Below are 115,954 nucleotides of genomic sequence, written 5' to 3' on the forward strand. Positions count from 1 at the left end.
TGAGTGTTCCGCGCGGAGATGGTTTCTTTGTAGTGATGTTGCCACATACTGGGAGTGGAGGAGGTATAACAGGAGTGTCAGAGATGAGCTCTGTCCTGGAGTGGAGTTTGGGATGCTTGGTTCTGCCCCGTACCACTCTCGCATCCTTAAGCTCTTCACCCAACACCTGTTCGCCTGGCTTAGTCAGGTTTCAGCTTCAGCCCAAGCACCTACTGAACTATTCCTCTACACCAACAGGAACCAAATCCCTGAGCTCTGCTTTTCTGAATTCTTAAGGAACTGATATAAATTCTGAGGGCCTACCTTTTAAAGGCACAAATTTCTGCTCCTTTGGTTTGAAAAAACACTAAGGTAGTTTGGTATAAATCATTAGAACTTATGAGATGATTTTATATTTTAAGTGTCTTCATATAAAGTACCTTTTTTCAGCATCCCCATACCTATGAAGCTAGGATTTAGATAATTAATAAGATGTTATGGCTGCTCCTGTTTCTATTATTACCATTGCCATTTAACAGAGAAGGCAACTGAGGCTCAGTGGCGCCGAGACTTGGCTGGAGCTACACCGCAAATCAAACCTGAGTCTGGGAGTGATACTCTGAGTTTCCAGCTCTTAGTAGAGCAAATTACTACATATAGAAAACCCAACCTGAGTCTTTGTAAAAATGGTACCAAAACGTTGTAACAGAATGCCCTGCTCCTTTTCCAGAAGGTCTGCTTTAATTCCCAAGAGTGTATTCCGAGCTGATGACCACCTGTTGGGGTTACGATGGAGGAGCTTCCCACATTGGACAGAAGACAAGATGACTTAAGCCATTAAGTCTTTTCCAACTCTAGGATTGTAGCACACCACGTAAACTGACAAAGTAAAGCAGTAAGTACTCCACATTATTAGGTGGGCATCTGGCTTTTTTTCCCTATGAATGAGTTTTAAAACATTGATAAATAGGATTTTATCAAATTTAAAGCATCTGTTGCTCAAAAGACCCTATTAAGAAATAACAAAGCAAGCTATACACTGGGAGACAATATTTACAATACATAGAGCTGACAAAGGACTTATATCCAAAATATATAAAGAGTTCATAACTTAGTGTAAGAAGGCAAACAACCCAATTAAAAATGGACATAGTGTGAATAGACAGTTCACAAAATGATATACAAATGGCCAATATAGTTATGAAAATATATTCCACGTTACTAGTCATCAGATAAATGCAAATTAAAACACTAAGTGTAGCGGTTTAAGTGTGAACTATACACCGAATTTCAAAAGCTTAGTATAAACAAATGTTAATACCTCATTAATAATTCATATTGATTATACATTGAAAAATATTTAGATACATCAAATTAAAAAAAATATATTATTTTAAAAAGTTTAAACCACACTAATACCACTGCAAACCCACTAGTGTTAGTAAGGTTTTGAAGTAACCAGAACTCTCTTATGCTGTTGGTGGGAATGTAAAATGGTACACCCACTTTGGAAAATTTGACAGTTTCTTATAAAGTCAAATATACACTTATCATATGATGTAGCAGTTCCACTGTTAGGCATTTATTCAAGACATATGAAAACATATGTTGACCCAAAGACTTGTATATGAAAGTTCATAGCAGCTTTATTCATAACAGGAGGGAAGAAAAAAAAAAGAGGAAAAATTCAGAAGTCCAGCAATAGATAAATGGATAAATAAATGTGAGAGTATTCAGCCTTAACAAGGAAAGAATTACTACTGATTCATGTAACAACATGGATAAATCTCAGAAACATCGAGCTGAGCGAAAGAAAGCAGACACAGAAGAGTGCGTGCTACATAGTCCGATTTATATCAACTTCTAGAAAAGAGAAGTCTAAACTGTAAAGGACGAAAGTCAGACTGCTTCTTGTCTGAGGCTAGGGTTGCTGGTGGGACTGAGCTCAAGGGAACTTTATGAAATGATAGAGATGTTCTGTATCTTGATTGTGGCAGTGGTTACGTACATATATTAATTATCAGTACTTCTTGAACTGTACATTATAAACTGGTACATTTGCGGGGAGGAAAAGATGAATAGGTGGGGTACAGAGGATTTTTAGGGCAATGAAGCTACTCTATGATACCATCCATAATGGTAGACACATGTCATGATACATTTGCCCAAACCCACCGGATGTCCAGCACCTCGCCCTGAGCCCCCTAGACCCCAGCCTGCCCCGAGAGGCTTCGAAGGTCCGAAAAGAATCATGACATGTTGCTATCTGACTCTTCACATCCACGATATTCTTATTCAAGGGAAAGCTTGTTAAAATGCGCTTCCAGAGAAGTTTGAAGGGGAAAAATAATCAAAACACACAGCCTAAGAGGAGTCTGTGGAAATGAGAAAAGACAGCATTAACTGTACCTCTTTGATGTACTCAGGTGGCTGCGAGTCCATTACCTACACTGGAGTCAGATCTCTTTTTTCCTTTCTTACCGTGACTTTCCTACTTCAGAGGCTGCCTCTGGGGATCAGGCCTGAGGGCACTGATTCCATTTTTCATTCCCTAGGAGCATGTCTATAAATGTATCCAGTTTTACGGTCAGAGAAACGCTACCTGCTTCGCCCAACAAAACTAAAACCAGAAGCTTCTGCTCAAAAAGTTTCTTTGGAAGCAAATAACACACCTCTTCCCACTAAGGACAGTCGACCTCATATGAAGCCACAGGAGGAACCATTCAGTGAGGGTGAGTGGATCATTTCCTTTGGCAAAGGAGGAAGAGGGACAAAAAGGCAAACAACTTTGTATGTATGCTGATGAAAAGGTGACTTAACTGCTGTATTTACCTAATAAAATCTTTCTCCAAGCGAACACGCTGAGATAGAGTGTCTTATTTGCACATGAGACCTGGGGCTTTTTTTTTTTTTTTTTGATTATTAACAAGTTTTTTTTAAATAATCTTGTTTATCTATTTTACATATGCCTGTCAGTATCTACAAAATTTTGTACTCCCATTCTGTCCTTTCCCACACCCCCTCCCCCTTGGCACCCGCAAGTTTGTATTCTATTGGACCTGGGGCTTTGAAAGCATAAACCACTGTGCATAGAAACGCCTTTTCAAAGAAACACAGGAAAGGAAGACTTTAAGTAGAATGAAAACAAGCCCAAACCGCGAGACTGCTGCTCTGAGTAGTACATTATTGGTTAAAATCATGAGTTTGACCCCTAAACTGCATCAAAACCTCTCTTTTTATTTATTTAGGGACACACCATCTTCTGGGTGCTGCGTTTCCCATGAGAGAAAATGAGATGCGGACCCAGGAAGCCCTACCAGAGGGGCTGATCATCAGAGGGAAGTCCTACCTGCCCTTGTAACTTCAAGTCAAGCTACCCAGCAGGCATGAAATTGGCCCAGCGGAAGATCTGAGGCGCATAAACCACTGCCCTCTTCTTGAGTGTCTTCTAACACACTAAAGTGCCAGTGCTGCAGTCAGCCACGCACGTATCTCTGTAGGAATCTGATTGCTTAAGAGGCTACCGCCGGCAAACATTCGGGCAGTTGTCTCCTTGGGGTCAAAATCAGTTCAGTGGTGGCTCTAGTTCCGCCATCACTTGGGATGCACCCTGGAGCGCACGTTAGATTAAGGAGAGTCAGCCTGGGAAAGTGGGAAGGGCTTTGGCCCAGAGGCAGAAAACCGAGACCGTCAAAGAGTTCAGTTCCCTCACAGTGCGGCATCCTGCCCATTTCACCCAGGCTTGTAAGGACCTGCAGGAAAGGAGGGTCCAAATGCTTCATCGACAATCAAGAATGAGTCTATGCAAACCAATGGTGACATAGAATCAGAATGGTGGCGGGGGCAGGCGTGGGGCAGACTCAGCTGTGGGTTCCCTTCTCTTACTCTTCTTGTCTCCACCTCTAAGAACTACCCGGGTTTGCCTCCCGGATGTACGCGTTCTCATCCTCTCTCTCCTCCCGAAAGCCCTTCGTTTTTATTAAGCACAGGCTATGCCAGGGCTCTTTCTGCAACTGACTTGCCTGTGAGGTGCTAATGGGAGAGAGAATTTTAGTGTGAAATGCCTCCATTTCTATTACATGATAACTTCAACTCCATACCTTGAAGGAATGTAGGAGAATCTCAAGCACCAGGGCAAAGCTTTGGAGGAGATATTGTGGGGCACTCAACCCTCATGGTCCTTTAAAATCATATCACATAACTGTCTGCCTAATCTGCTCAAACCACAGGTTATCCTGGAGAGGATAAATTGTAACCGGGATCTCTCAAGGGCTGATTCGGGGCCAGGTACTGTGGTAAGGACCCCCTCACTTAGGCTGCATTTAAGCCGTGACTAACTAAAGGAGAAGCCAGCTGTTAGAGCTGGGACAATACAGAACCACCCCCCTTGGCTTTACAGTTGGGAAGGCTTGGGCCTCAGCGGATGGGGGACTCCCCCAGTCACGGTGGCCGTGGTAGAACTGAGTAGAAGCTGGGGTTCAGATACAGGAGGGAGCCTTGGCCTCCATTCTAAGGCTAACCCTCTCCTGTGCCACCATTCCAATCCACGCCAAGTCGGGGCAAGACTGTGGGTCATTTATTTCTGCAGACTAGTTCTGCCACCACTCCCCTTTAGCAGTTGACCAGATGCATAATTTTATCAAACATTCCTGATCACCCAAAGCCCACAGCTGTTCATCTCCCTATGGGGATTCTCAAAAGTGGCTTCTTAACCTGAAACGATTCACCAAACACCTAGGAATCACTTTTTTTCAGGTGAATTGGTGTGGTGTGTATTTGTGCTGCACACATTCAACCAAGGCGTCAAACAGGCTGTGAACTGCTTTTGTTCTTGTTTCCTTTCTGCTCCCTGGCCCATGGTTTCTAGTCCCCTTTCTCAGTAAGTGCCTGGGGCAGAAATAAAACAACATTCCTGGCTGTGATTCATACAGGTGGGTCGATCAGGCTTGTTAGAACTTCCTCTAGTCCTGTTCCAGGTTCCCATCTGCATACCTCAGTGACCCCTTTCCAGAACTATCTTTAAAAATGATGACTATAGCAGCTTTATGCATAATTGCCAAAACTTGGAAGCAGCTAAGATGTCCTTCAATAGGTGAGTGGATAAATGATAAATCTAGATAACGGAATATTATTCAGCACTCAAAGGAAATGAGCCATTAAGCCATGAAAAGACAGGGAGGAACCTTAAGTGCATATTACTAAATGAAAGAAGGCTGCTAAGATTCTGGTCACCAATTCCACTGTGTGTGTGGGTTTTTCCACACCATCAAGAAATCCTCCGGGACCAGCTGGGTGTCTACAATTCAGCTCAGTTCTGACACTGTCTACCCAGAGAGAGCATCAGCTTCCACAGGCTAAGAGCTCAGTTTTACAAGACTGCTCCCTGCTTCAGGTGCCAACTGCAAGTCCTGGTTATTATCTGTGCTGCTGATCCAATTCCACGGGCACGATTGATTAAATCATTGGCTGTAGACAAATGATTCAACTTCCAGCTCCTCTCCCCTTCCTGGAAATCAGAGGGTGATACTAGAGGTTCTAATCCTTATCAGGGTTGGTTCCCTTGGCGACTAGCCTCCATCCTTTGCTGCTTTCCAAAAGTCGCCTTATTAACATAACAAAAGACACCATGATTGCTCTCATCACTTAGGAAATTCCGTGATCTACTGTAAAACGTTGTGTCTGTAGTTAATAATACTGTATTGTATGCAAAAATCTATTAAGAGGATAGATCTTGTTAAATGTTCTTACCACAATTTAAAAAAAAGATAGAGAAATTAACATTAATCAAAAACATTCAAAAAAGAATGCCTACAGTATTACGTGACAATATACATCTATATTACATATACATCAAATAAACATAAATCTGAACAATATATTGTTTAGGGATGCTCACATGTTTGGTAAAACTATGCAGACAAGCAAAGGAATGATGGACAGACAATGGCAGGATTCCCCTCTGAGTGGTAAGAAAATGGGATATGATTCAGGGAGGTGCACAGGAGAACCTCAAAGGTAATGGTTGTGTAAGGTTTTATTGAACTGGATGGTGGATACCTTTGTATTCATTGTACCAACCCCCGCATGGTCGTATGGCAGACAGGGACCTAGGGCAGCTGTCCCACAGCCTCGTGTCCCTCTGGCCACCTGTATAGCACAATTGCTCCTGTGATGCACAACTACACTCACCAGAAAAAAAATTCTTTCATTAATAAACCTCTTCCCTTCCAAGGCCCCACTGAAACGTCAGAAAATATATTTTTGAAAGACCAATGACATTGATGGGAAAAAAATTTTTTTAAATGAGATTGTTTGATCCGAAAAAGCAAAGCAAGGAGGTGACAGACAAAACCACTGGAAGCAAAAGCAACTCCTTGCAAGAGTATCTCAGAGAAGCTCCAGGCTTGGGGCAAACAGGAGGAGAAAAGGTGAGACATGGGGGCAATTATCCGGGTTCATAGTGAAAGGGAGTTAAGTCTTCTCTCGATGTCACCTGACCCCCAAATGTCCCGGATTTTGGCTCACAGGTTCCTTGTAATACATTCTCAGTATCTGTAACAAAGATATGTATTCTTACTAGATCTCTCCTCCCCTTTGATTTGCAAGTCTAGCTCTGGAGCTTTCTGGAATAACGGAGCCAGTTAGGCTCCTCCTGTCTCCACATTCTAGCCCTCCCCTCCGGGCATCCTTTACACTCAGGGTATAAGTGCAATTTAAACACAGTGCAACTGGGGGGGAGGGGTGTAACTCAGAGGGAGAGCGTGTGCTGAGCACGCACGAGGTCCTGGGGTCAATCCCCATGTACCTCCACCTAAATAAATAGATAAACACAGTGCAATACACACCCCTATCGGGGGCTTCTAGGTATGGGTGCGAGAGACTAAGGGAGCAGCAGATTTGTGTTGAACAAGGCTTTAGTCTTTACCACACAGCAGACACGGCGGAAACAGTACACACTGTCCAACACACCAGCGCCTTAAATACTATGAACACCACTTCCTTCATTTGCCCACGTTGCATCTACACACCCTGAAGGGAAGCCTGACAGCTGACACATCACATAGCAAGAAGCCCACAGAGAAAACAGATTCATTTAACTGAAGGAGAAACCCACGCTAACTGCTTCTACACACCAAACGGTGACGTGCTGGAAGGACCATTCTGTACCTTGCTCTCTGATCCTGTGTAAAAGATAATTGGGATATGAAAACAAATATATGTATGTATTTGCATGGCTGGGACATTGTGCTGTACACCAGAGATAGACACATTGTAACTGACTGTACTTCCATTTTTAAAAATTTTTTATGTATTGGGAAATTTCCCGTGTCAATACAGACAGAAGATTTGTTTGATTTGTTTACAAGTATATATTATTTCATACAGTGGATGTACCATCATTTATTTAAACAGCCCATGACTGGGAGATGATTTAGGTTAGACAATCTTTGCTAATCTTACAGGTGATACGTGATCATTCGGAGTAGTTTTATTTTGCACTTATCTTGTGATGATGGAAGGTGAACATCTCTTCGTGTGTTTAAGAGCTCCTTGTGTCTTCCCTTCTGTGAGCAGTCTGTCTACATCCTTTCCTGTTTTTCCACTGAGTTGTTGTTGTTGGTCTTTTATTATTGATAGGAATCCAACATCTCAACTGATGGGAAATGGAATTAAAACTTGTCAAAGCCCACAACTCATTATTTCTGAACTAAAACACAGTATTGTATTTACCAAATTAATTCGATTCTTTTAGCATGCAGGGCTTTTTTTTTAAACTTTATAAATTTAGCTTAACAGTAAGAAAAAAATATATAAGGTGAAGCCATTACACCTCATAGATTCTTATAGTTTGAAAACTAGAAAGAATCTTCCACATTATGTAGTTTTGTTGCTCCATTGTACAAAGCAGGCAGCCTTGGGTAGCAGAAACGAAACCTCCAGATCACTAGCCCAGGGATCTCTTTACTCTACTTTGTTGCACCTTTTATCTGCTACTTAGAGAAACCAGAATTTTCTGTCCTTGGCCGAAAGTTTCTTTTCAGGAGACATATGAGTGGCCAGCACCAAACGCTTCGAAGAATGCCGGAGACAGCCAAGCTTACTTTTGCTGTAAGCTGTTGCCTCTCCCAACTGGCTCCATTGCGCTCCCCACCTTGACCTTAAGCTTCTATAAAGAAAAGAATTCGGCCACACTGGTAGAAAAACAAATATTTCGGATTTCTCCCCAATACTAGTACAGAACAAGGCAGCCTGGGCAGAGGTGTGGCTAGGAAAACTTTTCGGAGCACTGCACCGGATCTGGCCATCCAAGGTAAACAGAGAGCTTAGTGAAACTTCAGGCCCTTGGTTCTTTGCCTTTATGTCTGATTCTCTATAAAGGAAGAGTAATATTTGATGAGAAACAAAAGATTTGAGGAAACCAGATAATAATCACGTACTGAGACCAGGCACAGGAGCTTAATTGTTTAGATCCTGGATTAATAAATTATGTGAGGTATAAAACTCCAAATGCCAGGTCTCTGGCAGCAACAATACAGCCCCTACTTAGAGCTCTAGGCTGAGTTAGGGTGCACTGGAGGGTGAGGAACCTGGGGCCAAATTCTCTTCCTTAAGTAGAGGAGGAATCAGTTCATTCCCGCATGTCATTTTGGCAGTCTCTGAAGAAAACAGGTATTTCTATGCAACTATGAAAATTAGAAAGTGTGACCTGATGGGCTTGCTGAATGGTGCCATTGAGGTAAGAGAGAACAGAACATCTCTGATGGATCATAAGCAGGGCGGTCTTAGCAATAGTCCAGAAAACAGCTGCTATGAGGTCAGGACTGCCCTGTACAGTTGGGCAGCTTGTGCACTGCTCAAAGACACAGTCCAAAGGAATGCAGGGGCTGAAATCCAGCTTATCTATCACTAGCCAGATCATGTGGGGAAAGGATTCTCTTTGCAAAGGCACTTGCAGGGCTGCTCGGAGGAAAGCATGTTTTTCTGATTCAGGCTAAGGCATCATATAGACTACTGGCCACCTGGGATCTTATCATACATGCAGAATCTTAAGACCTGTCCCAGAACTACTCAATCAGAATCTTCCCATTATCAATATCCCAAGTGATGTGCATGCTCATTACAGTCTGAGAAGCATTAATCCAAAAGCCCAGGAGAACACATTTCACTTTCAGAAGGAGAAACAGACACCCAGGAAAGTGCTTTGCTCAGAGAAAAAGTGGAGGTTGTCCTTAGGCCCCCTGGGTTCCAGCCCTTTACTGGCTTTTCCAGACTAACAACTTTTATTATCTCTGATCTCTTTTATCACAGTAGCACAACACAAGGACCTGTGGTCTGAATCCCTCATTACTTTTAGAGTTCTAAGTCTCCTGGAATCCTTAAGATTTTGGCACATTTTTTTTTTCAGGGCTCTCTGTTCACTCATGAGTCGGGATCCTGGGATTATATCCCACCCAGAGCAGTGGAGGTGCCCCTGCCCTGATCCTTCTCAGAGCTCCAGTCCTCAGATTATAGCTCCACCTTGGGTCTGGGAGTGCTGGAGAAGCCTGGCATGCGTGTGTGTTGTGTGTGCTCTGTGACACACACAAGACGGTGGTGTGCAGGGCGGAAAGAATCACGCTGCATGAAATCTTGCTTTTGACTTGTCTTTTGATTTAGGGTTTTATCCTTCCTCGAGGGGCCTCAGCCACCCACTCAACCCGTCACCTGGTCCCAAGGAGCCTGCCCCCAAATTTTATTTGCACTCTTCTTGTGTCAGTTGAAACTTGCCGTGCCTTTCAGCTGAAATTACTCCATCGTTGATATAATTTCTTTCTCAATCTCTTTCTCTCCTCTTTTAAATTAAATCACTTCGCTGGTTACTGCTGGCTGATGCCCAGCTAGAAGAACAGAGAGAAAGTCTTGAGTCAAAAGTAGCAAGGAAAGAATTCAGAGCAAAAAGCTTAGTTACTACACATCTGCCTGGCATAGCGAGTGTCTCACATTTTAACTAGGAGCGTACCGCCTCTCCGAGAAATCTGTTACGTTTTTCTACTTAGAATTTTCTCATTATCTCTTTCTTTCTGTTCTCTCTCTCTCCTCCTCCTCTCCCCTCCCCCTCCCACCAGAGAGGACCTCTTTTGTCTTCTCTAAGCTGATTACGTTTTTCCAAGCTCTCTTTTGTGAGTCCCAGGGAGGAGATGCAGACAATGGAACCAGGTGTCCACAGCGGGCTTTCACAGTATGAGCGCCCCACCCAGACCAGGGGCTCCCCCAGTCTGCCCTCTTCCCGCTCAGAGGGGGGCTGCCGCCCTCCTTCAAGGCCCCCTGGGTCTGGAGACTGGGGACCCGCAGGACTTCTGCGTGTGGCGGCTCGGCTGCACCCCTGCCCACTGGCCCTGGGGCAGGAAGTCCCTGCCTCCTGTTCCTGCTCACACCCACCTCCTCTCTCCTCCCCTCCCCGCTTCTAGCCACATGCAGGGGAGGTGGAAAGATGTCGAAGAGTTTCCACCGGATACTTTCTATTAAACAAAAAATAGGGGAGGAGCAACTATCTTCTTAGACTGAACGAGTAGGGGGGATGGGGTCAGAAGTTTAGGGGAACCATATTCAATATCTTATAGTAACTTAGGGCGAAAAAGAAGATAAAAATGAATATATGCATGTTCCTATATGACTGAAGTATTGTGCTGAACATCAGAAATGGACACAACATTGTAAACTGACTATACTTCAATAAAAACATATTTAAAAAAAAAGAAGTTTAAGAAAAGTTGACATTTTGCATTATGAATGCTGGAGAAAAAGGGTGAGAACTGATCGAGTAAACAGGAGGTTTGGTTGGTTTAGTGACTTTCTCCCCACTGCCTGTGCCAATGGAAAAGGCAGACTTTGGGTTCATCCACACGTTCCCCTCTCTCTCCTCTCGCTCACTTTGCCTTCAGAGTAAGGAGGGCTTTTTTCCTCCCCAGAGAGACTCTTGACTCATTAATAATCAGGTTATAAGGAAGGAGGGGAGGGAGGAGATATTTTTCAATAAAAGCAGCTGGAACCAGCCCAAGTCACATGTCAAACTTCACCTCTCAGAGTCTTTATTCCCTTGGATATAAAATTAAGACAATGCCAGCGACCCAATCCACCGCAGGGGGATGCTGACAAAACCATGTCAGATCACGTAGGGGAGCACATTTTGAGAAGAATAAAGTTGCTCTAAGAGAAGGTACTCCTGGTATCAGATCACTGTGTCAAGTGCTTAGTAGAAATAAGTTTAAGAATTATTTATCAACCAAAGAGTTTACAATAAAATTAGGGAGACAAGGCTTAGGGCATATAGCAAGAGCCGAGCCTGCGAGATGACACCCGGTGAGTCACAGGTATGAGTGAGTCGCCACAGACCAGCAAGCTGTACAAACATAGAGCAGAGGGCGACGCGGGAAGGTCTCATGGAAGACATGAGAGAGCTATTACGGGCTGTATTGTGTCTCCCCAAAAGATATGCAGAAGTCCCAATCCCCGAGACCTCGCATGTGACCTTATTTGGAAATGGGGTCCTGGCACATGTAATTCGTTAAGATGAGCTGATAGTTGATCAGGGTGGGGCCCTGACCCAACGTGACTGGTGTCCTTATAAGAAGGGCAGAGGGAGACGAAGGCCATGTGAACACACACACAGAGACACACAGACAGACACAGACACACACGCGCGCGCAGACACACACACATGAGGAGGGAAGGCCATGTGTAGGCGGAGGCAGAGATCAGAGAGGTGCAGCTACACACCAAGGAAGGCCAAGGCTTTCTGGAACACCAGGAGGTAAAAGAGGCCAGGAGGGGTCCTTCCCTGCAGATCTCACAGGGAGCACAGCCCTGCTCCTTCATTCCAGACTTCTGTCCCCGGAACCATGAGCGAAAACTTTTCTGCTGTTTTTTTTTAAGCCACCCAGTTTGTGGTGTTTTGTTAAAACAGATCTCCAGCTCATACAGGATCTGAGCAGGGCCTCGTCAGCTGGGCTGTATCCCCACAGGCACAGAAGGAGATCCTTCGGATAATGTCAGGTTGCGCAGGAGTGTGTAAGAGGTGAGTTTCACCAGCCAAGTTAATCATTTCTCAATATGCTCTCATATGTTGGAATAAGGTCTGTGTTCTCTCTGGATAAGATCGGCAATTTCTATGTTACTACTTAGTAATCAGTACTATCATAACTTTGCTACCTAGAGTATTTGGTTTGGCTGCACAAACTCTTTTTAAATTACATCTTCTGGCTTATTATCTATTTATTGCTCATGAAGAATCGTGCTGACCTGGTTCTCATTTAAAACAAAAAAGTCAATGTTTAGCTTTCAGGTTGATTAATGTTCAGATCTCAGCGGTGCCCAAATTTCCTGGTGAATTCTGACATTTAGCTCTGCGGAGAGCAGTTCAAAATGACCTACCAAGAAACTCCTAAAATGCTCTGAGCTCTGTTTGATACTCAGATTTTGCTTCAAGGAAATCCTGTTCTCTTAAGAAGCTGTTATGGTCTGTTGGGCCAGTGTCATACCTGGAGAAAGGTCTAAGAGCTGTATTTACACTTTCAGCTGTCATAGATCCAAAGTAGCCATTAGTGATGATTAGGTAAACAGAACAACTTCAAATGTCCCTAAATACATATTTGCAGGTTAACAGATGATTGGGTGAGGTGTTTTGCTTTTAAATAAGCTCGGTTTTTTAAAAATGAAACTCTGGTTAGGTTCTGAGCACACTGGGGAAGGCTGCCCTGGGTTCTGTGTATTACCAGCTACCCTCTTAGGAACGTGTCTTAGCATCTTTTGGATTTTCTGAGGATGAGGTGGAGTATACACTATCCACTCAAGGCAAGGCTCCAATCAGTATCTAAATTTGAGAGCAGCAGCTTCTGCTTAAGTGTCCCCCAAGGGAGCAATGGGTGTCTGCGTGCTATTTTCCCTGCTTCAGGAAGTCCAGCGGAAATCGTTCATTTACACTCAGGTCACCACATGGTCTGATTCAAGCGCCAACACTGTGTTATAAAAGTTTAGGAGTCTAGAGTCTGGAGCCAGACTGCCTGAAACTCAATGCAACACCACAACTCACTAGCCGTGAAAACTTGTCCCGTATACTCAGCCTCTCTGAACCTCGGTTTCCTCATCGGTGAAATAGTGATGACAGAGATACCTACCTCATATGATGGGTGTGAGGCTTACCTGATCTGATGCAAGAAAAGCACTGAGTGCTTATTATGACTGCGTGTTTTAGCTAAGTTATATAAATTCCAACCAGATATTTTCTGCTAATCAGAAACTCTACTTGGCAATAGCATATCTCAAATTAATTTTTATTAATTAAAAGTAATTTATTTATAAGATATCTCTTAAAGCCTGGTTTGTGAAAGAGAAAAAAATAAAAGGGGTCATTGATAGTGAAAATATTGAAAATCACCCTGTTTTGTTTTTTTGTGAGATTCTCTTATGTACACTGTGTTGACACCACATTTAAAAGCATAAAGGAAACACCCACTCAGAGATCCTAGTCCTTGGAAGCACTGTCATCCTCCTAGCAAGTGGACACAGTCTCTAATTACGGCTCCCTAGGTTTTGCATTAAAATATCCAAGGAGATTCAGGAGAATACAAATATGGAAATGAATGCTGACTGATACTCTAATACCAGAATCTGGGGGAAAATCTCCAGGCAGATGGAGCTGAATAGAAGGGAAAACTTATCCGGGATGATAGAACTTCAAATGCAAAGTGCCAGAAGTAACACCACACTGGAGGGAGGATTTGCAGCTTTGGTGCTGTTGGTGCTACAGACAGTGTCATCAATATTCAAGACTAGGAAGCTTTCCTGTAACCCCCCCACCGAGCTGAGCCAGGTGCCTCTTTGCCTGTTGTCCAGGTTCCCAGTGCAGCCTTCGCATTCTTCCTTCATATCATATTGATGCTATCTGTTCATAGGTCTAAGCTTAAATCTAAATTTTAGGAACCAGGTACTAGTCATGCTTGCATCTCCAATAACTGGCAGAATGTCCAGCCCACAGTAGACACTCAAACGTAAGTTGAACCAAACTGTGCAGACTTTATCCAGTGTTTTGCTGAAAGTCAGCTGTATGCTCCATCTTCTTTTCTTGAACTCCTAGTTTGTGGTCTGTTGAAAGAAAAGACTGGTGGGGAGGGTATAGCTCAGCAGTAGATCACATGCTTAGCATGCACAAGGCCCTGGGTCCAATCTCCAGTACCTCCGTTAAAGGGGAAAAAAATTTTGTTACATATGTATGTACTGATCATTGTTTCTAAGAATAGAGCTTTAGCTTTTTAAACTTATGTAGTTATCAAAGGAATAAAGCCAACCACAAAATAAGAATCAACAGAATACAGTAATCCAGTCATAAAGGACAGTCAAATGTAGTGCTTACTTCTTGTTGATTCCTCAATTCTCCAGGATAAAATCAAGGGTCAGATAAGAAACTCTGAAACAGAGTGGAGGAGAGGGCCTCTGAGTGGTCCATTCAAAGGCTGGGGAATTTTCCTAAAGGAAGAAACCCATAGGCTTACTTCGGGTTAATTTGTTGGGTGTTTTATATCCAAATCTAATAAAATTACTTTGTTCTCAAACCTTTGCCAGTTTGCCATCAGTAAATTAAAAGGTACATTGACAAACCAATTACAAGGGAAGAGATAGAAAAACCATAAAATACAGGTACAAATGATTCTAATGTAGAACTGTCTTATATGTGTGCTTTAATAGATCCTGAGGGAACTACTGTATTGGAACTAAGTGCAATTACTACTTTTCATTAATGCTACTATCTTAAGTTTTCGGGAGGAAGGTATAGCTGAGAGGTAGAGTGCGTGCTTAGCAAGCAGGAGGCCCTGGATTCAATCCCCAGTCCCTCCATTTGAATTTAATTAATTAATTATACCTAATTATCTTCCCTGCAAAATTAAAAAAAAAATGTTAAGTTTTAGGGGACAACCTCTCAGATGTCCAGAAAACTGGACAGATTCTCCAGGATGACCTTGGACAGTTCTGGAAAGCAAACGTTTACTATAGGATATTTTATTTAGCAGCTGGTTCCTATGTATACGCGTTGTGTTCTCAACCAGGCTGAAGCTTCTTGATGGGAGGGCCAAGCCGTATACTTCTTTTCCTCCCACACAACCATCTTCATCTGTATCATGAGATTGATCAGCACCACCTTCACACGAGGGTAGTTTAGGTAAAGCACACAAGCATCCAGACAGAGCCTGGCACATAGCTGATTCTCAACTAATATTGGTCTAATGAATGATGTTGGTGTTTGGCACCATTCAAGAAGCACTTGAATATTGATTTTAGGGATCATTGTGTCGACTTCAAAGCTTCATTATTTGCTTGAGCCGTCATCCTTTTCTCCAAAAAACTTACTAATCCTCCTCCCTACACAATTAAAATAATCTCTGAAATCCCACACATTCCCAAAGATTTTCCTGAAAAAGTCTGATGGCTCTTCTTCCAACCCATGAAGAGTGAGCTGCAGACTCCCATGACCTTTGCCCTGATGCTCTGCTCCAAACGCTCTCGCTCCCTGCGCTAAACTTTTCTCTCATCTCTGATTCGTACTTGACATGAAGAGTTTGCAGATTGGGTTCAATATTTATATTTTATTTTCTCTTTTCTCTTTTTACATTCATACCTCATGGTTGTCTTGGATTCCATGTTTTTACTGCCTTGATAGAACATATCTTTGTAATAATTTTTTTTACAGTTTCCCGTAGGCAATTGGGTGCTTAAAAATACCTTAAGAAATATGAATTAGGGAGTTAAAGATTCAGGCAGTTCCCCCAAAATATTTTCATTGGATGCTCTCCAGCAACACAGCATTTTAGAGTGGAAAAAGAGAAGAATTAATTTGTGACTGGCTCTTCTGTAAAATTGGGGGTAATTCAACAAGTCTGTTGTGTACTTCTTAGAGAGTTAATATGGGGCTAAGGAAGCAGAGGGAGTGCAAAGGGATAGAATGCAACAGTACGAGTCAACAAGAATATTTAATATACTTAATTTGTCTTTGTAGAAATATAATAATAAAACACATCTTTAATCCTGAAAAATTAAAGGAACTTTAAATGAACCATGTTTTCACCATTCTGACAAGACTCTTTCTATATACTTTAGAAATACTCTTTGGGTACAGTACCAATGTAGAAAACCCAGTCCCTGCCCTGGAGGAGTTATAAATCTTGATGGGAGGAGACAAGAGCGACCTAGTTGAAGCAGTTACAACACTAGGTGAAACCATGTGTAACAGGTGCTAAATGGAGCATTTACAAATGAGAGAAAATAGAGCCTGACATGCTTCAGGAGACTTCCAAAGTATGAGAAAACGTCCAAAAAATGAAACTCCATGTTGCAGCAACCTCCTGGCTGAACGGCAAGCTTTGAGGATACGGTCCCCCCAGTACCAGTAACAGCCACTGACCCAGGTGGAAGACCAGAATTCTTAGTGCATCAACTGTGATGCAACCAAACCTTCAAACAAGTTGGCTTATGAGAGGTTTTGCAAAGCTTTCTTCCCACTGATCGCCTGCTTAGCAATGGCTTGACACCTCTGTAGAGTCATGGCCAAAACAAACTCTCAGTTAGGCCTGAACATTTGGGCAGATCCTAAAACACACCCCAGCCTTGAGGACGTTAAGTCCTCGCTGTTCTCCCAGAACAAACGACAGCCTGAGAAAAGCAAGCAGTCATGCATATTTGTGCTGGGAAGTTCTTAAAATGTACACTTTATCTGAGCAGGATACGCACTAAGTCTCCCCCACTCAATGAAAAGCGCCTCCGCCTCCATGCCAGGTGGCTTCCTCTTTTTTTGGTGAAGTGGTGTAGGGGCTGTTCTTCACTCCAGGCACAAGAATTTGCAATTGGTCAGGCTCTGCCAATTTACACCTGCAGTTCTGGTTTTGAAACTCAAATTCCACGCAGCTTAAAAATTATTTTCACCACTCAAGTCCAGTTTTAAAAATGAAGAAACAAGTTAACAGATTTCCACTCTAAGTTTTCCTACTTCACTTGCTTACTAATATCGTTAAGATTTTTTCCAAATCACAAATATTATGACTTACCCTGGGATTCTAGAAAATTCAGTGAAATCCGATTTTCTCTAAATACCTAGAGTGAAAAGGAATCACAGAGTTTTAGAACTGTGCATGAGCTTTGAAGATTTTTCAGTCCTTTTTCTTAATTTTGCCGTCGAGATTTTGGGAGATTAAGAGATTATCAAGATAACACAGCTAATTAGTGGAAGAATCCTGGCCCACGCTTCCACCTAAGTGAACATTCACAACATTCGTTGGATGTCTTGCCTGTGTCAAGAACTTGTATGATCTTGCCTCTAGCTTTACCAAGATGGGAAACCTTCCCAAGGAGTTTACATTCAAGTAGGTCCAGGTTGTTCATAGTTAGATCTTAGAAAAATGTTAAATATTTATTCATACTTTTTTTGGTTAAAAAAATACTATCTACTATCCATACAACTCCCACTTTGTCTCAACCATGTCAACTGAAAAAGTCTGGCCATAACGTGCTTCGGAGCCTAAGGTCTAAAGTAGGTCCTCATTATCCCAATATGCATCATGCAGGGATCTAAGCTGTAGGCTGTGTAAGGAAGTAAGAGTGGTTTTAATCAGAAAATGTTCACTAAATGAGTTCCCACTGAAAAATTAGTGCCCTCTCCTATTTACAATAGCCAAGACATGGAAGCAACCTAAATGTCCATTGACAGATGATTGGATAAAGAAGTTGTGGTATAATTATACAATGGAATACTACTCGCCATAAAACAAAATGAAACAATGTCATGGCAGCAACATGGATGGACCTGGAGATTGTCATACTAAGTGAAGTAGGTCAGAAAGAGAAAGACAAATGCCATATGATATCACTTATAAGTGGAATATAAAAAAATTACACAAATGAACTTATTTATGAAACAGAAATAGACTCACAGACATAGAAAACAAACATATGATTACCAGAAGGAAAGGGGTAGAAGGATAAATTGGGAGTTCGGGATCTGCAGATACACACTACTGTATATAAAATAGATAAACAGCAAGGTCCTACTGTACAGCACAGGGAACTAAAATCAACACTTTGTAATAGCATCTAATGGAAAAGAATATGAAAAGGAATATATATACCTATATATAACTGAATCCCTATGCTATACATCAGAAGTTAACACAACATTGTAAACTGACTACACTTCAATAAAAAAAAAACAAATTAGTGCCCTCTCAAACATCTCTCCTCACTCAGTGATGGTGTTTAGTTTCACTCTTTGGGTCAACATCTTTGTTGTCCAGTCTTCCCCTGATCATTATAAACACCAATACAATGCCAATTGGTTGCAAAATAAAATCAAAAATCTTACTGAAAGAACTGATAAAGTCAATCAAAATGATGCTGAGGAACTGTGTGTCAATCACATGCAAAACCACTGCTAAATGAAGAGCCGCTAGAAATACAATGGTTAATGGAAGAAGAGAAAATCGCAAAGATGGTGACACAAAAGTTACTTCAAAAAACAGTGGTCTGGGTATTCATGAATTAAGAGAAGCCCTTGGAAAAATTAATGAAGTTCTTGAATGTTTTTCCAAAAATGATCCTCTTTGTAATTGTAGCATGAGACTCAAACAAGAAATGGAGGCCATTATAGTATGCCAGCATATGCTTTTGCCAGAAAAATCACACACTCCAAAAGAGAATGACTATTTAAGACATTCTTTTTTTCATTCTAAAAGAATAAAACACAGTTTTAATTTAAACACATATTTTATGTACAAAATAAGATCAACTTATTTTTAAGATTCTTAGTTTGATTCTTTTTCATTTGGATATATTTTTCCCAATTTCAAGTAGATTTTGTACCCATGATTTTCAATAACAAAGATGACCTATAATTGTAGAAATGAAGGACTGAGCCCCAGGAAGGACAGCAACTTTTGCAAGGTCACACACTTAGTACTGGCAGCACTACGACTTGAGTCTTCCATCACCCAGAGATTGCTAATCTCTATACAAAGAGGTTAGGAATTTGCCTCTCACTTAATGTGGCTTTTCAGTCAAGGTAATGATTTGATGGCAGAAGAAGTAAAAGACACTGAGGAAAGATCTTATGGAAGATCAAATAAAATTTGTTTTCCTTTCACTTTAGCTAAAGAAACGACATGTCTAAAATTGATCCTAATCCGAAACGTACATTCCAAGGATAAGACTTGCCCATTTTAAAGTGTGTTCTGGTGCAACTGAGAGACACACTTAAGATAGGGATTACTCTTGATTATACTGTTGAGAGTTCTTTTTTAAAGAGAGTACACAGAGGAAACCATAATGCTCCCCAGCACCACCACCCCTGCTACCCTGCTCCTTCCAGCAACGGACAGCACAAGGCTGAAAGGAGCTCCAGTGTGCTAGGGACTGAAAGTTTGTATCCTCCAGAGATTCATATATTGAAGCCCAAACCTCCAATGCAATGCTGTCTAGAGGTGGGGCTTTGGGGAGGTGATTAGGTTTAAATGAGGTCATGAGGTTGGGGCCCCCATGATGTGATTAGTGCCCTTATAAGAAGAGGACGACAGAACAGTGCTCTGGCTCCTCACCAACCTTCTTTCTCTCTCTGTACAAGAAGGTGATCCTTGGCAAGCCAGGAAGTGGGCCCTCACCAGGAACCAAATCTGCCTTGATCTTAGACTTCCCAGCCTCCAGAACTGGGAGAAAATAGATGTTTTCTGTTTAAGTCATCCAATCTATGGTACTTTGTTACAGCAACCTGAGCTGACTAAGACAGAAGGTCTCCAAACCAAGTTTTGGTTCTTAATTGGTAGTTTGCCAGTAGGCCATAATTTCTTCCTAGATGGTCATGAAGGAGACATCAGTGTCTGGAGCCAAGAGCCTAGAGGTGTCCTGCCTCACTCAGAAGGACAGGAACTGGCCACTCTTCACCATCTTAGACAACAAAGCAACCATTGTGTCATCTCTGGGCTGTGCCCTTGGCTCCAGCGCCCAGTAGGTATGTTACTCTGGTCTGCCTCATAGCCCTTGGACTAACTCAGTGGCAGCCAGTCCAAACAATACATATCAAGGCCTCAGGTCTGCCCTTGGAAACTCAGAAATACAAAAGCCACAACCTCACCTTCAATCACTTTAGAGCAGCTGGAGAGAGTGAGGGCATCGCCAGGCCATCAGGCCTGGCTCGGGCCCACACAGTACCTCGACCTCTAATCCACTAGATTTACTTGCCCCTCAGCACGAAGCATGAGGAAAACCCAACCATTTCTACCCTTGACAAGGATGTCCTCGGTGGCTCTGCCATGGTGACACGGGGCCCAGAGCGGGGTGGGTGGAGAGTATTTCCCCAGCAGCTCCTGCTGGCAGTTTTTCATGGAGCCCTGTCAGCTGTGGCCCCATCACAGTGGTCCTCCCACTCTCCCATGTGCAGTGCCCACGGGGTGGCCGCAGCTCCCGGCCGTGAGGCCTCTTCTCCTGATGGTCCTGCTCATCCTCAGGCCTCTGGTCTCCAGGGAGACTTCAAAGCCCTGGGACTGGGCTGCACTGCACTCCCTGAGCACATCGCCAGAGGGTGGCTCCCAGCAGGGCCCCTGTGCAAACCCCATGGGGGAAGCTGGGCTGTTTGTCACTTTCTGTCTCTGAACAAAAGCTCCTGATGTTCCTGCTTATTCATTAATGATCCCCTCCTTTCACTCTCAAAAAATGTCCAGATTGGGACAATAAATTATATGGTCATTCCATGGGTATAATTCTTGTATTCTAATATCTTGCGTTCAAATTACTTATGTACCTGTTCATGTCCCACCCTCCCTGTCTCTAGGTCCGAGGTGTGGTGTGGCACTTCTCTCAAAGTCACCTTTCCCAGGGCCTGGCCAGTGCTTAATACATAGTAGAGGCTCAGTATCATTTATTTAAAGTGTATTTTAGTTGTGCTTCAAAGGATAAGTATGCTTGGAAAAGGCAGAGAGTAGAGAGACATTTTTAAGATTATTGTAGTGATGTTAGGAATAATACTAAGATATTCCACTGAAGAAAATATTAGTTAATTCCAAGTCCCATCCTAGATTTGACAGGTGAATTTCCTGATCTGTTGAACACAGAAAACACAGGAGGTTTTCAAACGTGAATACAAGCCTGTGGCTGCAGCTGGTCCTTAAGAGCAGAGCATCCCCAAAGGGAAGACTCAGTGGTCCGCATGCGGATTTACCCAACAGTGTGCCTGTAAAGCTCGGTAGACTCAGGGTGAATCCGAGGCTATGAACTTCCAGCCTACTTTAATCCCACACTAAATCCATCAGGAAGTGAGCATCACTGAACCAGATGTCCATTTGGTATGACTGTTTGAAAAGTTATGCCTGAAATGTCCCCAAACCAGTTATTTCCAACTTGGAATAGCTCTGAAAGGTCATCCCAGCTTCAGAACTCCCCACAGCATTGGCAACACCAGGGCTGGACGCTTCCCCCTGCCTAATTGTGCTTCCTTCTCCCCCAAGCCCCTGCCTGATCAATCCCCTGCACACTAACCATTTCAGTGTCTGCCTCCAAGGAACCCAACATACAACACTGGTCAAGCAAGCCAAAGACAAGATCCATGATTTCAAGACATAATATAGCCAAAAGGTTAAATATACCCACGGACATAAAGAATGCCAGTTTAAGACAGACTGTAGATTGTAACACTCTGGAAGGTAGACATGGTGTCTGTTGGTTCGAATATATCTAATGCCAGCAGCAATCATGGCTCCAGTAGCCCTTTGCTGAATGGCAGACAGATGGCTGGATGGCAAGTGAATGATACGATTATCATACATGAGAAAGACTGTGAAACACAGACAAGTGCACAGGAGAGAGGCCACACAGAATCAAGACCCAATTAAGAAGAAGAAAATCTTGGCAGCTGCTAGATTGCTGATTATAAGGGCCACTGCAATCTCACCAGAAATATAACCATCTGGGTAACTGTCCGATTGCACACGCACATACTTCTCTCCAGGGTGGTATTAGATGTGATTGGAAGTAAAACTCTGATGAGTTAGGAGGCAGAAACCCCAAAGGCGCATGCGCAAACAACACATGGCCACCTGACTGCCTTCTGAGGAGGCGGGGGTGGGTGAGCCCAGGTCTGGGGTGAGGGATGCACTGCTGTTAAGGATGTTAAAGGAGGCTGGGAGCTACCACTGGTCTTCTTTGCTGATCTTCCCCCATGCAGTCCTTGGCCACTTCCAGAAACAAATGTTAAATGAACATTTAAAGAATAATGTTGTAAGGGGCTATCAATTAATGGGCCTGCTCTGGGCCCCCAAATGTCACTGTTCAGGCCTAAATCTGGAGATAAGCAATAAGGAGGGAAAAACAAGAAAGATATTCCAGATGTTTGTCATGCCTCCCGTCATGTGTCTAAATGCTGTTAGAAGTTATTCGCCTTTTTGCAAATTCTGTAAGTGTACAACTGTTGCATTCTTGTGTGTGTGTGTGTGTGTGTGTGCGTGCACTGGGGACACAGAAGGGAGGCTGTCACTGTAAATCCAGTGACGTTGAGACACCCATGGGAAACTGGTCAATGACCCCTGAGCCTGGCTCCCACCCCTCAGAACCAAGACCCTTAAATCTTCAATAATAAGATTCCCTTTGACTCACCTGGCAGGCAAATGGATTACAATGGAAATCGTCAGGGCAGGGGCACGTTGAGGTGGGGATCACAGCACTGTCTGGGGGAAATGGCTGACAATGGGGGAGGGGTAATTTTAAGTACAGCAAGATACGTGCTGGGACTGTTCTCTTGACTGGTCTCTAGTGGTTGATGCTGGGGGCTTGGGGTTGCTCAGAGCCTTGATGCTCACCTGGAGCACAGAGCTTTGCAGGCCCCTCCATTCAGGGCTGTAAAGGTAAAAGCCAGTTTCCACACTTTGCCTTCACCTGTTGGAGCACAGAATGAAGGTGAAACACAAAAATGCCGAGGCCACAGGTAGCTCCTTGTGATCCAGGAACCCAGTGACATCACAGGATTCTGGGGACTGTCTTATTATCACAGAGATGATAAAAACTGCTTGATGAGGTCAGGGCCACCGAGGATGAGGACAAGGTGGGCAAATCCAGATGGACATTTCTTGAGCCCGTATGAGACCCCAGAAACTCCAAAGGACCAAAGGAAGTTGTAAGAGGTTGGAATACCCAAAGTTTCCAGGAGGAGATTAAGTAAAAAAAACACTGCTTTGTTGCAAATATGATGACTTGACTGTACACACCCAACACCAGATGGTGGTTCTTGGGAAACACAGGTGTGTGTACATGACTGGATTTACTGAGTTCACAAGGAGGACACATTCACATCTGGGCAGCTGGAAATCCCAGATGACTGCTCACATCTGAGTGGCTTCTTCGGCAGTGGAGAGGGCAGTAGGCAGCTGGCTCGTTGCGGGATGGCTTGTTAGCAAAGCCTGGAGAGGAATTTCATTGATTTTCCCAACTTGGGGTTTCTGGTCCTGATGGCTTCTGGAATAACTAGCCTTATGCAGAAGGGAACGTAGAACCTTCAGGAAGGCAGAGTAAATGGGTGTTGATGGGGTCTGAGCTTCTGGGTGCAAATGGAAAGTTCCGGACTTAGAAGCATCTCTTCCATGCATGCCCCTGACAGATGTCCGAGACCTTGCCATTCCAGGTTGGTCTTTATGCTTGTTGGTGGCATTTTGGAGTGTTTTTCTGGTTGGAGGGTTGTTTCCAGATACACTTCACCTTATTTTTAAATTTTACTTCTAAAATAGATACTGCATCCACATGGTGCAGACATTAAAGACGTAACTTTTTAGTTTAGTTTTATACATGAAATGTCACCCTCCTGGTTCTGTCCTCTGTCATCCATTTGCTGCCCTTATCCTGGTGCCACCATGAGGTTAGTGTTCTGTGTATCCTTCTAGAGTTTATTTTTGCACAGATGATCAGTATAAACAGATATTCTCACCTCCTCTTTTCGTCCAAAAGTAACATATTATAAAACTTTGCTTTATTTTCTTTTGGGGCTTTTGTTTGTTTGATTTTTTGTTTTATTTTTCTGTGTTTTGTTTTGCTTTGCTTTGCTTTGTTTTGTGTGTTTTGGAGGGGAGACAATTTATTTATTTTATTTATTTTTGGTGGAGGTGCTGGGGATTGAACCCAGGACTTCGTGCCTACTAAGCACGCACTCTACCACTTGAGCTATACCCTCCCCCTTTCTGCTTTGTTTTTAACTTAAAATTTTTTTACTTAAGGGTCTTTGACACCCTTCCATATCAGAAGTTTTCTTGTTACTGAAATGGTTGGATGGTATTCCATTGTATGAATCTACCATCGTTTACCTACCAGCAGGTACAGTCAGAAAAATCTGTGGGTGAAATTCACTTTTTCTGACTATAACCACGTAAAAAGTCCTTTTGAGCCGGAAGAAGTGGAAGAAACCCCATTGTTTTTTCTTTTTTTCCTCTCTCTTTTCTACCACCGTAGCAGAGACAGCAGTAGTATGGACCCATAGGACTACAGAAAGATGCTCCAATGATCCTAAGGTCAGGACAAAAAAAGGTGGGGGGAGACAATTCCCACTATTTTTTGTCTTTTTTCTCTTGCCACTTTGCCCCAGTTGTATCCCCATGACACTGAACTGTATGACAGCATGGAGAGGGTGGGTCCCAAAACTCTTCGAGAAACCTACATATCTTGCCAGAGGAACCAAGACAAGAAGCTCATCAAGTTGGAGCTGTGAGGGGAAGGAGTCTGATTCCACTGAAAAGAGAGCTGGAGAAGCAGCCAGCATAACTCTGTGTGGGGATCAACGCAAACCCTAAGCTCACCTGGAGCTGCCCGTGTGCGGGACAGACCCAAACCAAAAGGGCACAGTAAAGACTTTGAGAGCTGAACTATGATACAAGACTGACAAAGTCCCAGATTGTTCCAACTCTGAGTGGCACACGCTTGGATAGACGCACACAGCATAGCAAAGGGTTTGGACCCCAAACTGCCGTTGGACCCACCACCCATAGCAGGTAAAACCGAACTTACAGTCTGAACATAGTCAGGTTGATTGCCTGCTGAAACAGAAAATAAACATGCTCCAAAAGATTTTAATAGGACTCAGACTCTCACAACATAATATTCAAAGTGTTCAGGATACAATCTCAAATTACTCAGCATGCCAACAACCAGGAAAATGTGGCCAATTTTCAAGAAAAGACAATTAGCAGATGCCAACCCTGGGAACACCTAAATGTTGGAATGATCAGTCAAAGCCTTTAAACCATATTATATATTATTTTATTGTAACCATACTCCATGAGATACAGATGTGTACTTTTGACAAGAATAGAAAGATAGACATTCTTATCAGAGAAAAAGAAACTATTTTTTTTAAAGCTTGAAAGTGTAGAACTAAAAAATATATCTGAAATAATTCATTGGATGGGCTCAATAGCAGAATGAAGACGACAAAGGAAAATGTGAGTGACTCTGAAGATAGAGCAATAGTGGTTTTCCGATCTTAAAAAAAAAATAATTTTTTTTACAAGCAATGTAAATTGAACTTTAGGGACTAATGAGATGATATTGAAAAGTCATTGGAGTCCCAGAATGAGAAGAGAGATACGGCTCCAGAAACAATATTTGAAAAAATAAGGGTGAACACTTTCCACATTTTGTGAAATATACAGATTTACAAATTCAAAAATATCAGTGAACCACCCCCAGCAAGACATGCTCAGTGAAATCCAACAAATCGTAACCAAATTGATGAAAAGCACGTAGGAAGAAAAAAATCTTGAAAACAGCCAGAGACAAATGAGACATTACATATATAAGACAAAATAGTAGGCTGTTTTTCTCTAGTTCTTGAAAATATGTGTGATCACTGACAGCAGAAATTATTTTATACTGTTCAGTGCCATTGGAATTCCCATACACTGCTGGTGGGAATGCAAACGACACAGCCATTTTAGAAAGCTATTTGGCAGTTTCTTATAAAGATAAAATACACCTACCATACAACTCAGCTATCCCATTCCTAAATATTTACCTTAGAGAAATGAAAAGTTGTGTTTCTACAAAAACCTTGCATGCAGATCTTCAGAGCAGTTTTATTCATAACCACCAAGCTAGAAGCAATCCAAACGTCCATCAGTTGGTGAATGGACAAACAAACTGAGGTACATCCACACAACAGACAAAGAGTCTACAATTTTCATGATCTGCAAAGGGCAAAACTATAGAGATGGAAAACAGTCTGTCAAGGGTTAAGGATGGAGGAAAAAGTTGACTCAAAAAGGGCAGCACGAGGGAATTTGGGGAAGTGAGAGAACTATTCTGTACCTTGACTCTGGTGCTGATTAAAGACTGTTTTCTCAAAACTCACAACCGAACGCCAAGCAAGTTCATTATTCCCTGTGTAAATCTATAAATAAGGTTTAAAAATTCAGCAATCTGTTCACTCCTTCAATTCAGATATCCCTCCCTTAAGTCAACATACATATTTCTGAAAGCTGAGCGCAAGTGGGACTTTTGTACATTTAAATATTTAAAAATTTACCAAAGGAGCTTGCTTTTAAAGCATCTTAGTGTGCATTCTTTTGTGAAATAAACATAGTGCACCTGATATTCACTATTCTCTATGTAAACCAGAGATTAGAATTTCATCAGCTGCTTAAAGTGAGGTGAATCTGCAACTCCGATGATTTTTCAGGACATTCTTTTTTTTCCCCCGCAGTTTCCAAGAGCAGGATGGGTAAGTTATTCTTACAACCTTTCCAAAGAAAAAAAGTAGAGCACTCCTAGGCTGTTCAAGTGCCCCCAGGACCAGCCACTGGAGAAACCTACATTCTCTGACTTAGTGAAGAGGACACTGGGAGGCAGAGTTCAGGCATCTGGTTGCACCAGGACTTGCCTTTCCTTAGACTGGACTCGCAGCTAAAGGTCACTGGGGACTGAGCCCCGCTGAGCTGGCTCCCGGCCACATCCTTCCTCTCTCCCTGCCAGCCTCAGAACGCCCCGATGTCAAGTGCAAACAGCAACACCATGAGAAGACGGAAGTCGCCTTTGTCTCAGCCTGGAGCTTAATGACGTATGTCAGAGATGACACCTGTTCAACAAACCAGGTAAACTTTGTGCACCTTGTTTGGCTGTTTTCTAGCCCACAGTTAGCTCAGGTGCTCTGCCCGTCGGTTTGCACATCCTGGTCACAGGCTGAGTTTCAGGTTCAGCAGTCTTTCAACAAAATCACAGACAACTCTGCCTTTGCTCCTCCTAGGAAGGTGTTCCTCACTTTGCTCAATAACTTCCTGAAAAAACAGCGGATGCAAATCTCATTGTTATCAATCACAGAGCATAATAAATGTCTAGGAGTACTGGAGTCCTCTCTAAAGCCAACCTGTGTGGCTTCTTCTACAAACTGAAATCTCCTTTTGCAAAGTAGCTAACCCACCTCTCTTGCGAAACATACACACACATCACACACATGCACGCATGCGTGTGCACACCAGTTTCTCTGGCTACTAAATCCTTATTGGCATAAAGCAGAGTTTTTTGGTCTGGTGAGCAGTCCTGGGTTCCTAAAATTACCTATGCTTTGCAGTGATTCTGGGAGGCATAAGCTTGAACTTTATTGCTGGATATCAAAAACACTCTTGGGAGCTTCAAGTTCCTGGTGGATGCATTGCCTCTTCTTCCTAAAGCACACAGATGCTTCTGCCTCCCTCCCAGCTCCATCTAGCACTCCCCACTTGCACAGAAGGAGAAGGGAGTGCCAGAATTCAACACGAGGGGAGGATATTCTTAAATAAAACATGCATTTCATAAGAGGACATCATTAGAGTAGAATACGAATGTCCTCTCATGTAGCCAAAATACACCTAGAGTTTATTTTCTTTTTCTGGGGGCTCTGACTGCAACTGGAAGGAATCAGTGGTAATGCTAAATTTTTTTAAACAAAGTTAAGTCAAATTGAAATTAACTGCCTTGGAGGGGAGGGAATAGCTCAGTGGTAGAGTGTGTGCTTAGCATGCACAAGTCCTGGGTTCAATTCCCCAGTACCTCCGTTAAAAAATAATGAATAAACAAACCTAATTACCTCTCCCCACAAACAAATAATAATAATAATTTTTAAATAAATTAATGAATTAATTGCTTTATTATCGAGAAGCCAAAGAGTGTCCACTAAAAGAAAGAATTCACAGAACCCTTTTTCCAATCTATTCTTCGTTCTCTGCCAGGCTCGCCCTACACCAGCTGATCCAGCTGTTGGAGGAAAGGAACAGGTAAGGAGGACTGGTAAATACCCCTGGACTCCGGCTCATCTGGCACGCCAAGCCCGGCTCATCCTTGGGGATTCCGTGACTACACCAGCCATGGGAGCAGAACTGTTTAAAGAACTTTCTAAACCTGAGTCTCTAAGTCCTCATCCCACATCAAATGAAAAATCTTTAATTTACCCACATCCCCCATTCAACATAATTTCTACATGGCCCTGGGAGAGCTAGAAGCTATTAACTAGCTGATCCAATGTTTTGTAGACATTTAATTCAATGTTCGTTCATTTTGATTTTTCAGTTTTCTTTTCATATTTTGAAGTCAATACACTTCTTTTGGGTTTCCAAACATTCTCCTCATAATAAGGGCCTCCAACTTGGACAATTTGCCTTGAGAGTTTTTCCTTTAGGGTTATCTCCTGCATGTCTCTAGTGTAGACCCAGGGTGAGAGCTAGATCTTTGAGCAAAGGCTTCTCGGTACACTCTCTCTCATTCCCAAGCAAAGTAGCACGTGGCACATAATGAGCAATTGTCAGAATAGTTCGTGCCTCCAGTCTTGGCTGTAAGGCAAAGAAACACACGGGGGAAAAGTTCCCAAACTATGAAGGAGGTTCAGCACAACGATCAATTTTAAAACCTGAAGATTCGCGAGCGTGCCTTGGTGCAGATCTGATTTGCAGATACAAAAAGTTTCGTTCATTTCCTAGAGAAACACAAGTTAATATAATTTCGTTTAGAAATGCTGCTATCTGAAAAAGCATTCTAGTACAATAGGGTCCAGAAGCTGAGACAGATGTGGGTTTCCAGTTTGAAGGGTGAGAGATGGTGTGTCTCGTGTATTAATGAAAATCAGATGCCACCTTGTGGCCAGAAGTAGAAATTCAGGGATTTAACTGGGGCAGGGGGTGAAAAACGGGTTGCTCTGGGATTCAAACACTATAGAAATGCAACGGCCGGTGACACAGCCCATTCAAGTGAGGACAGTGGACTCCCACATTAATCCTCAAAACACGTCTTTGCTCTAATCTATGACATCCTTACAGACATAATCCTTAATTCACACACATGCATTTACAAGCATCCAGGACACCCTCCTCCTTCACTCCAATCCATAGGGCTGGTTGTCACCTCACCCTAAATCCAGTGTTGATTAACCCTGAAAATCTCTCAGGGAGATTTTGACCTCTGAAGAGTGGAGGTGACATCACAGATATGTTCAAGGGTGTTACGTGATACACAATTTCTTTTCATGAACAAATAAAAGTCACTTTGGAAGGCAGTTTGGCAGTTTCCTACAAAACTAACATTCTTACCATGTAATCCAGTAATCACATTCCTTTCAGCCCAAAGGAGTTGAAAACCACGTGCACACAAAAACCTGTGCACAGATGTTATAACAGCTTTATTCATAATTGCCAAAACTTGGAAGCAACCCAGATTTCCTTCAGAGGGTGAATGGATAAATAAACTGTGGTACAACCAGACAATGGAGTAATAATATTCAGAACTAAAAAGAAATGAGCTATCAAGCCATGAAAAGACATGGCGGAACTTTAAATGCATGTTACTAGGTAAAAGAAGCGAATCTGAAAAGGCTACATGCTCTGATTCCAACTATGTGACATCCTGGAAAAGTCAGAACTATGGAGAGAGCAGATTGATGGATGGTTGCCGGGGGTGACAGGGGAGGGAGGGGTGCGTAGTTGAGCACATGGGATTTCTAGGGCAGTGAAACTGCCCTGCCTGATACTATTATAGGTGGACACACGTCATTCTATATTTGCTCAAACTCATCAAATGTACAACACCAACAGTGAACCCTAAAGTAAACTATGGTCTTTGGTTAATGAGTCAGTGTAGGTTCATCAGCTGTAACACAGGTACCACTCTGGTGGGGGATGTTGTTAATGGGGGAGGCTGTGTGTGGTGTGTAGGGTCAGGAGGTATACGGGAAATCTCTGTGCTAAAGCATGTATTTTTTTCAAGTTTAGACATACAGACTTTGAAATTTTAAAAAATGCCACAGAAAAGCCTCATTGTTTCTTCCTAGAGTTATGTACAATGTGAAAATCAGGGCAAGGCTGCCATCACTTTCCTTAAGCAGCAGGCACTCAGTAGGACCGATTTTGTTTCAAGCACTCAGCCTGGAGTTCAACACAGACAACAGTTCTCACTCAGAATTTAAAATGACGTAGGCAAATTATTTAATTACTGCTGCACAGAGAAGCAACAATTAAAGACTTTGATGTGAAATACATTTATAGCCATCACTTTCTGATACCAAATTCCTGGGGTTTTGTATTTTATTTGCAGAGTAGTTTAGGGAGTGAGAAGTGAGTTATCAGTAAAGCAAAATGATAATGACTGATTCTCTATGGCAGGCAGGCTAAAAGGTCTGTGATGATTCTCCTAATCTCATATAAAAATATGTCACATACTTTAATAACGGGCTTGGAGACTGGGTAAGTGCCTATGTTAAAAGAACACAGGCACTAACCATTATGTACAAAGTAGATAAACAACAAGGCCCTACTCTATAGCACAAGGAACTATATTCAATACCTTGTAATAACCTATAATAAAAAAGAATATGAAAATGAATATATATGTACAACTGTATCACTATGCTGTACACCAGAAATTAACACAACATTGTAAATCAACTACACCTCAATTTAAAAAAAAAACATACGTTATTGCAGCTTGGGGAACTATTTTAGGCCATCTGACCCAACCCATACTTTTTGCAGATGAGGAAACTAGGCCAGAGGGATGAAATGAGATGTCCAAGGTCACTCAAGATTGCCCAACTACTTAGTGACCACCAGGACTGGTGTCTAGGCCTTCAGACTGCACCCGTCTGCGATGGTTCAGTGGTTAAAACAGACCAGAGCAAATAAACGACTTCATTATACCAGCAAATTAAAAAGGTATTCTTGTATTAGCATTCACTATAAGGTAATTGTCTGCTTTTCAAATCTGGCTTTTAGAAACTTGCTGCTCTTAAAAACAAAAGAATTACAGGGTGGAAATAGAAGATAGCATTAGTAAACAAAGATTTCTGACCTAAGTCAACTCAGCAAAAATATAATCTCTTTAAAATAGGAAGCTGGATGAAATGAAGCATGACGGGAAGGATCTAGGAACACTCGTGAATGAGCGCTCTTGGCAACCGGAGCTCGCTGGAACACCCTGAGGTGTCCTCCGCCCAGAGGACTTTCCATGCCTCCCCATCACCTAGTGATTAAAGGTCACTCTCCTCAGAGTGACCGTCAGAGCTCGGATTTGCAGCTCCGCACCAGGGCTTCTCCCACGACACCCTGACGGCTGCTGCGGCTGCAGACTGAGCTGTTGTCCCAAATTGTAATCACGACTCTGAGGCCACCCACGCCTTCTGCCTCAGACTAGAGTCAGGGCTTTATTTCCCTGTAAACAGCACTAGCCCATCTCCACCCCTCCCCGTGGCTCCAGCGGTTGTGTCTGTCTCTCCTCCAACCCTGGGCTTATGTTCTTCTCTGAGATGTGGCCTTAAGGTCACTCTTGCGGGGAGGAGTGGAGTCTCTCCCGGAAGAGGTAGCCAGTCAGCTAGAGGCCGTGGGAACTCAGACAGGAGGAGACCCTGGCTCAGGAGGAAAGGAAAGCCCTTCCTTTCATGACTTTTCTGGGCTGGAATCTGAACAGCGTGGCTGTGCTGGAGTGATGAAGACGGTCTCTGATACAGGAGGAACCAGGCGCGCCAGCACTGGAGGGGACCCGGGTTGAAGATGAGAAGCGTGTCCAGCATCTCTTTCTCTTGGCAAAACCGCACCGAACATGTACCACCTACCAAGCCCTGTGCCACGTGCCAGCAGTAAGCTGGTAAGCTGGCTCTTCAAAAAGAAGGAGCCCTGATTTACAGCCCTTGCCTGTTTCTGTCGTGTAAATATTCCTCCCATTGCTGATTTCAAGCAACCAACGTGACATTACTGAATGCGAAGCTGGGAAGTGCATTCAGCTCCAGGAGCAGGTGCAGGACACCCCAGCATACCACTGGTGGGGACAAGTAAGTGTCTCACGGAGCTTCGTCAAATGGAATCACGTTACTGTTTTCAGTCCACGGCAGCCTCCACTATCATCTTGCTGGGTCTAGATTTGACATCTTCCCTTAGTCTTCTAGGCTGTACGGCCTGAAAGGGCGAGAACCACATTTATACTTGGCTCCTGTCCCCACAGCACCAAGCACGATGCTCTGCTCCTGGGAGGCACCCTGGATCTCCTGGCCGATGGATTTTTGTGGGGCAGGGAGAGGAGAACTCGCTGCTGAATGGATATGTATGCATTGAAGGCAGGTCCTCCCATGCCTGCCACCCCACCCGGAGTGGACGCAATCACAAGCCACAAGTCACTTGGGGAAGCACAGCATCGACCTTTAGTAAAACTGCAGAGCAGGAAGCGTATCTATCTCCAGCCTCCTCCACTCTCCGATCGGCACCCCGGCCCACCTCCTGGCACCCTTGCCCATGGCTGGTGCTCCGGCCTGCCCTCAATTCTGACTCTCCACCCTCACTAAAGCCTTCGGTGGTTATGCAGAAAGCAGGTGCCCTGAGCTCCAAAACAGGGAGATGAGTCCAGAACTGTCTCTGGTTTCTCAAAGGGGTCTGAGACTCCCCCTCCCTGACCCCGACTCCCGACACCAGAATAGGTCTAGTTCCCTGGCTTAAGCTGTGACCTTCACGAAGTATATGTGGACTCTGGTCACCCTCGGGGTCTCCCATTGATTGAAGCTCCATGAATGGTTTAGTGTGTGTGTGTGTGTGAGAGAGAGAGAGAGAGAGAGAGAGAGAGAGAGAGAGAACAGGCACCAGCACTGTGCATCCCATGCATCTGCTGCCTCTCGCTCTAGTGGTCCCACACAGGGAAGGAGCTGCCACCCTCCCCACAGTGAACCAAGTCAGAGGAGGCTTCTGGCCCTGCCCCAGCGTCATGTGACCATCCTGGAGCTGACTAAGGCAGTGACCTGCTTCCACTATTATAAGAGGGCTCAAGGACCACATTCTATCGAAGCCATAGTTCCTGGCCCTTAATGTGCGAGACTGGAGGAGGGATAAGCCCCGTGAATTCGGTCCCTTCTCTGCATCCACTTCCCCCTTATTTCCACATCCCCACCACAGAGCCCACAACACTTCAAAGATCAAGGCTTTATTTTCTCTAGCTCCAGTGTCACAACCGTAGCAGCATATCGGAAACATCCCCACGGTAAACACACATTTCTCCCCTTCTTCAAAGAGCTGGCAACAATCCAGAGGCAGAAAGCATGATTTTTACTACAGGCGTTTCAGAAACACTTGCTCGCCGGGATCACACACATCGCCCCGGCAGGTGGGCAGCAGCAGTATACTTCAGTTTCCTTAAATAAAAAGTTAAATAAAACCTTCTTGGCGTAACAATGTGTGGCAGATACAGCCTTCAGGAGGCTTTGGAGGACAGCACTTGGAATAAAACATCAGCATTTTTAAAAAAAGAAAAAGAGAAAGAACCCACACAAAAGGATGTAAGCCAGGAAATAGACTGAATCCAAAGTGAAGAAAAAATAGTCACGGGTTGAAGATTTACCCCTTTTGAAAAAAAAATCAATTTTTTAATTCAAAAATAAAAGTAAAGTTCAGATCAAGTGGTTGGATCTCAAATCATGGTCTGAGCAGAAGAGTCACACACACGATGAGTATTGAACTCAAGTAGCATTGCCTGGCGGCAGACGTCACCCCAAAGGCCAAAGACACTAATGACCAAGACATCACCAGGGGCAGGGTGTGGGGAGAACACGTTCCTATTTAGTTCTTTGCAAAGTCGAAGTCACAAGCAACAACGGGGCTGCAGTCCGCATGGGGCAGTCACACAAGCTTTGGAGCTCAGGGCGAGGCAGGGAGGTGGCTAATTCCTATGAAATTAATGACCACTTACATTTGTCTAGTGCTTCACAACTTTCAAAGCTTTTGCAGATACATCGCTCATTCAGCCTCAGGAAGACCCAGCGGGGAAGGCAGGACAGGTGGCATCAGCCCCACTTCCCAGCCCATCCCTGTGCACTGTGAAAGGAAAGCCAGGATCAGACCCCCGGACTCTGAGCCCACAGACTCTGAAATCCTGAGACGCCGCCTATCTTCACATCTCCCTACCCAAAGGAGCTTTCCCAGAATACCACTGGAAACAAAATCCCATCAGAAATAAGGAATATTCTGCAGCAGTGCGGCGTCTCTTAAGTGGACGGAAAGGGGTGGGTGGTAATTATCTTAGAATTTGATCTAGTTTTTCTTCCGTTTGCAGAACATAACTCTAAGGGCGGCGGGGAGGCATGTTTAGAGAGATGTAAACAGTTCCTGCAGCAGCCTGGCATCCCTGGGTGTTCTGCATCCCTGAGTGGGACAGGAGCTTGCTGCAACTGATTTCCACTGGGGGCGGGGGTGGGCTGACTCTGAGGGGGACAGGTCAGCAGCCAGGCCCCTCAGCCCAGAAGACCCCGCACAGCAGGCACGTGCGGGAGCTGCCTGACGTGGCTCACTCCTGCCCCAGACCTGAAAACTACCCCCGGAGGCACAAGATCCCAGGAGGCCGGCTGTCCCAGCGCCACCTGAGCTCTTCCCAGGAGTCATGGCATCCAGAGGAGCCTGGGTCTGAGTCTGATGAGAATGCATGACACTGACCCTGCCTAAGGCCAAGGGTGAAGGGAGAAGGGTGAAGGGCGAAGGTCAGGACCAAGCCAGGGAGAATGGAAACCCACACACACATGCTTCCTGCTCATTCTGAAAGACAGGATCGGAAAGGAAACTGAAGCCAGGGGTCTTCCCTTGGAGAGAGGCCTGGCAGCCCACGGAAGGGTGTGGCCAGAGGAAACAGGCTTGCGTTTGCTCTTAGTGATCATCTGGCTCAGATGCACCATTTCAGAAAACAAGGCAGTTCGTGGTCTCAGAGGGCACGGACTGAGCAAGGATGGAGATGGCTCAGAGGCACCCTGACTGGACACAAGGGCCCAGATGCCTTCAGTAGCTGGACTTGGGGGGCCCGGCCTGACGGGGAAACTCGTGGCGGGCAGGGGGGCAGGCAAACGCCATAGACACACTTGCTGTGGTTTTTAAAAGCGCTAAAGCTGCACAGGGAAACATAAGACAGATCGAGAGATTTCGTCAAAACCCACACAGACAAGAATATCCGAAGTGCCTGAGTAAAAGGTTGGTGGAGCATTAAAGCCGGAGGATCAAGGTAGGACTTTTCTCGCTTGCTGCCCCGTAAGTAGCTAAATGCTGGCATTTCAAGGGCTTCTAAGTGCTGGCCCCGTGAGACATACATTCACGTCACTCACAAGGGAAGGAAAAGGTCTCAGTAAGTCCAAGGCCCGCCACCCTAATTCCACTGGGGCCCACTGTCCTCCCAGTGTGGGCCATGCTGCCAGCCAGTCGGGTGGGGGAGGGGTGCACACAGCAAGAGGAAAAGCCCCAGGGCCAGATCTTTGGTCCTGGAATTTCTAGGAAAGACAAAGGGAGAAAGCACATGAAGGCAACTGATTGAATAAAAGGAAAAACAAAAGTAGTTAGAAGTAATATATCATTATTTTGACTTTTTTTTTTTCAACGTACCTTTTCCCCCACGAAAAGAGAAATTCAAAATATAAACCTTGTATTTATTATTTTACATTCAAGTGGAACTTCCATCTGAGGGGCTCAACAGTTTTAGGCCACGTGGAGCAATTTATGACTTTGGTGCCTTTTTTGCTTAACCCGATGGAAGAATTCAGCCCTCTGTTTAAAAAAACAAAAAACAAACAAAAAAACCCCAGCTCTAGTCCCAGTTCTAACACTTGTCTGTACACACACACAGGCACACACAGAAACCCAAAAATGTCTCCATAGAAAAATAAAGGATAAACATTATCCATCTATTTGATACTGTGTACTGGAACTTTTATATACATCATTTTTGTTTTCCTCTTTAATGTTTTCAGTCACTGCACATTTTCTTCCCTCCTGTGTGATCTATGATTTTAGGGGAGGAGATGCTACAGTGAAGCAGAAAAGCTGCATCACTCTCGGGGGAGGGAGAGAAAAAGCAACTTCTCCCTCCGCTTCCCAAGTCTTTCCCCTCCTTCCGCCAGCTGGGATGTCCCTGCGGACGGCCGGCGGGTCAGCGGCTGTCCCATCCCCTCCTCTCTCTAAGGCATCAGGGAGCAGAAGCCCCACCCTGCCAACACCCTGCCGAAAGAAATCTTGGTGTGAGGGCAAGGGAATGGAAGCAGGCAGGGGGAGCCTTTGCCCAATAGAAGATTCTGGAATCACTTGCCACGGCCCCATTCCTTTAGTATAGAGTTCGATTCTCCAGCTTGTGCTTGGTGAGGAAGTACTTGAAGAACTCGTAGACGGACCAGGAGATGGCAGTGGAGGGCATCTGGTAGATGACACGCGCCTGCACGCCCTTGAAGTAGCCAGGCAGGCCGTTGAGCTGGTAGACCGTCCGGAAGGCGTTGGCCATGCCCGACAGCCGGCCGCTGATGTTGGCCAGGTTGAGGGCCATGTTCTCCTGAGTGTTGAGGAGGGTCTTGCAGACGTCCAGCGGGGTGGTGGCGGCGGCGGCGAGGGCCCCGGCCAGCCCGCCTGAGATGATGTGGGACTGGGGGTTGTAGTCCCGGTAAGGGTTGATCTGCTCCTGCAGGAACTCGTAGGTGATGAAGTGGATGGACTGGAAGGGAATGTTCATGGTCAGCTGCGTGGTGTAACTCCGGTAGAAGGCCCCCACGCCCTCCGTCCCCCAGACTGTCCGGATGCAGCTGAGGGCCGACCGGTGCGGCGAGTTGTACATCTGCAAGCGCTGCTTCACGACTGTGGCCGGGCCGCGGGTGGTCGGGTTTGGCCCCACCCCGCGTCGGAGTGAGGTGGGGAGCCAAGCCGTAAAGAGAAACAAGCAAGTTTAGACACACTGGTGCATGGGGGCCAGCGCACACCCAGCCCCAGCCTGAGAAACCGCCGAGGGCCACCTCCAGGCCGTCCCGTTTAAAAACCTGCCTCCGGGACCCGCTGCCAGGAGGGGGCTGTCTCCTGAAGTTTCTCCTGCCTGAATTTTGGTTAAGGTGGTCCCTAAACCAGGCAGCCATTTCAGACTAGATGCACTGATCTCCCCAGGTCCTAGCTGCCTCGGGCATCCCACACGTCGCCAACCTAAACCCTGCTCCTGGCCCCTCCGTCCTCCTGTCTCAATTCATCCACTGGACACATGTTCCATCTTTTATCCTCAGTGGTCTGTCCCTCTGACAGTGTTTTTAGCTTCTGTATCTCCAGGCTCTTGGGAGAGACACTAGAATCTTGTCCACTCAAGTTCAATGACAAACTCCAGGGAAGACCCTGGTCTTGGTTAACACAAAACTAACTGGTGGCTCAAAGGACATGGGGCAAATGAGAGCCAACTGTGGTCCCTTAGGCTTAGAGTTTTAACTGTCCCCATGCATTGCAAGATGGACACATACAGTGTGCTTTTCTTTACTTTTAAAGAAATCAAATTCTTAAGTCAGTGTAACATCAGGCAGAAGAGGGGGTAGTTGAATCTCACTTTTTTCTCCTTTAATAAAAGAACTAAAATTCTTGCCTGGTTAACATGGCCTAACTAACTGGTCGCTGGCCAGGTCCCGATATGAATCGCTTTAGACACACACAAAAAAGTCCACCTCCCAGTCTGACCCATCACGCCCCTGAAGGTCAGAGCAAGTTTTCTATCTGCTGGGACACGGGAGGCAGCTGAGAGCAAATAACATTTAACCTTAAAAGACAAAAACAGACGAACTTATAACACAGGACTTAAAACGTTGAACCTTTTACCTCCAGTTCTCCCTTCTGGCAAGGGATCAATTTCAGATAGGGGAGAAAAGTGGAAAGGGTCCCATACCTCACACAGACAAACCCACCTAAAAGACCGCCCAGGACCAGACCCCAGTCAGCTAAGGACCCGAAGATACAGACAAAGCCGACAGAGCTCGTCTGCACACCTCAGAATTGCTTTATATGCTCCCAGAACTCAAAAGGAGGGGAAAAGGTGACATGGGAGGAGAGAGCTACAACCAAATGGGCAAACGTTAATTTATGCAGTTGGCTGATGCGTACGTGGGGGTTCAAAATACTCTTCTCCCTACATTTGCCTCTGTTTGAAATTTTCCATAATAATTTCACATTTCTTTTCAAAAAGCAAATTAAACATAAGTCCTCATGAATGGCCTCTGACAGGTTCCTTCTAAATTTGTCTAGGGTTGATAATAGTTAACAAGGGCCAGCAGGTGTGTGTGTGTGTGTGTGCGTGTGCTCCCACTCACGCATGCACACACAGGTTTCAGAGTAATGCAAAAGCACACTAAAGAGTCCCCAGGAGAGCTTGTGAAAGCAGATATCTTGTCCATACCCCCAGAGATTCTGATTTAGGAGGCCGGGGGTGGGAACGTAAGAATCAGTATTTTTAATGTGCTCCCGGGAGATACCGATGCTGTGGTCCGGGGATCACATCCTGAGTCACTCCATTTAAGAGAACAGGAATACCGGAACTCAAACACTCACATCCCTACTTGAGACCTTTGACAACATGGTAAAGAATCCTCCTGCTTATTCTGACTGGGGGCCAGGAGTCCCCTTGCCGGACCTTCTGTCCCCACCCCCCACCTCTCCTGCCCCACTGCACATCCCCTACTGCCACTCCCTGGGACCATGAAACATTACCTTCTGCTGGATTCATTACCGCATCGTGGAGCAGGGTGGCCATACTCCCAGCTATCCCTGCAAAACAAACTCCAGAAAATTACCCTCTGGGACCAGGGGTTCTGAGGCAGTTCCTGGAATCTAAAATCAGACAGGACCCTGGACCTAGCTTTCTAAGAAACAAAATTCACTACCAACTCCACCCAGGTGAGCACTTACTCTTAAAACCATAAAGTGATCACGGAAATACTGGATAAAAATGGGGAAGGGAACACAGGCACCATTACCCACATTTCAAACCTGCAGAAACCCCGTTTTCCCAATGAAAAGGTTAGACCTCCTAACACTGGATTTGGGACCAGAAACCACACTCAGTAGATTTTTCCAGCACCGAGATTTTCATTCTCTCTTGTCCTTTGCCTCTGTCTACAGGTTAACTCCCTCTGCCCTTAAACTGGGGCCACCAAAGGGGCCAATTATCATGTACAGAGCAGAGAGGGGGAAAAAGAAGAGAAATCTCTATGAACATTCCTTAATAAAATTCAGGCTTTTTTTTTTAATGGTCAAGATAAAAAGACCATCAGGAACACCTGCATATGCGGGATTTCCAGGGTCAGTTTGCAAAGTGATGACACGTCTCCGAGACCACTGACCCCATCTGAGAGTCTCATCTGGCCTGGCTTCCAGAAGCAGGAACTTCAAAAGCCTGACTGAGGCCTGGAATTTTGCTTTTGGCTCTGGGGTTCCTCCCTCTTGAGTGACAAGGCCTCGTAATTAAGATTATGGCTGGAAGGTGGGAGGAACCAGGATACTGGCTAAGGCTTCAGAAATGCATGAAGTGCATATATCACCCCCTCCCTCCTCCACACGCACTTTGGATTATCCCCAGAAAGGCACAACCACAGCACGCACCGCTGTGAAGCAGTAACAGCGCCGGGCCGAACTTAACATAAACTGGGCTCCAACAAACCGCTTTCAAGGGGTTCAGTGACCAAGGAGTTAAAAAGGCAAAAGGACTCGGGGACAGTATCAGGGAGAGGATCTTAGTGGCCATTTCAACAGATGCAACTAAAGGCTGATTTTTAAAAAGCAGAGCAAATATCCGCAAACCAGCCAGGTAGAGTTACCACCACCGGGGTTTGCTGACGGGAGAGAATGCTCTTTGGTTTTGAGTAAAACAAAACAGAGAAGGGGGTAAAAGGTTGTTGCCAGTTCCATCTACCTCCCCGTTGCTGAAAAAGAATTTTGTTAAAGGACTCCTAAGCCCCGCTTCTCCACTGTCCCATTCCAAACCCAAACAAAAGCCAAACCCACAGGAGGCTAAAACAGCCGCTCAGCCGGGCCCAGTCAGACAAGCCGGCGGACCAGCCAGCGGCCAACTCAGGCCCCCCGCCCGCCTGGCCCCCTCGGAACAACCAAAGAAAACGCTTTCAGCCCTTGCTTGCAGACAGATGCAACTCAGACAAACGGAAGAGAATAGAGGTGAAATTCCCAAATTCCCAGAAGCTTAGGTGGGGAAGGTCCTCTGCGCCGGAGCAAATCCTTCATCAGCCATAAAACTTCTTGACCTTTTAAAGCTTAGTTAGATCTTGGCGTTGCTGAGACCTGTTGGGCCAGTTTTAAATAGTCTCAAAGAAGCTGTCCAGATAGCTTTTTTTTTTGTTTTGGAATCCAGCATTCAAAAGTTTTGTTTCTATTCAGGGTTTTGGTTTTTTTTTCCTAGATCTGATCATTAATTGCTTTGGAATTTTTTTTTTTTAAAAAAAAGCAAAAACAAAATGGCAAAACCACTCGACAATGAAAACTGAAACTCTCTGTCACCGACTTTCCCCAGGCTTCAGAAAGCGAAGGAGGGGAATGGAAAAAAGTGCGCGTGCATGTGTGTGTGTGTGTGCGTGTGTCAGGGTGTGTGTGCACACACTCCTCTAGCTGGAGTCCTCGGTTCATAAGCAAATGTGGCGGAGATGAGGCGTCAGGCTGCTGGGTCACAGGGAGAAGAACCCTGGGGAAGGGTCTGTTGAAGGAGAGACCTTTCTAACTCCAGACAAACGCTTGCAAATACCGTTGGCTAGGTGGCTGTTCCCTTGATGGTGGAAAACGGCATTTAAAGTCCTTTTCATGTTTTCGTAGCAGGCAAAATACATGGCGTGGGCGGGCCCCGCACCCATCATCATCACGTTGAGGCCTCGCAAGGGCCTCCAGAAGCCTTCAGTCCGTATGATTTTCTTGAGAGCTCCGTAGACACTTGTGTAATGGGCTTTGGGATCTGGATTCAAACTCTGCATTCGTGTCTGGGGGAGGGCAAGAAAATAAGAAAAGAGTGGGATTAACAAGGATGCTAAAGAGGGAAAGGATGACCCAGGGAGACAGTGAGAGAAAACAGGCCATTTTCATAATTTCACAGGACCTCTGGGTGAAGGAAAATTTGATTCTTCTCCTTTCTGGAGAAATTCCACCCCACAAGCAATACACACATACACACATTTGCATGAATTTCATTATGCCTAGAAAAGAGGGGAAAAGATGAGGGGCAGGATTTGGAGCAGGCAGATCTGCCCAGCCACTGGCAAGCTGTGTGACATCTAATGAGTCCCTTAACCTCTCTGGGCTTCGGGATCCTCAATTTAAAAAACAGGGTTGTTGCAAGCATCAAATGAAACAATGTGTGTGAAAACCCTTAGTAAACTCAGAGACCAAGTCAAACAGAAGTATTATTATTATTCAAAGGTTCCCATTCTGGTTCTAAAGTCTCCTGTGTCCTCATTTATCTAAGACCTGTGTTGTGAAAGTTCTGTTCAGCCCGACTGTGAAATCTCCCTGGAATCCTCCATCCCTCACCTCCTCATCTCCCCTAAATACTTTTTACACTTCGTCTTTACAAGTTAGCACTGAAATGTATGGTCTTGTTCTTCATTTCTTCCTGTGTAGAGACTTGCATCCCTGAGCAGAGACCAGCTTTCCCCATATGTCACCCCCATCACGAGCATGCTTTCCTGGAGTTACCTGTCCCTCATATCACTCTTTACATCTAGAGCTTTCCTGACTTATGAAAAGTCCACATCTGGCTGCATTTCTCAAGCCCAGAGTGTGAGCTGCTGAGCGACAGGTGGAACAGAGGCAGCCTGCCCCGGGGGCCGACCTTGGCCTGTCGACAGGAGGTGGCTCCTGCCAGCCCCCTTCCCAGGGGAGAGGCCCGCCTTGGCAAAGGTCTGGAGTAGCTTCCTGTGCCTCTTCCTCCCGGGTTCTGGCCTGGAGTGGCAAGACCAGCCTCCGGAGGGTGGCCTCCCTTGGGTCCCAGCAGCCCCTTGCAAGCAGAGGGGGATGGCCGTGCGAGAAACACACGAGACCAGAGCAAGGAGCCGGGAGACCAGATTCAGGACCTGACTGGCTCCATCAGGGCCACGTGGCCTCGGCTGTGGCATCTCATCTCTCTGGTCCCCGGTGTCCTCAACCGGAGTATCAGCACAGCAGCTGATCATCAGAATCACCTGGGAAATGTCTAAAAATACCTAATCGGGACACCACCCAACATGCATGGATTCAAAAAAATTTTTTTTAATTCCCCAGACAATTCTGATCATCCTTCAGTTTGGAGAACTTTTAAATAAAGATCCCTTCCAGGCCTAGCATTTTCTTGTAACGTCTTCACCCGGCCTTGGCAGTAACAGATTCACCTCTGGTTATGTGAGGAGGTGGGGAGGGGTGGCTGGGAGGCCGGAGTCGGGGGAGAGCAGGGGCAGGAAGCAGTGGGCACATGGTGCCAAGGCCGAGAGCCAGCCAAGCCGACGTCAGTCTGAATTCTAGCTCCAGAACCCCAAGAAGGTTCCTTAAACTTGGGGTGTGGAATAAACCCCCAGAGAGCTGCTGGCAGAGTGAGAGGTAACTGAGGGATCCCCTGGCTAGGGGTGGCAGTCAACAATGACTGTCCCCTCCCTCCCCGCCCCGGAAGGAACCAGAGGGGTTCCTTTCCAAGGCTGCTCACTGACATCAGCCAGCGCACGTAGACTTACAAGGGGAATTTGGGGCTGATTTCTCACCTCCCCTTCTTAAAATAAGGGGTGAGGCAGCGGAGTAAATACTGAGCCAAAACGCACCATCCTCCTGTGGAAAAGAAAAGGACAGCTGGGTACGTGCACTCAATGGACTTCTCTGTCCTTGGGGGCTGGGCTACTCAAGGGCAGGCCATACTCAGTGGGACAGAGGCAAGGGGTCCATGAGCGCAGAGGACCCAGTGATGTCCCTGCGGCCAGGCTTGGGGCCAGCACCTCCTTAGTCCTGCGGCACCTTCATTTCTCCAACCTGCCTGCAGGGGGCACCACTGGGGGGCCGGGCGCCAGGAGACAGAAAATAAACAAGAAAAGACAAGGGAGGAATGAGGAGGACCTGTCAGAAAGAGCTGAGGAAAAGGGTCGGGCAGCAGGGGCCAGGGCTGGAGAGGAGATAATCAATGTAGTGCCTTTTTCTCTTTTTCTGTGACTCTGCCGGTAAAATATACAACTGACGGCTGGGCATTTTCTAGCTATCTGTGGATCAAAGGAGGAGAAAAAGTTAGGGGTGACTGGGAACAACCCAAGTGTCCACTGATGGATGAATAGATAAGCAGAATGTGGTCCATCCACCCAGTGGAATATCATTCACCTCAAAAAAGGAAATTCTGATGCATGCTACCACACGGGTGAACCCCGAGGACATTAAGCTAAGTGAAATAAGCCAGTCACATAAAGACAAATAGTATATGATTCCACCTGTATGAGGTCCTGGAGACCCCTTGGGCAGAATGGTGGTTGACAGGGGCTGCAGGGGAGGGGGTATGGGGAGTTATTGTTTAATGAGTAGGATTTGGGGTCTGCAAGACGTAGGGGTCTGTGGAAGGATGGTGATGATGGTAGCAAAACAATATAAATGTACTTAACGCCACTGAACAGGATACTTAAAAATGGTTAAGATAGTACGTTTGATGTTAAGTGTATTTCACTGCAATTAAAAAAAAAAGTCAGGGTGTGAGGGTGGAGAGAAGGCAAAAGAAAATGAATCAGGATGCCCAGAGAGAGGACAAAGATTAAAAAGCAAACAAGAAAACGGAGACAAGAGAATTTCACCAACAGCCTTTCCTGTCCTGGGTTTCAGTTTCTGCTTCCCGCCAAGCTGCACGGCTCTCCTGTTGCCTCATAGTCAGTTCCCGTTCTCTGCATTTTCATTCTCCCCTCTTGGAAATTCACAATGCCCATTAGCATATTGAAGATGCCAGGAAGCCCTTCAGGAAAGCAGGCCGTTGACCTTCGTGTGCAGGCACTTCTTCAAGGTTTGTTTGTGGCAAAAGGAAGCCTCGTCTCACTGCATAACCAGTCACACCTTGCAGAACACACTTGAGGAAACACAGCTGCAGCTGACCGACCGCACACACCCTGGAAGCAGGAAGTGCAGAGACTGGCTCCAGGTGTGAGAAGGACCCCTCGGGCAGCGCCTGCAGAGAGCGGGCCCCAGGGAACAGCCTGAAAGATGAGGCCTGAGAAGGGGGCGGGGCTGCAAGTAAGCAGGAGGAGCCCTGAGCCTGGTGCTGCGAGTGATGGAGACTTATTCCACGTCTACTGCATAACTGCTCCTGCTCTCAAAGGGCCAGGAATGGAGGAAGGTGCTAGGGCCCTGAGACTGGGAGACCTGGGTCTCTGGCCTGGTTCTGCCACTCACTGAGCAAGTCCCCTCTTCCCCGCCCCCCCAGCCCTAGACCAGTGATTCCACAGGGCTCCACGCCAACGGTACAAACACCGTATTTGTGCTGAACTGGCTCCATCAACTCCCAACAAGGCTAGAATAGCCAGGTCAAGCCCTTTTCTCAAATTCTGCCCTAAGAAGACACAAACAGGACAAGCCTGCCTTGTAGGACTGTTCTCTTATTGACAGGAGGAGGGGGGAGCGAGTGGAAAAAGGGTGTTCTGCCCCAGGCGAGCTCACGGGATCATATAACAGGAGCAGCAAGGGCCTGGGCAGAGAGCAAGTCTAGCTCAGCACCCACCTTTTCTGATGGGAAACGGGGGCCCAGGACGGGAAAGGACCTTGCCCAAGATCACGTGGATAAGGAGTCACAGATCTGGGCCAGGACCAGAAAAAAAGGGGACAAGCTGAGCCTGGCAGGGAGACCTCGGACCTTCCTGAGGGTCCTGCAGAGGACAGCCCAGCCTGGCCCCGCACCTGCAGCACCACTCGGCCACTGTCCTCCCTCCTGACCAGGACACGGCTGGAGATCCCCAACCTTTCTCGCTGAATGTCTCAAAAATAAAAACCAAGTAATACTATAAAAAACTTCCCATGACTTGGGGCACTTCCAGGCCTAGGAGAAGATGGTGCAAAATCTACCCATTCACCCATTCAAATGCATCTGCTCTGCTCTTACTTGGAGGCAGGGGTGACGGGGAGACAGGGCAGGGATGGGCGCGCGCGGGGCTCCCAGTTCATGGTGTGAACAAACAAACATCACAACACAATGGGCAGGCACCCCTCCCACAGAGGGACCGGGGCTGTGCTCCAGAAGGCCGCCCAGGAATCTCTGCTCCAGACTTCCTCCCAGAGAACGGAAATAAGGTTCAAGCACCAAGAAAGTGCTAGGAAAATGCCAAACAATGTTATTAGGATCTGCCGCCCAGCGCCTGCTTCAGAATTAAAAACCAAATTGGTGAGGTCAGTTCTCTCCTTCTGTCAAGTGTTTCCAAGTAGCACTGACATCACTAAGTTGAACTATGATAAAATGCCTAAGCCAGGCTGCAGGGCCAGACCCCAGCCCCCTCTCTATTTTCGAAGTCCCACAACCACCCACCCATGGATGTAAGGCCTCCCTCTTTGGCCCATTTCAACCCACAGCCCATCCAACGCACCGTGTGCAGCTACACTGGGGTCTGCCTGCTTATGACACTCCAGCTACATGAACAGCCACCCAAGGCAGAGACGGCAGGCCAGGAGCCGCTTCCCACGCAGGCCACAAGGGAGAGGCTTTTTTTTTTTTTTTTTTTTCTGGCACAGTGCTTTGTGGGCAAAGGATTGTCTTCCGGAGCAAAGCCACAGACCTCATCCAGGGCTTGGAAAGCCCTCTCTCGCCTTCCAGATTCCTTAGGAGGCACGCACAATAGATGAAGAAACCCAAACCACATCAAGGGAAGCATACACAGTAAAACTTTCAGCACTCGGAGTTTAAAATGGCCAGCGTCCTGACTCGGACAGACCCTGCACCCTCATCACGCTCATTACAGGGGCTGGACTCCCGATGGTGCTTCCAACAATCACGCCCTGGCCCTTTGAAAATGCATGCAGGAATAATAAAAAACAAGGCATGGGACATCATCCAGCATCACTCTCCTCCCATTAACCAGGAACGGAGCAAGGCAGAAAATCCTTTAATGGGAACTGCGCTGTTTTCGGCACTCCGAGGCACATCAAAGTTTATTCCCAAGTTCAAAATTCTGAATCACGTCTTTTTACATCTCCCAAAGGGCAAAAGTGTAACCCTAAGGAGAATATACTTTGTCTCTGTCTTTCTAATCAAAAGGAAAACTTCATCCATTTACATATTAAGAACCAGCAAGAGAAAAAGGACTCCTCAAAGGCAGTCCTGGCCTCCCCCTCAAAAAGGGGGGGCGTTGGGGAGAATGACTGCATATCAGGAGCATGTGGTGGGGTGGTGCACTCTGAAGCCCCCCTGACACCTCTCTATGACGGCAGCAAGAGGGCCAGTTCCTTGGAAAACCAGGCAGCAAAGCTGAACAGGAAAGAGATGAGGTGGTGGGAACACACCTCGCACTAAATCAGGCCTGAGTCAGTGCCCCTGCTCTGCCTACAGGAAGCCCCAGACCTCCCAGGGCTTTCAGGAGGCCCCAGTGTCGGAGGAGGGTGGGAGGAAGTGGGTTCACACACGGGAGAGCAAACCTTCAAGCCTGCTCCGCCTTTTCACTCATCTCCCATGGGGCCCAATGTTCACAAAGTCACACCTGCCCCGCCCATCGGACCAGCCACCCTCAGGCATTCCTGGTTACCTGCCACCTCCGAGGTGCGGGGCCTGGACTGCCAAGGGTCCCTGCCATTTGTCATTCATGCTCTCCAGACACATTCCTGAAAGCTTCGGGCCCCTTGGGGGTGTGCACAGGGGACACTGCTAAGGACTAAGGGATGATATCACCTACATAAGGAGTCGAAAAAATAATACAAATGAATTCATTTACAAAACAGAAAGAGACTCGTAGACACAAAAACCAAACTTCTGGTTACCAAAGGGGGATGGTGGGGGAGGAGTATGGGATTAACAGATCCACACTACTATATATAAAATAGATGAATCACAGGGTTTTACTGTGTAGCACAGGGAACTATATTCAGTGTCTTATAATAGCCTATAATGGAAAGGAATCTGAAAAAAAACATATCTGTACAACTGAATCACTGCTGTCCAGCTGAAACTAACACAATAGTGTAAATCAACTACATTTCAGTTGGAAAAAAAAAAAAGACTAAGTTAAGAGCTTCCACAAATTATTCAGCAGAAAACAAATTCCAACCAGACATCCAAAACCAAGCTCCTCGGCCCCACAAAGAAGCAGCCACAGCAGCAAACACCACTGCTCCCAGGAACAGGCCACAGACCCAGCAGCTCATTGAATCGGAAAAGGGGGCCAGAAGAGGGGTCAACTGAGCTGCCCTTGGAAAGAGGGACAGTATTTCAAGCAAGAAATGGAGCCGTCTTACAGGCCCTTCCATGCTGTTTGCCTTTTTACTAGGTGCGTATTTCTATTGGGAAAAAAAAAAAGCCAACAGAGCAGGGAGAGGAAGAGAACGTTCTGACTGAGGAGGACGTGAACACGCTGGGGGGCCTGGGGAACGGAGGCGGGTCTGGCTGGAGGGTGTGTGTGCAGGGGCCGCAGCGGGAAGGTGCGACGGGCAGGCAGCCCCAGACTCAGGAGGGTGGCCGAACTTTATATGATCAATAAGTGTTTGCTGGGAGAAAAGGCAGGTCGGGGCTGGACCATGGGAGGCCCTGCCTGAACAGTTTGCTAAAGTGTCTGGAATTTACTTTGCAGTCAAGTGTTGTTCGTGGTTACCTACTGCGCATAACGAAGCAAGCTACAAAGAGCCACACGGTAAGCAGGGCGCCTGGGATCGCCCACATCTGGGAGAAGGGTTCAGGCCTGGGCGACAGAAGCCCACGGGGTCTCATTACAGGCGGGCGCTCTCTCCACAGCTGCGAGGCCACTGTAACACCACACGCCACGAGGGTCTCCCTCCCCACCCACAGCAGCAGCTCACAGCCTCGCCTGTGGCTCCAAGGATGCCATTCCCACATTCCTTTATCCTGGGAGTCAAACCTGGTCACTCCTCCCCTTCTCTAGAGAATTCCACAGCAGGAGGAGGGAGGAATGAAAGAATCCGTACCTGGCTCAGGCCCAGGGACCCAGGACACACTCAGAGACTAGATTGTGGCCTGTCCAAAGGATTAAATTATCTCCACTCTACAGGTGGGCAAATTCCCAAGATTCCAGGTAACAACACTGGAATTTCATGGGTGGGATTGGAGACCTCACTGGGAGATGAAAGGGCGGGGAGAGCAGTGGGCTGGAGGGGAAGCCTGAGCCACTGGTCCCTCCTCCCCACCTTGCAGGGCTCCAGTAAGACCAGCCAGGGCTACTGCGCTGTGTCCCAGTCCCACGGCTGGCACTCAGGACTGCATGGCCGTAGGCAAATCAGCTTACTTTTCTGAGCCCCAATGCCTCTATTCACACAATAATTAAGATAATTAAACAGTAACATTAGCAGCTAACTATCCCCCATTTTATAAACAAGGAAATTGAGGCACTAGGGGATAAGGGACTTGCCCCAAGGTCACCGGAAGCCAGGCAGTCTGGCTCCAGAGCCACACCCTTAACCACCAGGCTACCAACCTCTCATGAAAAGGTGGGCTGGGTCACCTAAGACCTCCTGCTTTTCTCTTGTCTCTGATGACTACTCTGAGTCATGGGCACACCAACTCCCGTGCCCAACCTTTTAAAGAGGAAGTAGGCCTGATGTCAAAGTCACCTAAATCCTCGCTGGTTAAGTCCACGCAGCTCCTGGGCAGGGGGTCGGGGTGTGGGAGGGGTGTCAGGGGTCTATGTCTAGCCCGCAGGCGGTACTTACAGGCAGTCAGAGCCCCATCCCCTGGAGATCACACAGCATCACTGGTTTCCAACCCTGACCATCAGCCTGGCCGCTGGTTTCGAACAGAACTGGCTAAGAATTGCTGGTTCAATACAAACCCATCTCTCTCCTCAAAAAGCGTTTGAACCATTCGCCCACCCAGGTTGTGGGCAGGAAGGGCACCGTGACCGACGGAAGCCTGGCACTCCAACCACATTCAAAGGCTAAGACTGATTGCTCCAATGGCCAGGCTGCAAGAAAGAATTTAACTCACTTGGCCTCCCCTGACTCAGCCACCTTGTCTATGTCATTGGCTTAAAACCACCCCACCTACAAGTAAGGCCAAGATGTCAGAGGCAGGACGGGAGAAATACCTGATTCTCCAGAGTGCTTCTGTTCCTGGCATATAGGCGAACTCGCTGAAGCATCACAAGGCCACACTGATGAGCACGTTTAATACACGGGTCTCCGTGGAAGCGCCATGGGAGCACAGGGGTGCGTGCAGGAGAGGCAGAGTCCACAGCCCCTGCTCCCTCCTTCAGCCCCGGGGGCTCCCCCACCACCCGTTTTGCATGGTGGGGGGCTCCCTCTGGGCTTCTGTTTGCTTTCAGAGTTCTGCCACCCACCCAGCTCACCCTCAACTCTCCTTGGCTGCTGGGGAAACAGCTGTGTGACCTGCCCAAGCTCCCAGAGCTGGTCACCACTGCACCAGGACCGGCCAGCGCTCCGATGCCCACACCCCACACATCTGCCCATCCTTCAACCGTATTTTGCTGAGAATCCCAATCACGGAATCTCAAATAAACCTCATTGAATCACCCCCCGCCCGATGCTCAGACAGTCCCTGAGGTTTGACGTTCATCCCTTCACTCAGCCATCACATTCTGAGCTCCAACTCCATGCCAGACGCCATTATTAGGACCTAGGGACACAAAGACGTCCCCGTCCTCAACGATCTACTTTTTGAGCTGTGCACAGTTGGGGAAGTTACTAAAATTCTCTGCACTGCTGTTCCCTGTCCTCACATGCTTCCTGCAGTGAATAAATGAGAAAACGTAAGCAGGTCAAGTGCAGGATAGGAGGTGCTCAGTAGGATTAGCATCCCTGGAATTTTGTTAGAAGGGCCCCAGCAAGAGCGCCTCCTGGACCACCACCCGTGTTAATGCAGACGGCTTCGAAACATCATTAAGAGCTACCACCAAAACCAGCTGAATCCTGCCGAGAACGCGTGGGTATTTTTCCCAGCTCGCTCATGAGTAGGTGTTTGGCACAGAAGGACCTCATTACAGGTTTGAACTGAATCATCAGACTACAGAATAGGACCCCAGGGTCCCAGAAGGAAGCCACCAGCCTCGGGGCACTGGGGACTCCAGGCCACAGTTCTTACCACCTCACAAGGAAGGGACAGGAATGGAGCCCCCCCCGCAACCCCCTCTGACCAGAAGGAGGCTCGCCAAATGGGAGGCGGCCAGTTTCCACTGGAGTCCAGACCCACCCCGGCCCGCAGGGCAGGCTCTGGGCCCCCCGCCTGCTCCTTCCTCCTCACACCTTTGCACCTAGCACAGGTTTCTCCATCTCTCCCGGCCTGTCTCCTTATTTGTAAACAGGGCACTTACCTCCTAGTCTCTGTGAGGATTAAAGGAAACAGTGAAAAGCCCTATGCCCGGGGTCTGGTGCTTCTATTTATGCTTTTTTTTTTTTTTTTGATAAATAGCAAATTTCTAGGCAGATGTCATTTTGCCTCTAATTCCCTCCTAAGAGTCTCACTCCCTTCAGGAGGATGCCTCCAGGGCCCGCCCCGGCTCGGGAGCAAGCCTCCCCCAGTCGCTGCCTATTTAGACTAGACGGCCTGAGTCACCGTCAGGACGGCCCCCACAGCCCTGCAGTTCACTGTTCCCCCTAACAAGGAGAAGCAGGCCCAGAAAAGTGAGGGGACTTGCAAAAACACAGCCTCCAAGGGGCTCCGTCCCTCCTACCACCCCACTTCCACGATCGCCCTTCTTCGCTCCCCACTGCTAAGTGGATGGGCCTGGCTGCTGCCATTAATCCGGATTATGTAACAAAGGACCTTGGACAGCTAGAGAGGTGGGAGGGGAATCACTGGTGTCAGTTTACACCGGTGCAAAGGGTCCAAGATGAGAGTGCTACAGGAAGTTCGCTCAGAGCCCAGCGCAGTGCTAGAGACCTTTGACTGGGGCTGAAGTCCGGGACCGGGCCCTTAAGTGCCAAAGTTCCCTGGCACTGGTGACTGACACCCATTTCTGCAAGGTCACCACGGTTGAAAAGGCCCTCCCCAATGCCCAGGGACTCGCCACCCTCTGAACTGCAGGGCAGCAGCCAGATGGGGCCAAGCTGAGCCTCAGGACCTGGCAGGGGGCGCCCTTCCTGGGTCCTGTCCCTCTCCAGTGTCCCCCAGTCACCCTGCAGGACCTGCGCCTCCACCTGTGGGTGTGGACAGTCTCTCAGGGCCCTTGGATTCCGGGGGTAAATCCACATGGTGCTACAGGGCACAGATATTTCCACCGGGAGTGTGTCTCACTTTCCCAAACAGGGGCGAACCTCCCAAAATGTGTACCTAAATGGGAGCACGACAGACCGGTGAGAGCCCTGTTCCAGAAAGTCACAAGACCTCAACTCCCATCCCCAGCTTCCCCACCAAGTCCCCAAGGAACTCCTAGCAATCGCTTCACCCAGATGGGCATGAACACAAACTTCCACCAGCAGGTAAACCCGAGACTCGAGACTTGGGAGATCTCTTCTGCTCTGTTCACCCATCAATTACAATTGCAAATATCTGCCTAACGAATAAGTTAAGTGAATTGTCTCTAAGGAGGCGCTTTTTGGCCTCTAACATTTTAAATCTTTAAAACCAGTAAAGAGTCCTTTGAAATACAAATGTTTAGGGGTGTGTTTTATTTAGGGGAAGGGAAATCTACACCACTAAACAAACAGCAGGACTACGTGCAGCTTAAAGACACCTGTATTTAAAAAAAAAAAAAAGAATTCCAGCAGAGATTAGAACCCCTGTGCCTTGCTGGTGGGAGTGTAAAATGGTGCAGCCCCTATAGAAAACAGTATGGAAGTTCTTTTAAAGCTAAAAATAGAATTATCACATGATCCAGCAATCCCACTGCTGGGTATGTATCCAAAAATACGGAGAGCAGGGGTATCTGCACACTCGCATTCATAGCAGCATTATTCACAACAGCCAAAAGGTGGAAGCAACTCAAGTGTCCATCCATGGATGAATGGATAAACAAAATGTGGTATTATCCATGCAATGGAATATAATTCAGCCTCGAAAAGGAAAGAAATTCTGACCCATGCTAAACCATGGATGAACCTTGAAGACATTATGCTCAGTGAAATAACCCAGCCACAAAGAGACAAACGCTACATGCTTCCACTTAAAATGAACTATCTCGTAGAAACAGAAAGTATCTCACAGAAGCAGAAAGTAGAATGCCAGGGGCTGGGGGAATGGGGAGTTATTGCTTGATGGGTACAGAGTTTCCATTTGAGAAGATGAGAAACATTCTGGAGATGGATAGTGGTGGTGGATGTATAAATGTACAACAATGTGAATGTACGTCACACTACTGAACTGTGCACTGAAAAAAGGTTAAGGTGGCAAGTTTTATGTTATGTGTATTTTAACCACAGTTTTTTTAAAAAAAAAAAAACCCTAAATCCAATCAACAGCTCATTCCACATGCATTTCTGAAATCATAGTCTAAAATCCAGTCATAATCAAACATAAATACAAAATAGAAGCAGACTCACAGACATAGAATACAAACTTGTGGTTGCCAAGGGGGGAGGCTGGGAAGGAACAGACTAGGAGTTTGAAATTTGTAGATACTGACAGGCATATGCAGAATAGATAAACAAGATTATACTGTATAGCACAGGGAAATGTATACAAGATCTGGCGGTAGCTCACAGCGATAAAGAATGCAACAACGAATATATGCGTGTTCATGTATAACTGAAAAATTGTGCTCTGCACTGGAAATTGACACAACATTGTAAAATGACTATAACTCAATTTTTAAAAAAGTTAAAATAAATAAACAAATAAATAAATAAAAATTAAAAATAAAATAAAATCCAGTCATAATCAAATGATTCCCTGAGGTTTCCTTGAGCACCTGGGAGAGGAGGTTTTACTTTGTTGTTTGTTTGTTTGGATGAAGGCACCCAGGGGTCTCAAAGGCACAGCATAATCGCCTGGACCCAGCAACCTTTCTGGCTCCAGAGCTTGCCTTGGAAGGAAACACCTGGAAGGCCAGCCGAGGGGCCCTTGGACAGAAGGCAGAAAGGCTTAAGATGCAGAGTTGGGATCTGCATCCTTTCCACGTGCCGGTCCCTGGCAGGGCTTCCCTGTCCAGTGCACCCCAGCCTGTGCCAGCCCCTAAGATACGATCCTGGGAATCAGTACTGCACTTGTTCAGGTGTGGAGGTAGCGGCCGAAAACCAGCCAAACGTTTGTACTTGTGAGACTGGGTGATGGTGCCAGTGGTTCCGAGGCCCTGCCTCGTCTCAGAGCCAGGGAGCGGAGGGGGCCCCCAGGGTGCTGTGGGTGACAGCTCTCTTGGAATCCACCCTGGACAGGCTCAGGGAGCCAGGCACCTCGCAAACCCCGTGCACGGTTCCCAAGTCAAGTGTGGTCCTGCCAGCTTCTGCAAGCCCGGCTTCCACACCCTCCACAGAGGCCACACCTTCCTGAGCCTGCCCCACTAACAGCCTATTATCCACGGGAAGAAGAGCCTTTTCAAAGCTGTCCTGTCGCCAGCTTCCTCTTGCTCATTCCTCTGCTAATAATTACATCAGGTAACGTGTCTGCGTGCATCTGTCTCTCATTAAAGTCTGAGAGAAACGCCAAGGAAGGGGCAGCCTGGTCCACTGCGAGCCCAGCGGCCCAGCACTGTGCCTTCACAGGACAGACACTCGATAACCGATCACCAGGGAGTCAGAGGCACACTACACTGCACCCACAGGCAGACACAAAGCAGACACTTTAAGCCCCGGGTGCACTCTCCTCCCCAAACGGCTGTCTGAGGGCTGAGCATGTGTCCTCAGTGAGATGCGTCTCACATCTTCTGGGGTCTAGCACACAGGGTAAGGGCCCAGGACATAATCCCCAGGAGAGCTGGGCTCAAGAGCTCAGGAACACTAGCGGTCAACGTAGGTGTTAAAGAAGGTGTCCCAGGTAAATTTCCCAGACGTTAGCAAAGCCAGCTTTCCCGCAGAGCGGCTGTCAAATCACCTCCATAGCGCTGGCTGGTTTTCGTGTAGGCGGGGCCCGGGCACAGCTGGAGGGGGTGTTCTTCTATGTCTCCACGCGTCCTTGACACCAGATAATCACAGACAAATGACGAAAGACCAGAAACACCGGGCTTGATGTTCTGTGAGTATCAGGGGAAAGACACCCCAGGAAACATCCTGAAGGCTGCAGAATCCACATGCACGGACAGCTTTTGACATGCACGCGTTATTTCCTAAGTTTGGGGAGAGCTATCTTTAAGTTTCACCGGATGCCGGAGGGAATGGCAGGAACCTTCCACCGTGGGTGAGATTTCATGCCGACTAAACCCTCATCCCGGAAACAAAGAGCTCAGGTGTATGATTTACACGGAAGCCGGCTGAACGAGAAGGGTTTCCAGAAGGGAGAAAAGGAGACTAGTGCCAGGGATGAGAGTGAGTGGCCAGACCACAGGAGTCTCATTCTACAAAAAAATTCTCCCCCACTACATAAACAGGGCGCTGCTGGGAATGGACGAAGCCGGGAGGGTCCCTGCCTTCAAGGAGTTCATGGTCTAGGAGGGGAGGGGAGGAGTAAACCAAAAGTCATACAAATAAAAAAATTACCAACTCTAAATGTCCTGTAGCAGAGGGGAGCGTATAGCTCAAGTTGTAGATCATATGCCTAGCATGCCTGAGGTCCCGGGTTCAATCCCCAGCACCTCCACTGAAAAATCAAATAAATAAATAAACCTAATTAAAATTATAAATATCCTGAAGCAAAGGAGAAAGGGAAGATGCTCTGACAGCCAAGCCCGGGGACCTCATTTAGATTTGGGGTGGGGAGGGGTCCTGGAAGTGACTCTGAGGCAGAGACCGGAAGCCCAGGGGAGTCAGGCTGGGGATGCACAGGAGACAGGCCACCTGGGGGCCCAGGTACTGGCAGGTGGGATGTGAACAGAGGCCTGAGGAACGTGGTGTGACTGTAGCCTGCTCAGTACCAGGAGCACAGCACAGAGCCCGTGCTGACCCCCGGAGACGGTGGCAGAGTCTGGTCATTTTACCCTCCACGCGATGTTTTGGTCCGTTTGGTCCTGACCTGCCTTGGATTGGTGAATGGAGAAGACGGAAGGGGAGGAAGACATGGGGTGAAGGAAACAGGAGAAGCTTTCTCACAGCCAAATCTGAAAGGGATTGGGTTCCCATCACCAGGAGGGGAGTAGCGGCAAGAAGCCTCCCAAGGTGAGGAGCGCCACCCCCTCAACCCAGCTGCTCCCACCAACACTCCCCCAAAATGCCCGGGACGTCTGGGCTCACCCCATCTCTGCTGCTGGCAACACCGGGTGACCGTGGCCATGCCAGCTGACCCCTCGATGACTCAGCTTCCTGGTAGTGAGCTCGTAAAAGGTCCTCGGCAGGAAGGAGTCAGACAGCTATAAACAGAGCCTTCCAGAAGCATCAGCTACACGGCTCCCCTTGGCGGGGGTTTGGCCATTCAGCATTTCTAAATGGTCTGGATGAGTGGTCTACAGTATGTGTTGGAGTTGGAGGTTTCCAGTAAGTTAAAGAAACTATAATTTCTCAGCAGGTCCTCCGGGATGCAGGGGCCCCAAATGGTATTTGGGCATCTAGCTCCTCTCCTCCTTAGCCCCCTGGGAGAATTTCAGGACAAGAAGGTGGGGGGTGGTCTTCTCAGCTTCCTCCTTAAAGTTGAAATGCTTGTAAGTCTATGCTTAACATTTCAAGTCAAAAGACAGGGCCCCAGGTTATCCTGCCCATGCAAATAAGGAGTGGAAACTTTAGGACTGGAGGCTTCCTAAGAGACCATATGGTTTTAGTGCCATCTTGCCATCTTACAGATGAAGAAACTGAGACTCAGACAAGTGAAGTGTTTTCCCAGGGTCACTCAGTGGGTGGGGCCTCTGGCATCTCAAGCTAATTACAACTCACCCCACAATGCAAATGTAAACGGTACATGTGTGTATCCAGAGAAAGAATCCATTTTTGCCTTGTTTCTCCCTGTCTCATTCCCTGCCCTCCATGCTCAAGTTCTGGGTTGACAAAGGTTCTCCCTGTCCTTTAAACGCTGGTCGCTCAGGGAGGATCAGAAATCTGGTTCCAATTTTTAAAGCAACTTCTAGTAAAAGCCTGGCTTTGCAGCTCCCTTTCATTTTTTAGGGTCTGAAAGAGAAGTTCAGAAACTTCCCTATGACTGGATGATCAGAAAATATGAAAGACCCTTGAAAGAGACATTCAAGGGAAGGTTGAAACGAGAACTCTTACCCCAGGTCAGAGGAAGCATTCCCAGCCAGCCCACCATCAGAACTCTCTGGAGGGAACAGCGCTAATTCCAAGGATAAATGAACGACCTAAAACGGGGCCAATTCAGACCACATCGTCACACCCTGCAGTGCCAACTCCTCTCCCTCCCTCTGAAACTTGAAGTTTTTGGAGGCCAAGGAGCCAGGAGTCCCTCCAACTCGCCAGTGTATTCCTTATTGTTATTTTACGGTTTTTACAATGAAAAGTCATTTGCGTAACTGACATCCTCGAGGCTCTAAGGGCTAACTATAAATCTTCAGTCATTTTCCAAGTAAGTTCATTTAACGCTTCAGGCTTCCTGGCCGGCATAAATACATATGCATTAATTCACTCATTGTCTGAGAAGCCAAGCTTCAAGGAGAAACCATTTTTAAACACAATGGCAAGAAAAGAGAACGCTCAGGTCTCTCTTTCATTCTTTAGGTTTTTAACCCCTTCACTGACCACCTCGATCCCAATGGGGTATTTATGGCATAACGACAACCAGATCCAGTCCTTGCTTCTACCCTGACCTGCTTCTATTTCTTCTGGGTAATAGCTCAGCCTTGTTTCTAAGGACACCGCTCACACACATCCTCCTTCAAAACACCTAGCAAACAGATTTAGCAACAGAGATCTTCTGTGCCGGGGGAATCAGTGGACCCAGAAAGAGAGGGCTGGCCTTGGAGAAACAGGACCCTCTTTTTAGCAGCTGCAAGGCCCGGGAGCTTCTGTCTACACCTGGGCTGATACGGGCACCAGGAGGAAAATCCTTAACAGCCCAGTTTCCAGCCTTTCTCAGACTCACTGGAGGTGGACGGACAAAGATCAGGAACTGAACCCTCCGCATCTGATAGGAGGGTCCCCCAGAGAGAGACTGGCTCAAAGGACAGAGAGGGTGGGAAGGAGTGTCCAGCTATTCAGCTGCCTTTAGAAAGCAACACGGCAGGAGACAGGCATCTGAGTGTCGAGAACAGGTCCCTGGGGATGCTCCAGGTCAATCTCAGTCCTTTAGAAAACACATGGTCACCTGCACTGTTTGTCATGACTCTCCTGTCACCCTACAAACTGTGACTTGGGCCAGGAAAGGTCACGCAGGCAAGCCCTCAACCTCTACCAGTCACGTGACTGTGTTTAATTTTTAGCCACTGGTCTGGCTGCCGCTCCAGCTGGCACCTGCCACTCGTGTTCCCCATCAATTATGAACCAATGATGAGCCGACATGCCTTGGACGGGGCAGCTCTCCTCCCTGCCTCCCTGTTTTCGCCCTCCTCTGGTCTTCAGCTTTGCAGGGCAAGTTCCCACCCAGGGAGGAGGCTGGGCTTCCCTAGAAGCCCCCAGGCAGCCACTTGGTGGCCAAACAGGGAATTAAAATTTCAGGACAGGGGGCAAAATAAGCAATTTCAGAATAGGGGGCAGGTCCCGCCTGAAGACTCCAGTGTAATCGCAAACCACGAAAACTTTCTCAGCTGATTCTGTGGTCAGAAGGCTTGGAGCAGAACCCCAAAATCAGAGAGTCAGGGGAGGGGACAGGTGTCCTGATGGTGGCCAGGCCATGACATTCTAGGGGACAGAGAGTCATATAGCTCAGTTTTAATATCTACATCTCCTTCAGCCTAGATACGACGCAAGATATTATTTCTTTGAGGGGCCCTTTCCTGACCTCTCCTGAGGAGGTTCAGTTTCCATGAGGACAGGCTCATGACCCTCTCCAGGAATGATTCCTTGATACCTCTGTCTTCCCTGGCAGACAGGTCTGTGGGGAGAGACTGAGGAGTGTCAAGCCTCTCGGCTCCCGGGCGCCCGGCACATCCCAGATGCTCCCACTCCTTAATTAGTCACTTAGTGAAGTCCAGGGGTTGAAGTTTCACTTTTGCAAATGCCTTTTAACTCCTCCTTCGTAGAGGTGTTTCTATGAATCAGGCTCGTGCAAGCCATGAGCAAACAAGCCATGGAGACAGTGACTAAGGAAAGAGACCATCTTGGATCTTCAATCAATGACACACCATGGATTTGCCCTTCCACCCGCATCTTCTTTCCTTTAGAAAAGCTTCCCCCCGTTTCTCTGCTCTGACTTCTCCAATCTGATCATCAGCCCACCACTCGCTCCTTTAATCCAGGCTGGAGACAGCCCCAGGACACCCATGGGACATCCTCTATCAGAGGCAGTGGCCAGCGTGTCCCTGGCCCCAGCAAGCTTGGCTGGCACGCTTCCTGCAGGCTGCCAGAGCCCACCCCCCCCCCACACTCACTGCCATGCCCAGGACAAAGCTAAGCACCAGCAAAACCCTCCCTGTAGGTGGCGTGAGGAAAGGAGGACCAGGGACCCCAACACAGAGGCATCTGTGTCCTACCTCCTCCCTGTTACTGCTTTTCTATGTCAGCAGTTGTGAGCAACCAAGGACAACAGAGATGGGAGGGACCACGGTGGGAAAGGGCATCAGCAGAGACACAGAGACCCGCTCCAGGACAATCAGCCACCTGCCCAGGTCCCCAGCCTCATCTGCCTGCCACTCGAAGGGGCGGGCTCACTTGAAAAGTGAGAGTGAGCCTACAGAATGATCACCCCACAGAGAGGAACAGGGCCCTCACCCCCTAAAGGTGGCCTTAATCACCGGCTTTAATCACAGAAGCCGTATGCAGCCCCTCTCATCACCGGTCCTACCTCATCAATTTTAAATGTGTTTCTGAGCACGCCTGGAGAACAGCCCCATTACCCAACTCAAGAGGCGGCAGCAGACGGCCACCCTGGTCTTTATCCAACAGATGGGAGACACCGTGTGTAAGGAGAGAGGTTAAGTGCCCAGGGCCACGAAGCTACAGCCAGTCCTGCAGCAGCTGGAACCAGAGCCTGCATTTTCCATTCCAATGAGCTAACCTCACCCCTTCAACAGGATCCCAGTGTGATAATAAATACCATGACCTGGCACCTGCAGAGAGCTTTATTCTTTTTAAATGGTATCGAGGTTTGTTCACTGCAAACCTGGCTGTATTTTTTTTAGCTAGATGGGATAAGTAGGCCTGAAAGGGAGGCAAGACAGGCACTGTCACTCTTCCCTATTTAAGATGAGAAAACTGAAGTCCAGCACTCTTTCCAACAGGTCATTTTTAGGCTATGATCTGGAAAGGAATCTTCAGGCCAATCCAAATTCAAATTACTGTCTTAGTCCAACTTTGACTCACTGCTGAAAAGAGAACGTACCAGAGCAGCTGCAATTTGCTCCAGAGAGAGAAGCCAGACAGAGCCCAAAATATCCTATGACAATCGCCATGTGTCATCATCCCCTTGCCCTGCATACTGGAATAGTCAACCAAGGAACTCCTACCTATACATTAGAGCCCTGTGTTCCATGCCCCGCTTTGATTTTCTGTTGGTGCTCCCTCTACTTCAGTTCTTCCCCCTCAAGAATGCTGCTGGGGGCCCATCACCTCCTCTCAGAACCTAGCTCGAGGGCTCTGCCGTCATTAACATCTGAGTCTGCACCCCAGGCTTGCTTGTTCCCACCTGATTTCTTTCCTTGACTCCCCCTTCAGCTCTGGCATAGCAGAAAGAGGCCTGAGTTCCAGGGCGATTATTGTTCTGAAGCTCAGTTTTCTCATCGATGAAATCAGAATCTGTGCACGCCTTTTTCCATCTTCAAAGGAGAGCAAAGAGGATCAAATGACAGAAAATAGGTCCAAACAATACAAAAATACTGTGATATACAATTACAACAGCAACACGCAAGCATAACCAGGTATTCAAGAAATAACATTTTCCAAAATGACAATAGGAACTAATATGAAGTGAGTGTTCACCACGCACCCGACACTATTCGTAACACTCTGGATGGATCATAATTCTCATAGCAGCACCCTGAGGTGGCTACTGTGTTATCCCCATTTCACAGATAAGAAAAATAAGGCACAGAGAGGTTTCAGTGCCAGTCCAGGGAGTCTGGCCCCAGGCCTGCACTGTTAATCTGACCAGCTCTACTCAATCATTGAGCACAATGCCTCTGATATGATCTTTCATCAGTTGGGTGTGTCAAGGTTTTACAAAAGCTGCCCGCAAACGTGATCCCACGTGAGCTTCTCAACAGCCCTGTCAAGTAGGTAAGTAGATGATGTTAGTCTAGGTGCCTAATAACAGTCTGTTTGACAAGGAAACACCAGCCCAGAGAAATAACCCGTCCAAGGCTTCAAAGCTGATCAATGGCAGGACTGGGACTTAAGTTCATGGGGCCTGCCCCTTGCCCAGTTCAGTGCCCTTTCTAGGGCCTCAACACCGGCACAAGCTAAACACACACACACACATGCCCAGCCCCTGCCCACGGCAGCATCTCAAATGGAGCCTTTATGGCCATGCCAGAGAACAAAGGCTGTCCTCATCCTCTGGGGGCTTTTTGCCACCAGACCTCAGGTGGGATGTGTGCAATGGAGCCAGAGGCTGGTGACCCCAGAAGACGTCCTCTCAGTGACACGAAGCTGCCGTCCCTCAACCTGACCCATAGTGGCCAGACGTTTCCTAAACCTGTTATGCAACTCTTGCTTCAACGAAGCTGCTGCTGGGATTTCTATTTCAACATGTTTTGTTTTCTCTTCAGAGAGAAAACACGAATGTGAAACCTTAACACCTCTTAGTGACCAGACAACGGCCCTTCCCGGCGAGCTGGGATTACTGGTAGGGTGGGGGAGGCTCTGAAAGGCACCTTCTGTGAGCCAATTGCAGCTTCCAGAATGACTAACAACCGCAGGGGTGAGGAAGAGGATGGGGGGGTGGGGGTGGGGGAGGGCAGTACAACTGAGGGCCACTGTCTCCAACAGGGGAAGGAGCCAATTCAAGAGTGTCCAGCACAGACGCCCCAATGACACTCCCCAGCTGGCTCCAGACCTTCACGATGGCAGCCTGAGCGGTCCAGAGTCCACACACCCCAGCGCATTATAAAGTAAATACCAAGTGGGCCTATTCCTCTCTTCAAAGGGAGCCGTCCTGTCACCTAAGCTCAGGATCTAATTATAAGGAACAGGCTCTAGACACAGAGGCCAGGGCTTATTTCTGTTGCCCGGTGCAGGGAGTGTGGTCAGGAAGTGAGGAATGAATGAAGTGGGCTGCCAGATGAATTAACAGCCTCCTCGGGGTATACCAGGCCTTCCGGGTTCTACTGCAAAAAATGGGACAAACAAAAGGGCTGAGAAAATCCCTTTGTGGCCAAGAGACGTTAGGGATTCCAAACAACGCTAAACAAAACAAAATAAAAACTAGCGTTTGTCTAATAGTAGGTTTTAGAGCCCTTTTTTCCCCTCCATGTCTCTTTAAAACGACTGTGCCTTCATTCATTCAGCCAAGAGTCAGAGCGGGTAAGAGGGGGAGAGGGCCTGGGTCTCTGCCCACCACTCAAGGTAACCCAGGCTTTATTCTGAAGGCAACGGGGATGGCTAGGGGCGGGTCAGGTAGGGGGAGACACCACCAGGTGTGAACTGACACCATGGGGCTGCCCCTCGGCCCCCCTCTGCCCCCTTGTAAGCTCTGCTCCACCGCAGAGAACCGGATGGATTATCCACTCCGATCAGCTAAGCTTACCCCTTTAACACAATCCTAGTTTGATAATACCAGGACCAGGCATCAGCAGAGAGTTTTACACTCAAGCTGCGTTCACTGCAAACCTGGCTGCATTGTCTTCCAAGAGGCGGTAAGTAGATCTGAAAGGCGAGCAGGAGGAGTACAGTTACTCTCCCCCATTTAAGGAGAGAAAACTGCAGTCAGCCAGGAAGCCGGGGGGCCGAGGTGGGAGTGGGCAGCTATGAAGGATTTGTGGTCATTCATTCCACAAACACTTAACTGAGCACCTACTGTGTGCTGGGTATGGTTCCTGGCAATGGGAACACACCAGAGAATAAAGAGAGTAAAAATCTCTCCCGCCTGCTGGGAGCTGACATTCCGAGGAGGGGAGACAGACCATGCGCAATGGAGATCATGCTACAAATATGAAGAAAGTAATAAACAACATAAATAACACATGTCAGTTAACAGTCTTGTGCTCCATAAGGTAACACGTGCTATGGAGAAAAAGCAGGCCGGGCAACAGCGAAGTGTGGACGAGGGGAGGGGAGGGGTGGGGAGGGTTTATTCCACTGTGACTAGTGATCAGGGAAGGTGTCAATGCAAAGCAGAAGGAGCTGAGTCCCCTGAACCTAGGTAGTAACAGTGGGAGGAGAGCAGGACCAATTTAACAGACATTACAGATGCAGGAGCGGACAGGTTTTGGTAGCGTCTGGGGTGGGGTGAGGGAGAGAGGGGCAGAGGCAGGAGAAACACTGTAGACGGTCACCAAATTTCTGAGGGGGGCGCCCCGGCCAAAGGGCAGGCCAGAGGGGAGGGCAGGATGTCCACACTGGACACCAAGGCAGCCAAGTGGACACGTCTTCAAGGCAACTGGACACCCAGCTCCCACAGAGACTGGACCAGAGTCACAGATGTGCAGTCTACGAAGTTCTGAGGACCCAGGCAGGACTGGAGTCGAAGAAAAGAGAGTGGAGGGCGGAGTTCTAAGGAAGACCAGGACGCTGCCCATCATCAGAGGGGCCAGGAAAACCACGGTGGGATTTACGAGCCAGGAGACAACTAGCATCGTGGGGGGGTTTCAGCAGAGTGGTAGGCACAAAAGCCAGAGGCCTGGGAAGGGACAAGGAGAGGAGGCAGACAGTGAGTGTCAACCATCCTTTCATAACATTTGTTATTTAAAGGAGAAAAAACTCTCGGGGCACGTGGGGTCAAGGTGAGCCATCTGGGGTTTGTTTGTTATTTAAGATGGGACAAGCGTGGACATATGAATGCTTTTAAGAAGGAACCAATGGGAGGGAAGGCTAATGATATTGGAACTGGGCTACACATGAGACAGATGACCAAAATAGCCACTACTATGACCTTTATTGAGAACTTAGGCGCCAGACACTGCAGTGAGAGCTTTCCATACGTCACCTCACTTAATTCTTTTGACAACGCTGTAGGCCCTGGGATTAATACCCCCACTCTGCAGACAAGGAAACTGAGCTTCAAAAGGTCAAGTAAGGTGGCCCAGGTGTAGGGCCAGGATTCAAATCCATGTATATGGGGTGGTTCCTACACGTCACCCTTCCCGGCCTCTGCTGGCTACTCTGAGAGGAAGGAAAGACCCTCTAACCTTATGACAGGAGGAGGGGCGGGCGACGGTGGGCAAGTTGGAAGGACAGTCACAGGAAGAAGAGTTTGACCAGGGTCCTGGTTCCTCTATGAACAGGAAGACAGATGCCACACTGAGGCTGAAAAAAGTGGAGGGGTGGGGTCTGAGGAGCAGGATGGGCTGAAGCAGCTGTAGAGGAAGATGGAAAGCCAGGCTAGGGGCCCCAGAGGCTTGGCACGCAGGGTACCAGTGGAGGCTTCTCCTAAAGGGCTCCGCCGCCCAACGGACCGCTGGGCTGGTGGGGACCAGGGGTGGGCAGGCCAGTGTTAGAAGCACCAAAGGCAGAGAAACCGCAGGCCCGAGAGTGGCTGCAGTGGTGGACCTTAGGGTCCAGGTGAGATAAGGAAGGCAGGGATGGGCCGAGAGAGGAGGCAGGAGACCTAGCACAGGGGGACCATGAGACAGCGGTGGCCAGGCTACATACGATTTCAGAGCAAGCAAGGTCCTGGGTTAGGACGAGACCAGTGGAGGTAAAGGCCATCCACCTGAGGGCGTCAAGAATGGAGGGGACTGGGTGTTCAACGGCTAGTGACCAAGAGGGGCTGTTCTCAGGATGAGGATGGGATTGGTGGTGGAGGAACAGCCGGAGACTGAGGAAGAGTGACTGGACCCCACGTGGATGACGACAGTGGTGATGAAAGAGAGCTCACACCCGGAGGACACCTCCCACACAGGAGGCTCGGTTAAGCGCTCTCAGGACTTAACCCTCACAGCCACCCCAACACCAGGACCACCTTTCCTCTTTTTTACAGATGGGGAAACTGGGCAGAGAAGGGGGGAAACTGGGCGGAGAGGGGAAGAAACTTGCCCCCGGTCACACCAAATGGGAAGTGGGACCCAGGCCACTCAGACAGGCTTCAGGGCCCCTGTCCCCACCCATCCCGGCCCCGGTGGAGGCTGAGGTGAGTAGTGATCGGGAGACATGAGGGACGGATGCTGGTGGAAGTGGATGGCAGGGGCCTCAAAGGGGGAGAGGCTGGGCGAGGAACAGTAAGAGGGCACCACCTTTACCTGAGAGGCTCAGGGAAGCGGGGACCTCAGGAGAAGAGCTGGATTTCTACCAGCAAAGGAGGAGGAAGGAACACTCGGGGAAGAGGTGAGGGAGCTTGTTACAAGGAACTTCCACGAGGGATGACAGGAACATAAGGACAGGAGGAAAGGTGGCTCAGGAGAGAGAAAGCAGGAAGAAAATTCATGACAGATAAGGAAACTAGAACTCTGGAAAGCAAAGCGTCGCACCCAACCAGTAAAGCCAAGACCAGGATCTGAATCGCTCCAAGATGGTTCTCTGAGGGTGAGAAATCGCAGCTCAGACGGAACAGGTTTGCAGTGAAAGAGAAAGTGATTGGAGACCTGCCTCCCAGGAAAAATGGTGGCAGTGAACATTCCAGGTGGAGGCTGGGAGGGGAGGGCAGGCTTTGAGCAAAGCAGAACTCACAATCGAGATTAAAAACAAAAGGAAAAGTCTCTGAGAAGGAAAGGTTGCATACCAGGGGAGATACGAAAAGAGAAAGAAAGTTCTGGGCTCTAAGAGGGACCGCCAAAGGTTTCCTTGAACACTGCAGCCAGTTCCTCCACTGGGTCAGGGAAAGGGAACCCTCCTGAAGCCGGAAGGGGTCCAGAGCCCAAGCCTGTGAAAGAAGGAAAGCGGGACTAACGTCCTGAGATTGGTCACCACCCCAAAGAACGATGGGACAAAACCCTCACCAGTGAGAGGTCTCCAGACAGCTAAGACGTGCCCAGTGGAAACCAGGAAACATATGGGAGGCCTACTCCACAGAGCAGCAACCCTCTTCCACGGGACACACCCCCACCCCGTGCACACCCCTGCATGGGTTAAATAATGTAATCGATATCCCCCATAAGATCCCAGTGCCGCTCCCTAGTGAGAGCTAAGGCCACCATCCATGCCCACTGTAATCCTAGGGGCTCGCCTCCAACTCCTCTGGCCCAGCCTCCCCCTCCCCCATTCTGGGCAGAGGGGGCCAGTGGCAGGCAGGAAAGTGGTCACGTGGGGACCAACTGCTGACTCCGGGACCCGTGCGATCCCCACCCCCACTCCTCCAGCAGCGCAGACCCGGACCCTGGACATCAGCACGTGGCCTGGGTGTTCGTGAAACAGACAACAGGCCAGAAGTTCAAGAGGCCTCCTTTTCAGACCCCATGCCACTCCGCAATCCACCTTTTAGAAAAGAAGCTCCCACTGAAGGAGGACAGGGAAAAAAAGGGAGGGGTGGGATCTGAAGGAGACAGAAAAAACACTCTAATTTTGTTACAAGAGCTAGAGCAATCAGGGACTTCACGCCCTTTGGAAGCGGAATGGCATCTACTGGACTGTATGTGGTTTCAAAAGCACTGGAGTGGCTGGGAGGGGACTCTGGCAGCTGCCTTTGCCCCCTGAGGACCCCAGCAGTTGGCTGCCCTGCTGGGACCAGGACAAGCAAGCTCTGAAGTGGAAGAATGCCCAGCCGCCCTGGCACCTGCCCGGCTCAAGGCCGCTGCTCCGAGCTCGGCAGGGCCGGCGACAGAAACCCCCGAAGCCAAGCAAGCTTTCCAACTGGCTCGGCACCCACCAGCTCCTCGAGAGAAGGCTGGGCCTTAACCCTCGGCCGCCGGCTGTCAGTGCCCTGCGATCAGCCTGCACCCCGGCTGGGAAGGAGGGCTTCCCCCCGCAGAGCTACGGACAGCGTTTCCCTGACAAGCAGAGCAAGAGAAGGGCTGTGAAAGGGTCGGCGGAAGTTCCCTCGCTTCAAATCTTTCCTGTTTCCTTCTGGCCCTGCTTTCACCACCAGCGCGGGACTCAGCCTGGTCTCCGAGTGGTGTGCCTAATCTGGTTGGAATTTCCTCCTCCACCCACCTGGCATTCTCCCCACAGTCCTAAGCACTCCCGACCAGGGGTTCTCACATCCACCCCAAGTGCTGGTCTAGGCGCCCACGCCACTGGCCACTCCGGAGCACCAGGAAGAGGCTCCCGGCAGACCTGCCGCAAAGGCCTAGTCGGAAAGGGACGAGCTGTGGTTACCCTTTGGTGAAAGGCCCACGGAGTCCCCTCGCCCCCTCCCTTGGTACCACTGCAGGGTGTCGGAACCGACAGGAGAAAATCAGAGGTCCCAGCAGCCTGGCCCTTGATAGATTAGTAAACACTCACAAGCCACCACCGTGTGGCTAAGTGAGACAGGAAGACACAGGAAGGAGCAGAAAAGTTGCCAAAAGTCTTCCAAATACCCACTTAATAATCACAGGCTGTTGACTGCTGGAGCCCCAGAGGCATTCGAGATTACTAGGTTTAGAGTTTTTCATACTTTTTTGGCCATAACCCCCAGCCAGAAGTGCATTTCACACAGCCACTCAAGGACCACCACACACACACACACACACACACACACACACACACACACACACACACATAAAAGCAGAATTTCATGGAACAATACTGCTCCTTACTTCACACCACAAAATACATGCTTGTATTTTGTACTCTCACCAATCTGGCTTTTTTAAAATGTTGCTCCCACTAATGGGTCACCACCCACAGTTTGAAAAACACAGGTCATTAAAGTGACATGGTGGGGGTGGAATGGGACTTCATGGGTAAGTGTATTTAATATTACAATTCGAAGCATCAGCAAGGCTGGCTTTCTGCACTTATGACCAGTCTAGCAGCTCGTTGAAAGTGACCAGTCCTGAGCCCCATGGTCCACACTATCTAGGAGAGAAAAATTAGAAAAAACAGGCCCATCTAACACACTCACTGACCTTCAAAAGATCAATCTTAAAAATGCGTGCCTTATAAAATCAAAGTAAACTTTTTCAAGATACGATGTACATTGATTCGGCTTCAGGTGTAATAATTACTTGAAATTTCAAGGAACATAAAAGAGGACATTGAGTGTTCTGTGTCCATAGAAAGGGGGACAGGTTAAAAATGGGAAATACTGAACTGGTCCACAGCCTCTGTTTTAGGAGTGACAATGTGAGGGCACAGAACAGTGCCTAAGGCATGAAGCAAGTTAAGGGCAGGGCTTCAACCCCAACCCTGTGCTCTTCACTCAGTTACTCATGGTCTCCGTCATCCCAAATATTTAGGAACACAGGTTCCCCAAGTAGAGCATTTCCATGACTGAAGCATGGACGCTCCCTGATATCTCGTGCTGGACAGACAACTGTGCTGCTTGCCGTAGCCTGGCAGTCTGCTACAGCCTTGCTGGGGTCATGCAGCGGGGCTCACACCTCTTAACTCTCTCTGTGCCCTTTGTCTTGGCTGCAAAATGCAAAGAGCAATCCCAGAAAGTTACAGCAAAAAACAAGCGGTGCTTTAAAGCCAAACCTGCACGCTAAAAACCAGAAGAATCCCTAAGGGTCATTATTTGGGGCCAGAATTAGAATCCCAGAACCTAGAAGACCTTACTGATTTCGCTAATCCAAACCTTCACATTACAGTCAGGCCCCACAGAATGACTTGTCCAGGACAGCCAGACCAGCTCCTTCTGCCACGTACACCATGTTAACCTGTCCCCAGGTGAAAACTGCTGCAGAAGGTAATACTAAGTACACAGTGACGCCTGGACCGAAACATACCAACATCCACAGGGGATAAGGAGGGGCGGGGAGGAAACTAAACACAGATCACACAATTTAAACACGTGAGACCAATGCCTCTTTGGAGTGTCGCAGGGAGCTCAAAAGGCCCGACTGACTAGTCCTAATGCTAAAGATAAGCTAAAATGATGCCATGAACCAAACTCACAGCAAAGAGGCCAAGGGCCTCAGAAACAGAATAGTTCCCTGATGGAACATTCATCTCCGTGACTCAGTGGGTCCGGTGCCTGCTCAAATAACACCTCCCAGCTCCTAACTTTCCCACACTCCGTCCAAGGCACTTGACACAACGGCTTCAAATGTGGGGAATTTTATTACACGTGAGGGATTCTTTCCTATGCAAATGCCACCTGGTATCTGTCCAGGATTTTTCCTGGAGCTGCTTCGGAAACCTAAGAGACAAGATCTCCCTGTGGCCTCCGTAACCCTGGCAGGCAAGGACCATTCCTTTAATTCTCCACTGGGATGCCGCAGGGGCAGAAGGGGTGATGGCCCAAGACCCAAGCAGCACAATATAAGACTTGGGCCTCACCTAACTGCACCCATGCCTTCTCCCTGGACCCATGTCTGTCCAGCCACTGACTGCTAGCTCTGAGGGCTGCCCAGGACAGGGGAAACCCTCTGTGTTAGACATTCTGGCCTTTACACTGCTCATGTGGGGCCAGCATCAGCAACAGGATACAGACGCAAGCTGGGAAGCTCTGTGGGTCCTACCTTTGAAAGCAACTGACACCTAGAGAGCCCCCCCCCAAATCTCCCAAAGCGCACTGGGGCTGCAGTCAGAAGATACAGATGGAGCATGAATCTGGGAAACTAACCCGTTCACCTCCCTGCGCCTCGGTTTCTTCATCTGTTAATCTGTATGAATCGGATGAGTTATGCCTACAAAAGTGCAATGTGACAATACTGCTCTTACTTCCCTGCAGCACTCTGTCCCCTAAACAGTCGGTGTCCTGAACAGGCTGACAGCGGGCAGCTCAGGCAAAATCCGCCTGGCCGAAGCTGCCTCCTTACAGAAACTCATTTAAAACTATCCGGCAAGTGCCGGGCAAACTGAACGCCTATTACACAACCCATAAGAAAGGCTGTTCAGCACACGCTCTCCCTGCCTGCCCGCCTCCCTGCAACAAAAAGGGAAGGCAAATGTCACTCACTGCCTCTCAGCTGCTAGGCTGCCGGCTGCCGGAGGGCGCGCGGCCGGGCCGGGGCCACGTTTCCCGGCGCGAGCGCGGTTAGCGCTCCGGCAGCAAGTCCCTCGGGGACAGAACACGTGTGAGCAGCCTCGGCCACCCCGCACCGACCGGCGGCTGTCTCTCGCCGCGGCTGGGAAACCGGGCTCGCCAGCGGGAGCCGCGATGACCCGGGACCGCAAACCCTCCGATCGCGTGGCCAGACGCGGTAAGACTGTGCAAAGCCACACCGGCCGCCTCCCTGGGGAACCTTGCCGCCGCCAGCGAGGCCAGCGGCGCTCGCCACTTCTCCTGACCTGCCGCAGCGCCGCCAGGAACCCCGGCCGGGAACGCGGCGGGAGCGGCGGAGCGGGGCACCGGCTGGGGCACCCTCGTGGGCTCGGGGGCCGCCCCCAGGGCCCGGGCGCGCAGCGGAAGGAGCTGCGCAGCGCGCTCCCCGGCTCCCCGGCTGGGTGTGCGCCAGCGCCCCGGGAGATCCGGGACGCCGCGGCCCCGGGGAGAGCGCGGTTGCGGGGAGCTGCACCGCGGCTGCTCCTGCGCGGGATGCAAACGCACACGCGCGGTATCTCCTCTCGGATCGCTCTGTCCCCAAAGTCCCCTAGCGCCTCACCTTCACTGAGTCTACCGGGTACATGACCGAGTGCTCCAGGATCCCGGCCATCGCTCCGGCTGTCATGTGGGTGGATAAGGAGGCGCTGGTCGGCAGGTTCTCGTAGTCCTCCGACCCGGCGTCCTTGCAGCCGCCGCCGCCATCTCGGCTGTCCCCATCCATCCTGCGCCCCCCAGCCTGGCTCCCTACGCCGCCGCAGCGTAGCTCCATCCGCCGGCTCCGCGGGGCGCGGGAGGCTGCAGGAGGCGGGCGGGGAGGGGGAGGGGGCGAAAAACTTCACTTCTTTAAAGTGGGAACCACCTCCCCGGTGCTGCGGCGCCTGACGCCATGGCGGGCCGGGGTGGAGCGGAGGGGCCCTAGACACCAATCACTGGAAAAGAAGAGGCCGGCCGCGGCCGCGCCATTGGTGTACAGGACAGTGGGGACCCGCCTCCCAGTGTGATGTCACTGTCCAGTGCAAATTTCCAAGCAACCGGATGGGGGCGAGAGGAGACGTTGGGGTGTCCCGGGAAGTTGTCTTACCTCCTGGTGGGGTGGTGGTGTCTCACTGTGGGCAGGCCGGGGGAGGAGAGGGCAGTCACTGGAGAGGGTCAGCCGAGCCGCAGGGGGAAATGCTTAAGGCTGGAGGGAGATCAGGAACAACGGACAGTCTTCCCCCAGAGCCCGGGGTTTTGCAAACAGTACTGCTCAGCAAGCTTGGGCATTCCTCTGGCCTGGAGCGGGGAAGTTACTGCGAGTGTCATTGAGGGAGCAGTTATGGTGGCTGGAGGAGGAGGCGGAGGCCACGTGGGGTTGGAGTGGAGTTCTAAAATTGAGGACCCACTGCGCGGTATGAGTGGCGCACCTTCTTTTGTGCAACAGGAGGGCGTGTACTATGGAGGGGACAAAGTCAAAACTCACGGTCCTGCGCCAGGCTGCTTTGTTGGGGAGAACAGCCATTTATTCGAATTTTTTTCTCTCACTGAAAACAGAGAGCAAAATTTGTTGTTCCTCTTATTCTCACAAAGGGGCTAAACCCACCACCCTGCCCTGGACTGAAGACAGTAAGTAGTCACCAGGATGGAGCCCTTCTCAGTAGGCAGCTTCAGGACGTTTTCCTGGGGCTGGAGAGGCCTGGTCTCACGATAGGACGCAAAGCGGCCAAGAGAGTTGAGTCTTTCAGTATTGCATCTGCCTGTCTTTAAACACTCCGGTCTCCTAGTTCTTAAACTCATCCAAAGCTGTCTTCTTAAATAAAAAGTAACCCAGGCTGCTTTATTTTAACCTAAATAATAATTGTCTTGCTCTGAGGGAAGGAAGAGGGATCAAAAAGTAGGGGAGTCACCTGTCTGTTTATCTAAGGCTCCCTGAAAGCGTGCCATCTGCATCCACACGTGCATGTTCTGGGGCTTAAGACTTGGCTCTAGCTGATCAGCTTTCACTGCACCAGACTCCTTATCCAGAGAAGGCTTCTGGTCAGGAAAGCTATGCCTTGAGATATGGAAGGGTGGGGAAGACCCTGAAGGTGCTGCACCCACTCTTTGGCCTCACCCTGGTTCCAAGACTCAGGTCATAGCAACCTAGGCAGCTCCCAGGGACTTGAGATTCAGTGATGTGAGCCCTGTAATAGAGGCGTCAAGGCTGAGGGCACCATTTCCCCATCTGTGGTAGCTGCCTGTGGTTACTCCCCAGATGAGTGCTAGGGATGTGCTGGGTAGAAACAAGCTCTGTATGTAGTGGTTGCTGGAGAAAAATGTCCCTGCTTTTGCCACAGGCGATTTTCAAGAAACGTTGATCAAAATTTGTGGATACTTATGCAAAAATGGAAACCCTTAGTGTTAACCCATTATCCCACTTCTGGGCATGTGACACAAAAGTCTGGATATGTGTGACACTCTTCAAAGCATTATTCATAGTAATAAATAATCGGAAACAACCAAAATGTTCAACTAGGGTGGAATGACTAAGTAAACTATGATGCCTGTATTAGTGAAATATTGTGGGGCCATTAAAGTTGTGATTACATTATGCAACAACATGGGAAATGATTATGACACCAAGTTAATTGAAAAAACCAACAACTCTATGAACATGGCATTCACAAAGATGTCAATATGCACATGAAAAGAGTGAAGTGGCTATTGTGAGAGTGATGTAGTACTGTAGGTATTTTTGCTACATTTTTCAGGCAAATAATGCTTCTATTATTTCTGTAACTTAAAAAATGAAAAGAATGAAAGTGCATCATTCTCTTGGGGGTATAATCTCCCAATGGATGAGAAACTGTCGGACCTCTGCAATGGTGATACTGGTGGAGAGAAGTCAGCCTTTGGATGGTTAAGAGGACTCTTAGCAATTGTGAACATGCTCATCATCTTCAGAGACAGAAATTTTGTGGGGGTCTTTTAATTTCATTAAATAAATGGTTTTTTAAATTTTTTTATTGAGATATGGTCAGTTTACAATGTAGTGTCAATTTCTGGTGTACAGCACAATTGTTCAGTCATACATGAATATACATATATTCATGTTCATATCCTATCATTAAATAAATGTTAAGCCAGAGCCATTTAGAAAATCTATGGAATATTTATTATAAATATTCAATATTTTTCTCACCATACATGGTAGATACGGTGGTTTAGCCCTCAGCATCCATCTTAAACCTCTCCTTACACTGTACTGGCCAGAACATTTTAAACCACATTTCCCAGACTCCTTTGCAGCTGGGAGCCTAGATGCGATTTAAATTCTGCCAGTTAGATGAACAAGGGAGATCTGGGAGATGGAAGGCAGAGAGAGGCCACCTTCCTGCTGCTGTGATGTTGTCTCCTGCCTTAGCAAAGTCGTAGACTCTTGGTTAGGGGCAGTTGGGGTGGGCAGTCACTTCCTTATTGCAACAGCACTGCAGTGTCTGGACACCTCGTTCATGAATGTTGAGAGGCAGTTGTGGCAGTGCAGGTGGCAGCCTCCTGAGCCCTGCACCATAGCTTCAATAGGTGGCCTTCCTCACCTTTGAGAGCATGGTGAAGGTTCCCTTGGGAAGCCAGGTTGTGGGTGTGGATCTCAGAGTCATCTCTGGGGACCCAACCTGGGTTTCAGCTCCTCCCTCCCATCCAACAATATTGTATATAGTAGCAAATGGGCATCAAAATGAAGGAGGCATTCCTGGTATCAGAATACAGCAGCCCGCCCTGGTCCTCGACCTCGGTGGAAGTCCTCCTTGGAAGGGGGTGACATCCCAGATGCCATAACCCAGGGCTTTGGCCACACGGCCAACAAGGAAAGAGCAGCAGAGGGACCCAGTGATCCTGCCCCGTGGGTTGGAACAGGAGACTCAGAATGACTTGCTGGTTCTACCCAAGTCTTACGTAAAGTTCCTGAACATTGAAGTTCTGAAGATGTCGTCATGCTGTCTTAGCCCAACTGGGAGTCAAGTTCCACTTAGAAACAGGAAGCCACAGAGGGCATAGGGTGCAGATCACTTGACCTGGAGTCACGGACCTATCCAAGCCCTGGTTCCACCATCTACCAGCTATGTGGCTCTGGCCCTTTTGGTTGGCGGGCTTCCTTACCTGTTGACCATGGGAGTTGACACAACACATGGGCAATGAAATATAGGAAAGAAAATAGAATAAAAGCTCATGGTGAAGTATATATAATTTGGGGTCATTGAGAGGAAAGAGGACAGAAAGGAGTTAAGGGTACAGATGTAAGAGGTCCAGGTTTTCTCCAAAATCATTCTCACTTTTTTACACTAATTACTCAAGCCCTGGCATCCACCTGCGCAGCCATGTGACACACAGATGTAATAACACCCCAACCAGAATTTAGCCAGTGCTGTGCCTCCCCCTTGGGGCCCCAGGTTTCCTCTACCAGAGAGGAGGCCCCTGCCATGGAGGGAGCGCAGCTGATGTGATGTCCCCTAGAGCGTCATGGGGTTTGGTCCCAGGGTGGGGATGTGCATTTTGTCTTTTTCACAACGGGGGCTGATCCACATTTCCAGTGTTTTTAAGTCAAGTGTATCTGCAGGGAGGGCTGTGAGGGCCTCGAGACAGGCCAGCTCCCTCCCTCACATACACATCTGACCCTGCAATCCCAGAATCCCTTGCTTTCCCAAGGACAGCACCTTGTTCCCTAAAAGCTCTATCTGTGATGAGTGTCCCTAGGAGACAGAAGAAGAAATGGAGGGAGAAGCTAGCCTCCCTCCAGAGTCCCCCATCAAATAAGGAAGTGGTGGGGCAGAGCCACCAAGTGCAGAGAACGCACAGCTGCCTCAGTTTACCAGGCTTCCTTTCACAAAGGATGGGGACGCGCAAGGGACAGAGCAGGCGGTTTCATCAGCGGCTCGAGAGAGGATGGTTGATCTGCTCTAAGTCCCAAGAGCTTGCTGCACTCATGCTGCCCCTGACTCCAGGCTTGAGTCCCGTGTGAGCGGGCTGGGCCGCCCTGCTGTGAGACAGCCCTGGACTCCTGTTCTGTGGGTGCCTGTGCCATCCTCCCCAGCAGCTGCCCCTGCACTTCCACCGATGAGACCCAGGGATGCCAGCTGCCTCCTCTTCACACCAAGGTCTCTGCGCTGTGGTTCTTCCCACTCTCACTCAAGAGCCCATCGCAGAGCCAATGTCTCAAGGCCAGAGAGGGTGGAAGAGGAGCGCTGAGGCCCGAGTGGAGGCAAAACATGGGCTGAATTGGGGGATGGGGGTGCCACATCTGAGCATCTGCGTGGGTGACCTTGGCCCACCCGCTAGCCACCCATCAAGACTGCTTACATCGTAATCATTCCCTCTCCTCACCCTTTTCCGCAAATACACTCAGTCCTCCATCACCTGGTAAAGTCCCTCTTCCCAGCTCCACACTTAAGCTGCAGCTCCATCTCTCTCTTGCCTCCATCCTGAAGTCCCTGAAAGAAGGATCCATGCTGGCCATCTCCCCATTCAGGGCACTCACTCCCGAAGCCTTTGCATCGCCGTCTCTAAGCCCTGCGCTTTTCTAAAGGAGCTCTTGTAAAGGTCACAGTGACCTCACTGCCAAGTCAGCCCGCTTCTCCCCACGCCAACCTCTCGACCCGGCCTCCTCTGGAATTCCTCCCTCACTTCTGTTGTCGTCCTGCCCTTCCGACAGCGCCCTCTGCCTCCCGCGTGGTCACTCCTTCCTCCCTGCAGCCGGTCCTCAGAGCTCCTTTCTTCTCTTCCCTCTGGTCCTCGCTTCCATTCCCACGGTCCCGTTCCCCACCCTGGCTCTGCTTTAAATCCGAGCATCCCTCTGCACTCCAGCCCCGGCACTCTCGTGCCTCCCAGACAGTTCCGACCTGGAGCCGGAGTGTCAGCTGTAGTAACAGACGGCAGGTCACAGTCCTAAGGCCACTGTCCCAAAACACCACATACGGTCAGCTTGAAACAACAACAATGTTCTCTCTCATGGTTCTGGAGGCTAAAAGTTCCAAGATCACGGCATTGGCAGGGCTGTGCTCCCTCCAAAGGCTCTAAGGGAGGAACCTTCCTTGCCTCCTGCTGGCTTCTGGCAGCTCCTGAGAATCCTACCGTTCCTTGGCTTCAGCTGCATCACTCCGGTCTCTGCCTCCGCTGTCACATCCCTCTGTGTCTCCATGTCCAGATTTCCCCTTCTTATAAGGATGCTGGTCATGTTGGATGAGGGGCCCGCACTCCACCAGGATGACGTCATCTTAACTTGATTATATTTGCAAAAATATTTCTAAATAAGGCCATGTTCGCAGGCTCTGAGCAGACACCAAGTTCGGAGGGACACTAGTGAGCTTGGGACAGTGAGGTCGAGAGGCAGGAGCTGCAGACTAGACGGGAGGAGGCCTGGGTTCCAGTCCTGACCAGTATCCTTTGCCCCAGTCCTTTCATCTTCCAGAGGAGGAGTTGGACTCAATGGTATGCTGATCCCTCTGCAGCTCTATCTTTCGGATCTAAAACTGCATTCATAATCTCTCCTCCTAATCGGCGACTCCTTTTCATGCTTTTTTCTCCTGTATTTTACCTTTGTTTTACCAGGTAACCAGCTGGCAAGCTTAGAGTCATTTCTGATTCCTCTCTTCTCTCAAATCCTATCAGCCAGGGAGGGATTCGGCTTCTGAGAGAGCATGACGTATAGCTACGGTGACTGTGTAATTTATCATCCAAACTGGGATGCTTTTTGAGCATGGCAAGGGGCACTGTTGAGAATTATACCAGGACAGAGGGCATAAACTGAGACTGTCCTAGGAAAACTAGGGCACATGGTCACCCTGCCTATGGCCTCCTTGTGGCCTTATGGCTTTTCTTCCTATCCCAAAATCTCCCTAAACCCATGTCTCTGTTCCCTCCTTGCTCTCCTTTCTAAGGGAGTGCTGTCCAGGTCTCCAGCTGTCAAAACTACTCACTTCTTAGCTCAGGTGGCTCCCCTCCCAGGAAGCTTTTTCTGACCCTCAAGAAGTCAGCTGGACCCCATGGCTCTTTCTTGCCTCCTTCGGCTCTCATAACCTTCTACTTCGTGTTACAGTTCTAGTCATCATGTCTTACCTCTCCCTGACACTAAATTCCATGAGGATGTAAATGGAGTGGACTCCTTATTAAAAAAGTAAGCATTTCTTTCAAAGGGGCTCCATATTCCTACATAATAACATTAAAATGTTGCAGACCTTCATCACCTCCAGGAAATTAAAACATGATGTACCGGAGCTCCCAAGGCTCAGAACACAGGCAGTTGGTGAAGATGGGAGAGAAAAATAGTGACATTTTCTTTTCTTCCAAAGTGCATGTCACAAATGCTAAATGAGGGTGCTGCTTTTCTTAGAAACATGGAGTTGCAAAGCCCAGGACCTGGAGAGACCTACAATATGATATAGTCCCCAAGTCCCGTCTCACAGTGACCAAAGAGATCCAAGAGGGAAAGTCACTTGTCCACAGAGACCGAGGTGAATAGTGGCAGAAATTGGATAAAAATGCAAGTGTTTCATTCAGTACTTTTCATTCACCTGCCTTTGAAATAACCCCAGAGGCTGATAAGACTCCTTTATGGCTGTCATCGGTCTTATCTCAGATGCCTGCCCTGTGAAAATCAATAGTTATCCGTGCTCCACTCTGGCCAGGTTCACCTGACACAGCACATTAGCACATGCTCTCGTTTGCCAGATTCCACAGATGAATTTCACCCCACCACCATCAAGCAGATTTCATAGATCATGATCCTCCAGGCAGCATAGTTGCCATATTTCCAATGTCTCAATAGACTGCTGGGCATAGAAGAGGCGCTTTTTAGGAGAGTGGAGATGATATAGCATAAAAATAAAAAGCCTATGCTTTGGAGACAGACCAGAATTAGATAAAGACATACTGCTTCCAGGAGTTGCCCTTCCTTGATTGCTATTGGAACACCAATCATTGGGGTTTTCCATTTGGGTTCCATATTTGTTTTCTCTGCCCTGAGCATCCTTGCTACACATGGCATGTCTCTCCTGAACTTAAATCACAAGCGCAGACCCCAGTTTCAAGTGCTGTTTGGAAGAATATGGCTCAGCAATTGTGAATTTACAGGTAAAAGACACAGAACCATGCCCACGGCCACCAGTGAACAAAGCAGCAGCTGGGGATCTCTCAGATGAGGGAGAGTGAAGCAGGATAACCACTGCATTATCCTTCTCCACAGTTCAGAAGCAGAGGGTGGGGGGAAAACACCCTGTGAGTGGCCTCAAAGAACAGCCGGATGGAATCCCTTGGTTGCCGTGTTGGGAGATGGAGAACCAGTAATCAAGGCTCCCAGCTGAGCTATGCTAGACTGGCCTAGAAGGTACCTTCTACCAAAATTAAAGCTCTGGGCTATGGGAAAATCTCACCTCACACAAACTGTAAAGTCCTTAATTCTGCTTTGCTAATTACCAGAGTCCCTCTTGACATAAGAAATACATTCTCAATTTAGCCCAAATTGTGGTGATTCATGAAGTTTGTTTGTGTAATAGTATGCTATGTAGTTTTTCCCTGGAAATCTGCCTACCCAAGACAGGTTATCAAAAACCATGGTATTTGGTCAACATACTCAGAAGGAGTATTTTAACTGGTTTTTAAAACTAATCAGCACTATAGTCCAGTTTGGAAAACTGTGTGACAGTGTCTACTGTCATTGAACATACACATAAGCTTGGACCCCACAATTCTACTCCAAATATATACCCAGCAGAAGCTCATACTTTGTGTACCATGTATATAAACACTCACAGCAACGTAATTCACAATAGTCCACAAGTGGAAACAACCCAAATGTCCATCAATGGCAGAATGGATAAACAAATGATGGTATGTTCACGCCATGGAAGGTCATGTAACAACAAGAATGAATGATACCCAACTTGAGGCAACTGCATGGATGAATCTCACATACAGGGAATTGAGCAAAAGAAGCCAGAAGCAGAATCATAGACAAAATTAAATTCTTGTTATGTGAGATTCAAAAACGGACAGAACTAATCAATGGTGTTGGAAATCAGCACAGTGCTTCCCCGGCAACAGCAGGGAGACGGGAGATTCTGGTTGTGTTCCGTTTCTTCACTTGGGTACTAGTTACAGAAGCTTGTTCATTTGGTGGAAATGTATTGAGCTGGGCCCCTCTGATTTCTACACTTTTCCACATGTATAAATCAATACATAACTACCTGAATACAGAAATATTTGTATATTTTGGAGGCAACATATAATACGTCTTGATGCACTGATGAGACTTGTGGAGGATAGATCTAGAACTAAAAAGTCTTACTTATCCTCTTTTTTTCTTTTCTCTTTGTGGACAAGGATGAGGTACACGGGGAACCGGTGCTATGGAGAATTCACTGAAGAACTCCCCGTCCCCTAACACTTTAGAACTGAATCTAGGGTGACCACTGCCCTTATCTTTCCATTGTTGTCTCTGAGTTAAGAACAGAGGCAGCCTCACATCCCCAACACACATCTCGCACCTCTGCTCCTCCCTGCATCCCCAAGCGGTACATTCTCCCAGGAGCACGCAGCCCCGCTGGGTTCACAGTGCCCGAGACACCAACGCCACACTCCCCAAGGCTCTGCATGGTCGGACTTCTGCGTATCTACCTGGCTCCCTGAGGTTCTTGCAAATGTTCTGTCTTGTGCCCTCCTCGAGGCTCAGGACTCATTCCCTGCCTGGAATATCCAGTGTCAGCTCTTCCCGTGAACAGCTTCTTGTCCTTCAGTTACCAGCCCTAATGTCACTTCCTCAGGGAGAACAAGTCAAACCAGTCCCACACTCACTTTTCTAAAAAATACATAGCATCCATTACTTTCTTAAATTATCTTGTTTGTTTGTTTATTCCCTCTCTTGCATTCTCTACCCACCCCCTCCACCTCAGCAACACACACACTGTAAGTTTCAAGAAAACAGACATTGGGTGTCACATCTTCACAGCTGTGTCCCATCATACCTAGAGCCATGCCTGGCACAGAGTAGGCTACCAGTAAATAAATGCAAATGAATGAGAAAATGTTACCTCCTCCAGGAAGTCTTCCCTGACCCTGATAGCCCAAATACATTTCTCTCCACTGAACTTCTTTAGGATTTGTGTGCTACCTCACCTACATGACATCTACCATTTACTTCCTTGTACTGTGGTTTGTTTCAGCACGTGTCTTAATCCCCCTTCTAGATCTTCAGTCCTGGAGAGCAGAATCTCAGTTTTACGTCCTTTTATATGCCCAGAACCTAGCACAGACTCATGCACACAAGCATGTGTTCGCTCGATGGAGGAAGCAGAGCGTAGTAGAAAAGGTGAACTTTGAAGTCCAAAGTCCTGACTTACCACTGACACCTAGTTGCATGTCCTTGGAAAAAGTACTTAGCGTCTCTGACACTAGTTTCTCAATTATAAAATGCGCACATTAATTCCTATATTACAAGATTAAAAAAGAAGTTATATAAAGCACTGTAGGTATGTATGTGTATATATAAATATTCAGAAATATCAGTTTCCCATTAGTGTTTGACAATTGTGTAACAGCTCTTACTGTAGTCACGGACATTTTTCATTGCATGCTGATGTTCACTAGAGATTTTCTGTCTCTTAATCAGCAGCCAATTCTGCTTTTTAAATGTTCTTTCTTTTTTTTTCCCCCAAAAATGCGTCTATAAAATTTTTATCAAAATGTTTTTGATAAATGCAAGTATATAAAATCAGGGCATGAACACAACTTGCTATGTTTCATGGACTTCATTTCAAAATTATAGTAAAAAAGACCAATTCAAATTTTCACCAGTTGCTTCACATCTACGAGAGTCACTTCACGAATAAGAGCAGTCTCTCAAAACTGATCAGCTTGGTGCACAGACAGCACGTTGCTTTTAAAAGGCTATGCACTCGCCCAGGCGCCGGGTTATTACAATGTAGCACATGTTTACAGGTAGAAATACAGAGAGGCTGCCCTGGGCTTTACTCAGCTGCTCTATGACAGCAGCAGCGTTGCTCACTTAGTCCCTGTGTCTTTCCAATCCCAGACGTCCAGTGGCCAAATCTTACTAAGAAATGGCAACCTGGGTAACTCTGGAGAACTTCCAGGCACGTTCACGTATCTTATCTCATTTGATCCTTACGGCTGTTATTATAGAGGAAGATGGAGTACGCAGTATTATCTTATGGTTGCATTGATTTATAGCAGCACTGCCCAAGGAGATTGATTAATGAAGCTAATATCAGCAAAAAGGGAGGCGTGACACAGTACTCTGTCCTTGACCGGGTTCAAGTCAACTTTTTTTTTTTTAAATCAACAACTGGAAAAAGTCATGGAATGCACACTTATCAACCTCTGAGAAGACACAATACTAGGAGGAGTTGCTTCTCGGAATGCTAAAAGTCAAGATTGTTTTTTAAATCTCTGAAAACATAAAAATTTTTTCTACTTTCTTTCTTTTTTAATGGAGGTGCTGGAGATTGAACCCAGGACCTCATACATGCTAAGCATGTGCTCTACCATTGAGTTACACTCCTCCCCTCCCCCCAAAAAATGTGAAAATTTACCTTTAAATCCTGAACACTGTGGACACGCGAGGCAGGTGGGGAACCCCTGGATTGGTAAGACTTCACATGACAATGTCTTTGCCCATCACCTTGGTACAAGCTCCAGCTCCCGGCACGTTTTTCCTGGCTCTCCTCACTCGGGTGGGCGCTGCCCATCCTTCCAGCCTCTGCTGAGATGGCACTTCCCCTGGGAAACCGTCCTGACCTCACAGGTGTGCTTCTTTGCTCAAGCCAAAAGCCCAGGGGTCATCCCGGAATCCTCATTGTCACTCACACAGAACCTACGATCCGTCAAGAATCGTGCCAGTTCTGCCTCCAATAGACAGTAAGGTGGCTTTATTATTTATTCAATACAGTCTAATTTATCTTATTTACAGTTGCCTTTCTTAGGTTTTTGTCTGTCTCCTGCCAGTAGACTGTAAACTTCCTGGAAGAGAGATCTTTGTTTTGTTCCCTGATGCTTCCCCGAATCACGAGTCGTGCCTAACCCTGGGAGGAACCCAGTAAGTGGCTCTTTTTAATGAATGAAAGAACGAGTACGTGCGGGTGAGTTAGTGCTCCGCTCTTGCGCCCCTACGTCACCCTGAAGTCCTCTCCTCCTGAGACCGAATACACTGTAGTATAATTGGGCCTTGCTTCTGCTTAAAAACATATCTTTTAATGATATGTTTGACCATGAATAAATTCCGGATGTCATGTCATGGTTTGCTGGTCTGACCATTTCGCTAGACTCCAAACCACGAAGAGCCCATAGCAGGTCAGCCTGGCTGACTGCTTGCCCCCAGCACCGGGCACAGTGCCCTACACAGAGAGATGGCATATCCGCTGAGTGCCCGGCACCCTTCTAATGTCTGACATGCACTGATTCACAGAATCCTCACAACCACCCAACGATGCAGGTTCTATTATTATTATTGTTATTTTGTAATTAAGGAAGCTGAGGCCCTGAGACGTTGAGGCTCAATGGCACATAGTAAGGGATGGATCTCTGATTCTGACCTAGAAGTCTGGCCGCCCCAGAGCTCAAGCTGTAAACTACTAACTGAATTGCCGGACCTTTATGAGGCACCCAGTCAAACGTGTTCAATCAGTGAATCAGTGAAATATGGCCACCAAAAAAGGGCAAGGAGTCGGCTCAGTTCACGACGATTCTTTTTTTTTTTCAAATTTTTTTATTGAAGTATAGTCGGTTTACAATGTTGTATTGATTTCTGGTGTACAGCATAGTATTTCAGTTATATATATATATATATATATATATATATATATATCGCTGACTCTCCATCACTCTGTAAGACATCACTGTCATAGCCCCTGTTTTACAAGTATATATATATATATTCCCTTTCAAATTATTTTCCATTATAGGTTATTACAAGGTATTGAATACAGTTCCCTGTGCTCTACAGTAGGACGTTGTTGCTTATCTATTTTATATATAGTAGTTGGATCTGTAAATCCTGAACTCCCAGTTTCTCCTCCGACCTCGTCTTTCCCCCTGGTAACCACAAGTTTGTTTTCTATGTTTGTGAGTCTGTTTCTGTTTTGCAAATAAGTTCATTTGTCTCATTGTTTCAGATTCTACATATGAGTGATATCATATGGTATTTTTCTTTCTCTTTCTGGCTTACTTCACTTAGTATGACGATCTCCAGTTCCACTCATGTTGCTGCAAATGGCATTGTTTTCATTCTTTTTTGTGGCTGAGTAGTATTCCACAACTTCTTTATCCAATTATCTGACTTTTAGGTTGCTTCCATGTCTTGGCTATTGTAAGTAGTGCTGCTGTGAACATTGGGGTGCATGTATCTTTTCCAATTAGAGTTCCTTCTGGATATATACCTAGGAGTGGGATTGCTGGATCATATAGTAAGTCTATTTTTAGTTTTTAAGGAAGGATGATTTCTTTTTAAAAGAAGATGGGTAAATTAAAGTGGGTCTAAAGACTTGAACCACAATGTTAAAGGTCTGAAAATTATGAAATAGTCAGAGACTGCTTAGCCTTTGAGGAGTTAGTGGGTCAAATCCAGGGATTCCTGTGGGAAGGGGGCCAGTCTGATGCTCTGTCCCAAGGGTAGGCCTGGACAGATGAGTTTAAGTCACAGAAAGGCACATTTCAATTCACTCGTTGGAGGAATGAGAAACACTAAAAAACTATGGGTCCATCAGTGGATAAATGGATAAACAAAAAGTGGCATGCACGTACAATGGAATATTATACAGCCTTAAGAAGGAGTAAATTCTGACACATGCTATGATGTGAGTGAATCTTAGGACATTATGTTAAGTGAAATAAGCCAGACACAAAAGGACAAATACTATAGGATTCCACTTACTTGAGATACCTAGAGTAGTCAGATTCATGGAGACAGAAAGAACAGTGGTTACCAGGGTCTGGGGGGACAGGGGAATATTTGGGGAGTGGGGAGTTACTGTTTGATGGGTACAAATTCCACTTGGGATGATGAAAAGTTCTGGAGCTGGATGGTAGGATGGCTGCACAACATGAATGTACTTAATGCCACAGAACTGCATACTTAAAAATGGCTCCAGTGGTAACATTTATGCTCTGTCTATTTTACTGCAACAAAGTAAAATTTAAAAACAAACAAACAAGGTCCACCCTGTGAGACGGTGAGGTCCCCACCATTGGCCGTGGACAAGTGGAGGCTGATATCAGGGGAAATATAGGGGCACTTTTGAGTTTGGGTGGGTGTTGGACTATATGGCCCTTAAGGTGCCTTTCAGTTTGTAACTTGCTTTTTGTTTTAACATGTATTGGGCACTCATTCCGCATGGATTATCTCGCTGACTCTCCAACACTCTGTAAGACATCACTGTCATAGCCCCTGTTTTACAAGCAGGAAGTGGAGGCTTAAAGAGCTTCAGTCATTTGCTCTGGGCCTCCTGGGTACTAAGTGCAAGGCAGAAGGATGGGAACTCCAGAGACAGCACTGTGCTCCAGCACATGGACAGCACCGAGGAGGAAATCTGGAGGGTTCATGACTTACACAAGGTCATGCTGAGCCAGCCTCTGGGCCCAGGTCTTCCGATGCTGTCTGGGGCTCTTCCAGGAACTCCATGCTGTCTCCTTACTCTTTCCCCCTCCATCCTGGGCATTAAATATACCCTCGTGGATATTCCTGTTCAATCACAGAAGATGCTAAGCTGTCCTCAAGAAGTCACATCCTGTGTGCTTCTTAGGATGTTACTAAGGCCAGGATATCCTATTCAGGTGGGAAGCCCCATAAAAAGACCAGCAGGACCCCCAGGCAGGGCCACTACTCTCCTGCCAGCACCTTCCAGATCCCTGGCCCAGAGGCTCTATCTCACTTTTTGCCTCTGAAACTGCTTACTGCTAGAAAAGTGGAACTTACCCCTAAAAATTCTATTGGTTCCCTGCGCTCACTCATGATTGGTTATTTCCTTCACTCCTGATTGGTCCATTTCCCTAACTTCTGATTGGTCCATTTGTAGTACTTCATTTGCATGGAGCTCACTCCTGATTGGCTATTTATCTCCCTCCCTCCCAAATGGATTGGTCCATTTCTACAAAGCTTGTTCCTAATTAGTGAACTTTTGTTATCCCTTATTTGCGTGTGATGTTGCAAAGTGGAAACTAGCAGCCTATAAAAGCCTGTGTAAACCTACGGACAGGGTCCAGAGCTTGGAGTGTTAACTCCTCTTTGTCTGCTGGCGTAATAAACCTGAGTTCTCCAACTCTTGGAGTGCTGCTTGGTCTCCCCTGGATCCAGGTTGATGTCACAACTGAGCTGTAACACCGAGCTGTAACACATTTTTCTGCAACATTATGAGAGACACAAAGCCTGGACTAACGTTGGCTGTATCATGACTGTCCTTTCAGGGTCAGTTTTCCTGGTGAAAAAATAGGTTACCTTGTTATTTCCATCATGATTTCCCACATCACAACAAGATGATTGTAAATGATAGTTTGAGAACACAAAGTTCTTCCATGGTCTCAATACTCATTTAATTTTATGAGTATTGTACTTTTTTAAAATTAAAGTATAGTCAGTTTACAATGTTGTATTAATTTAGCCTTGCACTTTATATTCGATATGATCTTTAAATGTTTTGCAGCAGAGTCTAAACCAGCACCGCCCAATAGAAATACAATACGAGCCACGTATATAATTGAAAATGTTCTTGTAGCCACATTAAAGACATTAAAAGAAACAGGGGAAATGAATGTTAGTAATATATTTTATTTCTTCCAATTTATCCAAAATAATTATCAATGAAATAGTTTGCATTCTTTTTTCACACTGTCTTTGAAATCGGTGTATATTTTCTACACACAGCACCTCTCAGTTTAGACATTTCAAGTATTTCATAGCCACGTGGAGCTAGTGACTACCATACTGGGCAATGCAAGTCTGGTCTCTTTTGTTTAAGGAGTTGAATGGTAAAGAGTAAAGAGAAATAAGGCCATGTTTTGAGGGGAGTTGGATCTAGTGAGGGTTTTATTTAGTATGAGATGCATGCATGTTGACTCTGGGGGACAGAGAGGGGAGAGCCTGGAGATGGAAGGAAATTAAAATGATGCCTCATCCGGGAGGCAGCTGTATGGGAGGGGGAACGGAGGAGAGAGCATGGAGGGCGGTGGTATCTAGGTCCCAAGACAAGGATGAGCTTTGCAGTTGGTGCTGGTTGGGTTCTTCTTCTGTAATTACAGGCAGACCTCGGAGATATTGCAGGTTTGGTTCCAGACCACGGCAATAAAGCAAATATTGCAATAAAGTGAGTAACACAATTTTTTGGTTTCCTAGTGCAAATGAAAGTTACGTTTATACTATACTGTAGTCTATTAAGTATGCAATAGCGTTATGTCTCAAAAAAATGTGCATATCTTCATTTAAAAACACTCTACTACTGAAAAATACTAACCATCATCTGGCAATGCAGAGTGGCCACAAACCTTCAGTTTATTAAAAAATGCAGTATCTGTGAAGTGTCATAAAGCAAAGTGCAAGAAAATAAGGTGTGCCTGTATTTTAGGTCATTTTACTCTTTTATGACTCCTTATTTCCTACTCTCCACCCCTGCTTTCCTTAGTTTAACCAGTTGCAATTGTTGTGATATCAGAGCACAGAGCTGAGACTCGGGTCCCCTACAAGCCAGTCCCAGGTGCCATTGCTCAGCTGTGTGACTCAGCAAATCAACATCCCCTGTGGCTTAAGCTTCCTTCTCTGTGTTAGGAGGCGTCAGATTATTCAGGTATTCATTCAGTCCATCAGGCAGTCAGTCAACAAACATCTAATGATGGTGAGCACTGACCCCTGCCCTAGGTTCTCTCTGATCATTGCTGCCTTCTGATTCTACTGTTTTCTATTCCCTGTGACTTCTGGGCGGTACCTTCTCTCTTGCCATGTGCTGGATCTCACAGGCTGAAAATTTCTATTCCCAAATGAATGAAACCAGAGGCTCCTCAGACAGGTCAGACAGTCTCCAATAACGACAGCAAAAGGGAGGGGAGGGAATGGTCACTAACAGGAGGGGCCAAAGCTGTGCCTGCTACACTTTTCCACTTGGAGGCCCTGCTGAGAGGAATTCCTCAGTAGCAGCTGACATAAGCTCTTTGTGATCCGCCCACAGCACGGAGAGGGTAAGGGGAAAAAAAAAGTGAAACAAAATCCCTAAACTGATCTTCTACCTAGAAATCTGCCCTACAATTGCTGTCTGTTAGTACACGGGGGCCCCTCAGCACTTCGGCAATGAGGGAAGTTCAGCTTTCTTCTGAGTGTTAAAGTCAAAAGTCTGCACATGGTACGTCAGAGGTGGGCAGTCATCCAAAAGAGAGAGGAGGAGGGCTGGGTTCATACAACCTGGCTGATAATGAACTGAAAGGAGCAATATTTCAATTAAAGGAAAAAAAAAAGAATGGATCTTGAAGGCATTATGCTAAGTGAAATAGAGAAAGACAAATACTGTATGATCTCATTTAGATGTGGAATCTAAAAAGAAAAAAAGAAATTCATAGGAAAAAACATCAGATTTGTGGTTACTGGAGGTGGGGGTGGGGGAATTGGAGGAAGGTGGTCAAAAGGTACAGACTTTCAGTTAGGAGATAAATAAGTCCAGGGATGGAGGAGGGTATAACATGCACAGTGTGTGCTCAGCATGCATGAGGTCCTGGGTTCAATCTCCAGTCCCTCCATTAAAAAATAAATCAATAAATGAACCTAATGATCTCCCCTCACCAAAAAAAAAAAACACACACACACACAAAAAACCAACCAACCAACAAAAACTTAATACTAAATAAAAAGTTTCTTCATTAAAAAAAACAAAAACCTGGGACGCATTGTACATGATGGCTACAGTTAGCACTGTTCTGTGGTATATTTGAAAGGTGCTAATAAATAATCCTAAAAGTTCTCATCTGGAGGAAAAACCTTTTTTGTAACTAGATGAGGTGATGGATGATAACTGAACTTCTCGTGGCAATCATTTCACAAGATATGTATGTCAAGCCATTATGCTTTATACCTGACACTCATAAAAGTGTTGTATGTCAATTATAGCTCAATAAAACTGGGGGGAAAAAACAATGGGCAAATCAGAAATGTTCTTGAAATCTGGAAGTAAAAGCAGAGTCACAGATGGAAGCCTCAGCAACAGGGTGTGGGTCACTGACCTGCTTGTGCAGAGATCAAGGAAGAGGCAGCCTTGGCAAAACTTTCATGTTCCATCCTATACCAGCCTCCCTGATGCCGGGACACACAGGGGCCGTGACTGCTGGCGGCATGATGGTATTTCGGTGCCTTTGGCTGGACGGTTGTATAAAGCTCCATGACTGATCTGGATGCCACCAAATGTCTCATTTATCTAGTTCCCCTCGTTCTGGCTCCGTACTCACCAGGTCACCATCTGGTCACTTTGGTTGCCATGAGTGTTATCCTACAGAGAGGGAACATTCGAGGTCCCAGCACATTCATTTCTCTCTGTGATTCAAGGGTGACTTGGCATCCCCATTCCACATAGTAATCTTATGAGTTTAATAAATATGAGCCAGCCCCTGAGAAATCAAAATACTCTCAGGGCTCCCACAAAAGTGGGTTTCTGAGTCTAGAAGTCAGTGACCCGAACCCTGGACTGTGTGGTCAGTCACCAAGTGCTAATGAATGCCACCCACAGGAAGTGGCCATGCCCACGAATGGTCACACTCAGACAGTGTCTTATTCATTTGGCACATCGTTTTTGAGCGCCATCTTAGCTGCTAGACACTGAGCTGAGTTTGGGGGACACCAGGCACCTCCATTCTTGAAGCCTCTGGTTTTGTTTTCTAAAGCAACATTCAGAGAAATTCAAACAACAGCCCTTCCTTACCTCTTCTCAAGCCAAAAGAACTACCTCTTGAAGAAAATAAATGCAGACTGAAGGAAAATTCTACAGTCCCATTTTGCTACAACACGGTGTTCCAAAAGGTTGTCTTTTAATGAGTGGTTCTCCCTGACAGGGCCCTTCTTGAAATCCAGCTCTCTCTTGGCTGGTGCTACCTGAACAGAGGAACCGGAGGAAGATGCAAAGGCTCTGAATCCCAAGGGGGCCGTCCAGAGTCAGGTGAGGACCTGCTGGGAGGCAGGCAGGGAGCAGTCGGGTGCATGGGCACCCAAGAGAAAAATCCTCCCTAAGCTTCAAGCCACTATGGAGTAACCAGGGATCCCGCTGTGTTCAGAGGTTTCACCCTTTGAATTAACTCTGTTTGGAATTGTCCGGTACAGCTAATGAAGTTATGCAAAGGGCCTTTAGCGGGCACTGAGCGGAAGCTGCTGGCAATTCCATCACTTGTACACATACCATATTTAAGCTCCTGAGAGGCTCCTACAGGGAAGATCTCAGCTATATTTATCTCCCAAGGACTTGCCAGGTCCCTTGTGGTTGATTACAGGCAGGGTGGGTTCAGCCCTGTATCAGAAACCATCTGCTCTCAGGCCGGAGACACATGTATGAAGCGAGATGTCTCAGAGAGGCAGTGGGGACGGAAAGATAAGCTGGGAGTGACCTGCCAAGGCCAGCACACCCATCCCAGAACCCAGGGGGAAGAAAGGCTCTTAAAGGGGCCATGTGAGTTGTATTTTTTTTCCCAAATGTGCTTTGATTGTTGAGAACATTCAAGTGTGTGATGGTGGCTTACAAGACGTGAGGCTGACTGTCATATGTGACAGCCAACTGAGGGTATGGCGTTGTCTGGTGCCAACTACTAGTGTGTGTGTTCTTTTCTTGTTCTCTAGGAGAATGTACATAGCTCACTTAGAAGCAACACTTCAAGATGTTGCTGAAAGAAAGCTGGGCTGCATGAGGATTGCTTTGTGCTAAAATACAGATTCCCAGGTGCGGCTCCCAAAGGTCCGTTAGATCTGGGGTAGGACCCAGGAATCGGCATTTTAGCAACTCCCTTCGCCAGTACCACCACCTCCCTGGCAGCCCCATTTATACGCCAGGTGATTCTGCCATGCAGTATCAGAGGCCCCCACATGAAGAAGGTCTGTGAAGGGGGCCCTGGACTTATAAACTAAAGGTCTGGATTTGGGAGTAGCTGTGTGATCTCGGAGAAGCCCCTTCACCTCTCTGGGCCTTCACTTCTGTGCCTATAGAATGAGTGATCTGGGGGCCCTTTCCAGGACCTGTATTCCAGGAGCTTTGGTACCTTCACAATGGCCTCCCTGGGCTGTGGGTGTTCCAGATCTCCTGGGATGGGAACCAGTCCTCAGACTGAGCTTTACCCTAAGCAGGAGTAGCTGATGAACCACAGAACTTTCTCCTGTTCCCGTATCAGGATGACAGGAGAGACAATACCAGACTCCAACCCAGCACAATCCCATTCCTCCCCAAATCACTCTCAGCACCTCCACTGGCATCATTTAGTGTTGCCTTTGCCAGGCCAGACTGCGGGCAGGGCAGAGGGTGAATGTGCCATTTACAGAGGGACGATCGAGGCACCCAGGGATGGGGAAGCCAAGGGGCAGCCCACCCATCCCTGACTCCTGCCCTCATCGTGTCTTCTCTATCCTCTTCACCTCTTCAGTGCGACAACACCGACTCACCGGGAGCCAGCATCTGCTCTGCGTCTGCTAGAGATGAGCACCAGAGCGCCGGATGAGACTTGGAAACAGGCCGTCTCTCCTCTACACAATTTCTTTGAGTTTCTTTCACGGACACATCACAAGAGCAATTTGCACAGGGGCTACGCTCTCGAGAGCAGGAGCATGCCTTGTGAAAGGAATCTGAAACTGTTGTCCGATGTGTTTTTACTAGATCTGGTCACCACCACGCCAGCTAACTGACAACATCAAATGAGGCATAACTTCCTGCCCTCAGAGCCTTGGAATGTAGTCGTGAATCACCACCCTCTGTGTTACTGCCTGGTTGTTGCAATAGGAAGAAAAATGAAGAACGTGACGTCCACGTTAGGAAAGTCCTTATCTGTGATGCTGTAGCTTTGTGGCTCCATTGTATACTCTGCCTTCCCTTCTTTCTTCTGGTTTTGCAAAGAGCAGGCCTGAGATGACAGTCCCAGATCTGCACAAACCTTCCTGGACCCCTACTTTTCTCAGATGTATAAGGTTGTCACTTACAAAGACTTCACTACTAATCATCAGCTATATCTTGGAAAATTCTTGTACAAAAGTATGACATCTTATAATGGATACCGTATAACTGCTGTAAGTTCACAGTGTCTGCCTTAATTTAGGGTTATTCACACATTTCATCTGTTAGTGACTCAGTTCTGTGGCAAGAGCCCTGTGCCAAGAGCAGAAGCTTTGCCCTTGACAGATACCACAGTGTGGTGATAAAGGAAGCTGTTCTTTCTTCTCTCCCTATACCACCTTCCAGACTTGAAGCCAGCACTTCAGAACATCACTAAAAACCAGAAAGAAGTTAAAGAAAAAAAAAAGAAGGGGGGTGAAACAGCCAAAATAGAGGCCATAAAGTATGTGTGTTCTTTTATCTTAGGGAATCCACTTAGCGTGACCCACCCATATTGATTATTTTACAAACAATTCCAAGAAGTTAACTTCTAAATCCATTAGCGGAAAAAGAGGATGTTGCTCTAGACAGATACTGACAGTGGACCATGTGGCAACCTTTAGAAATAGCAAAGCTGTAACTGGATACTCCGTGTTCTGTTTAAGAAGGCAGGAAAGTACGCAAAACATTCTAGAAATTTTTCTACTCCTGCTCCTGACAATGTAAAAATGTAAAAGAGATTAAAAACCTCAGCCATCTGAGAAGACTCACTCCCAGAAAGCAGCTATGTTTAATTGTAGTTAAATATTTATTGTCAGTAAGTCCTAAGTCAAGTCCCTGGAGTGTGCTGGTTAAGGGAACATCTCCGAAGGCAAAACAAGGGCCGTTTCCCTAGAACCCCCTGAACCAGCCTGGGCTAAATGATTCCCAGAACTTTCTTCTGTCCTTCCAGACTTCGGGGAATTATCTCATTTTGCAATAAAACCTGCCACTCTTTCCAAACACAGTTCTATGTGTTTAAGTTTGGGTGGGGGAGGATATATTGAAAGGTGACCTAAAACTAACTTTTTAATAATTTATTTTTATTTTTCGGTTTTTGCAGGGGCAGGTAATTAGGTTTATTTATTTATTTTTAGAGGAGGTACTTGGATTAAACCCAAGACCTCATGTATGCTAAGCATGCGCTCTGCCACTAGAGCTATACCCTCCCCCAAAGAGTTTTTTAACTTTCGGCAGTCCTTGAAAGGCAACTGTTTACTCATTACAAGTGTGGATGAACGTTGTGGAAATTTTAGGAAACACGGATAAGAACAAAGTAAAACTTATCATTTCATTCCAAGAGTTAGGACTGTGAACATACATCCTTCCAATCTTCTATCTTTTAAATTATTTTTAATTGAACAAGAGGTACATAAATACATGCACATTTTAAACAAAACTAGTGCATCATATATAAAAATAAATTACCCATTGACCACCTCTTATAATCCTAGACCCTTCCTTCTATCTAAGTGACCAACCTCTCTTGGGAGTTTGGTGTGTTTCCTTCCAGAAACCTATAACTGTATATTGATGTGCTTGTGTGTTGCATTTACATAAGAGGCATCGTATTATAAGCATGATTTTGCAATTTAACAATGTTTTGGAAATCTAAAGTTATAGTATATAGACCAAGTATATGTCTTTAACTGCTGCACAGTATTCCATTGTATGGATATACCATATTTTATTGTCCTTTCTCCTTTTAGTGGATCCTTAGGATCGTTTACAATTTTTCACTACCTCCAATAATGTTGCAATAAATGTCTTCCATGTTTTTTTTCATATCTTGAGGTTCTAAGTTCCTACGAAAGGGAATTGTGGATCCATGGCTGTGCCCACGTTGCCTCTCACATGACTGTGTCACTTTGAAGGAGGAAAAGAGAATCTAAAAGTTCCTATGTCCCAGCAGTCTTGATGACTCTTCACCTATCAGACGTTTCAAAGTGGTCAGTGTATTAGGTGTAAGGCAGTATTTCTTCAATGTTTTTATCAGGCAACTACATCTTCTTACATGTTTTTCCTCTTTTATGAATTCCCTATTCATATCCTTTCCTCATTTTTCTAAAGGGTGTTCTTTTTTTTTTTCACATATATCTGTTGTACTCATTCTTTATTATGTAAGTTGCAAAACTCTCCCAGTCTTCAGCTTGTCCTTCACATGGTTTGGACTATCTTTTATTATACAATTCCTTTTTTTTTTTAAACAATCTAGATGATATTTATTCATTAATTTAATTTAAATTGTTCAGCCTCTTATTATATGAGTTTTGCTTCCCATGACTTATTTAAGGTTTCCCTTTCCCTGGAATCATAATGATATTTCCCTATACTTCTTTCCCTAAAACCTTAAAATTTTTTATTTTGAGGGTTGAGGTTTTTAACACATCTAAACTATAACTTTGTGTACCATGTAAGGCAGAAATTTGCTTGTATTGATTTTGCCTACATAGCTGATTCTCTCAATATCGTTTGTTAAATAGCGCATTTTTCCCAGATGAATTGAAACGCTGCTTGTATCATATATCAATTTCCTAGTATTGTTCCTGGATTCTTTGTCAAAATCATGTTTTATTGACCGAGTTCTAGTCTTACAACGAAATGCCACTGATTTACTTGCTCTGCAGTGTGTGTGTGTGTTTACAACCTGCTTTTGTTTTATTACCTGCTGTTTTTACTGAAAAACTGCAACAGGAGAGTGGAGAAATTCTGAGAGTCACATGATGGAATATAGCAATTAAAAGAAACTAAAGCTACACATATCAGCGTGGATACATTTCTCAAATGCAAGGGTGAGCGAGAAAAACAAGCTGCCTCAAAATTTCTTGGAGAACACCATTTATATAAAGCTTGAAATATGTAACACAATTATTTAATGTAGGTTAAAAATACAAACAGCATACAAATGAAAAGGAAATTCACGCGAAGGCTAAAAACCAAAATTCAGGATTAAAGGTGGATTTACCATGAAGCTTAAGTTCAGGCCTCTCAGTTACACAGAACCCATCCAAGGTCCTCAACTTGAATTTGATTTCATTATTGTGTACTTTGTTTTCTTAAAGAGACTCTTCTTTCCCAAACCGTATTAGCTTCATCCTCTCCCTAGAGGAAGGGAGAGATGGGGATGAGAGGGAAGGGGGAGAGGGGAGGGAAGAAGAAGATGCTGGCTCCCCGGTGCCTTCCCTGACACCACTGGCCAGCTCTTGGGCACTCGTGCCTGAAGGCATGTTTACTGCAAACTAGAAGGTGGGACAGCTATTGGGTTGATTACCATTTCAGGGCCTTGCACAGCTCCAGGCCTGGAGGACACATAACAGAAGCCACTGGGCAGGGAGGGGTTCCCAAGAGGGCTGCCAGCTGCTACACTGAACCCTTAGCCTATTTTTCCCGCCCTGGTGCGCCATTTACATGAACAAAGAGCTCGCAAAATCAACTATACTTCGATTTAAAAGAGAGAGCGAGAGAGAGAGAGAGAGCTCTCAAAACGCAGAGGCTGAGTGCTTTGGGGTTGTGCCCAGGAAGACGGTTTGAGACATCAAGGCACCCTGGAGCCACAATTCTGCCCAGTTCTTTAAGCTTCCAGACTAACTCCTACTTCTTTTACTCAAAGCATATGCCTTTTTTTGTTGTTAAAACAAACCAACTAGAACAAAATAAATAAATGACAGTTATTTTTAAAACAGCAACATACACCATGAACATCTTTCCATGTGATTAAGTATTCTTCTACAACATTTTTAACGGCCACGTAGGACATATCAAAATTGATTAAACAGTCACTAGCGTTAGACATTTAGATTGGTTCCAGTTTCTGTTCAATGCAAATATTCCTACAGTTGACCCTTGGCATACAGAATTATTTCTTTAAAAAAAAAAAACTTCCCATAAGTGGACTTCCTTTGTCAAAGAGGCTGAGTATTTTCAAGGCTTTTGAGGGAGATCGCCAAGGACCCCTCCAAAAATGTCACATCAATTCACACACACATCAGTGGATGAGAGTGTCTCGTTCCCCAAACTGAAGCCAATGTTAAATGTTTACATTAAATGAAAATATGTTGTCCATTGGGTAGATACAAAATGGCATCTCATAGCTGTAATTTGCCCTCAGTCCCAAGATTAAATCGCCATGGTTCATTGGCCGCGTGTTTCTTCTGAGTTGGTTAACTATTCTCCTGCTTTTCTTTGTCCTTTACTGAGACATTCCTCTTTTTCTTATTGATTAGTAAGAGCTCCTTACATATTATGACATTAACTCTTTTTCATTTTTGTTGTTAATGCTTTCCTTTTTGTTTTGCCACTTGCCTATACATTTATTGTGGCTTTGACATACAGACATTTTAAAATTAGATATATCAGTTTTTCTTATTAGATTCATCAATTTTTTAATTTCAGATTCTTTCTTTAGTGCTTTTATTTTGAAGAAACTCTCTTCCCCAAAGATTATATAAATCTTCACCAATACTTTTCCCTAATAATTACATGGTTTTATTTTTGAAATTTGGGGGGAACCCTCTTTTTTCCAAAAAGCTACTCATTTCATGAAAGTCACCTTTTTCTTACTGATTTTAAATGGGATTTTAGTTACATACTGACGAGTCTTTTTCAGGATTCTTCTGTTTTAGTTGATGTGTGTTCTTTTGAAGCGTTACGTTAATTATTGTAATTATGGTGTATGCAATTTTAGTATTATGGGAAGTCCTCATCTCTTTACTTTACTCTTTTCTTTTTTTGTTTGTTTCAAGGTTAGCTTGGTTGTGCCTGCATGCATATTCCTCCAGATTCATTCTGGCATTTTCTTTTTCTTTACTGGTGGTATCATGAGCATTAATGATTTTTCCTAAACCCACACCGAAAGATGTGGCTACAGAAGAGAGAAAAAGTATCAGGAAACATTTACCAGGTAAGACATTACAGAGTTTTTGCTCTAATCATTTCCAAATAACCAGACCTTAAATTCCTCTGGTATATTCCAAAGACCTACCACCCATGAAACTTTCTCTGTAAAAGGAGAGAGACAGAAAGAGAATATAAGGACATATGGGTAGAAGTAAAAGAAAGAAAACAAGATCTGAAAATAGGAGGAACACAAAGACACACAAAATCACTGAAAGGAACCTTAAAAAATGATCCATGGTTTTCATGTGTTCACTTTCAATTCATTTTTCATTTCTACAGGCAAAAACTCTAAAAGTTTTTAAGAAGCCACTGACATTTGTCATCATATCCACTCATCTAATTTATGATGTACAGAACTTACATTTCAGAGACTCACAGAATGACAGAATCTTAGAGGTAACTTCCTGCCCGACGCAGAAGCCCCCCCCCCCCTCCCATAATGCTGCTCCTAGGAGGGTCTGGCCTGCCTCTGCTCAGCCACGGCCTGACCAGGCCCTGACTCACTACCTCATTAAACACCCTAATTATTAGATTCTTGCTGCTATAATAGCAAAATCTGTCTCCCAGCATTCCCCTCCCCCACCCTTTCCCCCGGGTTCCACCTTTTCGAGCCAACATAGGCCTTCACTGCTTTGGAGTTGGCTGTCCTGTTCCAACTTCAATTTTATCTTCCACAGGCTGGTCATTCCTGATTAGTTCTTTTGGGACACAGTTCTAGATCTCTCCACATCCTGTCTCTCCTCTGTAAGTGTTGCCAAATAGCCAACATTTCTCTTCCAGGCGAAATGCAGAAGTTAACACGATTCTCCAGAGTCCATCTGACCAGGGCGGTTACGTTGGCAGAACCTCATTCCTTACTTGGCTTTTTTTTTTTTTTTTTTTTTTTTTTTTAATGAATGCACCTCGGGTTACAGTTGTGTCTGAGATAAGAGACTCAAGCTCTAGCTATCTGGCCTTGTCATCAAGGAAGTAAATCGGTTTGGTCCTTTTCACCTAAGGAAGAGAACAGATCTCACTGGTGAAGACGAACTCCTAACAGACTTCGGTGAAATTTGGGAGGAGTCTTTAAAACCAAGAATAAGGCAGCAGGGGTGGGGGTGGGGGGGGTGTCTTTCCATTAAGAACTGAAGACTCCAGGTTGTAGAATTAAGGGGGATGTGAGCATTTCTGTGCCCAGGGGTGGTGCCTGCCCACCAATGAGGAACCCCCTGGATACACCACTTTCGGGGATGCCTTATTGCAGGCAGAGGCCTCTCCCAGGCAGAGAAGTGAGAACTGAGCTTTTTGCCACTTTTCAGTCTTGCTTCTCCGGATTGTCTGGGAGCAGTGAAAGCTTCAGTTTCTGTCTTGTCTCTGCCAGTGTGTGCGCCCCTCCACGCGAAAGGGAAATTCACTCGGGACCCCAGTGACTCTGGAGCTGGTTCCCTTGGGGCCCTGCAGAGCCTCAGCCAGGCCCTCCTGGCAGCTTCTCTCTAATCCCCAGAGAGCCTAACTCCTGGGAGGCCCTCCTCTCGCTCACCTTTCCCTTTCCCTCCCCCATGGAGCCGTGCCTCAGCACCCCAGGCCGCTGCAGGCGTGGGCGGGAGGCTGCGGTGACCCTGCCATTCAGCGAGGCCCTGGGGGACACCACAGCAGCGGGGGCAGATCAAGAAACCAGCAGCCTCTCGAGCAGCATCTGGTCGGCCTCTCCTGCTGCCTCCAGACCGGAAAAATCAGGCGTATTCACAAATCGGCCCTGCTTGAAATCCACGAGGGGGCCTAATTACAGAGCTCCGGATCTCAGTTTTCTATGTTGCCCTAAATCCTGGCACCGGCCATAGCGAGTTAAGTCAGAAACTAAACATTGGCTTTCAAGGGAGGGAGGAGGCAGGACGAGGGAGCGGGGGAGGGGGGAACTCCTTGAGCTTCCATTGGTAGAAGATGAGCATGTGACCCTAAGAGACCTAGGATCTTGCCAAGCACACAGGAGTCTCTTCCACTAGTTCATTGTCAGTGGGCCTGGCCCATCTCCCCTTTTCTTTTCCCCGGGGGGGCAGTGGTGGTGTTTGTTCTCTATTCTTGTATCTTTTATCATGTAAAATCCATTCCATACAAATCATACACTGATAGTCTTCCTGGCAAACTGAGTCACTGAAAAAATAAACGGCAGCCCGGTTGGTCTGAACTTTTGCCACTGTATAAGGATGAGAGAAACTGTTGGTGGTGCTTTTTCTTTTTCTTTTTAAAATTATCTTATTTTATTTATTTGGGGGAGGAAGTAATTAAGTTTATTAACTGGAAGTACTGGGGATTGAACCCAGGACCTCGCGCATGCTAAGCACATGTTCTCACTGAGCTATAACCCCCACCTTGAAGGTACTTTTTCGAGTTGGTTCAGCCAGCTGGAAAGTGGGTCTCCCTTTGCAACATGTCCAGCCAGAGCCCAGGGCCTGTGGTTATAAAAATAGAGAGGAAGGGGGAAAGTGGTAGCATTCTGTTTTCACCTCTGCCCCAGGCCGGGCCCTGAGCCCCAGGACTCTCAGATGGGAAGGAGGTGAGTGAGGAAAAAGAGAGAGTTCTGGACTCCATCCTTCCTCCCCTAGAAACTCTAAGCAGTGGGCAGGAAGGCACAGCCCATGCCCTCCTCCCTTACCCCTTAGCCTCCTATCAGGTTTGAACCATTTGACCTTGTGTTGTTAACTTTTCATCTGTGTATCTTCTCTCCCCAGTTCAGCCGTATCCTTCCCAGCTCATCCCTGTGCTCAAGATGAAAATAATAGTTCTTGAATGAATGAATAAGCCTCTAACGCTCATTCCACAGGCTGTCAAAGAGGTGCTGGGCCTTTCAAGGATGTTTCTGCAGACGGAAGCTTTTTAAATTAAAAATAAAGAAATAAATATTATTTTAAAATAGTGAAATAATAATAAATAAATAAACCCTATAAAGACCTGGGTTCGTCTTTATATTCTATGATGAACCTTTTCACCCTGGGTTGGACTATCCCTGCCAGAAATCATTCACGAACCCTGTAATGATCTGAGATATTTAAAAAAGATTTTAGCGTGGCAAATTTCCAGCAAATACAAGAGAAGAGAGAGCCCCTGTATATCTACCTCTTGATTTCAACAGATTCAATCATGGCTGATTTTGCATCACTGACACCCCACCCCATTCATCATGTACCCCTCTCCTCGCTCCCAACAAGAATTATTTTGAAGCAAACAAAACACATCACAGTCATTTTATCCCTAAGTATAGAGCGCATCTCTGTAAACATCTTTTGTTTGGAAAAATCACTTCTGTGCTGTTACTGACATGCTCTGATCTTTAAGGCAGAGCCTGAAGGCTGGTGAGCTCCCTTAGGATATGTCCATGTCAGGGGCCTGTTACTGTCACATGGGACTCCCTGGGAGCACTAAAATCTTGGTTCATTCCTACTCTACTGCTGCCCCCCTTTTTTCCGGTTGTCCGCACTCGGAGGACCTGGCTTCTTAAGAGAGGGTGACACGCATGGACTCAGAAGCCAGACTGGCTTAGAATCACAGCTCCACCACTCCCTAGTTCTTTGCTCTTGGGCAAGATCATCTGAAAGCCGAGTTAAGAGTGCTCACCTCATAGGGCTGTTTTAAGAATTAAATATGTTCAAAACAATGTGATGTGCTTGGAACAGTACCTGGTACACTGGAAAAACAATGTTAAATGTTTGCTTTTATTATTATTTTTGCTTAGTACATGCACCATCTCCACCAATACCACCTACTCCCTGAGTAAATTGACAAACAATAACCCCGCACAAATGTTCAGCAATGTATGTGTTTCTCAAAGACCTTCATACATGTTATAAGGTGCAATCTCCCCATAATCTAAGAGGGCAAGAGTCCTGGGGGATTCAGAAGTGTTAACCTGGGGACTGCAGAGATTTAGCTACAATTAGCCTTGTTTGTGACAGGGAGAAACTGGAACCAAATCAAAGGGCTGACAATAGGGATTGGTTAAATAAAATATAGCACATCCGTGTGTTCTGTCATCATAAATGAGGCAAAAGAACATATGATGATATAAAGACTATTCATGGTGAGTTACATGAAAAAGGAAAAGTTAACAAAAAGTATGGAAAGTCTGAATCTACTGTGCTTTTTTTTCCCTTTTGCTATAATATGCTTGTAAAAAGACCAGAAAGACAACATCATAATCATAGTAGTTTGTAATCTTGTTGTAACTTACAATGAAATGGAAAAAAATATACATAGAAAGGAATATATGTATGTGTATGTTTGACCAAAACATGATACTGTACACCAGACACTGACACAACATTGTAAACAGACTATACTTCGACTTAAAAAAATAAATAAATACCTCTGAAATTAAAAAAAAAAAATAGTTGGTTATTTCTCAAGGGAGCAACAAAAAATCATGTTTCATCTTTGTGTTTGAATTGTCTTAGTGTTACACAGTGAACATGTATGACTTGTTCATTGAGAAAGGCTATTGTTTATAAACAGGATACATAATTGTAGGTGCAGGGTGATGCAGGTATGTCAAAGATACATGGAAACAGCAAGATATTAATGGAAGAATTGTGGGTAATTTTTTTCGTTGTATTTTTCAGGTCTTTCCAAATTTTCTGCTCTGAGAGCAGTGTGTTGTGTGGGGAACACTGTTCAGATGGGGAAACGGAGGCATAGAATCCGCCCTGACAAAAGGGTCCAAACAAGCCTAAAGTGAGAAGGCCAACCCAGCGGCTCCTTCCTGTGGGTATCGGGGCAGACCTGCAGTAAGTAATGCTCCTTCCAGAAGCGAGGAAGCCTTGTTCCCCCTTTGGTGACATCCGCCTCTTGGAGAAGGAGCACTGCCCCGGGAAGGGGACGTGCCTCGCATCGTACAGTCACAGGCACCAGGTGAAGCAGAGGCTCTTAGCTTAAGGTTGCAACCCACAGTTTTGCCCTCGGGACAGCGCTGCCCCGCCTCTGCCTGCCGCCTGGGTTGCCACCAGACCCAACCACTTTATCTAGAAAATACTTTTCTCTCATTCTTCCTTTTCTTTTGTTTTGTTCCCCATGTCTGTTTGTTTCTGTTCCTTTTTAATTTTGTTCCAGACCCACTTGTTGGGGAAGTCGACCAGGGAGGCCCCAGGTATCTGGACTGGGTGGGCTTCTATCTCTGGCGGACACATCTGACGGCAGGGCTCACTCCTCCCTCCCAGCTGGCAGGTGCGATGGGGAGATGGGAATCTGCAGAAGCCCAGCCGCAGGGCGGAGCAGCTGCGAGCCAGCTCCCCACCCTTGCAGATGGTCAGGGTGATGCCTCTGGGGGGCCGAGCATCCCCAAAGTCACCCCAAACACACTCAAGACCCCACTGCCCGCTTCCTCTCTCCTCATGGCTTCTTCTTTCTGCTCTTTGGTCAAGAATGAGAGGAGGGGCTCAGAGACTGCTCCCTGTTATTATGTGACAAGTCGCTTACAGCCTGGAGCTCTCAGTCAGGGGTCAGGAATGAACCCAAAAGGAGGCATCTCTGGGGAGAACTGATCACACCCGTTCTAGTCCGGGGAGGGCAGGCAGAGGCATGTGTGGAGCCAGAGAGCCTTCCCATCCGTCCACCTTCTGTGCCTCCGTTTCCCCATCTGAACAATGTTCCAGGTCTGCAAAGGAGGAAATAGCCCCCAGCTCGGTGATGCCACACCAGGAGGCTTGGGCTGGGTGGGCAGCCCTTGTCTTGTCCCGTGTGTGAGGCTGGAGCCAGGCCTGGGCTGCCTTCGGTGAGGTTGGCTCTGAGGCGCTCAGTGGCCACTGCCACCTTCCAGCAAGCCCACGTTGCCAGGAGGACCTTCACACATGTGTCCATGGGCCTCAGAGTCAGGTGGGCTCTGGGGACTTCTTCCCCAAATGAAAGAGAAGAAAAAAATCATCAGTGATCCACTGCCACGGAGATTTTACACGTGGTCCTGGAAGCTTTGGAGAGTGCCCCCTGGCTGTTTGAAGGTGGTCACTTACCTGCCTGTAGACACAAAATACCTGTAGCTGTGATTTCTAAGCAAGAATTTGGAAGGAGAAGAGCTCGGAAATTTTGAACAGTAGGAAAGACTCATTCTCCCTCATTTCCTAGCTTCCCAAATTTTCCTTCAGGGGTTTCTATTAAAATCCCACCCAATCTTTCTTCCACTGGCATCCATTTGGCTTTGCAATTCGGTTTGGATTTAGGGTGCATCCCTCTGGGGTTGGCTCTGGGTCGGGTGTGCAGGAGGATGCAACAGAAGAACAAGACACGTTCCTGCGGTCACCAATCCAGAGGGGGTGACAACAGTCACACTGTGGGCCCAAACCAGCCACAACAGGTCAGACAATGGGTCCTAAACTGAATCATGTGAAAACAAAAATCCTTAGAGGACTCGTATCCAAAGTTACCACCACTCCCAGAAGAAACATAGAGACTGAATCCTGAAAGACATGCCCCATGTGTTCGCACCAGCCTGGGCTGTAAGTAAACACATTGGAGGGACTACAGGATGGCCCCTTGGCACGAGGCCTGGGCATTTTGATAACACATCAATGTCCACCTGCAAGCAACGGCAGCTGGACCTTTTAAAAAGCATCTGGCTGTGTTATGTATCTTCCACTCTGAGGATAACTCGGAGGCGAGAGGATATTTAATGGCTCCCCAGATTTACTTCAATAGCCTGCTGCTTCCGGCAGGATTCAACTGCAGGCCTCAGATACACCCCGCCACGTCCACCGCTCATTGTATTCTCTTAATTGACTTCATGTTTCTCTCTCTCTTTTAAGGTCAAGTTCAAACCCCATGTCTTCTACTCCTCGGTGCTGTCTCCAACTGCTATTGCAATTCCATGTCAGAATTGTTAGAATAGAACTAGTTAATGATTTATATTCCATGTTTCGTATTTAGGTTTCTGTTGTAGTTCCGGAGGGTAGAGCCAATTCTTTGAGCCCCACCAGGGTGCCTCCACAAAGCTGACGATCCTGTCCCCAGGAAAATAATGGGAAAGACTATTCCAGGTATCTAGGGACTGTCCATGCTCTGTCACTTAACTCACTATTAAATGAGCCCCAGTGAATATTTACTAGCTGCTTTGCAAAGCAGGTGGATTAATACCTAATAATAGCATTGTTACCGAGTCCAAGCACATACTGCTCGCCACAGGACCGGCCAACAAATGGAAAGACGAGTTGCTGGGGCAAGGCATACTGACTTCATTTGGAAAGCCATTAGACGAAGAAGATGGTGGACTAGTGTCCCAAAGAATCGAATTCTTTGAGTTACAGTTCTGGCTGCTTTTATACTAAAAGGTGGGGCGAAAGTCCTGGTTCCCCTCAGACTCTGGAGAGGACATGTTAATATCCTCCTTCCTGCAGTCTTTCCCACGTGGGCGTGGTCAGGATGCTTCCTGTGAGTGAAACAAAGGTATTTTAGCGTAAAGCCCATTACCTGGGAGGCAGGGTTCCCAGAGTCGGGCCATTATGTATAATTTAAGTTTATAGGCAACATCCCTTTAGTGATTAACTTTAATAGAATACAAAGGTTCTTTTCTATAATAGCGTAACTTGCATTTCAGCCTGTGCTGATTAGATTTTTGTGTCGTTATTGTTCAAACCCATCTTCATCAGCAAAAGGATTACAATCAAAACAGTCATTATTCCAAATAGTCATCTGTATAGTGGGTGGTAATTCCAATAAGATAAACATCACCTTTGTGAATGACAATTACACAAAAAGCACAAACCCATCCAAGGCTGAAATCCACATGCTAGCTCCTTCTTGGAGAAGAACAGTAAGCTAACCACGAATTTTCTCTTTACACAGCTGGTCTCACAGCCAATGGTTAGTGTGTGTGTTTTGTTATAAGATTTAGAATTATGAGCTATTTATATATCATGTATATGAAGTTGATAAATTACATTATATGCCAAAAAGATACATATTTCTATGTAGAAACCTCTCTTCCAGACAGAAATATATAACTGAGCAAATAATTCTTTACCAGGACACAGGTGAACACAAAGGTACAAGCAAGTAGCTTGCTAATCCTTTCCTCCTTGCTAAGTGTATGTACCAAAGTATACTTCCTTCCTAGATGTGTTGAGGCGAAGTCAGTCAATTACTAGAAGTCTGATCTAGAAATTTTAAAATATACTCTCAAATGCATCAACAAAATTTCCATGTCACCAATATAAAATTAGACTTTGTCAAGCGTGGTCTAGTACAGCTTGAACCATTAACTTACGATGATTTTTTTTATCATTTTAGCTAAAGATCTTTTTTTTTTAATTGAAGTATAATCAGTTTACAATAGTGTGTCAATTTTTAAGTGATTTTTAATTCGAATAGCCAAGGACAACCAAGAGAAGCCGTCATGGCTTCTGCTTACTGTAGATGATTTACATATAAAAAGATAACGTTTTAAATGCTTTAGGCTATTTTCTTAAGTGGGTAAATAACACTTGTGTTAGTTTCCTGTGTCTTCTGTAACAAATTACGGCAAATTGGTGGCTTAAAACAACACAAATTAATTTTCTTACTGGCGTTCTGGAGGCCAGAAGTCTGACGGCAGCTTCTCTGGACCAAAATCAAAACATCCACCTGGAGGAGCCCTGGGAGGCTTTGGGGTTGAATGTGTCCTCTGGAAGGTGAGCTTCTGGAGGCTCCCTGCATTCCTGTGTCTCCTGACATCTTCCTTCCACCTCTACACCCTCTTGCTTCCATCCTCACCTCCCTTTACTTCCTCCTTTACCTTCCTGCCTCTCTCTTTCAGGACTCCTGTGATTATATTTGGGTGACTCCAGGCAATGCTCCCTGTCTCAGTGTCATTTATTTATCACACCTGCCAGTCCCTATTACCATATAAAGTAACATCCACAGTTCCAGGGATCAGGACATGGCTATCTTTGTGGGAACCACCCCTCAGCCTCCCACACTATGTATCTAACTTTGTCGTCACTGTGATTTATAGCTGTCTTCTTTTAGAGTTGGAGCAAAGATAAACTTCAGACCACAGAGCCATAGTTACAGCCCATGTGTCATGGCCTGATGGTGAAGATGGGGCTGGATTGGCAGTGAGGGACTGGAGTTTGAGTCTCACTCTGCCACCACTGCAGTAGGGTGACCAAGGAATAGAAGGGCCTGCTTTGACATTCTGGTTCTAGTTTCTTAACCGAGTGACTTTGGGCAAGTTGCTTAACTCACCTAGGGAGTAACCACATTGCCCTGGCAGGACATTTGGGAAATAGCTGCCTTCCCTGTTAAACTCTGTTGCCCCTTCTACCCTACCTTCAGGGATGCAATGATGCTTGTGTTTTTTGTTTGTTTGTTAGTTTGTTTTTTACTTTCTAAAAGTTAAAAGCATCCTGCAAACATAAATTCATATTATTATAATAGATAAGGTGAGTTCAGCTCACCCTCTGATCACTTTTCTCCTAAAAAGAGAGCTGAGGTTGGGTCATGGGAAACCATAGGTCTCCATATCACTCGTTGGAGGAGTGAGTGTAGTTCTTGTAGAGAACAGCTTTGGGTGTAAAGGGATCAAAAGGATGAACAAAAAGGAAAAAAAAGAAATATGAGAGAATATGGGCTTGGGGAGTTTAAGGTAGGAAGGACCATTTGAGTTCACGTCACCCTGGATATCACACTGGACAGTTTAAGCAAACTGGTTCTTTAAAATTCAGTGTCCCCATCTGTGAAACAGACGTTATGAAGTGTATCCCATCTGGCTCTAATTATATATGTCAACTAAAAAGAATGCACGACCTAAAAGTTGAGAATTATGTTTTATCTGGTGGACATACTGAGGACTTAAGCCTGGGAAATAGCCTCTCAGAAGCTCTGAGGGGCTGTTCTGAAGCGGTAAGCGAGGAGGCAGGTTATATAGGAATTTTTGAAAAAGCAAACAAACAAACAAACAGAAAAACCAGGTAGTCAGAACATCAAAAGATTACTGCTAATTAAAAAGCCAGACATCTCAAGTTAATGAATTCAGCACTTTTCTGTGTATGGAAAGATGCAAGACCCTGGGCTCATTGAAATCATTCCTTTAATGTGCACCTTAACTATCTAGGGCCAGTATCTTGTTTTCTCCATCCTGAATCCCCTCAGGTTGTACCATCAGAGGAAAGAGGGGACAGGGGTGTGTGGCAGCTGCAGTGGGTGATGGCTTGATGGCTGCAACATCCTTTGTTTACTGATTGATATGGCAGGCGACATCCTTTGTCCACATATACAAGTAATAGTTATATACCAATTGAGGTAATGTTTGTACGATGTTGTGCAAATGGTACCATGCTCTACAAATCTAAGGCAGCATCATAACCAGTTGTTGTGGGTCATGGTCAGGAGGGGCAGTGATTCTCATTCAACTTCAAAAAGTCCCTTCCATGTCAACATAGGAAAAACAGACAACACAACCAAGAGAAGGACTTTGCCACAAAATGACCTAAACAAACTGCTCTAGACCTCTCAGCCTCATTCTTTCCTACACAACCAATGCAAACTCTTCTTTCCTTAGGATGCTGCGGGCTGTGTGTCTTCCTACCCAGACACCTGGGAGGAAATGCAGCCTCCAGACTGGGTCAGTTCTGTTTCTCCAAACCTTGAGGTGCCCTATCCCAGCCACTTCTCCAACCTCAAACAGCGCTCCTTGTTTCTAAGGAAAATGGCTTAGAAATGTCTGATGTGGAAACTTCCTGCTCTCTGGGCATCCCGCAGTCCCCTGGAAGTGAGAGGATTAGAAGCAACCAGCTTACTTTTCCTTGAGCGCCCAAGAACTAAGGGGAAATCCACACCAGAGTGATGCTGTCTCGGGCTTTGTCAGATACAAAAGGACTAGGGGGTAAATGTCCCCCCTCTCCCCTCATTGGGCCCCCACTGGGCTCATTCTTGGTGTTAGTGCTATTCTCAGTAACAAAGCCATTTCCTTCTAAGGCACAAATCTTGCGGTTTTTCTTTTCTGGCTTTGCCCCAGCTCTTTTCTGAGATGACCCTAATCCCTGGGCCTCAGCATCCCCACCTTCTAATTAAGTGGGGTGTGCTCAGGTGATTAGAGATGAGCAGGACTATGTAATCTTCTGGTGCAACTCCCTCATTTTGAAGATAAAGAAACTGAGACCCAGAGATGGGAAGTGACTTAGTAAGGGTCACCCAGGGGTTGTATGTGCATTTCTCTGTGTGTCTTTATCTGGTCACCTCAGTTACTCAGGGACAGGGGTTGTGGCCTGCCTGCCTTTTGAGTCCCCCCAGGAGCCCAGGTCCAGAGTAGGAATCTGTAGACACTTGCTGATTTGGGAGGACTGATGGCTGGAACACAGACCTAGGTGGGGAGAAATTGTCAGGAGTGAGGAGGATGGTGCAGCCGACGCACGTGGGCAAGTGGGGCTGCAGTGGCGTTCCTGGGTGCCCCCTTCCCAGCTGGGTGACGGTGGACGCTTTTTTCTATTTACACAAATAAACGCTTATATTTGAAAAGCATATCAAAGTCAAAATAGCACGTATAATTACCCTGAGCCTCACCACCTGAAACTATCACTTTCTGTATTCCAGATTATTTTTAGTGCATTATTTTTGCTCTGTAAAAAATAATAGACTCGTAATATCATTCTATTCTACTTTCTTGCTTAACATTACTTCATAATCTTTTTTACTATAGACTTTCTACGCACAATTTTAAGTCTGCTTTCAATTTAATTAGGTGATATATTCTTATCTAATCATTCCTTCATTGTTAGGCTGTTTCCAATTTAACACTATTATAAAAAAATCACATTAACATCTTTGTATGCACCAGATTCCGCAATGTGAATTATTTCCTTAGACTGAATCCCCAAAATGAAATTCACATAGTTAAAGGGCATAAATATTTATGACTTTTATATGTACAAGGCATCTTAAATGTTTTCTAGTTTTATTCTTCCAGAATATATAATATATATACTCATACAAAAATGTTTTTTTTTAAAGGACACACAAGGTAAGGAGAGACAAAAATAAAAAATAAAAATGTTAAAATGTAGAGCTAAGCAAAATGAATGGAAAAATGATTAATAATTCTACCACTCCTTACCTCTTTTGACACTTTCATATACTTCCTTCCACATTGTTCTGGGATCATTTTATACATGTAAATCAAATTTTTCACTTATTTCTTCACATTCTTAAAAATCCTTCTAAAATATAATTTTAATTACTCCAAAATGGCCCACTGTGTGTATATATCATAGTTTATATCTTATTGTTGGTTATTGAGATTTCCCCCTCAATGTTTCACTATTATAAATGACCCTAAAGCAGATGCTAAAATGCCACTGCGTCCATTGACGTAAGTGGGGTATTAAGGTCCCTCACTATTATTGTGTTACTGTTAAAAAAATATATATGTATGTATATGTGTGACTAATCACTTTGCTATACACCTGAAACTAACATTGTAAATTGACTATACTTCAATTAAAAAAATAAGATTTAAAAAAAAAATTAAAACTAAAACCTAAAAGCCTAAAGCAATTTGCTTGTTGCCAGAACACAAGAGCAGCTTCCGTTGGAGTACTGAACATGGAACCCCAGGTGAGTGGATGTAAGAGACGATGGGAAGTAAGAAAGTAGAAACAACCCTCTCCAGAAGTTTTGCTGTGAACAGGGAACACAGACTGGGATAGTGTATATAGAGTCAAGGGAGGATGTCCTGTTGACCTTTGAACAACACAGGTTTGAACTGCTTTGACCCACTTACATGGGATATTTCTCAATAGTAAATATCACAATACTACCCAGTCCGCAGTTGGTCGAATCCATCATATTTTTCTGAGCAGTAGGCCTCAATAGTAGGCTTAAAATATTCCGTAAACACAGTTGTGAAGAAATGTGCTGTCATCCAGGCTTTGTTATTCCGTTTGTAAGAGCACAGGCAGAGTAGAATTTAGTATTTTTTCCTTTGGAATGGTAAATGAGCACTGGCTTCAACTTAAAGTGCCCAGCTGCGCTAGCCCCTAACAGGAGAGTCAGCTTGTCCTTTGAAGCTTGGAAGTCAGGCGCTGACTTCTCCTCTCTCGCTATGAAAGTCCTAGACGGCATTTTCTTCCAATAGAAGGATTTTTTGTCTACTTTGAAAATCAGTCGTTGAGTGTCACCTCCTCCATGAATGATCTGAGCCAGATCATCTGGATAAACCAGCTTCTGCATCAGCACTTGCTGCTTCACCTTGTACTTTCGTGTGGTGGACGCGGCTTCTTTCCTTAAACCTCATGAACCAACCTCTGCTCGCTTCAAACTTTTCTTCCGTAGCTTCCTCACCCCTCTCAGCCTTCACAGAATTGAGGAGAATTCGGGCTTGGCTTAAGGGAATGCCATGGCTGTTTTGGTCTTCTCTCCAGACCAAGTAAACTTTCTCCACGTCAGCGATAAAGCTGTTTTGCTCTCTCATCATTCATGTGTTCATTGGCGTACCACTTTTAATTTCCTTCAAGAACTTTTTCTTTGCATTACAACTGGGCTCACAGTTTGGCCAAGAGGCCTAGCTTTCATTCTATCTCAGCTTTTGACATGCTTTCCTCACTCAGCTGAGTCATTTCTAGCTTTAGATTTAAAGTGAGGGACATGCAACATTTCCTTTCACTTAGAACACTAAGAGGCCACTGTAGGGCTCCTGACTGGCTCAATTTCAGTACAGTTGCATCTCAGGGAACAGAGAGGGCTGAGGAGAGAGAGGGGGTGGGGAATGACCAGTTGGTGGAGCAGTCAGAACACACACAACATTTACTAAGTTCACCGTCTTCCGTGAGCAAGGTTCTCACCTCCAGTCTCTCAGCTCCACTCTCCTCTGTGTTGGCTCTGTTCTCAGGCAGCCTCTCCCCACCCAACGGCAGATGGCTGCCCAACAGCTCCAGGTGAACACGGTCCTCAGGGCCTGCTTCTTCTCTTCCACGCCAGTGAAATCCCAACCTGAACCGTCCCCTGTGGTCAGTGTGGGGGCATCTCTCAGTGGCCATGCCTGGGTCCACCCCTGCCCACCCCTGGTGGACAGAATCCCCCAGAATCTCAAGCTAGCAAGCAAGTAATGGAGTGGTTCTTCAGAGGAAAGCTGTGATGCTGTCATCGAGAGGAGGAGGGCAGGGTACTGGATAGGCAAGACCTCAGATGTCCACGTTGGGTACACACAGAACAGGATGGGGATGAGGGTCAGGGTGATGCTGAATCACTGCCGTGGCTGGGGATTTGGACTTCTGGTGGTCCCTGAGGAAACCAGGGGTATGAGGCATGATGAGGTTGGCACTGATGACTTCTCAGGGGAATAGGGCAGTCTTGGATGCTAGTCCTAAGTACCCAGAGCACCAGGATGGGGCCTTGGCCATGGCGCCATCTAGTGCCATGTCCTGGCACAGCGGGAGAAGCCAAAGCGTAAGATGGACTCCCTGGGACGGCTCACTCCTTCAGCTCCAGACAGTTTGTGGTCTAGGAGAGATAAGGGATCATTTGAAAAATGTTTGAGAGTAGCGGGGAAGTTTGAGGAGAAAAAGTTAAGAAAGATGTGATTGATAGCAGCTCTTGGCAATTGGAAGAACTGACCTCTGAAGGAGGAGGAAACATAACCCATGTGACTCCAGAGCTGAATCGACACCAATGGGCAGAAGCTGGACGAATGTTTGAGCTAATAATTACAATTAGACCTGTCTAATGCAGAAGTGGGCTCTCTTCCAAGGCAGTGAGCTCCCTGTCTCTGAAAGTGTTTGAACAGTGATTTGAATGCCTCTAGTCAGAGATATTAAATAAAGGCTCCTATTTGGGGAGTGAGATCAAACCAGGACACGTTTAAGGCAGCTTCCAGATTTAAATTCTATGACTTTATTCACACCAGGAAGAAGGAAGAAATCGTCAGCCAAATGGTACAACAGCTAATGTTGCCTTCAGCATCCTCTCACTTCCCTTTTCTGACCCCTTCTTTCTGTCTCCAGCCACCTCCATCCCATCCCCAGGAGCCTGATGCTCTCATGACTCCTGCTGGAGTCCCAGCCAGGTCTGCCTTCCAAACACAATGTCCTTGTGGTAAAATGAGTCTTCTTCTCCATCAAAACGTCGGGGGGCCAACAAACTGCCTACTCTCAGCAAACTATACAGCTGTAAGTTAACCCCATGAATGCCACCATTTGCATAGCTGAGCCTGCTGGAGGAACCATAAAGTTAATTATAACCAGTCTATACTATACATTTTGAATCATGTTTCATTTATTAGCTTCTGGGGTCACTCTTAAGTGTGCATTGATTACTCTTGTCCCCTCTAATCAGATTGTTAGAATCTGCAGGCAGTTTTATGATATAATCTTCTGAATTTCACACAAGTAATAGGAGGTTAGCGGGTTAACATCAAGGTGTGGAAGCTCTAATGACGAGCTAGCTGGTTCCCTTGTTCACAAGGCATGCCGTCCACACCCCAGGCGCTGATAGCTGAGTATATGAAGGTGAGTGGGACGGAGCCCCTGCTCATCTGGAGAAGACATGAGACAGAAAGTGCCTACTAAGCGCTGGGTGCTGTGCTAGACACGCTGCTTCCTTATTGCATTTGACTCTCTAACAACCCCATCAGGCAGGGAAGGTTTGTTTCCTTTCAGACGTAAGAAAGCTGAGGCCCAGAAAGGACTGCCCAGAAAATGAGAGCCAAAACTCAAACCCAGGTCACTATGGCTCCATGTTGTCCATTAACAAATAAACACAATACGATCACTAAACAAATCGGTTTTCATTGGGGAAGACACGCTTTTTCTTTTGGGAACCCCAGGATCAGAAGAAGGATTTTTTAAAATCTGTGATTGAATCCAAAGTCTAGAGCAAAAACTGCCGAGTTTCGTCCAAGTGGGTGCCAAAGCGGAATTCAGCAAAGCCAGCGTTAGGAGTCTTGGCACGTGGAACTCCGTGAGCCACCGTGCACAGCGGAGCGAGAGCCCGGCTCCCCAGAGAACCCTCAGACCAACCCGGTTCTGGCCCCCGCTTCCCACGCTGCCGCGGAGAGCCGCAGCTCGGGCGCCATCTAGTGGTGAGTCGGAAACCTCGCTCTAGGGCTCGGGAAAGGATCTGGTACCAACTTACTTTCAGGATCCCTGAAGAGCTAAGATTCAGAGTTCGCTGTAATAGGTCGGCCCAGAACCCATCACAGCATCCTCGAAGAAATTTATTTGCTGCCTATTTTCCATAAGGACCATATCCCTGAACTCAGGGACCTCTTTCAGCCTACATCTTCACCTTCCAGACTTTCTGGAAAGAAATTTAAATGCCCTTTGATAATCTCCTTGGTATTTCCACTCATGTTAGTCACAAATGGGGGGAGAAAAAAAAAAAAAAACCTCAGTTAGTCTAGTCTTGCAGCTACACACACACACGTGTTGGTGGGGTCATTCATCTGAGAACCTCTCCAGGGAAACTTTTCCTAAACACGAGGTCCGGGTGGGGAGAATCCAGCAGCTTGGGAAGGCCGGGGGAGTGATGAGGATCACCAAGGAAGAAAATTCTGCTCTTGCAAAAGGAGCCCTTGTAACCAGAGCCTTGGGCCTCCTTCTGCTCTCCTGGCCTCTCTCTTTGCCTGGTATCCAACCCCTCAGCCTTGGCCCCACTTTCCAACAGGGCAGGCAGTTGTGCAGAGCCTGGATCTGGACAGAAAGGGAGACTGGAAGTTTTAATGGTCCAGAGATGCAGGCGTGGCCTTGGTGTCAAAGATGATGGAGAGTACATGGCATCCCAGAGGACTTTCTCTGAGTGCCACTGGGTGATGAAGAGTTCTCTGAGCTCATATTGACTTTTGATTTACCTGTTAGCTATTCGTTATATAAGTGAATGAATAACATTATATATTCTGTGGATGCATGTATTTTTTAATCTGAAAATATTTGTCATTTTTTGATCTGGTGGTAGGCAGGATAATCCCTTCCTCCAAAAATGTCCACATCTTAATCCCCGAAAACTGTGAATACATTACCTTGCACGGCCAAAGCGATTTTACAGATCTGATTAAGTTAAGGACCTTGAGATGGGGAGGTTCTCTTGGATTATCCAGGCAGGCTCAATCTAATCACATTAGCCCTTTAAAAGCAGAGAACCTTTCCAAGCTATGGTCAGAGAGAGATGACAACAGGAGAAGGGTCCAAGAGAGATTTGGTGTTGCTGGCTTCCAAGATGGGGCAAGGTGACGGTGCCTGGACCAAGGAATGTGGGCAGCCTCTGGAAGCTAGAAAACCATGACCCCTTAGAATCTCCAGACAAGAATGCAACCCTGTGGGTTTTAACCCAGCGAGACCCATGTCAGACTTCTGCAGAGCTATAAGATACTTGCATTGTTTTCAGCCCCTAAATGTGTAGGAAATTGTGAGAGGAGCAATAAAAGCTAAAACAGGCCTTTTTCAGGTTTTGAGATCTCAAGGTCTCATTCAGCATAACAGCAAAGACCGCCTGGACCTGTGCTGCCTCTCCAGGACTTTGCTCTGATCTGAGTCCCATTTTTTGGATTTTTGTTTCAGGACCTGAGGGAATAGCACCATTTCTGTTAACAATCTGTTTTATTACTCAGACACCAAAAGAGCTATTCTGTCTTACTTGGTGAGCCTCTGATGAATGTCTCTGGACTCTTCAAGGAATTCTGAATTAAGGGGCTGTGCGGATGGCTTCTGTGTGCCCCATCATCAACTTGGATACCCTCAGGATACAGATATATGAATATATACTGTGAAGAGGCCAGAGATGGATTGTCTCTACCAGGAAGCATTGTCTCCTTAAGAAACTCACTGAATCATAAAGTTGTCCAAACCTCCTTAACATAGTAATTCCCTTCTTGGAAACTGTTTACACGAAACAATGCCAAAGAAGTTAAATAAAATGTGCGTGAATTTTTTTTTTTTTACAACAAGATGGTAACAGTAAAAGCAACAAAGATGACAAAAGAAACAGTCAAAATTCCAACATGAGGGAAGGTTGAAGAAATTACTATTCCATGCCATTATGGAACCATGAAGAATTACAATTATTCATACTAAGGAAAATAGGGAAATCTTCTTATTCTGTTCAACGGAAGCAGCAGATTCTAGACTGGTGTTCATCCAGTAATCTTTATTGATCACATGCTGTGTCAGGGGTTTATCAAGCACCAAGTAGTTAAGGGGAACCAAAGTGGACATACTCACTGCCCTTATGGACTGAGGTGTACCATCATTACAAAAATGTGAAATGATCTATACACAGGGAAGGAGATACACCAAAAAATGAAACAATGGTAGGGCATGGTAAATATTCTATTTAATTTTCTTAAATTATCTTTTCGGTTATAATTGTCATACTAAGGGGGAGCACAGGAAAAAATGTAAACCTCAGGACCTAAGTCCCAATGAAGAGCTGGAGTTGCTGCCATCTCCCGGCCAAGGAAGCAGGATCGGGGTAGACTGTTTAGAAACACAACAAGCAACAGTCTGGCAGGTCGGGAGGCCAGGTTCTCCCCCGGCAGGGGAGCAGGAATCCAGCTGTACACACAGTCCTCCCCAGTGGGGTCGGCTCCGGGGGGGCCACACTGGGGCCGGACCTGACACCCTCTGTGTATTTGGGGAACTTTCACTATGTTAGGCTTGGCCTCCAGGGACAGCGACACCTGTCTTTACCTGTCTCCCTGGCCGCTGAGAGGTTAACTGTGAAAGCAGATGCTGCCTTACTGATGGTTTCCATTGCACTGTCCGTGTGGGCGAGCCACGTCCCTGGGGCCTGCCTCTGTTTCCCTGTGTGAACGAGAAAAGTCAGGGCTTGTTCATTTCTAAAGTGCCTTCTGAAGGCTGCAGCCGTGGGCGCTATGCTGGGCTCTCAGGCCAGTGAGCAGAATCCGAAGAAGGCACAGCCCCTGACCACTAGCATTTAATCTGAAGACACTTTTATAATGGTGCAGCTAGGAAGAACATTCCTGGACTGAACAACTACTGAGCACGTGGCAAAAGTGAAGGAGAAGGGGGGAGGGTATGTAGCTCAGTGGTAGAGGGCAGGGCTTAGCATGCACAGGGCCCTGGGTTCAATCCCCAGTGCCTCCATTAAAAAATTAATAAATAAAATTAATTGGGGGATGGTATAACTCAAGTGGTAGAGTGCATGCTTAGCATACCTAAGGTCCTGGGTTCACTCCCCGAGTACCTCCTCTAAAAATAAATAAGCAAACCTAATTACCTACCCTTCCCAAAATTAATCAATCAATTGATTGATTGATTGATTAAAGAAATCTAATTACCCCCTGCCAAGAAAAGTGAAGGAGAGAGTCATTAGCAATGAACACTAATTGCCCAACACACATGTGCAGGACAGAGATAGAAAAGGCATTTATAGAGCCTATGCACTATTGAACTAACATTCAAAATGGTTAAGATGGTAAATTTTATGTTGTGTCTCTTTTACCACAATTTAAAAAAAAAAAGGATCTTTCCTCCTCCTCACACTAATTTTTCTCTTTGCATCTGCAATCCTACCTCGTGGTACCCTTTCCAGGGGGCTGGTCCTTCTGTCTTCTCCCCTCCAGGATGGCCACAAACATTTGGAGGACTGAGAGTAAGAGTACATGCATTGTTTAGAGATGTTCAAGATTATAAATCCAGATTACACTGTATTTATTTATTTTTTTATTCTTATTTTTTATTGAAGTATAGTCAATTGACAGTTTCAGGTATATAGCAAAGCGATTCAGTTATACACATACATACATACATTATCTATTTTTTCAGCTTCTTTTCTATTACAGCTCAGAATGTTTTCTTGGTCTAACTTGAAACTGTATCTCTGTAACAACAAAATAGAAAAGGGTGTGAAGTCCTGATTTCTACCCCACTGAAGGACAGTAAATTATCAAGGCCTGGCTTTCTCCTTGAGCCACGCTCTCCCCACTCCACCGCCCATTTCCCTATAGCAGAGCAGCCCAGCCCAGTCCACACCCTCAGGCCACAGCAGCAGCTTCCACAGATCCAGGCCACCCCGCCAGCAGGCTGTGAATTCCTGCAGTAGCCACAGAGCTGCACGGAGTTACGCAGTCTGCCACGTGGGGCCTCAGAAGAGCCCTGCATTCTGATTTCATGTTTTGCTGTCACTGGTTTGAAATTCTTCACAATTTTGGAACAAGGAGCCTTGCATTTTGGTTTTGCACTGAGTCTGCATGTTCTGTAGCCAGTCCTAGGTAGCCACGCCCTCCTGGAAGGCAACTTTGGGCAAGGATGAAATCCTGGCTCTTACTAATTATGTGGACCTTAAAAGAGTTATTTAGTGAGTTTGAGCTTTCGTCTCCCACCTGTAAATTAGGG

General features: G+C 46.6%; 1 protein-coding gene and 1 long non-coding RNA gene across 8 annotated transcripts; one reads left to right on the plus strand and one right to left on the minus strand.

Moving 5' to 3' along the window:
- Nucleotides 1–36,426: 36,426 nt before the first annotated feature.
- Nucleotides 36,427–70,618, minus strand: SLC25A37 (solute carrier family 25 member 37). 5 transcript variants are annotated; one of them, XM_074355723.1, is made up of 5 exons: nucleotides 70,256–70,361; nucleotides 46,979–47,121; nucleotides 41,020–41,248; nucleotides 38,979–39,035; nucleotides 36,441–37,103 (listed from the first exon to the last, which is right to left on the minus strand). In XM_074355723.1, the coding sequence occupies exons 2-5, from the start codon at nucleotides 47,024–47,026 to the stop codon at nucleotides 36,583–36,585; spliced, it is 855 nt and encodes a 284-aa protein (XP_074211824.1). In that variant the 5' UTR covers nucleotides 47,027–47,121; nucleotides 70,256–70,361; the 3' UTR covers nucleotides 36,441–36,582. The 5 variants fall into 5 exon arrangements, with proteins under 5 accessions (XP_010953269.2, XP_074211824.1, XP_010953268.1 ...); XM_010954967.3 differs by lacking the exon at nucleotides 46,979–47,121 and having other exon boundaries at nucleotides 36,427–36,963; nucleotides 70,256–70,618; XM_010954966.3 differs by lacking the exon at nucleotides 46,979–47,121 and having other exon boundaries at nucleotides 70,256–70,618.
- Nucleotides 68,299–98,097, plus strand: LOC141575724 (uncharacterized). Of its 3 annotated transcripts, none has more exons than XR_012503478.1 (6): nucleotides 68,299–69,853; nucleotides 81,629–81,754; nucleotides 85,948–86,012; nucleotides 88,732–88,835; nucleotides 89,507–89,606; nucleotides 90,301–98,097. It is a non-coding gene; the product is annotated as an uncharacterized LOC141575724 (long non-coding RNA). The 3 variants fall into 3 exon arrangements; XR_012503477.1 differs by lacking the exon at nucleotides 68,299–69,853 and adding an exon at nucleotides 74,260–76,134; XR_012503479.1 differs by lacking the exons at nucleotides 68,299–69,853; nucleotides 89,507–89,606 and adding an exon at nucleotides 74,260–76,134.
- The last annotated feature ends 17,857 nt before the right edge of the window (nucleotides 98,098–115,954 follow it).

The sequence above is a fragment of the Camelus bactrianus genome, chromosome 31 (assembly GCF_048773025.1).
Source record: "Camelus bactrianus isolate YW-2024 breed Bactrian camel chromosome 31, ASM4877302v1, whole genome shotgun sequence".
In the NCBI taxonomy this organism is placed as follows: Eukaryota; Metazoa; Chordata; class Mammalia; order Artiodactyla; family Camelidae; genus Camelus; species Camelus bactrianus.

What these genes read in the sequence shown, in the direction of transcription:
- SLC25A37 (XM_010954966.3), bottom strand. Translation starts at nt 70,465, where the DNA reads ATGGAGCTACGCTGCGGCGGCGTAGGGAGCCAGGCTGGGGGGCGCAGG. An exon ending in GAACAGCCACCTAGCCAACG is followed by an intron (nt 39,036 to 41,019) that starts GTATTTGCAAGC and finishes TTTGTTTTGCAG; the next exon opens with GGATAGCTGGGAGTATGGCC. An exon ending in GGTAATGAATCCAGCAGAAG is followed by an intron (nt 37,104 to 38,978) that starts GTAATGTTTCAT and finishes GCCCGGCCACAG; the next exon opens with TCGTGAAGCAGCGCTTGCAG.